We start from the raw sequence: 144,179 nt of genomic DNA on the forward strand, positions 1-144,179 counted from the left end.
CCTTTTTTTTTTTTCTTTCTTTCTTTTTTTTTTTTTTCCTTTTCCTCCAGATAACCACAGTGGAATCAGTTTTATTCAGATTTGTCTGTAATTGGAGTGAGGCTCTCACTGAATCTAATTTCAGCTGGAACTAATTATAGGGGGAAAAGGTCATAAATGTAAGATGGCTGCATAACTATGTTGGAAGAATATTGACATCATATGGTATTAACTCTGCTCCTGTTAAGGCCATAAATACTTAGAATAAAAACAGCCATTAAGAGACAGAACAAAATGTACCTATTTCTTCTTATTAGAGGGGGAAATAAGGGAGGGAAAATCTCTAGAGGGAGATTTAATAGCATACATTCAAGAAGTGCTGCTCACACACACAAATAAATCAAGAAATAGAGATCGACTCTCTCTCAGACAAAATCCTGAGCCATACTAGAAACAGCCATCACTGTTACATCTGGACTGAGCCCTGTTCACAACCTAACAGGAAAAATACAATAACAGAAACAGCCATATGGAATTGCCCAGGCTGAGAACAAAGCTGGATCGGGCAGCACTGATTCCACAAGATATAAAATATGTGGGTGCTTCTCTTTCCCATGGTCCCCACCAGAGAAGGGAACCAGCACGTGTGAGAGGGAGGGATGAGCCCAGACCTCATGGAAACTGTTCTGACTCACCTGAGCTTCAGAGGCTTCAGGACATTTCCTGTGAGCAAAGCCAGGACTCCTCACTGGGAATCTTACATATCTCATGGACTTCCTGATTTATTAAATGGACTTCAGCATTTTCTCTCTACATATATCTCCTTGTAATCAACACACCACCAGTACAAGCAGAATAACTCAAATGAAAGTAAATTATGCACACAGCTTAAATTTTCTCTGCTGCAGTACTTAGATGACAGAAGTTTAATACTAAATGGGTTACATGGTCTGCTTTAGCCCCCAGGCTGAACTGCAGGGATGACCCGAGTCAAATTAATAAACACAGAAACCTGCCAGACATCTCGTGGTGAGCTGCACTGCAATGAACCTCTGGAGACTCTGGAAGCAGCTGAAAGGCATTGCTCAAACACCAACTGAAATAAGTCAGTAATTAATATTTTATCTTTCTCTCAGCAGCCCCACAGGTGGGGTCTGAACCAGAACGTTGTGCAGTGAGTGGCTCTGCAGGGTCTCACCAAAGCTCTGTGTCACAGCAGCAAAGGCTCAGCCTCAGTCACACTGTGCTCTACGTGGCTTTATTCTGACTTAATTCTCCCCTCCCTTCAGCCTGAAGCAAATTCCTACTAAGCTGATGGAGGTGCATGAAGAGATGAAGAAACCAGCTTGTCCTTGGCACAGCAGTGTTTTCCTTAGGGTGTTCATTGCTCCAGCTGTATTGGTGAAGGATCCTGTTCCCTCCTGGCCACTTCCCATGCTGAATTCCAGCTGATCTCTGATTTGCTGCCTTTCAAGCAAGGCCTTCTCAGTCACCATCTACTGCCATCAGCTCAGCCCACCTTCATTTTGTCTCTGCTGTGGCCACAAGGAAGAACTCATCCTTTCCCTGGAAAATGTTCAATAAAAAGAAAGGGGACAATGAGCTGCTTTTCAGAAGTACTATGCCAGACTCAGAACCAGATCATCATAAAATAGATGCTAGATAAAATGGAAAGTCAAGACCAAACCCTTCATCATGAGAAGGAAGAAAGCATTTTTATCCACACTTTGCTCTCCAGTCATTATTCTACTTGCTGGAACATTAGTTCTTCAAATTGTTTTTAATTACACAGACTAGAAATAAATATGCACCCCTATTAGCATGCTCTTAGGGTGGCACAAAGGGTTCTCACTTCAATTCCAGTGAAGGCACCATTCCAAGGTGATTTATACTCTCATTATAGGCTGTTGCCTTTCCTATGTAAATTTGTAATCAAATATTCTAAACAGTTGATGATAAATACCTTTGGTAACTATTGCTCACAATCATTCCACAGCCACAGGGCTGCAGGGGTTGGGCAGGAGCCCTCACACACACACGTGGAAATGCACAGGAACAGCCCACACAAGTACTCTGCCATGCTGTTAAACCTTCCAACAACTTTGGGTACATGAACCCACCCTATGTCAAACTGCTGAAATTTTTTTTTTTTTGCCATGCTTAATTTAGCAAACTCCCCTCTCATTACATAAGCTATTAGGACAAAAGGAGCATTAATTAACTTACTGAATTTTTGATCAGATGTTGCAATGATACTTTATCATTTTATTAATCTGTTCCAGAGTGGCTTTTTTAGAAATGTTTCAGAGTGAACCAACAAGTTAATACAATAATTATAATCCTTTCACATGATTCCAATATTTTGCATCACTCTGTATTGCTTAAACATCCTTTCAGTGCAAAAGTCCAAGGGAGAAGCATTTTTCCTACACACAAATCCTCTAGTGATACACTTTCAAATACTTAATGTACCATCCCTTAAGACTTTTAATTTAATTTCTGAACAAGTCACTTGGTTGAGATTCTAGGCTTGGGCATCCACAGACTCTTTGAAATATAATAAATACTGTTATAAACTTCATTTGCATGGGAAAACTGAAAAGAATCAGGTGGGTTAACCTGTTCTCTTGCAGGCAGCCCTGTTTTCTGCACCCATCTAGTCTTAGGGTAGGACAGAATTCAGGAATATTAGGATGCTAAACCCTGGAAAACTTAAACTGAGCATATCTGGGCGTTACAGAGTTCCACAGAAACAAAAAAGGAAGAAAGAGATTGCCTTTTTTAATGGCACAATACAATTTGTACAGAACCTTGCTGTCCAGGTTTGACACTTCTCACTCTTGACTCTCTGCCTCTGCATGCAATTGCCAGTCTTTTAAAATTCCTGCCTAAATGAAATAGGTAAGCTTCAGAAAAGATTAAGCTGAAAAATACAGCAGGAATACAGAATGAGGACAGGTGATTGATCTTTGAGTGGATATCCAACAGTGCAATGAAATTCTCAGGCTGGTTCTTCTTTATTTCAAAATGGTTTTGATTCAGAGGGATTTTATAGCAGCTAAATCATGCAGTTGGCACAGACTGTGCAAGCTTTTCAGCATGTTATACTCTGAAAGATGTCACATTTGGCAGAGGCAGCAAAGCTCCATGAATTTATTGTTGTTTTCCATTGAACACCAAAATCCAGGGCATCAGAAGCTGATACAGCACACGTTACCACGCTATTGTGTGGAGTCATCTGCCATCCTGACCAGCACAAACCTCTGGGAGGATGCTGTGCAATTTTTTGAGCAAAAAAAGCCAAATGGGACAGCTTGAGGCCAAAGCAGTGGAGTGTGTGGAGCAGGGGGTCCATGGCACGCTCAGGCCCTGGGGACAAACTGCACCCCAGCAATGGCACTGGTTTGCAAACCCAAATTCTACAGGGGTGCACCCCAAGGTTGCTCCAAAATAACAACCTTCCTTTTGGGAGGAGTGCCTTCGGAGTCTGTACGACTTCTAAGGAATGCCAAATACAGATATGTTCAAGCATTCCCAGAATCAGAACCATGTACTGGGTGTTTAATTACTACACCTATTTATTATGGACTATTACCTTGCTCTGGGTGACCAAGATGCAGTTTTATTGAAATTTCAGCTCGAACACACTGCTAATTAGCTCTGTACAAAGGTGTCTAAAAGCACATGAAGATCAAAATATTACCTTTATATTTTCTTTTTTTCTGTCCTGAACTCTCAATAAACCACAGAAACTGAAATTTCACCACAGTTTTTCAATCTCTACTAAATTCCAAGTGAAACCCAGTCCATTTTCAGTCAACAGTAGAGCAGATTGCAGTCTACAATTGTGAATAGAAAAAAAAATAAATTGTGACAAGAAAAAAAATTAGAATGGTCTTAAGAAGCCATTTTTCTTTTCCACTCAAGTTGAGATAATAGAAAATATTGCAGAAAATGCTTGAAAACTATATAATGATATATTATAAAAAACCAAAATAACAACACACTTTTTCATAGACCAAGATGTTCTATGTAAACAATCAACAGGAAAAACACTTTGAAAATTTATCAGGAATCCTCTGAAATGGATATGACACAGCTGCCCTCTCATTATTTCTGATGAATCTACAAACTCAGGAAAGGAAAAAAAATAATCTGCCTTTTAAGATTCTGGAAGCATCCTCCTTTAATAATTAATGTTGGAAGCTATGAGAGATGTTTAAGAAGCTTTTGCTTCTGTTTTCCAATTCTAAATATCTGCTCAGGAATTCAGTATCTCAGCAAGTACATGGCCACCACCTTAGCAGCTGCACTGTGAGAAACTACTGCAAGAAAGTTCAAAAGAGTGCTCTGACCCTCAGTTTAACCTTGCAAAGAGTCTCTTCTGCCTGCTGCTGGATATACAAAAGCAGCATTAATAGAGTTCGGGGTGTGCAATTTCTCTGTGCATCAAGAGCATTAGGAAGGTTTTACTATGTACATCACAAATAGGTAAAGCATATCCCACATCCAAGTTTCTCATTATGGGAGATATTATATTAGATTGTTATTCACCACAGGAGAATGTCACACTTTTCTGTGTACTCTAGTTCAGCACTTTTCTAATTTCACGGACCTCAATTTACATTTGTCAGTGTCTGAAGCTGGATGATATTGGTCTGCTCAGGAAATGAGTTAAAGGGGAGAGAGGTCTTTCACCTTTTGGGCAGTACCATACTTTGATGATGCATAAATAAAGCACAGCACAAATGTGTCAGCAAAAAATGGATGTCCCAAAGCCCTTTGATGCAAAGGATGATGTTTGCTAGAAACAGAAGGTGAAACATGTAGAAACTGGGAGGCTGAAGGGTTGATGTGAAGAAAATCTGGCTGATGTCTTTGCAGAAATCCATCTTGTCTTTCACTGTGGGTGTGCAGACGTGGAGGTTTCAATGGATTACCAATGCTGATTAGTGCATGTAAATGGAAATTATATTTCCAAGTTCAGTGATATGAATCCCAAAGAACTGGCATTCTCAGTGGCCCTGATCCAAACACCTGTCAATTGTATTTTTACTATTTTAATTGGATTCAGAAAAGCCCCCCAGGACTTAATCTCCCATAAAGGGGCAGCTGTGTTACCTCTACTTACAGCTTCACAGCTTCACACTTCCAGAGCAACTACACATTGACACCTGTTAATTCAGACAAGGAGAATTTACCAATCATTTTGTTCTAAGCATTCAGAAACATTTTCCTAAGTCTGAATAACAGAGGTGAGATAAAAATCCTTGGCTGTTTAATGAAATTTATCCAATGATGAACTTGAAAGTGTTTCAGAACTCTTTGCTGATTTCTGATGCAGCTCCATTGACATTTGTGGCTGCAGTTTAGACTCAGCTGAGGCTAAACACCATCTTCCCCAGGCATCTCTACAAACTTATTCTTTTTTATCCTCAGGGCTTTGCCAGTGGTTTGAACGAGCCCCAAAGTCCAACATCAGAGCTGACATGCCAAAAAAATCAGTCACAAGTCAAGGGTGAGCTGCCCAACAGTACAGGGCACCCAATCTCCAAGTTGTAACCTTCACACTTCAGATTTTTTTTCAATCTAAAAAAAAAAAAAAAATTTTTTTACTTACATACCACATTTTCCATCTTTTTGCACAGCAATATTGACTTTGCAAAAGGAAGCAAAATTTTAAACTAGACTCAAAAGCCAGGATAATAGTAAAACTTTGAGGGAGAACAATTAATTCAATAAACCCAACCTACCAAACAAACCCCTAAAGTGTTAAAACAAGGCATTTGAATAGTAACAACTGTTAAAATGAGCTCTGAAATCTCCATGCAACATGAGATTTTTATTGGCAAACAATTAAATCTCTCTTTAAGTGCACTTTCTCTGTAAAACCTAATTTATAATCTTATCAGGCATGTCTCTCAGAAGAATTTGCTACTAGTCTGTGTCTTTATCTGCACAATGCAGAATGCTAACAATTGTCTTGTATGTTTGTTTCCAATGTCAAAGACTGAAATTCCAATTTAAGGTTCTGACTGCTTTTGGAATTTGATATTATTTTTAAAGTGCTGTCACTTTTGTTCACTTGGTGTGTCAGACAAACAAAATGCAAGAATAAAAAAGCCTGTGTGGATGGTAGGAAAGGAGGAGAAGGGCACTGTTTGCTGTAGCTCTCTTGCTGTTCTGTCATTTTCCTGGCACCTCCAGGGCCCTATCTCCTTTCAGCCCTACTTGTTAGAATTTCCCTTTTGCAATGAGCATCAAGGTGCAGGAAATGGAGCAGGGTGGAAGCAGCAGTGTGCACTCTGGGTGGATCTGCCCCTGCCCAGCTGGGCTGCCCTGTTCTGCTCTCTCTGCCCTGGCTTTGCCTGGAAATCAGCAGCAGCAGCTGAGCCTTTCCTGCCCCCAGACCTACCCCGGGGTGTGCATTTCCAACTGGAATAATAAATAACAATTTCAATCAAACCATTTTCATTCTAAGAACTGCTAACCTAGCTCTTTTTTCACTTTAGCAGAATTAAAAAGAGAACAAAGAAGGTTGGGATTTTTTTTTCAGCAAGCAAATCACACCACTCTACATTATTATTTCCTCCACTCCCCCAGTCTAAGTTCTTTAAGAAATGGAACCACAGTAGTCACACACAGTACTAGCCTAGAGAGTATTTGTTTCATTTAACTTTTTTTTTAAATCCCACATAAAATTCTGCTAATTCTTTCAACATAAATAGGACACATTACTATTCCAAGTTTTCCCTCCCCTTTTATTTAGCTCAGAACACCTGATGGTTAATTCCCAGTTGAGATAATTAGTCCTTGGTTATCACCAGTTATTGTCACCTGTTCAACTTGCAAATGTCTACAAATTTGAGTTTTCCAATTAGCAGCATAAGATCCCTATAGCATACAGCTAGAATGTACTTTTTTTTTTTCCACAAAGCAAATCACTTTTCACTTACACACTTTGTCTATTGAGTCTCATTTGGTAATAGTGCTTTAAAAATTATAGTGTTTTTCACAGAATAGACTTGCTATTGCCCTACCTCCTATCAAGCCCAGATGGCTGCTTCTATAAAGGAGAGAAAAACAGAAAAGGGAATTAAATGAAACCCTTTCCCTAATAAGTATCCAAGTCAATTTAAATAGTTTCATTTCATTTTTACATCAGAGTCCTGCCCTAGTATTAAGGCATGAAGAACATTCTCAGTGTGCTAATAAGCCCCATGACATGTTGAACTGACTTTTCAGTAAGTGGAATAAGCTCTAGTTTATTTTTAACTTTTATGGTAGGTAAACTGCATTAGAGGCAGCAGCCCAGTGCATTAGATCTGGGTTGATTTCCAGCTGAACATAATAAGGTGGCCCTCTGATTAAACCAACACAGAATAATGCTTGGAATGTGGAGGAGGTACTTCTGGAAGCACCATTTTCAATCCCTCAGCACATGGTACCAGGTCACTCAGCGTCTCGGTAATTACTTGGCTTTGTTTTCTGCAATGCCTGCAGGGGATTTATGGCTTCCAGGGAGGTGCTCAGGCCACCTCCCAAGAGAGGTTCTGTGGCAAAAACGAGCTCCAACACTTTTTGTGGGAGTAAGTCATAGAAACTCTGATCACGTCTCTCACCTTTGCACAGTTCCTCTGCAAATCTGAGAGGGCTTCCAGGTGCAGAGGTGCAAACTGTGCCTTGGAGAGGTGGAAAGGGTTCTGCCATCGGGGAGCCAAATTCCTCTGCTTCACAGAAAGCCTTGGGGTCAGAAGGGACTTTTAAAGGCCACTCAGACCAAGCCCCCTGCAATGAAAAGAAACATCTGCAGCCAGATCAGGCTGCTCAGAGCCCCATCCCACCTGGCCTTGAATGTTTCCAGGGATGGAGCAGCCACAGCTTCCCTGGGCAGCTTGTACCAGGGCCTCACCACCCTGACAATAAAAGAGTATCTTCCTTATTTCTTCTTCTGGATGTGCTGAGAATGGCCCAATGCAATCGATGAGTCCCAAGCAGAAATGGCAAGAAAGAATCTCCCTTCAGAGGCCTGTGCAGTTTATTATTAAGAATGAAACCTTTTCTGTAACTCCCCTGTTCTGATTGACTCATTACTTCATGTTTGCACTTATTCCCTCTCCATGGGGATGTCTGTGAGGATATTCTTGTGCTGCTGGCTGTAGCTTTGAGACAGGTTTGGTGACAATGGCAGTCCTCTCTAAAAACACAGTTGCCTCTAAACAGAATAATTTTCAAGACAGCCACATAACTATTCCTAGCTGTGTGAGGTTTAGGGTGCATGGAATAGCATTTACAACATTACAGACGGACAGATACTGAAAGATGCTCTGTTCTGAGCCTAAAACTAAACAGCCCAATGAAAGATTTTCCAAAGAATACTAGAAAACAAGTTGTGGTGTGTTAGGAAAAAAATAGTTTCATCCAAGCCTACACTAATGACAAATCACAATGCTGCTGGCTGGAACAGGTGTTAACAAACTCACCTGCACTTTTGTCCCTGGTTCTCTGTCTTGGGGCAGGGACCAGAGATCAGACTCCCAGACACATTTGGGCATCAAATTCCTTTGAAATTGAGTTGTTTGATTCCTAACTGTTTTTGAGAAGCTGGGTTTAAATGAGGATACAGTGTCTGCTTATTGCTTTGTGTCTGGAGCCCATGAATCTGCCAGACTCACACACAGTGGAATAGGATTATTGCTTCATGGCATGGGCAGGCAGGAGCAGTCACAACCGAGCCCTTGGAGATCCAGGCAGCAAGAAATTCATGAAGATTTAAAGTAGTTAAAGGAGTTTATTTTCCAGGTGGGAAATCCAGGTGTCAGAAGGAAAGCAACTATAAATTTTCAACCCAGCTTTGCACATAAAATGTAAAGCCATTTGGAGCACACAGAAAGCTCAGTATGAACTATGGCTGATAGCTGGTGCAAGGTATGGTCAGTGGTTTTAAATGATTGATAGAGCTATCTCTGCTCTAAAGTACTAGAGCTGGAATAGAAGAAAAAAATTGAGACCTGTTATAATGGTGCTTTATACCTCTTTTCTTCCTCTGATGGTCAAATAGAGTTCAGCTGTACCAAATAACTGTTACCTCTACCAGTGATACCTATGGTAGCTCTCCATGCATCTACTAGAGCATTATATTCCAAGAAACACAACAATATGACATGTGGAGGTGGTTTTAAAAACATCTGATTTATTATTGTCTCTCTAGAAAGTAAAAGAGGTAGAGCATATGCAAAGTAGCTTAGCTATTTCAAGAGGAAATGCATACGTGAATAAATATTTAATGCTGTGCTTTATTCCTATTTAAATACTCAAAAGGGCTTTATGGTATGTCAGTGAGTCATCTTAGCTCACTTGTAACACCTTGGGGTTTCTCCCCACAAGACCCTGTAGAACATTTTGGTTCAGGGAGGGAGCTCCAAGCCCTTGCTGAAACAGCAGCACCCTGCAGGCACTCAGAGAACTCGGGGCAGTCACTGCTTCCCTGTCCCTTCCAGACACCAGAACCACGGGAGTTTTCACCCAACACCAGGTCATTTTAGTACCATTTCCCTGAAAGCAGTGCCTTCTCAAGGACTATTCTGCATGAAAAAGACATGGACAAGTGCTGAGGGAGCAGACTCCAAAGAGCCTCTGAGGAGCACTCCGAGGTGCTGACTCTATTTATACTCAGCTCTGAGATCAGTGCATTAGCTGACTGGCATTTCTCTTGCTGAGAAAAGATCAATGAAGAAAAGATCAGCTGGAGAAAGATCGATGGTGACCAGACAAACCATTAATTCATAAGAAAAGAGATTTTGCTTGGAGAAATAGGACATTACCCTGAGGCTCAAGCTCAGACTTGATTGTTCCCATGTCTTACACGCTGACCTGAATTCTCCCTGCAATAAACTGCAGCCCTGCAAGGACAGGCTGAGAATGAGCCCCTTGCTGCACAGAGCTGCACACAGACAGAGCAGCAGGGAAGCAAAACAGGAGAGAGGGAAATCATAGACAGTCATGCCACATGTGCAATGGAGCCTTGCATTTTCACAGGTGGGAATTCCTCACAAGCTTCTGTAACAAAATGTTGCTGTTCCTCATAACTTAGAATTTGGTGTTCCTTCTGTTCTGAGGTCTGCAGGCTCTTCTGCAGCTGTCAGATCTGAAGGATGTCTCTTTGAGCACTGTCACGAGCATCTCACTCCTATTTGTGGGGAGTGAATGGAGCTGCACTGCTGGATCAGTGCATTGCTGGAAAAAGTTGTGAGTGGGCATTGCTCTGTTTAGTTCCCTCCCACTGGCACTCCTCAGACTCTGGATGGTCATGATTCTCCAATTGCCTGGAAGAAAAGAAAACAATCCAGCTCTTTAGTGATAAACTTTTTCAACCCCCAAAAGATAAGGAATAACCCAGGCAAATAAGAATATATTTATTCTTACACAGTGTGTGTATTCACAACAGCATTCTGTGGTAACAGAGACATGAGGTGCTCAAAGAACAGTTCCAGGTGCTGACAAAAGAGCTTTGATGTTGTGGAGACATTAAAGGAGTTGTTACAGAGCAGTTCACCTGTGGATATTGCCAAGGAGAGGTAGCAGTGCTGTACCGATCATGTTTTAAAGTGCTGCTCCGTGTGAAGTATGAAGAGCACAGCAGCTGCAACCAGAGTGTCCTGCTGCTTCCACAGGAGAAAACAGCTGGAGATGAGAGTAAAACCTCAGATGGAGCAAAGTTCCAGCTTCTCCAGAATAAAGGAGGAGTTCTTATTCTGCTATGTTTGTTTGTGCCTACTGCTACACCATCCTCTCTTGGAAGTTGCCCAGGTTCACACACTGCCACTGCCACTGCCACTGTCACTGTCACTGTACTGCTGGCACAGAGGGAGAGTAGCACTCTGCCACTCACTTGGGAGGAGCCCCCAAAAGTTTCAAGGTATTTGAAACTGTGTTTTGGTTTAAAAATAAGATTTTGACAGAAAAGCAAGCAAAATCCCCACACTGAAGAAGCAAATAACCCCCAGTGAAGTGGTAGTAAGTAAAGATGTACACTTAGCAATTAGAATTTTCCAGAGCAAAAGGGTAATTTGAAAATAATGCCTGCCTGTTTCCAGGATGACAAACATCAGGTCAGGTTCTGGAACACTGTGAGTTCTACCTGATGGATTTAATGAAAAAAACCCAAAACAGAACATATGGTACAAGGCATGATCCCATGTTAAGCCACTGTCCTTTGCTGATTGTGCTGGGAGCCAGATCCAAAATCCAAATCTAGTATTTTTTAGGAAGGCAGGCTGCTGATTATTATAAAGTAATCTTTTGATATCTCTTAATATCTACCTGAGCCAATACTCACTGTCTTAATGGACTGCCACATGTACCCAATGAAACTATTAATTAAATGAAGCCTCAGTGACTTCTGTGGTTAAAAGGAAAGTAACCTGGTTTATAAATCTAACCTCAAATCACTAGGTAATGGCTTTCCCTTGCTTATTCGATTTTTGCTACTGTCATCAAAAGAATAAAAAAAAATCAGATTAAATTTGAAGTATTGCTTTAACAATATGTTTCAAAAATTGCTTTTAGAATATCTAAACCTTCCCCATTGTTTCCTTTCATTTTGAAGTTTCACAAGAAGAATAAAGAGAAATAATTCAGTATTATATGAAGACAGTTCAGAAAGCATATAAATGTGTCTTCCCTAATTCTCTTCCTATTGCTACCTTTTCCTTAGAAATGTGGGGTAAAAAATCTTGATATATGAAGAATTTCCTAAAAAAAAAGATAATCCAAAAACATTTTTAATGTGATATATATTTGAATATATGTGATATACATTTGAATATATGATGCAAGTACCTTCCCCATGAAACAATGAAGAATTAGGCAAAGTTAAGGGAGCCCCATTTTTGCTAAAAAGCCAAGCTCCACGGTTTTCCTCCCGCAGCCCTGCTGACACTCTGCAGCGCTGTGCTCTGCTGTCTGCAGTGAGCCTGGTGCCAGGAGCTGTCCCTTGGGGAGGGCAGCAGTGTCCCAGGCACCCCAGGGAGGCACTGGAATCTTCTTCCCAGTGGGCTGTGGGTGTCAGACAATGTGATTACTTTAGCTACTGCACTACTGACAGTTTCAGATTGTTTTAATGGATTATGAGTTTTGCATTTTGGGGGAACTGTTCCCATTATGAGAATGGGTCTTGCTGGTGAATTTGAAGGAGGAGAATACACAGCTTTAGTGCCTGTGAACTGTCAGAATATTTTTTGCTTTTGTTCAGATTTCAGCAGAACTTTGTGGGTGAAACCCAGACCTCTTTCAGGGCAGTGGGGGTTTTCTCATGGATTCAAAGAGGCAGATCTGCTTTCTGAGGATAAGCTGGAGCTGCATTTTGCCATTTTGCATGACCAAAATAAATTGTTCATTTACACCTGCCTTTATCATAAATATGCCCCATTTTACTTTATTCTGAATCACTCCCCTGAGGTTTTAAATTACATATTTATTACTGATTCAGAAATATCTGGCTAAGGATGACAGCCAACACAATGGACAACACAATTTAGACAGCTGTCATTTTTAAGCAGAACTCTAGAGAGAAAACGTTTAATGAAGTTCCTATTGTTATAGATGGGTAATGAGATGGTTTGGTCTCACAATTAAGGGGTGATCATTATATGCATGCTAAGAGAAGTTTTGTAGATGTACAGTTATGTTACTGCAATGTGTCCTCCCCCTTGCATTGTTATCAGGGGATGGCCTTGGTACTCGGGGCATTTGGGAGGGTTGGCTTGTTACTGTGGTGATACCTGACCTCAAATCAAGGTGTGAGAAAGTGATTTCCACCCCTGGACAGAAAGGACTTGAGGAAAGGCTAGAGGTATAACAGGTGGAGCATCCATTTGGAAGAGTTGATAGTCACGGGGACTCCCAGTGCTGTAACTTTTCCTTGTTTAGTCCTCTTGTTGTAGTTTTTGTTGAAGTTTAATAAAATTTCAACAAGTGAGCAGTCGTTTCTCACACTATGCTTCCTGGTAAAAGCCCAGGCTATCCAATCAACATGACTGTGGCTTTGCATGAGTGATTTCCATGCCCTGGGCCACGAGGATGGGGAAGGGTCTGGAGGGGCCACACGGGGATGGAGCTGTGAAAGGGCAGGGTTGGACTGGGAATCAGGGAAGGTTCTGCTTCCCCAGAGATGCTGGCACTGCCCAGGGGATGGGCACAGCCCCGAGGCTGCCAGGGATGCCCAGGGGGTTGCTGGGGCTCTGCAGGGACAGGCTGGGTCGGGGATCCGGGGCTCCCCTGCAGCTCAGGACAGAGTGTGCTCCGTGGCTCTCAGAGTTTCCCGGCAGGATTCCAGGCAGGAGCCACAGCCCATCCCTCCCGGGCAGCCCAAGAGCTGAATTTGTGGCAGGCGCTCGCAGTGCATCTCACTCAGTTTAATTAGCACTCGGGCGATTCCTTTTGTTGTCGGTAAACAACAGGAAGGTTTGACAAGGCAGAGAAGAGAGCGCATTTGTTGCTTTCATATGTCACTCAAACCAGACCATCGCCATTCCCAGACTAATACTTCTTTACACGAACTTGTGCTAAATAGTGTTAGATTTCTATGCTTAAACCTGGCAGGTTTTCCCAGGGTTGCATCTGATATCAAAATCAAGGTTTATTAACATTACAAAGAGCACCGCTGTCCTGTAGTGCCCCTTTTATCATTCCAAGCAGCTGCCTCGAGGCAATGCGTTTAACCTTGGGAAATGGGAGAGGAATTCTGGGAAGACAGAACTCTTTGACAGCTCAAGCCTTTACCTCCGCCAAAATCTGCCCTCCTTTAGCTCCCACACTGAAAAGAAAGGGGAGACCCTTATTTGATGTTTATCTATTCCTTTCACTGTGCTTAAAATCGAAAGAGAGGGTGGCATTTCCTTACAGTGATCTCCCATTTGTGCTTCAGGCACACTAGGGATGAGAATTTTCATTTTTTCTACCAAGACTCAGACAGAACTGGTGAATGGGGGGACACCAAAGAAACCCCAAATCATTTAGCAGAGTGCAAATTTTTAAACAACACAGTTGTGCAGCTTATCTTATTCCTACATGTTTTATGTCTTATGATAAATTTCACATTCCATTCGCTATTTCATCACCTGTTGCAATGGCAAAGGAGCTGTCAGTGGTTCAGTTATAAGCCCTTATTTGTCAGGGTTTAGGGCTTAGCTGTAAAAATAGAATTCATTTTGATGTTTCACATATCAATTCTCACTTCATACACATCTTTTTCTTTCAGAAGCTTTCAAAGTATTTCCTAAGCTCTACATGAATATAACCTTTGAAATGCAGCTAATTCCAGTTTCTGGTTGGCCCTTGGCATATTGCGAAACACCAAAGCAGTGAGGATAGAAATTAACTATCAGATATTAAACAAACATTTCCAGGTTTAAATGTTGGTATCACACCTCACAAAAAAACAAACAAACAAACAAAACCCTCACCCAAACAAAACAAACAAACTCCAAAACCACAAACAAAACCCCTCCAAAAAGCAGCAACAAAAAACCCCAAAATCAACAGCAACAACAAAAAAAAAAAAAAGAAAAGAAAGAAAAGAAAAAAAAAAACACCAAAAACCCCCCCAAAAAACAACAACAACAAAAAAAAATCCCCAAAAGGAAAAAAAAAAAAAACAAAACCCCAAACCCAGAAGTTCTCTTTCCCCCCTCAAATTTCTGACAAAAAAGTATATAATTAGCTGTACTATTCAGGTCCAGATTTCAGGAGGGATCATGTGCACATCACCTAAGGGGTTTAATGACACCTCTGCTTTCCTGGGTGTATTGACATGGCACAGTACAGTGCTTTTCCTCCTCAGCAGGCAGCAGCAGCCAAGGCAGATGCAGGGCTGGCTCTCCAGGCAGCTGCAGCAGTCAGGTGTCTCAGTGCAGAGCAAGACTGATCAAACCTGGCATTTGAGCCCTCTCAGCTCAGGGGACACGGGCCGTGCTCCCTCTCTTCAGAGCCGTCTCCATCTAATGAGATTTTCCTCTTATTCAGGTGAATTGCTCAGCTGCTCTGGCCATAAGCAGCTTAATGTTTTACTTCAGCTGTATGAAAAGGTTTCATGCAGCCAGTTCCACTGTGACATGTGTTATTGGCCGTGCTGGTGTCTGGATTGTGACAGAGCACAGCCTAATTCCTGCTCTGTCAGGATCCTGCTCGCTCAGGGCTCTGCAGAGCAGCAAGTGCCTTTGGAAATCACAGCACTGAGACATTGTATTCACAGGGAGGCAAGTGTGGGTCCTGTTTGTGTTTGCACCCTGAGCTGGGCTCATCAGTGCTCATTAGGTCTCTGCTAGGCTGTTACTTTACCCTACACACAGTTTGTGCCTTCTCTGATGAAGAGGAAGCAGACTATCAAAGCAGAACTGCCCTGTGCAAGTAGTGCTCATCTTCTTCTGCCAAGGAATGGTTCAGCTGTTAAGGAAACTTCCCATTCTGACCATGCAGGTGTGAGAAATGATACTCTCTTCCAAGAATTTAAAAGGTTTATTAAAACCTTATCAAAAATACAACAGAAGACTGGATAGAGAAGATATTACAGCGCCAGAAGAAGAGGATCTTTCCCACCATGTGCTCATCTACACAATGGATGTTTTGCCTTTTAACTGTTTAGCCCCTCCCAGAGCTCTGTCCATGGACTCCTTCTTCACTGTCCAGTGGTAGAATTTGCTTCCTTAAATCTTGATTGGCGGTCAGGTGTTGCCATAGTAACAAATCAACCCTCCCAAATGTCCCAAACCCAGGCCACCCCCTGATAACAATGCAAGGGGGTGAAACATAACTATAAATCTATAAAACTTCTCTTAACATATACATAATATTTGCCTTTTAATTGTGAGAGTCAGCCATCTCATTACCCATCCATCACACAGGGGTCCCTCTGGCAGTCCCACTGAGCTGGGTCCCAGCCCTTGGCAGCTGCTGTCCCCACACTCACACCCAGCTCCACCCCAAGTTTCCCATGGCACATCCTGATCCTTGAAATTATTTCATCCTGGTACAATAACTAAATAAAATCTCAGCTCAAGCCGGTGCCTGAGAGGAGGAACCCCTTTTATCCCCTCACACTTTTACTGTGGGGAAGTCTGGTCTCTCTGACCAGCTGACATTGGTATGGACTATTAACAAGCCCTGACTCACTGGCAGGAGAATGTTTCTGGTAAATCTGAAGTCCCAACAGCTCCAGTGTATTAAATATAAGTTCAATATTTTTGCAAGTAGCAGATTACTTTCCAGCATCCTGCTAAATCATTCTGTACTCCTGGTGTCTGTAGTTCCAACCAGCTAAGTTATGGCTTTTTCATTACCCCTCTTAAAATCAGGTCTGCTCTGAGTTTGTACATCAAAAGTGATGTGTGTGTGCATAAACACTCAATGTCTATAAGGATAACTTGTTGTCACTGTTATAAAAGTGTATCACTGATTTATATACCAGCAGTGCATTGTAATAAATATTTACTATTTTATACACATACTCATATGGCATATAAACAAATATGTTTAAGGAAAGCTGAAGCTATGAAATTAAACATTTAAAAGTTGTTATTCTGCTTTCCTTTCACTTGTCCTTTCAACCCTACTCCAGCCCTTTCCATGTGTAATATATATTTTACATGCATCATTTCCCAGTGCTGATGCCTCATTCACAGGCAGGGTCTGAGGCTCTCCTGCAGAGCACAGGTTTGTTCTCCAGCAGGCACAGTGACCACTGCACAGGGGACACCTGCAGCCTCGGGAAGTAGGGCCAGTTTTACATCAATTACCTTGATAAACACAAGGACCACATTGTTTCTTGCCATATGGGCCTCAGACTTGCTTTTGGCCCTCCTGGAAACTGCTGCTTTCTCTCAGCTCCAGGCACTTTGCTCTGAGCAGCCACTGCTGGGACAAAGATCAGTAACTGCTTGCCTGCACCAGCAACTTTCACTTCAGCATTTTCTGGGAAAGAAAATGACTGTGGGAGCCTCAATTAGGGATGTCCTTTAAGTTTCAGAGGTTTAATTTTGGTGAGGCTGCCATCCTGCTGCTCAGAATGCTGCTCACATTGCCACCTCCTTTGGTGGCACTTGTCTGCCTGGTCAGACACGGAGCTGTACTGCTCAATGAGGAGCAGGGCTCTGAGCCTGACATTTGACACATTATCAGGATATCTTATTACCACTTCGGGGATGTGACCAGACTAAAATGTGTGCTCTCACATGCATATGTCAGGATTCCTGTTCGTGCTGTCATTATGTCCAGACTGGAGTAGTGCAATTCACGTTTCTCTTTTGTAAGGAACAATGTGTCTGTGTCATGTCTTTCCTAACTTGATTTTTACAGAGATTTATGGCTGGACCCTACTTCATGCCCCACACATTCCAGAAATATTACAGGAGACTGGAATATTGTAAAAGAATTGAATATGTAACAGAGTAGTACAGGCAAACTTATTTTTCCTTTTTCCTTTTTTTTTTTTTTTGTGATTTTATGTCTGTCTTACACACACAATTGGCCAAACTTAATTTGAAATCAGTTGTCTCAATGGCATTTTACTAAGACCAGGAATGAAATTGCTGTATTTATTATATAGGCATTTCTTATATACTCTAAGTGTTTTAGTGATAGAAACAGTCTCTTAGGATTGAGCACTTCATTATCATAGCCTCTGATCAAGAAAAGACATCAAAAACATTAAAAATAAATGAAACTTTCTAGGTCCAACTTGCATACGTGGTTCTTGAATTTAGGGAAAAGTTTCAATTTTGGGAAAAGTAATTAATTCTGTTGCCTCTAACCTTGCCCCCTTCTGATGGAAGACTTAAGATACCACTGTTTTAATTCTTTGGCAAAGCGTTCCTTTGACTAATCTCTGATTTGGAAGATATTGAGCTTACATTTTCCTTTGTTAAATCTCACCTCATTAATCCTAGTTCTAGACCTTGTGACAGTGTGAAACAATGGCTTTCCTTCTTTGAAGTTTGCAGCTCTGTAATACTGGGAGATAATTAGTATATCCCCCTTAGTCATTCTTTGACCAAGAAGTGCATATTTAGTACTCATAATCTCTTATTAATCCCCTTGCAGCTCCTGTTACTCATCCTCCAAACCTCTCCAGTCTGAGAAGCCTCCCAGCACTGGAAATTAAAGCCAGTATTCCAAAGGCAGGATTTACAAATGCTGTGGGCACAGGGGCTGTTTCCCTTCAGCTGGACACACCTTGCAACTCTCTAAACTGTGAACCCAACATTACACAACTTGGTGAAATGCTTTTGAGACTTGGTCCAGATAAAACTTCCTCTCTGATGCCAAAAGTTGTTCCCCCCAGGAGAGCTTTTTCTTTGGGAACTTCAGTCAAGAGCACTGTGACAAAGAAAAACCATTTTCCTGAATAAGGGCAGGTTTTCACAGAAAGGAGAAATCCTGGATAGAAAAATTAAAGTTAGAATTTGTGTTTTTAGGAGTAATGGGAAAGAGAGAAAATGACACTAATTTGTCTTTATTGTTTAAGTAACATTAGCAAATAGGAGTCATACTGATTATAAAGCACTAGCTTGGATGCAAGGAAGGTACACTTAAAAGCTGGGATTCACTGCGAGCAGAATATTGGACCATGCTGCCATGTTCTCTTATTCCAAAGAATTAATTCAGTGTTGTTTGTGTTCTGGTATGGACTGGACTAATCAACATCAGGCTGACTGAAAACTGGCTGGACCACTGGGCTCAAAGGTTGATTAGAAACCAGTTACAGATGATGCTAAACTGGACAAGCTGGGTAGCATTCAAACCCAACCTGCCACTTCACAGGGACCCAGAGAAAGGTGACAAAGAAGGCAACAGGAACCTCAGTGGAACTCCAGGAGTGCAGAACCCTGCACCTGTGGAACCATCTGATGTTGCAGCAGCTTGTTCAGAGGCTGGGAACCAACAGGCTGGGGAAGAGCCCAGGGGGGCAGTGCCAGGCTGGGTGCCACCAGCAGAGGGGACACGCTGTGTTCAGGGTGTGGGAGCTGTAGCATGGCCAGCAGAACGAGGCATGCCATCATTCCCTGCTGCTGGGCACTGGCAGGGCCTCACCTGGAACAGAGGGCATCTGGGGAAGGACACACCTTGGGAGGCTGCCCAGGGCAAGGAGGGTATGAGAAACTGGGGAGAAACACCTGAAAAATTACCAGAATTATGTGACCTCCGAGGAGAGACTCAGGCTTGCTGAATTTGGTGAAGAGAATGCTGCTAATAGCAGCCTAAAACTGTTTTGAAGGAAATTGCAAGGCAATGGAAGCAAACTTCAGTGGTGCTAGATTGTAAAACAAGAGTTAACAGCTACAAACTGCAGCTCATGGGGCTCCTGCTGGGGATTAGGAGAAATTTCTTATCTTTGAACATACTGCAGCACTGGAACAAGTAATCCAGAGATAATGGAGACATCATTGTGGAGGTTTCAAGGCTTGGCCAGGAAAACCTGCAGCTCTCCTGACCTGTATTAGCAGTAGCCCTACTCCAAGCAGGAGGCTGGAACATAACCTCCAGAGATCTCTACCAACACATATTTTTCTGATTCTCCGTGTCTACATTAGACTTACTGGGAAGGGCCTTTAAAATTGCCTTTCATGGGTTTCTACAAAAGGAAGATCAAAATCACAACAAAAGAATTCTGCCCCAGGAAACTGAACACTGTGGCAGTTCAGGCCATGGCCAGATGTGTGTGTCTCAGCTAGAGCTTACCCCAGTCATTATCTCCTGCTGCTGATCATCCTCATCTATCGCTTAAATTCTTCACTGGCTCTTGGAAAATGACACTGTTCCTATTGGATAATTTAAATACAAAAGCAGTTTCCCTAACCCACTTGTGCAGGAATGAGCCAGGTTAAAACTGCCTTGTTATTAGGCATGGCTAATTAGGCTAGATCATTTTAACAAAACTGGGCAAATGAGCAAGCACATGTGCAGTGATGTCATCAGTGCCAAGGGATTGCAGCCTCTGGAGGAAAGGGGAGAGCACTAGTGAGCAGGATGGAAAAACTGCTTTACTGCACTGAGCTGCAAGGAGAGCAACATGCAGACATCCCTACCAAAGAGTCCATGGGCAGGACAGAAAGCTTATTGTAAAAAAACATGAGTCATTGTATCATGTGAAGCAGCACAAACAGCTTTTTGTACCTTACATAACCTCTCTTATACGTGGAGAATTTCAAATGCATAAGGTACAAACGGAATAAAAGAGGTAATATGTATCATTCGTGAGACATGTAAATTATTTCTGCTCATTTCCCAATTAAAAAGTGGGGGGTTGTGTTCTGTGTGTGTCAGGAGGGAAATTCTTGATCATCCTGAAGAGAGCTAAGAATGGAATCTAAACCAAAGAAGAGTTAATAAAGAAGGGATGGGGATCATTGTTACAATAAACTGAACTGGTCCTGTTCAGACATCTTTCCATCCACACAGAACAGGAGCCCTGAGCCTTACTGAGACGATGAGTTCTCTGTTGGGTCTTAAAATTTATACTCTGAATTGCTACTTCAATAGAAGATTTGTGAAATAAAGCACAAGTCCAAAAGCAAGATCTGCCTGAAAGATTTTATTGCCCATTGCAGTTAGGGGCTACCTGGAGGTCCTTGCTTTGGTTTGCACAGAAAAGGCTGTGGCATGAGCACAGCATAAACAAAGAGGTAACACACCCACTGGTGTAGATTTGCCCATTTATTGTTGATGACACCATGTTTTCATGGCTTGTCAGGAAACAGGATGGCAAGATCATGTGGGTCCTATTTGGGGTGACAATGAAAGGGTGCAAGAAGGGAGAGGTGAGCATAACAACTTGCACTGCAGATACAGCATCTTCCCTGAGATGAGGCCAAGCTTCCCAAAGACACCCAGCACAAGGCAGAGGACTGGGAACATGGCACTTGTGGTGGGAATGTTATTCATAAATCAAAGGCATAATCTGAATTGAGTCCCAGCCAGCAAAGCAGCAGATAAAGAAAGGAGCCATGGCTCACTAGGCAAGGAGATGTCTGTTTTGGCAATAAAATACCTGGGAGGGAGGAACATTCTAGATCTGCTCCCAGCTGGCTTCTGTTGGAACAGAAAAGCTGCCATGCTTCCTGGACCTGTTTCCTCCTACCAGCTGCAGTACAGACTCTTTGAAGATGATGAAAACCAACATCACAGAAGAAGCCAGGCTGGATTATTTGGGGATTTTCTGGCATATGTGCGAGGTGGCTAAGAGAAGCATATTCTGATGGATTACTGAGAGCAGAAAGAAATCCATGGCATTTATAAGCCTCTTTCCAGTTCAGAAAACCTCAGTGATGATGGATGAGTGCTCCCTTCATGAGAATTTCCCACTGCAATGAGTAGCATTACCAAGGCTTCTGGTCCACTGCCAATGAGGATTTAGCCAGGGTGCCTCTTTTTTTTTTTCTTTTCTGTCTGCTAGAAGGAGCTGTAGCACAGCCAATTCAGTCTCTTATACCACAGGGGTTACAACATGGGTAGTACATGTTCAATTCTTGTAGATCTCTCAGGAGATTGTAAAGTTTCAGAGATAAATTTTTGGAACTAGGAAGAAATTCAGGCTTTTAGGAGATAGTAAGGAATTAAAAGACTCCAGAGAAGTGTATTGCTGGAGAGTGTTACCAGTAAAGACCCAAGATGCAAACATATTAAATTAAGCATGTTGTCTCAGAATTGTGTTGTTTAGACATGTGCCATGAAAAGGCATTTCAGGATGAGACAGAGGCTCTGACTGTGTTAAGGCAAGAGTAGCAGCAGATAAAAAGATCCCTGTTCACTTTTGGCCACAGGTCAGGTTTCAAAATGCTGTTGACCCAATATAGATTGAATATAAAGAGAGAAAATTTTTATTTATGATAAGAACTACATCACACTTTCAAGTGTCTTTTCACTTTCTAAGCACTTTCTCAGACTCCCCTTCTTATCATCTGCCAGGAATTCAATGTATTCTTTATTAACTTAAATAAAGACTAACATCTTCCAGATCATGTATGGCATTTGCAAGACTTTAATTCCTCCTAATTAGCCCAACTGATTTTGTTCCAAGTTTTCAGTGGTACTGATTCTTTAAGTTAGATGTCTGCATCTATCCTAGTGCAGCAATTTCTGATTCCCCTTCTTTCTTTAACCCCCAAATCTGAGTCTATGCTTCTGCTGCTTTGCCACTGCTCTGTACCTTTGCCTGGGTTCTCTCCACACCTTTTCTATTCCACTGCCAGTTTTCCCTATTCCAAAACCACAGCCAGGTGCCACTCCAGCATGATCACTCTGGCATAACTCATCATTCTCCTCGTTATACCTGGGGTGCTACATTTCCTCATTTTCCCCTTTCAGGTTCAGAAACAGAGCTCTGATACAGACTCAGCCTTCCTGTACCACTCTATCCTGTGTTTAGGAACAGAAGGCCATCCCTGTGCTCTGCCAGCTCTCCTTAGAATCCATGATACATGCTATTTCCTTTAGTATCTCATTATATGTGTCATCGATGTCTTGTTTGGCCCGAAGCCACGTGGCAGCCTGACAGGCCTGTGCTGCAGTTTGGCAGCTCCCGTGCAGGGCACAGCTGTCAGCAGCTCTTATCCTCCATTTCAGACAATCAGCTGGGGCTGGCAAGAGATCATAAGCTGAGACTAAGCAGTAACTGTGCATCCTTTTGAGCAAAGCAGAAATGGGAAAATCATTCAGGGGTTCATTTTCTGTCCTAGTCTTTTTGGCAGCCCTTTCTTACTGATGGCAAATCTGATAAGCTCCTTTCATTTTTGTGCCCAGCACTTCATATAGAGTGGGCTTTCCTCCTTGTCCCACTTGTTGCAGATGCACAGCACAATGCTGGGGAGCATGTGAGAGGAAGGCTGCTCATTACACGTGTGAGCATATGCTCTGCCTGCTCAGAGCACACACTCCAGCTGCTCCTGCAGGCCACTCTCAGGGACACAGGGAATTAGCCACTGCAGGAGGAGTGGAAGGCTGTCTGTCATGCTGGCTGTCTGTCACGCTGGCTAATGTCCCATTTTACTGTTCCAGGTCAGAAACTGTGAGGATCAGCTGATGTGAATATATTGAAGGACAGAGGACCTGGAGCAAGAAGGGGAGAAAGGAACAGCAAAGAAAGCAAAAAAAAAAAACAACCAACCAACCAACCAAACAAACAAAAAAACCCACAAAAACCTATCAGCAAAGCAAAACAAAAGGAACAAAAATCATGAAGAAATTATTTGCAGAGAATGCTGAACAGCACCGCACCAAGTTCCTGCCAGAGCACCATGTTGATTTTAGGGATGATTTCTTTACCTCTGTTTTTTTTTTTATATGCTGGTACTTGGAGAACTGAGCAGGCAACACAGGGAAAGAGGAAATATGACTGTAATGCAAAAGACAGAGATAATGAATAATGAGGATGAATTCAAGAAAAGGAAAGTGAAGAAAAGTGGGAGTTCTGGGTGCCTATAGCTGACACTACCACTGCACTTTACCTAGAGAAGCAGGGACATGGAAAAGGCTCCTCAAAGACAAGTCAGGCCAGGCTTGTCTGTGTGAAAGTGATGTTAGTGAAGATAAGGGGGGTGCCTAGGAAGCCAGGGGCAGGGTGACAATGCAGAAAGGCCATGGATGCCTGAAGGAACAGAGCAAGCCCACAGGTGGTGGGTGCCAGACTTTGAGATGTCATGTGGGTACAATTAGTACCCTTGGACAAATAATTACTCATCAGTGCCAGCAGGGTAATTGAAATCTGGCCCATCACTGAGAGGCACATGGGGCACCTCTGAGTGCCTCTCCCTCTATTGGTGAGCACAGACCTTCTCCAGGGAAACCTGCACAGGAAAATGGCCCTGGAACACCCGTTGCTGTACTTACAGTGGATTCTGAGACCCATACCCAAAGGCAGGTATATGTTTATACACCTGATACACAGCATACAGAAACCAGGTGAGAGCATGGCCTTTAAAAGAGAAACCAGTGCTCCTCCACCAGGACAAGGAGGAGCAGTGTAGTCAGCCCCAATCTGTCCAGCTGCTCTCCTTGCAGCCCACTCAAAGCTCAGGGTTATCTTCTCCTACATGGGGAGGAGCAGAGTCTGTAAATGGAAGGCCACCTCTGCTGGGGTTGCAAGGCAAATTGCCAGTTTTGGAAGGAGCTTGTTAAATATTTATCCCTTACAGAAAAGTTGTGATGTGGGATATATTTCTTGATTATTTCTACTGGAATTGAACCACGTTTGCTCTATGCCTTGCTAGAGGGATGCACCTGAATCCCTGCAGTGTCACCCTGCAGTGACAGCAGTGGTCAAAAGGAAGACTTTAATAGGTATCTTTTTCATCCTATAAGTTTAAGACACATGAAACTGCTACTAAGACTTGTATTCTCCAATATAGATTTGTCTTGTGTCCTTGCCTTCCTTTCTCGTACTTTTCACGCCGTGTTTTATACAGGGTCACCTGTGTAAGGAAAGAAAAACAAGGACTGGATCAAGGGCAGAGGAACAAATCCCCATGGTGTAAGTTCTGCTCTGATGCCTGGCAGGAGCACTGCAGATCATCAGTGTGAGGACTGAGCTGGAAGAGGTGATGCTGAAGCCATGAAAAATACGTGTTTCAGCACGGATTCGTGACCAGACTCCCCACGTGCTCAGACACGTGGGAATTGATTGCTTCACAATGTTATACCTCACAGAAATCAAGGTGTTGCTCCTTGAGAGCTGCTGTTAAAACCTCCTGGTCAGTTTTTTCACGAGGCAAATTAAAGCAGAAGTCCTACCTGGGTAATGCTCAGGAGTTCTGTTTGTTCTTTAAGTCATTATGACAAAGAGTCACAAAAGAAGAGAGTTAAGAACTTAGCTATAAGGTGTTTGATTTAGCTGGCCAGGTATTCAGTCTGATCCCTCAAATCCACTGCCACTTTTACACTTTTATTATTAACAACTTATTATTAACAGCCTGGTGTAGATGCACACACACACACAGAGTGCTGTCAAGCCATGTTCTCCAAAGATGTGCAAACGCCCAGGGCCTCTCAGCCTTTATTTTGTGAAAATCAGTGCCAAAAGGTGACAACTACAAAGATGTTAAAACAAAACAGCCCCTGTAAGCACAGCATTCGTTTTAATCTCAGAAGGAAAAAATGACAAGACCTGAAATCTTTCTCTGCCTCAGTGAAAACCAAGTGCCACAGGGAAAACCCAAGAGCAGAGCTGGTATGAACCAGCAATATCTTGTGGGAGCCAGGGGTATCAAATGGAAAAAGCAAGATCATACATTCAATCTACATCTCCAAAAGCCTGTGTATACCTAGATCTCTTTCAAAAAGATATATTTTTTTATCACTTTGATGTTTCACTTGCAATGAGGGGAAGAAAAAACTTCAAAATGATTACAGATCTAATGTTCTTTCCCAAATCCAACTAAAGTCTGAGATCATAAGTGAGCTTTTCTAACTCAACAGAACTCTCTTGAAACCTTAATTTTGCAAGATACTTAAGCATGTGCTTAATGGAAATCACCAGCTGAAAGCAGTGGGACTACTTGCATGCTTAAGCACCTTGCATAAATTGAGACCCATTATTCTCAATAGGTATTGGGAGCCCGTTGGGAGATGAGTTTCTTGTGGCATTCTGCAATTCCTACTTCCCAGCTGTTATAATATATACTTGCAAGCTCACAGATTCTGAAATACATTACTATTATGTCTGTAGCTGCAATGAAAACTGAGCTGGAGCTTTAGAGTCTGTTATTTGTCACTCTGATTTTTGTCTGCCTTAGCAGAGAATTCTCTCTGAATTTTTTAAGTATTTCCACATCTCATAATGAAAGTAGGGCTTATCATATTATCCCACAAGAATTAAATATTTAGTTTTGTTTTGGAAGGTAGATGGCAGTCAACAATATAGGAATTTAATTCTTCAATTAATGGCAAAACCTAGGGATTGTTCACTGCCTTTATGAAGATCTCAGCAGTGTGATCAGGACATTGTCTATCATTTCCATCACTCCAAAGCACACTATCTGCCCTGACAAGCAGAACTGCCATGGCTCAATCCTGCCACTACTCTTCCTTGACATTTCCAGGGAATCATCAAGGGATACTCTGAGAGCAGCTGCCAACATGTCTTTGACAGGCCACTCATGTTTTTTTGGATTTCTTTCTTATTCAGCTCTGCCTGTGCCACTTCAACGAACTCCAGACATCAGTCTGAGTTGTAAATAAGTAAACTGAAAAACATCAGGAAAATCTAAATGAATCAGAGCCTGACAGAAATAATGTGTTTTGAAGAACCTGTGCATAGTGTCACAATTCACCCATTTGGGGTGTTGCAGTAGAGCACCAACTGGCACTGGTTCATGCTGGGCATCACCCTGCCTCTGTGCTGTCAAAGTCATCAGGAGAAAATTCTTCATCTCCAGCCAGCAGAAAGGCTCTTCTTAATCTTCTCAGATGATGGCCTGGCTTGTCTTTGTTCCAGGCTGATACACTCTAATTCAGTCTGCTTGGGTCTAATCCAAAGTTCTGGGGAAAGCTGCAGCTAAATCGGAGTTCAGTGGGCTATTTCTGATGAGGTAAGAGTGAAAGACAGTACAACACTCCAGATCTTCCCATCTGCCACTGCCTGCCGTTCTCTGTTCAGAGTTCTGTCCTTTTACTGAAGTAGGCAGCACCTGGGAAGATTGGCACTTTTTAGAAGTTTGGGGTTTTTGTCATGGACTGTGGGATTGTGCAGGGCTGAGGGAGCAGGCTCTGAGTCTCACAAACCACAGGAAGGCAGGCAATGTGCTGCTGGACACAGACCCAGGGCAGAAAGAGGTGGGGGTTTTTCTGCCCCTCACAGCTACTCTTTAGGAAGGGATGACATGACTGCAGATCACTCAAAGGCTTCTTTTTCTGTCCATCCTGGATAACAAGTAGTGATGAATTCTGGGCTGAAAGTTCACATTCGCATTAATTTATATTAACTAGACCAGCACACCTGGAGATATTACTCTACCCCAGCCAGCTCATGGCACTGAGCATTCCATTGTAGCCCCTGATGCCTGGAGTGGTAGGTTGGATTTCACAAGAGAAGGCAGCGTGGAGGTTGCTGTAATTCCTTCAGGCAATGAGGCATTCCATCCCCAGTGCCTGGTGAGGAACAGGAGGCTTGCTGGGCTCCTTGGTGTGTGTCCCGTGTGTCTCCTGAGCTGGGCCAGGATGTGACCCATCACACCCCATCACTGGGAAAGTGCAGTGCACAGGTAACTTGGATGCCTCATCTGTGTGGGGGGAATTCTTACAGGTGCTAAACAGCAGCAAAGGGAACAGAGCAGGACTGAAAGTCTGTCCCTCGATTTAAAGTTAACAAAGCCTAGGCAAGGAAAAAGCTGTGTTTCATACTGTGCTGGCTTATGTTACAGCAAAGCATTCCAATCCATTGTGAATTTAAATGATAGGTGTACCCTCTATCTCCAGCACATCCTAGAATGGGAAAGAATATCCAACTGTTTCTGCTCTGCCCAAGTTAACTATTATTGCAGCACGGAGATATGATATTAATTTTGTTCCGGTGAAATTGGCTGGCATCTGTGTTTCTGTGAGCCAGGCAACAGGTCATTACTGAAATAGCAAAATGAACATATTCACCATTCTGGGTCCAGCACATTGCATTTAGATTTTAAGATCATAACTGTTGGATACCTCTCCTGCAATGATGTACAAGATCCACTCTGCCAGAAGCTATATTCTTTCATAAAATGACTTTGCTGTATCTTCCTTTTCCAGACCCATCTCAATATAACAAAATTTAACAGTCCTGCAGACAATGCCAAATATCTTTCATTCATAATTAAGGTGAAGGCAAGTGGTAAAAATCTCTAATTATCTTTTATGTCCTATTTATTCTCTAGTGAATTATTAAGTAATGATTTATAGCCCAAATTCCACATGTGTACCTGCTACTTCAGGGGGAAAAATATCAGCCCTTCATGCTCATTCAGCTAATGGGCATCGCTAATTGAAAAAATGTTCTTTGCACATATCACTAACTTTCCAATCATTTACTTGTAGAGAAGTTTGAAAACTAAAAAATAAAAGAAAAACAGAGAGAGAGAGAGAGAGAGAGATTCAGTGGAACTTTGGAAGCTGGGTATGGTGCTATGCTAAGTTCTCCCTCTGCTGTGAAGGCAGCAGACAGAAATCAGTGACTGAAATAGTCTGTCACCTCATACTAATTTCTGCCAAAGTAGGAGTTGTCAGGAACAACTGAAGTTTGTAGAGGTTCTAGCCCATGTACTCCAGTGCTCACCGTCCTTCCTTCCTTCCTTCCTTCCTTCCTTCCTTCCTTCCTTCCTTCCTTCCTTCCTTCCTTCCTTCCTTCCTTCCTTCCTTCCTTCCTTCCTTCCTTCCTTCCTTCCTTCCTTCCTTCCTTCCTTCCTTCCTTCCTTCCTTCCTTCCTTCCTTCCTTCCTTCCTTCCTTCCTTCCTTCCTTCCTTCCTTCCTTCCTTCCTTCCTTCCTTCCTTCCTTCCTTCCTTCCTTCCTTCCTTCCTTCCTTCCTTCCTTCCTTCCTTCCTTCCTTCCTTCCTTCCTTCCTTCCTTCCTTCCTTCCTTCCTTCCTTCCTTCCTTCCTTCCTTCCTTCCTTCCTTCCTTCCTTCCTTCCTTCCTTCCTTCCTTCCTTCCTTCCTTCCTCTCTTTCTCTCTCTTTTTCTCCTCTCTTTCTCTCTCTTCCTTTTCTACTTTCTTTCTCTTTCTTAATTTCTTTCTTCCTTTTCCCCTTCCTTCATTTCTTTCCTTTTCTTCATTTCTCCATTTCCCCCTTTCTTTCTTTCCCCCTTTTCCTTCCCCTTTTTTATTCTCCCTCATGTCTTTTCTCTCTTTCACATAATTGAAGTTTTTCTGCAAAAGAGGTTTCCTTCTCAGAACTAAGGCTGCCTCCTGTGCTGGATAAAAGTCCTTGCAAGAGTCCCTGCTCCATCCTGAGCCACTACTTTTGTATGAAGAAAGGTCCTTTGAAAGTAGCAAAGAAAATACCTGAGCACCACAAAGCCAGAAAAAGCAGAATCAGAGACAACCTGCTGCAAGAGCTGCAGTACCAAACTCTTTCTTCCCTGCTTTTATTTTTTTAAGTTGTTGTTTTCCTCCTAGGTTGTTGTGGTTTAACCCCAGCCCTTCCCCAGCCCCTCAAAGCCTCTCACTCACTCCCCAGCAGTGGGATCAGCGAGGGATTCATGAGGGTAAAAGCTGGAAAAGCCCTGGGTTGAGATGAAGACAGTTGAATAGGGAAAGCAAAAGCCATGCACACAAGCACAGCAAACATGGAATGAATTCCCTGCTTCCCAGGGACAGGCAGGTGTTCTCACCTCAGGAGAGCAGGGCCACATCCCGTGCAATGGGTGCCTGGGATGGCAAACACCTCTCCAAACATCTCCCCTCCTCCTCCTTCCCCTCAGTGCAAATCCTGAGCATGATCCCCTGTGGTCTGGAGCATCCCCTGGGTCAGCTGGGGTCCCCTGTCCTGGCTGTGTCCCTTCCAAGGCTCCCAGGCAGCCCCAGCCCCTCCCCAGCATGGCCCCACAGAAAGCAGGAAAGGCCTGGGCTCTGTGAGCCCTGCTCAGCAATGACAGAAACAGCTCCATGTTATCAACCCTGTGTTCAGCACAGATCCAAACACAGCCCCACATCCCCTGCAAAGAGAATCCCAGCCCAAGTCAGCACACAGGCTGAAGTAACTTTTCTTCCCAGTGCAGGTTCTGCTCTGTGGACTGTGGAGTCAGAAAGCTTGGCTCTCTCTGAGATGCATTTTTGTATACCCTAAAGATCAATTGTTTGGGTTGAAACTACCACGTTTCTATGTGCTGACAAAGCAGAGGAGCCTCAAAATCTTAAACCATTCTGCCTTTCTTTCCTAAATCTCACAGTCTTTGGAGAACTGATAAGTTTTGGCCTGTCTTAGATGGCAATATTGAGAATCAGTCCTAAGGACCCTGCCCACCCTTTTCACCATTCCCTAGAGCATCTGTGCAGAACAGCTGGGACAGAAATAGCATGGGGCAGAATTTGCATACTTGCACCCCTCTGTACCTACCCCAAATATAATTAGCATCTCATAACTGTTGTGTGAACTGCCACAGGCAGCTAACTGGAGCAACCACAAACTTATGGCTAGAGGGCAAAGAGTGAATTGATTTCTGTTCCCCCATGGGCTGGGGGATGCCCAGAGCAGCCCTGGCAGTGGAGACAGAGGCACCCTAAACTCAGTCCATGCCAGAGCCCCACTGGCTGCTGCTCACCTGGACTGTCCCCACTCCTCCCAGAGTGGGGAGGCTCCTACAAGGATTGGTGCTCTCTGCTTTCACTTGTGCTCAGGCAGCCCCTGCAGCTGATAGAATGCCAATCCATCCACCTCTAGAGGAGAAGCAAAGAAGTTTGTCCCATATAGCTTTGTATAGCATGACTCCAAAGCTGTTGACCAGCTGTTGCTCTCACTTAGATCTTGTTTTTCCTGGTGTGTTTGGCTGCCATTTTCACGTGCCCAACACTGGCCTCACAGCCAACATGGATTTTGTGCTGGAGGATGTGATTATGACCTAAATGAAGCCTGAAAAACTGCTCTAGACCAAGAAGAAAAAAGATTGCTTTGCCAACCCCTTCGTTAAGAGTATAAAAACAGACTATTAAGTATATAATATTTTTCTGACCTTAAACTTTATAGTAATTTAACTTTGCATTGCTGACACTTTACAAGTGACTTGGCATAATTTTCAGAGAGGAAAAGAATGAAAGTTTTTAATCTAATTTAAAGAAGAGAATTGCTCAGTTCATAAAGTACCATACATTAACCTCATTGTCTGCTTCAGGAGCATAACCTCTAAAGTTGATTCAAAGGTAACCTGAATCCCCCCTGTGAGGACTATTCATATCCATTAATTGTTGCAATACAAGACACTGTAGGTTTGAGCTGGTTGCCAGTTCTTCAGCATCTGAAACGTACTCTCAGCAGACTGGAGGACAGCACTGGGACTCATTTAACTCTGACTTTCACATTCATTTTGCTGTGCTGTGAAGAGCAAAGACAAAATCAATGTCCATCAGTGATTATGCAAGGCAAAATATCTAGTGATATTGAATACCAATGGCAGTGGTGAGCATTAAACTTACTTAAGGATTGTGCTGTTGACAAAGCCATTTATTCCAGTTTCACTTAATTTTCAGTGACACGTGGAAGTCTAGAAAAATATAAAAATTACAATGAAAATACTGGATTGCAGTTCCTGGCAAGGTAGACTTTAAATCAACAAAATATATGGTATATATATGTAATTTTGCAGTGCACAGGTCAGGGGAGGTTTGAATCATGCAGGGACTGAATCTCTGCAAAGAACATTTTGTGATCAAGAAACTGGCCTCTGTCACAGCTGCATTATTTCTGGCATTGGATCACCTCTTTGTGGCTTCAGTGCTCAGAGGATGGGCAAAAAAATTCAGCTAATGTGACAGTTCTCTCACACCAGCACTCTTCTCTTGTTTTCCCCAATTAACCATGTCTGAAATCTCATTGTGGGAAAGGGACTTTATCAGATTGCATCATATAACTTAAAACTTTGGAATTATAGCAACAAACTCAGTCAGCACAGGAGTTTCTACTGAGAGTTGTTATGAACATTGTTGAGGTTTTCCCCTGAGATTCTCATGAAATAAGTTTTCTTTGTTCCCTGGAATTTTCCTATTATTGTTTCAGTACTATTGCTTATGTCCCACCTTCACCAGAGCTCTTAAATCACTATTTACCCTGGTAACAAGATAACTGATATCCACTCCAGCTCTCATGTAAACCACTGTCATCTCACCACTGTCATCTAATTCATTAATATTGAATTTCAATGGAAATTATTTTCTATTATCCCTCCCGATGAAATTTTAAGATAATAAATACCAACTCAATGGAAACAATAATTTGAAAAGCAAATCTTGATGACTATTTAGTCTTGTTTTGGAAAATAAAGGAAAGTGGGCAGCTTTCAGACATGAATTAGTGCAAAAATCAAACATGGTTTTTTTTTAGGAAAATGTTTACCCAACCCTCCTTATTAAAGCACAGGGTTTGGAAGAACCTCAAGGCAGGGACCACAGCAGCCAGTTTTGGTTGTCTCCAGGCAAACATCAGCAGAGATGCTAAGGACCATCATGCCAGGCTGCCTTGTATTGGGTCCTTCCAGCAGCATCCAGGAGGGAACTGGTACACAACAAGTGGGAAAATGTTTATCAATGAGGCCAATTCAGGGCTGGAATAGCTTTGCAAAGATGGTATTTTGGGATGCTCTTGATTTACAGGCTGTAAAGAGTAAAGCAAACACACTCAGAACCTGGGCAAGTTGCAGTTTCTTTAAGAGACAGTGCACAGAGTGTGACCAAGAGTTGTGGTTTTTGGTTGTTTGGTTTTTTTTTGTTTGTTTGTGTTTTTTTGTTTGTTTGTTTTTTTGTTTTGTTATTTTTGTTGTTTTTTTTTCTTTTGTGGGTTTTTGTTTGTTTGTTTGTTTTGTTTTGGGCTTTTTTGTTTGTTTGTTTTGTTTTGTTTTGTTTGTTTTGTGGGGTTTTTTTGTTGTTGTTATTTTTCCTGTAAAGAAATCCAGTGCAATCAAAAGGCCCAAAGAAACCCTGAGGAAGTGAGTCCTTCCCAAAAACAAAGATAAGCTCACTCACTCACAGTGGTGAATGCATGAAGAACCAACAGCCAAATGAGAAATTCCACTAAAAGGCCCTAATAAATGATTATGTCTTTGATTTTCTTGTTTCTCAAGCTGTAAACAATTTTCACTGGCTTTGACCTACAATAGAATCTTATTCATAAGACATAGAGGAAAATGAAATGAGACTTACACAAACAAAATCTTAAAGACATAAGCCACAGGGGGAACAGAATTTCTCTCCTATCTTCAGTTTACACTTTGTCCTTTTATTCTAGCACCAAAATTTTTAACTAATTGCATTCTTTCCTCAATGAAAAATTCCCACTGAATATTTATTTCTATTCCAGCGATGCTGTTTTTTAAAAAATTTTGCTTCTAGCCATAAAAGACAAGCAGATTTGATCACATTAATCTGTGCAGTTAAGCAGACAATAAACACCACAGAGCCTGTTTTGTCCCACAACTGTTCCATTGTTTGAGGGAGCATTGTTTTCCAAAGCACTGTGTGTGCTGCACCAAGGATACCCCTAATCCTGGACTGTGATCAGCCCTGGCAGAAAATGCATCTGGCCCAGCTGTCCAAGCCCAGAATGCCTTTAAAGTGTTACAAGGTTTACTGTACAGATCCACTTAAAAATTGAGTTTAACAGGAGCTGAGTCAGAACATCCAAGTACAGCTAGAAAATGACAAAGCCAATGAAAGTAAAGAGGGGAAGAGGCAAAGGCTGACACTGGGATAATAATTAGCTATATTCAGGGAATGATACATCTACAATGAAATTGCTGGCCACAGTTATTTGATGTTAATACTTTTTAATTGCTCATTTATTGGTAAAGCACACTGATATTGATGCCTCTAGTTCAGACACTCAGACACAAAGTGCCTTTCCTGAAGTGACAGTCAGTCCCAGAATCAGAACTAAGACCAGCTCTCCTGCCTCCAAATGCCATGGCCAATTAACTGCACCACAGCTCCCCACAGGAGCAGAATCTGTGCTCATACAGGATAATCTGTGTGCATACTACTCAAGGAAATTAAAGTGCAGCTATAAATCTCAGCTAGTAGCTGCTGTCTGGCCAGCTGCCCAAATTAAGGCCAGAGGTGTCCTCACTATGAAGGAAAATATTTGCTGCTTGTAAATTGATTTTTGTTTCTTCTTCCAAAGGAAAAAAAAAAAAAGCAGCCACACATATCCAGCCTTCTCAATTTAAAATGTCACACAATACAGCCTCACAATCATTCAGGTGACACTCTGAGTTTATCTCATGTGATGCATTGTGAGTCCAAGGGACACACCAAGGACAGTTCAGTGACATGTTAATTATATCTCCAGCAAGAAAATACAGGTTAAAAAAATGCTGTGTGGGGATGTGTATCCCTTTAGAAGGACAAGAGACCAAGGAGATTGTTCTTTTGTTCTTCTCTGAGAAGAAGCATTACACACCTCTCACTAACCAGAGAGGTAACAACCTTGACAATACACACTTAGCTCAAATCCACTTGCTGAAAAAAGCCTGGAGAGTGTCAATAGAAATATATGTACAATAATTACACTGATGGTCCTGCTCTGCTCAGCTCTGGGCTTTTGAAATGGAGATTAGTGGCTGAAGATGATAATGTTCAGGTTCAGGATGTGGCTTTTCAAAAAGTAGTTTTGAAAATGAATGCAATGTGAAGCAGGTTCATTGGTTCAGATAATTTTGAATTATATCTCTTCTGTGAAGGGAGCAATTGGACTCAACTTCTGTTATTATTAGTCAGAGCACTTATGCCTCTGCTGCTGAAGAAAAGTTCATAAACTCAGGTTTCTCAAGATGGATGAGCCATAATATGCTTATCAGAAGTTACCTACTGTTTTATCTTTCATTACACATTTGCAGTGTTTCATTTTTCTCTTGCCATACTCGGCTGTTAATGAAGATGGCCAAATGGATCATGTCAAATTGTATCCCCATTCATATAAAAAAATGCAATATGTCACCATGTAAGAAAAATAAGCCTTGTATTAGCTTATCATCACTGTTACTATAATCTGCATCGGTTTCTGCAAGTGTCTTTATCAAAAAAGTTTAAAATGGTTCTTCTGGCAGCATCTGGAGAACTATATTCTCTCAGAAGCATATTTCTGTCCATTCCAAACTGATGACAGATTTTTAACTACTAGCAGCAATAAAACAAATTTATTTCCAGCACATGATTTCCACTGAAAAAACCTTCCAAGCATGTCGTTTCCCTAATGTTTGACTGTCATTCCTGCATCATAATGCAGAGGGTAATGTACTGTATCATAATATATACATACCTGAGAGGATGGCTTTAAGCTGCTGGGTCTAGGGGTCAATCACACTTTAGCAGTGGCAGCAGCAAATTTGGGTTGCATCGGGAGACCTGTGGGAGCATTTAGGCTCAGACTTGAGTGGTTTTCCTGTCCTGAGCCCTGAATTGCTCCTTAGGTCAGCTACAGGGATCCCAGCTCTAAGAGAAACAAGCTCAGTACCTCCAGTAACATCTGCTGTACACCAAATGTGAGATAAGAGAAGTGCTGCCCTGAGCCCCATGGCTAAATCTTGTATCACATTAGGAAGGTATTCAAGAGACAGCAGCTGATGCAATTATTGGTATTATTAATTTAATAACCTGTCCTCCATTTCAGGCTTCCCCACCAATGCTACTGTGTTCTTTGTAATGCACATCTTTAAAAATCCATTTGTTTCATTAGGAGTCCCCCCAGTGAACAGAGCAATAATGCTAAAAGGGTTTGTGTATTGGTACTTATCTTAAACTACTGCAGCTTTTGCTGAATGAATGGGGAGAGATTTGGATGTGACTTAGGAAATTAGCTTTAATAAATTGTCAGTCCCTCATTTCAGTGAAATGTTTGCCAGAGATGAATATTTGCTATCATCAGTACTTGCTCCACATCTCAAGGGCAGAACTAACACACACTTCTAACTCAAACTGACATAAATTGCAGGAAGAATCCTTTCAAAAATCAAGGGCTGAAGGCCATGCCGTAAAATGCCTCTCCTACTTCCTGCTCTCTGTTTTTCATCTTCCTGGCAAGGTGAGCTTCCTGACAAAAACTCCTGTGAGTGCAGCCAGGAATGCAGAAGAGAAAGGTGAAGTGGGAGTCGCTGACATTCTTGTTCTGAGCTGGTTTTGCTGGGGTGGTCCCAGCCACCCACTGGGCTTGAAAACAGCACAGAGCCCAGGCTTCTTGGGCCTCTTCTTACTGTAAGAGTGGAATAGCCAAAATGTTATAGCCAGATACATTTTACTTTATCCACTGATCATTTGCACATGGATGTTACAGCCCAGATCATTCACTTTGATAAGAACTGGCTCCTGAAGGGTTTTGGTTTTGGAGACCCTTAAATATTCCCCGTATCCATTATCTGATGGAATACCTCCCTCTCACTTCCTGCTTATTATCCCAGTAATTTTAGCCCTGCCAGACAGTGTTCCAGCACAGCTGATCCCATTTTAACACTTCACACCGACAGTTTTCTTCACTCAACTGGACATGACTAAAAAATATATGGATTTATTTTTCCATATGCTACAATGCCTGGAATCGTTTTGTTCAATGAAGATCCTGGATATACCCTTGCAGCCCAGTTGTGGAAGCTTTCTCTCCCCTGACTGTCAGGTGAAGACTCCCCAGGACAGGGCTCCCAGCACGTGTACAGACCCTCAAATATTTTTTGCCTCATGTATAACATATGTTGAGGCATAAATAAAAATCAGCTTGGTCCCTCTCAGAAGATATACTTGGTTTTTACCTCTGCAGCTTTAATGGTGTCTGTATGAATATGCATAACCAAGGATGTAACCAGTTATTCACAGAAAGGAGTGCTATTTTCATAGAATATCCAGAGTTGGATGATCCAAAAGTATCATCCCATTCAGCTCCTGGCCCTGCACAGACACCCCAACAATTCCACCCTGTGCCTTGGAGCATTGTCCAAACACTCCTGGAGCTCTGGCAGGCTCTTAAAAATTGAAACAAAGCCTACAATTCTTAAAATTCAAATTGAATAAATGTGGAAGTCTTGTTCTGCTAATCTGGTGTGCTGTGACCTTAGTACCAGGGAGCAGCTGTGGAAAAGAAGTGGAAGTAGATCTTCAAAGCAGGACAGAGCAATGCCCCTTCTTCACAAGAATATCAAAAATATATTCAATTACTCAAGCATGTATGTATTATTTGGCCAATACTTTAACTTCTTTATACCAGGAGTGAAATCCTGTGCTGGAGGAAGGCTCCACAGGTCTGTGGTGGTGTGGCTGCAGCAGCACCAGGGCAGGGATGTAACCCCTGCCCTGTCCCTGCTGAGGTCCTGCTCATCCCTCCCCTGGGGATGGGCTCTCCTCACAGGCAGACACTTCCCACCAGGCTCAGCCTCTTTGTCTCTTTTCATCCGAGGAGCTCTTGGGTTGTTAGATTTGCATTTTGCCCACTGTGATCTCAGTTCATGCTGTTCTCAAACTTCACATTCCCACCATGAGGTGCTATGTTTGTAAGCCTTTCTTTAGGCATGGATCCCATTTTGGGAAGGATTTCTGTCTATCACCCTTTGTGGAGAGGCAGCACAAACTCTGGATCATTTGTAAGCACACAATATCTCACAAGGTGTAGTGACCTTCCACTAGGCTTTCACAAAAATACAAACCCAACAAAGGTGTCATTCAGGCAGTTACAGGGGGCCAGAGGTGATAGAAGAAGTAACTCCTTGTCTTATTTTACATAAAAATAAGATACACACAAATGTATTATTTATTTCTTGAATCAGCAATAAAATGTACAGTTCTTGTTTGTGCTTTGCATTATGCACCACCAATTTATTTTCATTACTGACAGAGTATTTACTTTTGCAGAAAAAGTACTTGGTACAAAAAGAAATAAGCAAATGGCTTCTGATGCTGTGTTCTTGTTTGTGAAGCTCCAAAACACAAAGCAACAAGAAGGAACTGTTTTAATTTGCAAAGAATTCCTTGAGTGATTACTTTGTTTTCCTGCAATTTGGATCTGCCAGCTTGGAAATGGCTATTTAAAGGTTTGTGAGGGTTGTCAGCATCATTTAAGAACTGCATAGCTTTACATTAGTGGTAGATGCTTTCACAGTCAGCTTGTATCTCGACTGTTTAAATCTCCTACGTTTACTAGGCAACACAGATACCTTGGGATAGATTTTCCACTTGGCTGAGGCTTGAAATCCTTTTCTGGTGGTGTAAGTTGCCCAGTAAAATGTGTGCCTATTAAATAAATTGCACCCACAGTTCAATGAATGGTGCAAAAATGTATATCCCGCAAGGTTTTAATAATTAAAAACCCCTTTAAACTCCAAGCCAGCTTATTGCTTTTGAAATTCGTTCGCTTTCCCTCATGGATCACATTTTGATAAAATGGACTTTTTCATGCGTAATTTTAATTTTATTTTGTTGAAGTCACATTTTCGACCGAAAAGGTTGAAAGGGAAAAGGTTCAAAGCAGCTCCAGCCAGAACTTTGCAATCTCAGTGATAAGGCCATCAGTCTGTTAGCATCACCTTCAAGGACTGAATTGTTTTGTGCTGCTAAGGAGGGCTGAATCCAACACTCAAAACAACATAAGTCAGCGTGATTGATATCGCTGGAGAAAGGACATTTCTCCTAAAGGCAGGAGGCCACACCTTTTTTGGGTGGGTCCCAGGGAGTTCTGGTGAGTTGGAGGTGTCTTTAAAATGGTCCTTGTGAATATTCATGGTTCATCTGGTTTCAGTGTATGATGAGGCACCTCAGAAATATTTCCATGCAATTTCACTTTATGAAGGGAATGACACTTTTTGTGTACTTACAGACCATCTGAGGGTATCTGAAGATGCCCAAAATGCAGATTTCCCAGCATTTAAAGATCCACCTGAAAGGTTCTTTATAAATTCTTGGGCACTGTCACCACAGGCTTTGATGCCTGTCATTAATGCTTCTCCTGCCTTCTGCAAACACTTAAACCATCACTTCTTTTTTGTTTTACATAATACTTTCCCAACAGGATGTAGCTCACATGAACTTACCATCTACATTTTAAAAAAAGTAAGAAGAAATTTTTCCATATTGCCTGATAATTTTTTCACCCAAAACACATGTGGAAACTGGTAGCAGCTGAGCTTCCTGGGGCATTCTGAGATACCAACTATTCCCCAAATAGACATTAAAAAATCCTTTTTGATCCTCAGGGTTTTCTGATTTAATTATTGTGCCAGCCATCCCCCAATGCATAAACAATGGCATGTTGTTATTTGTCTGTTTGTTGTTTTCTTATGACGTCACAGTTCCCCTTTTTTCGTAAATAGTGCTATGGAGCCATTTAATGGGGGGCGAGAATGTGTACATAATGCTATACTTATCTAGAATACAATAAATTTAATATATTTGTACAAAAAAACACCGAGCTTCCCTTCAACTCTAAGCTTCATTCAAGGGGATGTGCCAGACCAGGTGTAATTTTGGCCAAACTGAGTTACAGGGGCAGTACTTTGTGGCGTGGCTGCCCGTTCTGTGCGTGTGAGGCTGAGGTTTGACCACGCTGGTGGCACAGGAACACACGTGATGTGCTGGAGAAGCCTTCAGAGATGATCTCCTGCCTCAGGATGCAGCTGGGAACAGATTTTTAGATGCTTTGTACTAGCTGTAAGCAGCAGAAAGGTTAACTAAATTGGATGGAGTTTGTTCTAAGAGGCTGCAGGAAATTTATGGGAGCCCATCATGAAAAAAGATGGAATGGTCAGGGATGTTTTTTCCAGGAGTCCCATTCAGCAACAGGAGCTGGAGAAGGGGCTGCACCAGCTCTGAACAAGGCAGAGCAGGCACCTGCTTAGGTTCAGCTTGTTTGATGGAGAGGACATTTTGGCCAGCACTGTTTCCCAACACTTCACTCTTTGACCTTTTCCTTGGCATTTTTATGAGCTGCCTAATGCTCTACAACACCCAAGAACAGAGATCTCATTCCCTGCTTGTGCTATAACAAGAAGTTTGGTGTTTCTATTAGATCAATTCATAATGTAAAATATAACTTATCTGTAAAAGGTTGGCTTGCAGTGTTTTTGTGACTGAATTTGGGTGCAGATACAAGCTCAACATGCAGTACAAAGGTTTCTGTGCCTGGAAGATCTGTACCATGTTCTACTGTAGCTTCTGTACACATCTTGTCTAAAGTGAAAATCAAAATATTTTATTCCACTGGTTAGTAAAAGTGGGGTATTCTAAACAAGAAGAGACAGTGAAATAAAATAATAATAATAATTATAGCTGATCAATCAGTAGTCTAAAAGGCTAGACACTGGTCACTGTTGATGTGTGGGATACAGGGAGTCAGGAAGATTGAATGTCAGCTTGCACAGCAATGCCCAGTACTGGTCTGGTCATAACAACAAAATACCAGAAATGCCAAAATAAATCCAGACCAGTTTAGCATTGAAACAAAAGAGACCAGGTATTTTTCTTTGTATCTTGGCAGCAGATTATTGCAATGCCTTCCATGTCACTGTCCAGCCCAGGATGCCTCTGCAGTGACACAGCAGCAGAGCAAGGCAAACAGGGCATGGCAGGGCCTCCCTTGTCCCTGCAAGGATCAATTTTGGGCTTCCTACACCACCAGCCTCAAAGAAAGGGTGAGCACCTACAGCTCCTGGGGGCACACCTGTGGAATAAAAAGGAAATGGACAGACCATATCCATTAACTCCAATTAATGCAGTAGAGCTCCCCTGGATCTTTTCCATTTTCAAGTGCAGGTGTGTAGCACTTTCCCTTATCAGTCTTTCCTTCAAGCCATTAGAAGGAGTCTATATCTTTCTTTCCCCACAAATGGAGATTCTACACAAATGTGGCCCACAGCAGGAAACTATACAGTATGGTATAAAGGAACCTTTTATCAAACTTAAAAGGATTAATGCATTTCTTTCAGCAAAAGCTCTGCATGTCTCCCAACTCAAGCAGTTTATAAAAGGAGAAGGGTTTTTGTTTAAAATACAGGTAAAGCCCAATTATCCAATGTGAAATCTCAAGCTGTTTGTTTGGGATCAAAATTGAACGAAGCAGTTCCCTTAGTACCATGTCCTAGAATGTCAGTGCATGAATTTTGTGGACAAGGAAGCCACTGAAAAAAGAGAAAGATTTTGGTGTTTAACATCTCAAGCCAGCACTGTTTGCAACTTTTTGGGCCAAGGTAACTGAAGTGCAACAAAAGACCATGCCCAGCAGAGCCTGTCATGATTTCAATTTTCATAATGAAGGATGTGAACAGCCCTTTTCAGAAAATCTTTTACTAGCTGTTTGTCACTGGGCTTTTTAGAGCAGTAAAATTAAAATTAGAATTGATTTCTTGTCATTGTTACAGGACCACAGCCCATGGAAGTTCTGGGTGTGACACTGCTGGCTCTGCAGAGCTGATGGTTGAGCTGGGGCTGCTCAGCCTGGAGAAAAGGAGACTCAGGGGTGACCTTATCACTCTCTAGAACTCCCTGAAAGGGGTTGTAGTCAGGTGGGGGTCCATCTTTTCTTCCAGGCAGCACTGACAGATTGAGAGAACAGAGTCTCAAGCTGCACCAAGGGAAATTTAGGTGGGATATTAGGAAATAGTTTTTTACAGAAAGAGTGATAAAGTTCTGGAATGGCTGCCCGGGGAGGTGGTGCAGTCACCATCCCTGGGTGTGTTTAACAAAGCCTGGATGTGGCACTGGGTGCCAGGGTTTAGTTGGGGTATTGGGGCTGGGTTGGACTCGATGACCTTGAAGGTCTCTTCCAACCCAGTGATTCTGTGATCTGTGATCTCTGACTCTATGATTCTGTGATTCTGATAGTGCAGCTCTGTCACACCCTGCTGTCACAGCTTCAGGAGTTACTTCCCCAGCTGCCCTCTCTGCCCCATCTGCAGTTCCCCACTCCCACAGCAGAAGGAAAATCTCAGCTTTCAGCCACTGCAGTTCAGAGCCTGATGCTTTAACAGAAACTTCCCATTTTGGCTGTGCAGATGAGATGTGACTCAGGAGCCTTGGTGATGGTCTAACATTGGTGTTTGCTTCACCTTTCCATCCTGATGGTGCTGCCCACAACACAGGCAGATACACTTTCTCCTCAGAAAAGCAGCTCCCAGGCCATGATGCTCGCTCAAATTGCCAGTGAAGGTAATATTCTGAATAACACACTGCTACCTTTTAACTTGACTCCTAATAAAATTGAGGATTATATCACAATTAAATTAGAGAATTATATGCATAAAGAGCCATATCCAGAGAGTTAAAAATCCTGCATTGACATTGAATCTCAAATTAAAAACAAACAAGACAAATTGTAGCCTGAACAGACTCCTACATGATTTGGAATTTCAATGCATTACTTTGCTGTTAATCAAAGTCCCCTTTCTTTTAACCTCAAGTGTTTGAATGTCTCTGCTGTCTGAATGTCACCACGAGGCAGCTCTGAAGGTCGTGCTGCACCCAGCCCTGCACAGTGTGTCCTTTATCAACCTGTGCCACTTGTTCTTTCCAGGCAAAGGCAACACTCAGCACAACTCACCTCCTTGAAACCACAAGGTTTGCTTTTAATACATTCCAATTAAATCTGGAGGGGGTTGACAGGCTCCCTGAACTCCCCTTGGGGAGTGCAGTGGGGATGTGGGAGCTGGGAAATGCTACTGTGTGTAACTGGGCTGGGGGACTGTGACATGTGTAAAGCAGGGCCCCATTCTGGGGCTGGACTGAAGGAAATTCACCCTCAAGAGGCATTTTGTTGATAAGCAGATATGCAATAACATCAATATTTTAAATTAAATGTCAAACTGGCCCAGAAGATTATGTTGCCAGCATTACCAGGGCTGAGTACTGCATTTCCCCTGGTGTCTCTTGGACTGATGGTGCTCAGCAGGAGTGAATATCAGCTTCCCCTCTGAATCCCAGCCACAGTGCTGGTCACAAGAGATGGCTCAGCTACTCCTGCCCTGGCCCTGCCATGGTATGTGAGAATAACAGAGGTGCTCCCAGAACCAGGGGTTTAACTGCTGGAGTGATTTCAAATACTCCACCAGTAGCTTTGTCTGGTTTTCAGACAAGGACAGCAGCCCTCATGCCAGGAAATTTTAAAGGATGGAGGAAAAAATGCATGGCAGAGTGGGCTACACCATCATGGGAGGGAGACTGGGAGCTGTATATAAGGATGGAAAATGTAAATAGTTTGTGCATATCCTGCTCTAAACATATTTCAAACTGCTCTCTTCTGTCCCCCAAGCAGCTCATTAATCAATCAGTGACCCTCTTGTTCTGTTACTCTGCAGACATTATTTGAGTGTCAACTCAGTTATTGTGATTGTTCACTAACCCCAGATCTCCTACAACCTTGTGTGCCTCATCATGGGCTGCTCGTCTCAGTGTTCAGTCAGGCAACCTCATCACTCACCACTGAAATGTTTTATGGCAGATTCCTCATTCCAGAGATGAGGGATGGGGAGGGCAAGCCAAGGAAAGGCTCTCACTCAGATCCCAGGTTCCCTTGCTTTGCCTCAGCCTCTTGGGGCAGGAAATGCACAAGCAACTTTCCTTCCTTCCTTCCTTCCTTCCTTCCTTCCTTCCTTCCTTCCTTCCTTCCTTCCTTCCTTCCTTCCTTCCTTCCTTCCTTCCTTCCTTCCTTCCTTCCTTCCTTCCTTCCTTCCTTCCTTCCTTCCTTCCTTCCTTCCTTCCTTCCTTCCTTCCTTCCTTCCTTCCTTCCTTCCTTCCTTCCTTCCTTCCTTCCTTCCTTCCTTCCTTCCTTCCTTCCTTCCTTCCTTCCTTCCTTCCTTCCTTCCTTCCTTCCTTCCTTCCTTCCTTCCTTCCTTCCTTCCTTCCTTCCTTCCTTCCTTCCTTCCTTCCTTCCTTCCTTCCTTCCTTCCTTCCTTCCTTCCTTCCTTCCTTCCTTCCTTCCTTCCTTCCTTCCTTCCTTCCTTCCTTCCTTCCTTCCTTCCTTCCTTCCTTCCTTCCTTCCTTCCTTCCTTCCTTCCTTCCTTCCTTCCTTCCTTCCTTCCTTCCTTCCTTCCTTCCTTCCTTCCTTCCTTCCATTTAATACTGATTTCTAACATTTACCATACTGTACAATGCAACAAGTATGGGTAAAAAGTGACAGTCCCTACTGTATCTTTTGAGCTTTTCATGGTGTCCCTTAGACATCACGGTTTAAAACGTGCTCAAAGCTGCATTAAACACGGCAGGGAAATGAGGGGAGCTCAGTTGTTAGGGGCTCCCACTGGGTGGTGACTGTGGCACACCAAAGCAAGCTGAAGACATTAGGTATTTTTCTGAGAGGCATTCAGAGCCTGGCATTACTGTGCCCAAATCTAATTCTGGAAGTTCTCCTAGGAATTCAGAAGAGGTTAAAGAGAGTGAGTCACTCCCCACCTCCCTGTGCCTTTTAAAAATCCTGGATTTCATAAGTAACAGAACCATAAAACCAATTTTAAAAATCCTGCCAGACAATCCAGCAGAACGAGGCAGAATTGGGAAGTATTTGTTTGTCAGTGTTTTATACATTTATCTTAAAAATCTTCCTAGATCTAAAGTGAAAATCTATGAATGATCTTTCAGTTTCCTTGTCATTTTTTGTCATTTCCTTGTCATCTGTCATGACCATAAAAGGGAAAAATGGATACTAAAAACTGTATACCTGGTACCTGGGTTTGTTCCATGTGTAAACCATACAAACAGAGCAAGCTCACTCGGGTCTGAAATCCTTGTTTGCAGTGCAGGCTTTTATGCAGTGAGGTGCCATTATAATTAAAGCAACTTCCTTTGGTTCTGCACAGTCTGCATTCAGGGCCTCCTGGAAGGAGCATTTAGTCAATTAACTATTTTATTAACCAATTGATTTTTCCTGTTAGTCCTTAACCTCTTTGTACCTCTTAGGAATGGTTATGAAAGCTGAATAAATTGGCTTCTTTCACCTCTAAAAGGCAACAATAAATAATAAAACAGGTTGGACAAGGTTTCAGTGGGGAACCCAAATACGAAGAAAAACACCTGCTGTGTATCATATAATATAAAATACTAACTGCTAGGAGCAGCACAGCATTTCAATAAATCACATTGTCACACTGACCTTTATTGATATACTGTTTCTTAACTTAAAGGATTGGTCCTGGTGCTTTAGGAGATCTTTTGTCATGAAGGACCTGCAGATTCATCACATAACAAAAAGATTATTTGCTCACCATGGGGTTGACTAAGTCTATATTCTAAGCAGAAGCAACCCCCCCAAATATTTTAGGGACAGTTAATGTTTGGAGATTTATTTAGCATCACAGGAGAACAAAAACATGCGTTCCTGAAATAAGTACAAAATGTGCTTTATATTATCACTTAGTACAAAGTGGAGAAAAAAAGGCAGAATAAAGAAAAGCAAAGCTCTTTCATTTCTGCTAGATAATAAACAGCTTGATTTTATGGAATGTTACACTACCTTGAAACTCTGCAATGACAGTCCAGTGATGGAAAATTAAATTCACCACACTGGCTGAAACCCAGCAGAGTTATTGGTTCCTCTGTACCAATGGCTGGAATGAAAGACTAAGAGGGTGTGCAAAGAACACATTTCTGCAGCGACAGAAAATTCCTCTCAGTAAAAAAACATATGTGCTCCTCTAAAGAGCATTCCCTGCTCCAACAAACCCAGCAGAAAGAACACCCAGAGCATACAACTGAACTTGCACTGCCTATCTAAAGAAAAGTCCAACTTATAGTCTAGAGGTTCTTCCAACACAGAGCCAAGAGTTGTAGAATATTCTATCATACATACAAGATTTTGTACAAATTATGAAACTTAATGTTCTTCCTGAGGTTCCTTCTGCCCTAAAATATATGGATATCCTGGGAACATGTCTTCCTGCTGCTTTTAAGGTTGACTTATTCTGGTTTGAATAAAATTCAGACTCCAGGTGCAGTTGTCCAATGGGGTGAGAAGTTGTATTGTTTTGTAAAACATGAACAACAACAAGATTATTTTTGTGTCTCTTACTGAAGAGGTAGCCTTTAATTTCTCTGCTTTCATGTGTCTGTGTAATGCAAAAGAGGTTGCAGGCTGAAAAAGAATATATTTAAAGAACAGCCCACTAGTGTCATTCAGTCACTGAGCAGAGGTCTGTGAAGAGAGGTGAGGAAATTGCCCCTGAATGAGCCCCTGTGCTGACTCCTTTTCTCCCCTGGTGCTGGTGCTCTTGCACAGAGCAGGAACAGCACCGGCACCGATTGCTGCTCCTGCCCCAGGTGCCAGCAGAATGTCCCCACTCCTTGATATAACATCTCTCCTTACAAATAAACCCATGGATGGCTCTTCAAACAGTTGCCCAGCTTTGAGGAGCCCTTTAATGACGCTGTTCCTCCCCCTCTTCCTTTAAAGGGAACTTTGTTAAATTGCACAGAACAGTGTCCAAGGCTGAGCTGACCTTCAGGCGATGCCTGGCTGCATTTTCTGTCCTGTTTTTCCCCCTGACAGCCTCTGCACTGCAGGCTCTTGGCACAAAGGACTGCTCCCACTGCCCCTTCTTCAGTCACTTCTGATGTTCCAGGAGCCCAGCCCTCCACCTTTCCCCACTCTGCTTATCTCCACCTGTTTCTCTAGGAAAAATTCTACCTCTTGCTGCTTTCTTTGCGTCTCTCCACCTGAGCCTTCCTTTTGCTGCTCCTCATCCCATCAAACTGCCAAGGCACCTCATCCACTGCACTGAGGCCACTGCTGAACACCCCCACCTTCTTTCCTAAGTCCAACCTCCTCCTCACCAACCACAAATCTCACAAGGGGGTCTGGATGATGGGGGCAGAGGCAACAAACATTGCATTGAAATACAGAATTAAAATGCCACCACCATATGGCACAATGAGATGAAAGTGAAGTGAGATGTGCCAGGGCAGTGCCTTTGCTTTCCCAGAATATGCCACCAATGATGCAGACAGGCTATTCCTGTGCTGGCACTGCTTCTGTGGGGAGGGAACACACACAAGAGATGAAGGCAGTAGATTTGTTGACACTTTTGGATATACCTGTCATGCACCCTGCCTTCCTGGCCCCAGGATTCCACAGGAGAAACAGGCCATAATAAACCTGATTGATTTGTGTTTGTCACTCATCCAAGTGGCTTTCACTTTGGTGTCCCTCAATCTTGCTTTTTCATTTTCCTTTGGAGCCACTGAAATCTCACCTTCCAGAAAATCCAAGCTGTTGGACTTGTCATCTGGTTCAAAATGTCTGCACAGCATGAGCAAAATTTACTGTCCTCTGTGCAACCTGCCTTGGTGGCTCTAATAGAAAACACAGCAATCCCTCTTTTATGCTCTGCTAGGAAACAATCTGCCTTTTTTTTTTTTTTTCTAGGAAGGGAAAAGTTTTTGATAGAATTTTTGCTAGCTTTATATAAACCAGAAAATCCTCAAAATCCAGCATGCAGCCAACAGTACTCACTGTGAATTTAAATCTTTGAATGTCTTTTCTGTAGTTTCTCCTTAGATTCAAAATCTTAGTTACAGCAAAACTTTAGTCTTTTAAATTGCCAGGGCTAAAATGTAGCAAAGCAATTACATGACTTGTGGAGCACTGTGTTCAGCTGGAGTGTTAATGTCATCAGCACTAATTTGGTTTTGTCTTTTTTCACCCTAAAATTCGTTGCTGTTGAAATGTATCACTAGTTTATCATCTTGTGTCCCTTAATCTGCAGAACAGTCTTATTCCTTGATACAAAATGTGACATGTTTTTTCAGAAATTTTAAGGTCCCAATGTTTTAAAGGAAGAAATAGATTTCTTCTTATCATCTTTGTTTTTTGTTGTTTGGTTATTTTTTGTTGTTGTTGTTGTTTTGTTTTGGGTTTGTGGTTTGTTTGTTTGGGTTTTTTTTTTTTTTTTTTGGTACATTTTATTCTATAAGCTCTGTCTCTTACTGCTGCCAGCCAGAAAGGCCCCAGTGAGAGACCCAAGGTCACTGGCAGCTGAAGACAGGCACTGCACAAGTAGTTAGGATGAAAGAATATCCCACTGGGCTTTGGACTTACAGTTTCTTGGCTCTTGTGACTTGAAATAAATGTCTCCTCGCTGTCTGGAGCCACCAGCCACATTCCCTCCCTTGTGAAGCTCATTGCAGCCTGACTTACACAGGTGAAGAGGATGAAAACCTTCCTCATTTGCTTTATCCATAATGACACATTGACTTCTCTCTGTTAGGGACAGGGTGAATATTTTTACTGGCTTCTGCAGAGCCTGCAATTTCACACAAATGTTTTAGGAAATTTCACCTCAACAATTTGTTGTAGAGATTTAGGGATATGCAAAATGTTATTCAGAATGTGCTTTACTTTTTAAAATACTTCAGATAGGATTTGGCATCCTTCTGGGATTTCCCACTTCATAATTACAGAGGAGAGAGACTGAAGTGAAGAGATCTTGTGCTTGGAGTCTTTAGACTGAAGTCTAGGTTACCTTTCAGGCTTTAGTTCTGATTTCCCTTGTGATCTTCTGCATGTTGATTAAACCTTTCAGTCCCTATCCTTACAAATGGGATTAAAACACATCTGTGCTTTATTTGGATGTTACAAAAACCTCACTGATGAGTGGCTACTGTGCTAGCTTGTAAAATCAGAATAAAAATACAAACTTATCAGCAAAAAGAAACATCCTGAATGTTTGCCACATGGGACACTTGCAACCATCTGGGAACAGACCACAAAACTTTATTCTTTCAGAATGATTTTCTGAACTGCCTAGTCAGCTCAGTCCCCTATGGTTGGAAAGAAATAAGCAAAAACTCTTCATAAAAGTCTTCACAAAAATACATCATGCTTTTAGCTAAAAGCCATCTCTGACCTCCTACACTGCCCATCTGTGAAACAAGCTTGGCTTATGCACTTTAAAGTCTAAAGATATAGAAAAAGAAAGGAAAAGGGACTGCAGATAACCTGCTTAATTCTCTCACTTACAAAATGAAATTGTCCTCTGCACCTTACTTTAACCTCCTGTCTTTAACAGACATTCAGCAGGGAATACACTCGAGTCAGTTTGACTTTAGCTATTATTAATGGTGTCTTGGATAAAATCATTCACCAAGCAACCAAAGACTAACTGAATTTTGGCTCTCCAAAGGAATAAAGTAGAAAGCCATCATGGAGTTCCGCTGCAGAAACAGGAATGGACAGAACGCCTGACGTTCCTCTGAGCTGACAGGGCTTGAGCAGGGTACAATCCTGTGTGATGGATCCAGCTGGATAGGAGATATCACAAGCCACAGCCATCAAATGCAATATCAATATGAACTTTTTTCCATGGCATGAGCAAGGGTACTCAGAAGCCAGCTGTCAAAGTGAAACCTGCAAAAGGTTTCTCAGCACGAATACTTAATACTTAGGAATCAACAGCCACACAAGAAATTCATTTCTGCTCACTCATGGGATCTGAAAGAAAGTATAAGTAAAAAATCCTCTCTCTGTCCTTTGGGTCTTGATGAAAAGTGTGCTTTCTTAACAAAAACCTCAAAACTCTGTCTGCTTCAAACAGAAATTTCAGGTTGTCTGAAACCTCAAGGCAGCAGTCAAAATGAGATCCCTGGGAGAGACAATGCACGAGGTCAGAGCACTGCAGCCTCACAATTTCAACAGTAAAAATAAACAGAGCATCAGGCTATGCCCCACACCAAAAAGGGCAGAATTAAGGGATTATTAGTCCCTGCCTGTATCAGTCCCTGGCCTTCAGAATCATTCACAATTCACCTGAAGTTAAATTGCTTGCATATAAATAGGGAGAGAAGAGAGACACATGCCTTGAGGGTCTGAATGAAGTGACAGAAAGCAGGAATTAGCATCTTACTAGCTCACCAAGTGCATCTGCTTTTAAAATGTGCAGGGACACCTCTGGCCCCTAAAATCATGCTGCAATTTGCCCCCACTGGTTTCCTAAAGATCTCGGAGGAGTCTTGACTTCTGTCAGTTTTGTTTTTCCTTTAAACAACAAGGGACTGGAACAGTAAATTCAGACTTTTGTGAATTTGTTACTGATTTGGTTTTAGTTACAGTGCTTCTCTCTCTCCTTGGCAGTTGCTGTCCTTGCCTTGCTACCCATCCACCTCACTAACTAGACAAAAACTGTAGGTACACAGACCTTTCATCTTCCCTCTGTTCCAAGCAGCAGCAGCACACTCTTCACTACTTAGATCATGATAGGAAGATCACTGGGAAGAAGAGATTAAAATGAACTATTGCAAAGCAAGAATTTTCCTTACTGTTACAAACTCCACTCTGCCTGCAAGCTGGGAATGCCCCAGGAGGGATGCAGCCCCAGGAGAGCAGCAGCAAAAGTAAACTGTCCCCTCTCTGGAGAGTAACTCCTTCTGTCGAGTTCTCCTGACTGAAGAGCGTGGCTGTGGTGATGAATCACCCCACTGACAGACAGCTGGCAGTCTGAGGGCATGCTGTGGCCTCAGGGCACTCATTGGCAGGTCAGACTGGGCTGGAGGTCCTGGCATGCCCTGTGTCCTGGAGAGGGCTGTGAGCATCCCTCTGAGAGGGGCAGCTGGGCTTGTGCCATTCCCACACTGGGAATGCTCCTCAGAGGGGGATGTGGGACAGGAGGGCAGCCTGCACACACCTTTGAGCAAGTGCTATCTAAATATACCCACAGATATGTGCAGCCAAATGAAAGTCCTCTGCTGCTGCTGCTGCAAGAGTTCCTGCCTGTCCTGCAGGCAGTCCCTGGTAGTACCCAATGTTTTCAGCTCGAGGATACAACAGAGAGAGGTGCTGGTCTGTGCCTGCCTCTGAGTACATCACCCATTAAAACTGACCCTCACACTGAAAAACCTGAGCTCTAGGAAAGATTTTAGTGTAAGCTACAGATTCACACTGATCAGACGTGAGTGGAACATGGGAACTCCTAAATCTGGGTGGCAGAAATGGCAACTGATGGCTCTTCTAAAGAGATGCCAACAAGGCTAATGCTGAATCCCTGGAAATCTTAGCTCAGACACAGACACTGCATTCCATAAAATCATAAAGGAGAGGAGGCTGGCAGGGACTTGCAGCAGCTTCCCAGCCCAGCCCTCCTTGCTCAGAGCAGCACCATCTGAGCCCTGCTGCTCAGGGCAGTGTCCAGCCCCAGGATGGGCACTCCAAGGATGGAGATCCCCCAGCCTCTCTGGGCAGCCTGCTCCAGTGCTCAATAACAATTTAATCACAGCCTACAAAGTTCAGAACAACTACCCTCCTCACTTCATTTTCTGTCCTTACCTTTGATTTCATGTTCTGCCAGATCAATATAAACCTCATTTGGGTCCTCTGCATTCATCTTCTGTTCCTGGAAGTCAAGGAACTGTTTTCCTGTGTTTTCCCTTTGTTTATAAGAGAAACCCCTTTGCCAAATACTGGTTGGGCCAATACATAGAGGCAATATAGTGTAACCTTCACCTTACAAAAAACCAAATGTCTGAGGAAGATGCTCTGAAATAAAATACTGAGAGTCTGTGGTGAATTAATTCCAGTTTAAAATATACAAATACACATACATGCTGGTAAACTATATGGGGAATAGAAAGAATAAAAATAACATTAGAAAAATGCTTAATACACACATTGATCTTACATGTTTTAAACTTCACTTGCAAAAGTGGTCCTTAGGAGCCCAATGGATTATTTTGATTTGTAAAGTTACATATCAAAAAAAAATATTTCCATGACTGAATTCATAACTTTGCCATTATAAAGTCAGACCATCACTCCAAGTTATTTTATGCTTTATTGTGGGGAAAGTTTCTCTTTCTTTCTTGCCACAATAGCCAAAAGTATAAAGAATTGTTCTGTCCCTCTAAGCCAGCCTTTATGCACATCTGGCTTTTATTGTTCTTTTCCAAGTTTGCTAAACTGTTGCAAATCTTTTGAAAAATGCATACAAATTCACTGCAGACAATTACATCTGACAAATCAAAAAAACATCTTTGTCGTCTCTGGATTCCTCTGTATCACTCTGTATGTGTCTGTCCAAATTCCTCTAATGAGATTTTGGGGCTGTGGGTATTCTATGACCAGTGATTCAGTTCACTTCAATAGCCATCAGATGGCTGTGAGTATCCTCTGTTCTGTGCTGAACCTGGCTGAAATTTGAGATGATGAATAAGGGCTATAAATCCCTGCGCTTTCCTTGAACATTATATTCATTAAAAAGACAAAAAATCAGTTGAGCAATGATGTATGTTGCCAATGTACCCAATCTATCAGGCATTTGACTCTGCTCTGGACTGTAAAGATAGACTGAGATCAATTTTCTTCCTGTCAGCAGCTCAAGTAGATGATTCTCATGCCTTCAGTTCCATTCAGAGAACTCTGCACTGGGTTTGTTAATTCTGATAAAATCTGCTCTAATTTTGTGAATTCGGATATGCTTAATCTTTGTGAAACCTCCCTGAAGGATTGCAGAGAACCACAATTGGACTGAGATCAAAGCTGTGGCAGACATCCAAGTTCAGTTTGATTTGAAGTGACAAACTGTAGACCCTAAGTCTTGATTGTGGCTACAACCCTTTGGGATGCTGCACGGGCTTCAGATACAAATCCTCTTCATGCTTTGATCACACTGCAAACTGTTGCATGAAAATAAAAAACTGCTCCCAAAAAAAAGTCATATGAAACTTACATTTTGTCAAATTATGAACAATAGTACTTTTCTGCCAGAGGCCACCACAGGAAGCTGCTTTCTGGTACCAGCTCTATGAGCACTCACCATGGGCACAAATACCACCTGTGAGGTGCACTGTAGCCCTGTGGTAAAGTCCTGAACGCTCCAAAATATGTCAGCAAGGAAAACCACGTGCAATGAATCTGTTTGCCTTCTCTGGAGGATTAACAGATCCCGAGCTGCTGGAACATGACCACTGTCTCTAACTCAACTGAGCATCACCAGTTTACTCCTGCTAAGGCTGTGACCTTGTGTAAACTGTTCCAGATTTGTTCCAGGGCACAAATCAAACCCCTCAGAGCATGGATGTGTTCTTCCAGGCAATCCGGATCATCTTAGGCTGCACAATTAAATAGGTCAACCTCAGCAGCTTGATAAAAGACTTCAAAAAGATTGTGTCATTATGGCTTTGATGTTTTGCAGACCTGAACTGCATTTGTAAGTGAATGCACTGGAAGCATTAGCTGAAGAGTGCCTATAATAGCAAGTAGGAAAAACAGTAAGAGAGTCCATAATAATAGCCCCTTGCCTTCAAATGGAAATGCTTTCTCATTTAGATAGGAAATTGCACTCATAAACCTTAGCTAAGTATGACCTTATTCTTCTTAGTGTCTACCACTGTGGATAGCTGTTATATAGAAAAGGATTTTAGATCTGCAGGTCTTTAGAGTCAGAAGTGGAGCTTATTATTGTATCCACTGCTCATAAACAAGCATATAGATTTTGTGCTGTAAAAATAGCTAAGTCAGTGCTCTTTGGGTGGCAAAATATATGTTAGAAGAAAAATAATCTTTTACATGCTGACATATAATGTAATAATTCTATCATAATCAGGGAAAACATGCAAACTCCTCATGGAACTAGTTTAAGTTCAGGTTAAGTTAAGAAACTTAGTGAAGATTTAAATATGAAAGCTGGAAAGGGACTTTTTATAAGGGAATGGAGTGCCAGGACACAGGGAATGGCTCCCAGTGCCAGAGGGCAGGGCTGGATGGGAGATTGGGAATGAGGAATTGTTCCCTGTGAGGGTGGGCAGGCCCTGGCACAGGGTGCCCAGAGCAGCTGTGGCTGCCCCTGGATCCCTGGCAGTGGCCAAGGCCAGGCTGGACACTGGGGCTGGGAGCAGCCTGGGACAGTGCAAGGTGTCCCTGCCATGGCAGGGGTGGAAATGTGATTTTTAGGGTCCCATCCAACTCTGTGATGTATGATTCTGTGATTTAAGCATTTCTGTAAGGGACCCTTGGTTCCTGCAATTTACCATTTCAGCAGACTATGCAAATAATTTACTGTCTCTCATTTCACTGTGATTGGCAATTAAAGTGATATAGGACAACTTCATGGTGAAAATTATGTTATGGAAAGATGTATCACTCCTACAGTCAAGAGCAGTCACAAATCAGTCTTTGGTATTCCCTTTGTAAGTTAAAAAGATAATTGTCCACCACCTTCCTGGGAATACATTTGAGACTTTATTTCTGGTTCCAAAATGAGACTGAAGTAAAACCCACAAAGTTCTTTAGCCAATACTCACAGAATCTTTGCAGCCCAGCACCATCCCCATGTTTCCAGAAGGGGACACTTTTGACACCCTGGGGCATTTGGAGTGGGTCAGGTCTTTCCCTCATTCTGCCTTTTCCCAGCTTTTTTATCTGCATGGAGGAGCAAAAAATTGGCCTTAATTAGTGAGTTTAACAAAAACATATAGGAAATCTTGGGAAATGTGAACACTCACTCTTTATTTTGTCTAACTGTCCTGTTTCTGTGGCTTGACACAGTCAAATTGTTGCTTGAGATTGCCTTGAAATCCTTTTGCCCTTTTGTACTTACACATGGCTGGGCAAAGGCAGGTTAAGTTCAATGACTGCTAGATTCACCCTGGTAATTCATCCTGGGCCCTTCCACTTGGGAGCATTCCTTTCCTGGAATCTAGCTCATCACACATTAAAAACCAAACAACTTTTTTTGCTTAGCCATAAACCAGATCCCAGTTCTTCAGTGCAATGGGCCCTGCAGGGATATTTCCACCCTAAAAGCAACATGAGCAACTGCAGAATTCTAAATTAGGAATGATTAGCCACTAGGGGAGTTTAGAATCCTATTTCAGTGACACAAGCTTGCGTTGTAAGACTCACATGCTTATTTATGCAATTATAGATAACACTCTCTACTAGGACATGGCATTCTACCATAAAAGTATGATATTTCTTTCCCAATTTTTCTATATATATATATATATCTATATCTACACGTCTCCTAAGCAGCTGCCCCCTTATTGTCAGCAATTTATAAAAGCATAAAGTAAAATAGCTGAGTTTTTAGCTTGTACATAACTTACAAAGAAATTTTGATCAATACAGAAATATAGAAAGCACTTGAATATTCAGATTATAAATTGTATGTATTGGAAATGTGGTTAGCCAGCTGCAAGGCTCCAGAGTTATCAATTTCAATATGAAACAGTTTATGCCCTTTTCAAGCAATTTTAGACAAATAATAAAACTGGCAGTAATTGGTCTTAAGTAGAAGAAACCTTATTTTAAAGGCAATTACACCCATCAGCATGGTGTCTCCAAAAATCATCTGTGACCTCCCTGAAACCTGGTTGTTGTTAAAATGATTCCTTCCACTTCAAACAGATACACTGATTTCTCTCTGTCCTTTGTGGCCTTGTTTACTTCAGGAATATTTGCTGAATTTATAATGGTGCTGACTTACTCCCACCATATTGATGGCATCAATTTTTGCAAAATCAATAGCAAGTTATTTAAAATGTGTAGCTCTCATCCACTACTATCTAGTTATTTATATTATTTTAATGGTGACTTAGAGCTTCCTTAATTGGACCTCATCTTCCAGCCCAACAGACAGGGATAAATCATGGGAATCACTGCCCCAGACTTGTTCAACACCAATTATAAATGTCTGTGGTGGCTGCCCTACATTCCATCACTGACAAACTTCCAGGGCTGACCCTTCACAGAACCCATTACTCTGCCCACTGACCATGTTTTACTGAGCAGTTTCCACGTGGATGTGCCTCAGCTCTCCCTGGAGAGACCTGCACTTGCCCAGGTTCCAGCCTGGTGGGGGACAGTGACAGGAAATTATTTGCACTGTGCAAGGACATATCCAGTACAAACAGGTCTGTGAGGCACAAAACCATCACAGTTACGACTCAAGTCTTTTTTATAAAATAAATAAACATTCTGGAATTCTTTGTTCATCTGAAGTGTTTAAGTACACAGGAGCAAAAAGCTTCTGTCTTGAGACTCAAAATGGCTCAACTGGAGACAGATATGCATAGGACCTCCCCTGTATGATCCTGCCAAAGAACATGGAGAAGCTTTACAGTCAAAAAATGGCCAGAATTTATTAAGATACAGATGTTAAGAAGTAGGAGCAGAAATTAGTGTTTTTAAGTAACTCCTGCTTAGTTAATTATGTCCCTACAGGTGCATCCTTGCCTCTTGATTTTCAGATTTTGGGAACTCCAACCCATCACATTTAATCCTCTGTAAGTTTCTCTCTGTCCTTTCTGTCACCTGGCACCTACTGTCTGCTCTTTCCAGTCTTTCTGCTCGATCTAGAGTCTCACAAGTCCTTGTTGGGACCCTCCCCATATCTCCTCCGCCTTCCTCCCATTTGGGTCTCTGGAATTCTCTCTGCTTTGGATATTCAGCTGCCAACAGCAAACAAAACATCTCCTTGTTGTTCCAGAGAGCCCACTTGCCCCATCCCAGTCACTGAGGAGCAGAACACAAAGGAAGAACAGATTAATTTAACATGTTCTGTCCAGCACATCCTTGAATACACAATCAGTTCAAATAGGAGCCCTTGCTCAGAGCAGCACCACCAAAATCCTCCCTGATTTAGAAGGGAAGGTGAAGCAGCAGCAACAGCACCCCTGTGCATCTCAGAGCAGCTCACAGCAGCAGACAGAGGACATCTGCATTTTGTTCAGACATGGACTAGCAAAGTTTACTGAGATTCTGGTAAAATAACGCCCTTGTGTTAGAGGCATACACAGGCTGAGTGTTCCAAAGGGAAAGCAGAAGGGGATCTCCACAGAAAAGTTTCAAAAGGATGATTCAAGAACAAGTCCTTAACGTGATGTGTTGCAGACACCAAGATATGTCAAGTAATTTCAATTCACATGGCCAAGGAAGCACATACATAACATTTTGGTGTTAATTATAATATACTAAATTCTTATTACTATGTCACACTGCTTCTGGCTTTCCATGGTCATGATGAACTTAGTTAATTATGTTACAAATAGCATTGAGAAATATTAGGAATAGCATGTAAAAATGCAGTAATTTGGGATTCTAGTCATTAAGGAATCTCTACCCTTAGTGATTGCTGTCATCATGGATGATCTAACAGCCATTTGAGCTCTGTATTTGCTGAGAATAATCATAACTCTTCAGGGAGAATTTATACACTGTCTAGCAACTCTGGACCTTTTGACTCTGCCCAGAGGCAATTAGGCTCTTTATAATGGCATCAGGAGGATCCCAGGAAGATTTTTCCCTGTGTCTCTCTATGCCATCTCTCCCTGCATCTCCTTTTTCATTTAAGTATATGCTAAATAGTGAAGATGTAATCACATTATGACTGTGAAAATAGAAATAATTCTCCTAAATGGTAGACCACCCATCTCTTGCAATAATGTGACAGGAGCAGAGGGGCATGGATAGTCTGTGGCTATCCTGGAAGCCAGGATTAAGCTACTTTTGCTCATTAAACATCTGCATAAACTACCAATGTTCTACAGGGCTTCTGAATTCACACACACACACAATAAGCAGAGTGCAAATGCATTTGCTTCTCTTCCCTAATGTTACATCATTATCATAAAAAATCCAACATGTTATTTTATATAAAGCCATAAAGATGATTAACTGGAGCACTAATTCTCCTGCAGACAATGAGCAAGCTTTCAGCTTCACAATCAGTCCCACAGACGCAGAGATCATGGAAGGCAATGAGATTTCCATAGACAGACTGAGAGTTTTATTCCTGGGTTACTTTGTGGTTGTACCTGCCCCCACATCAAGCCCTGGTTCATGCAGTACAAACCCAAGATGAAATCCTGCTGCATTTCAGAGTCATTTGCTCAGACTGCAGGAGCATTGGTCAGGGTAACTAAATGTACTCTGACATGTTAAATGAAAGACTTCTCAGTCTGTCACAAATACATCTTCCCATCAGACTAAGAAGGAAATGTCAGGAGCACTTTATTAGATGCCACACACTCAAGCAATTTGGGGCTGGTTTCCAGAATCCCTACATTTGCTGCTTTCAGGTGGGCAAGGAGCTTCCCTGGAACTCTGCACTGCCCTGCTTCCCTCCCACTGCTGCTGCAATTTCTCTCTTCTGAGACTAAACTTTCTGTCAAGACACAGATGTCTTATAACTTCTCCTGTTTCTTATTACAGAACAGAAGTTCTGGAGGCATTCTAAGAACACAATAATGCTCACTTTATTCACTGGGACATGGTGTTTTATACATACCTCACAGGAAGTTCATTTTTAATATTAACACTAATTTATCTTGTTTGGTCATCTTTCAATTTCAAACAATTTTTTCCACTTTTTTCATGATGTCTTCTATATATAAATGATCTGTAGAGTACAAATGAACATTAACATCATGAGCCAGCATTATTTTAAAATCAATATTGGAAAATATAGCATCAAGCAGACACTTTTAAAGACTGAATCCTCTGGTATAATTAGCACAGTCCTGCATTAGCCCTGGGCAAGTAAAATGAGATAGATGACCTAGAGAGTGTGGGATTTTTTTAAAGTGTGCACTGGAATATATTAATGCCAGATTAGTCTTGCCTAGCATCTCTCCTTCATCTTTGAGGAAAAGATACAACAGAGAGTAAACTCTTTGGAAATAATTACAATACCATATAGAACAGGCATTAAAGAAAAAAAAAAAAAACAAAAACCACAGATTTGTATTAAAGCCCTGCAGGATTATTGTGATGTTTTGGACACCTGAATAGCAATTTCTTCAATCACTGCATCACTGTCATGGCTCACTCATCCCTGGCTTCAGAGACCACAGGACCTGCAATGTCTTCAGCCTTGCATGTTTCTAGTATTGAGCAGTCTAGGAACAAGGGGAAAGACTGGGCTAGACAAAGATACAGGTATATTCTGTCCTTATGTTCTGCCAGCTTTATTCTCATTTGGTGGAAGGTTTTAAAGCTATTTTGCCAGATTGAAATTGTTATTAAATCTCACAAGGACAGAGCTCACCTGAGATGCTGCTTAGTTTAACTGAGCCTTATTTACAGTTAGAGGATAAAGCAATTGCATAGCTGATGCAAGAATTAAAAGTTAAAAATCTGCTCTATCCAGTTTAAATGCCTCTTCTATAGTGATGTTAAATACATTTATTTAATTTTTTTTACCTGTGGTTTGACCTACAGATTCACAAATTGCTTTGTTTTGAGACGTGTGGAGAGGTGTCTTTGTAAGGTGTAAGAGTTTAATGTGAGGAAATGACAAAAATATCTAAATATATAAAGTCCTTCTGGTAGCTTGGCACTGACCCCAAGGAAACTTTTTGGATAAAGCATGCTGGAAGTGACAAGTACATGAGCAGGACTTTTTGTTTACCTCCAGGGCAGCACAGCAATTCACAGCCTGAAGAAGTTCCTCTGGTGATAACGTTACAACTTTGTGTTGTATTTAATCTCCACATTAATAAGGCTCTGAAAAAAATCCTGAATAAAGACCTTGCTGGGGAAGACAGGCAATAACACATCATTCAAAGGGCAGCCAAGAAGGAAAGTGGGCAGTGATGGTGAAGAGACAGTAATTGGATTCCCCTGTACCTGTCAGAAAGCTGCTCAGTTGCTATATATTTAAAACCCTCTTCAGGTACAAACCAGATCACAGGGGACATCCACACCTGAATGTTACCCACAACTTTGTACAGAACAGAGAATACAAGTATTAATTTCACAAAGCTGGCAGGGAATGGAATTACCAAGGAAGTCCCATCCAATCTAGGTTATTAAATTAACATATCTAGAAACTTCAAGAAGGAAAATGTATTTTACAAAGTGATCCAGAGGCTAGGGAGGTGACTCCCTCTGCCCTTACCTGTCTCTCTAATCTCCACTTGCAGCAGCACTAACAGAGAGGTTTTACCCTGCTTTCAATGTTAATACTTCGGGCCAGGAGTGCAATATTGCTGCACTATGGCAGCACCAGTGCAGCACTGCAAAGCTGCCTTGCCAAGGGCTGAGCTCTTACAGGCACTGGCAATCTCACCCACACATTCCAGAATTCATCTCCCTTTGAACTAAGGGAAGCTGGACCAAATATTAGAATTTGGTTTTGATTCCTCTCTCAACAACAAACTGATAAAACCCACAAGGACTCACCAAGCCTAATAAGGGGTTACATTCCCTGTGCTGTTGATTTTTTAGCATAAAAAAATTACATTTATCTTTTCCTCTGGATCCCTGCAGAAACAAAATTAACATTTTTAAGTGCATATTTTACCTTTGCCATAATAAAAGAGAAGAGATATGGCTAAGCTTTTGAGCATTAAAATCAAATGCAGTATTGTTAAAGCAATTTCTGTGAAATTTGTAAACCATATATTGCCTGGAAGAGTCTGCAGTTGATAGTAATTTTGGACCAAGTCCTTTATAGCTGCTTATTCTAACGTGGCGTTTCCAGCCTGTTAAAATGTCATATGGATAAAGAAGTAAATTTTGACAGCTGTGACAGGATTATCATTGCCAAGGAAATCCTGGTACTCATATGTTTCAGTTCATCTATTTTGCTTTGTCTCTGGCCTTGCCTCAACTAAAAATTACCTTCTGAGACAAGAAGAGAAACATAACAAAAGAAAGAACCAAAATATTGTTATGCTTTTGATGCTTGAAATTATAGGAATAAGAATAAATCTTTTAAGGTTATTATTTAAAGCATTGTTCAAATTTGGAGGCAACACTGGCTCCTCTCTTCAAGGACATGCCCAATATGGAATTTATGTGGGCATACTGAGTTCCAGGGGGGTTTTCTCATATCTGGGTGAGAGGAGAAGCCCTGGAAGGTTCCTGTGGCATCAGCCACTCAATCTGTTCAGCCATGGGCAAAAGGGACATGGAAAACCCCAAATGGTTCTTGCAGCATCCTGACCTTTTGGACCAGAGGAATTGCCACGATGGATCCACCCAATTTCAATAGCCCATCTCTGATGAACACCAGTATCCAAACCCACGGAAACTGCAAGGAGACAAAGGTAACTCAGTGCACTGATTCTCCTCCTCTTCCAACAATACAAAACTGAAATAGCAGGAAAGACAAAGAGAGACAATAACTGTTATTTGTGCTGCCATTCACATTTTGCCTCCCAGAATCCTGAACATTTCCTGATATAAGGAGCATGTAAGTTACAACAATTGAAGTGCTGATTTATGGGGCTGAAATACCTTTCCCAGAAACACAATCTCCCAGTAAGTATCAGTTCTAGTAGCTGTGGTAGTACTGATGTAATTCCTCTGAGCAACTGGAAAAGGGTATATAGAGGCAGTAAAGTGATAATAAATATTTGATTCAAGGTTACCAAATGCTTGGCTTTAGTCTTAATTCATGACAAGGCTGTGTTTAGAAATATGCAACATCTTAGGAATGTTCTTTCCTACCCAGCTATTTCATTGCATGCAGCCATATATTTTTTGGAACTAGTAAGATGACTGTGGATTTGTCATGACAACTTTCTGTGCTGTGTTTATACTGACACAACTAAATGGACTCTTCTTTTGTCTCTCTCACTTCCAAAACTACCACATACAGGTATCTGCAAGCTCTCCAAATCTCGATTCACATCTCAGATTTTGTCTCCACAATTTTACTAATTCACCTGTTCTTAAGCTGCTATAATGTACACAGTAACAGTGTGGGGTACAGATCAGTACCCACCAGCAGGTCTTTATACAGAATGATAAAAATATCTTCCTTTCCAAAACCAATCACTGTGTGCCCATCCACTGGTGGTATCTGTTTATTCACGTATCAGCAGAAATTTTGTGAGCTATGCACATTTCTGAGTGTTATAATGGTACAAAATTAGGCATTGACCACTGTGTTCTCTCTGGCCAATCACATAAAACACCACAGAGGATATTTTGCTGCCTTATGGCTCTTTGAAAATCTCCTGTAGGTGAGCCTTGTGTTTCAATGTATAATTTACAAGCACTGAAGTGCTAATGTTAACACCACTTTGCAGCACACTCCCTTGAGCCATGTGCTGTTTCATCAGAGATGCTTTTCCTGACACTACTGAACCACTTCATAGCCTGTTCTTGCCTTCACCCTTTCCCTCTCTTTTTTACAGAAGATCAGAACAAACACAATGCTCACACCCTGCCATTTCTCAAGCATGGCCTGAAGAGCAGCCAGCAGCAACAAAAAAGCCACCAGCATTTGGCCACTTGTGAAATACATGCCCTTCTCAAGCAGAAGCATTTGCCCATTCTTTTGTTAGAACAGCTTATTTGTTGCCTAGCTAATGAAAATGTTTCAGCTGACAGTCAGAACTTAAAAAAAAATAAAAATAAAACAGAGAAAGGCCTTAAGGCAAGGGTAGCTACAGAAGTTCTTTTATTCGAGCTGACTGAGGGTCAAAGCTGCCCAGGTATTTAAGTGCCCACAGCTGGATGGTGTGTTAGACATTAAAAATAATTGAGTGCTTCTCTAAAACTCACCAATGATCCTAGTGTGCCAATTCCTAAAAGCATGAAAAATGTGGTCCCCAACAGACAAACAGCCTCGTGTGAGCCTGGCTGTACCTACAGTGGAACAAAAGTTGCTGTATTGTGATATCCCTTATCCTCTCCCTTTAATTGCACCCAGGAAGCCTTGCAGCCCATTCCACCTGCAGGCTTCCCTTCACACCTGTGCTGCTGCTGGGGATGGCACCTCAGTCAATTGGCATTTGTGAATGCATGGGCAAACAGGTGCACTCAACACCAATTATGTTTTGCAAGGGTGATGCCAAATGCTAATGAGTTTAGCTTTGAAAAAAATCTCAACCAAGCTCCTACACTTCTTTGCCTTTTCACCTGTCCTGTGTAGAAATGCAGAGTAGCAACACTTCAGAGTGAGCCAGCTCTCACAACTACCAGGGGGCTTGTACCACCTCCACAGGATGGCAGCTCTGTTCGAGACTGTTTTCCCTCTCTCGCCAATATTTTGATTTTTGACGTTGTTTACATCATGTAAAAATTATATTCACTGAATAGTGAAACTAGCATGTGCTACACAAAAAGCCTCAGGCTGTTTGAAAGACTTTGTAGCTGAAACATTGACAATATTCTGCCAATGGTCCTTTAAATACTTGAGTAAAATACAAACACAGATTAAAATCCTTGAGAAAGTCATAATTATACATTTATAGACAATTTGTCTCTTTGAAGATTTTATTACCCACACACCTCCACTTAATCCCGGTGTTTTTACAACAGCCAAGTTCATGATACTGCAGCTAAGGTTTTGTCAGCACTTTAATTATTAACTGGTTTGTAGCATGACTACAAAGCATCCTACTTGTCTGAACTTGCTGCTGAGGCTTCAGCTCTTTTAGTGGTTCCTCAGATAAACCCCGTGTCTGTACCTTGTGAGCTCTCAGCTCTGCCAGGAACAAGCTCAACACCTAAAGCCCACTCTGAAACCCCTCTGAACCTGCTATTGGAGACAGCTCATCAAGAATCAACAGTAAAACCTTTTAGAATGTTCATTACAGCCAAAAATAACCAGCCACTGACTTCATTTCCATAGACACAAGAAAAGTTTTTGCTTTGATACTATGTATTTTTAATGGTAACATCTGAACAAGTTCTGCACGAATTTTTTTGTGTATTTTGTACTCTTTTAGCCATACTTTTCTGTTGTGTGCTTGTAAAACATTATTTTAGGAATATATAATTACTGGAAAGACTGGAGGGATTCAGAAGTTCTCCTAGTTGATCAGATTAATTACGGTAAAGTTTTAAGTCAAGTGTAATTAATTAGTAGCTGTTCTGACAAAATTTTAAGAGATTTAAGGGTCAAGCTACTTCTGCTGTTAGTCAAAATGCTCCCTGCACTGCAGCTGGAAGAGGTTTCTAAATCTCAGAAAGGATCTTGGACATCTGACAGGGGCAGCACCACAGCACCCAGGAGTCTGAAGAGGGAGAGGAAAGGTGGGAGAAGCAAGAACTCCTCAGGAACCCTCTGTGAGTGACACTGCAGTGCCACAGAGCCAGGCTGGGACATCTTCCAGGCAAACAGGTCATTTCCTTCTGCATCATAGGGCCTGAACCAGTGGGAACTAATTCCAGTGAAGTGTCTTCTGCTAGAATTATCAGTCATTAATAGGTTAGACAATGCATTTTGCAGCTTTTGAATTTCTGTCTGGTTTGGTGGTTGTCTCTTGCAGTGTGATGCAGTTTTTACGTGGTTTGGGCAATTGATGGGGGGTCAGATTTACAAATGTGAATCAGCCCCAAAACACAGGGAAAGTTCTCTCAGAACTGAAAAATGTCTGAATGAATGTGTTGCCCTTCAGGTGGAACTGAGGAGCTTTTCTGTTCGTGCCTTAATCCCTTATTTTGCAAAAAACCTCGTCAAGTCAGCATCAGCCAGCCCTCCTTTCCATGTGGTGACAGTCTTGTTAGGAAACAGGGAAAATATACTGCTGTGGCATTTTAACTTCTTTTTCTTGTCCTCTCTTGTTGGCTAATTATTTCTTTGAGGTTAAATGAGCTAATTATGCCTATATCAGAGCTCTTTGAGAAGCAAGAATCACTTTCTGTTGTTGATAATTAAATGAATTGAGCTTGATTCTTGGTTTGGGATACAGTTCTAGGCATTTTTCTTCCTTGTACAGAGTATAAAGTAGGAAAAATAATTGCAAGTTATGTTTTGTTGATGACAGAATGGAGGCAGCTTTTCAACTGTGGTGTAAAAGGTTCTGTAAATTGATTTAAATTAATAAGGGTGAGAGGAAGGAGAAAAGAAGGGGAATTGTACCCCTTCTACTCATTCTTGAACAGCTTTAACAATCTTACAAGAGTTAGAGAATCCATCAAAATATTTCACATGATATTTAGGAGGGGAATATTATATGAATTCCTTTCCCAACAGTCATGTGACTATATTGTAGTTATCTTTTTTTCCCTTTAATTTCACTCCTCAAGTCCTGTGCATGTTTTTCCCTGTGACACTTGGCAGTGGAGCTCCAAGGAGCTGCAAGCTCTTGTGCAGAGGTCAGGTATGCTGCAGGCAGCACCTATTCTTCTCCTCACTCTGGAAATAATGCCCTCTTTGATCTGAGAGATATTGTCTGCCAGCACAAATAGTGCTTCACTCTTCATGCTAGTTGTGCTCTGACTGCCTCCTGACCAGAGGATCTCACCTGTATCCAGCTGCACAAATTATATATAGCACAGACAGGGAGAGGGGTCTACAGCAGGGCTCAAGATCAAACCTCTAAATTCAGGAAGAGCTGAGAGCTGCAACAAAACATGCAGCTTTCATTCCAAGTGCTTCTCTGAGCTGGGATCCAGCAGCCAAATGCTGAAAGCTTAATTAAACATGTGTGCAGAATTTCTCTCTCCTAGGCCACTTTAAAACATCTTTATTTCACCCATCCTCGCTGGCATTGCCAGTGCTGTGGACAGAGGGGGTGAATGCCAATGTGGACATAATGTCAGTGTGCACTGGGGACAGCTGGAGAGCTCCCTGCCTGTGGCTGAGGGGGAAGAAAAGTCTGCAGACACTGGTGGGAGTGGGGGGTGGGACGGGCTGTGGACCCACCCAGGTGGAAAACAAACCTGGAGCACAGCAGGGATAGGTCCTTGCTGAATGAAGATGTTTGGGGGAATACGAGCTCTGGAGAGAGAAGAAGACTCTTGGGATAAACTTTTTGGCTGGGGACAGTAAGAAATAAATGCTGGCTGGGACGGAAGGCTCTGGCCTGGCTCTGTGGGTAACCCATGCACAGGTTTGCTCTTTGCTGGTTTGACACACCTCAAAACCCCCCACATCTGCAGCAGCCCAGTGCAGAGACCCTGATTCCCTGGCTGTGTCTTTTTAATATTTATATCCTCCTGCAGGAGTTATTTAACTATTTCCAAGCCTAGTTTAAACTGTTACATCTCTCTTGTCCTCATTTCAACCCCAAATCTGAATGTCCAGAACCAAGGTGTGTACCTGACATATATGATTGACATTACCTGACTGGGAGAGCTTATGCTGTGGGGATCACAAGGGGAATTCTCCAGCAATAAACTTCTGGCACTTTGTGAAGCAAACTTATTTTTGTATGAATCTTTCTTTTCTTTCTTTTCTTTCTCTCTCTCTTCCTCATGTCAAAAAAAAATGAGTGCAAAGAAATTTTCTTTCTTATGCTGCCAATATCCAGCTTGAATCTTCCAGGTGCCACAACAATGCAATCTGTCTATGAATTGGCAATGATCACTTCAATCCAGGCTGGGTTTGGGTGTCAGTATTTGACTATCTTGAGCTGTTGTACAATTAGATCCTTACTGTGTATTCTTAGTCTGGGTGGGAACACGTTCCTTTTTTGACTTCTAAACCCCCTAAGATTGTCTTGAACATCTGACACCAACTTTAAGACAATGCTTCATTTGCAGTTTCTTCTCCTGCATTTAGATTTATCAGCTGTAGAACTAGAGAGAAATGTGCTTCTCTAGATTACAGCTCTGTCAGCCAGGACAGTTTCCAACAACAGAAAAAGCCTGTGACCCTTTCACTGGGCTGTGCTGTCATGTTGGTGTTTGCTTCTCTTCAGGAAACAACTCATGTGGAATATATAAATGTTTATATTGGCAAAGGGCATTAGGAAAATAATTATTTTAAAAATACTAACTGCAAAAGGGTGTTTTTTGTGGAGGAGTTCTTCAAAATTCTAATAGCAAAAGCTGATGGAATATAATAGAAAATAAATATTTCTTTTGTATGCTCAAATCTAGGTTTGCAGATAGACTCTTTATATAGTTACATTTCCACCCTTATTAAAAATATCAAACTTATTTGCATGACAAAGATATTTTCCTTCTGCTAAATTATTCTAATGGGACTTGGTAGAGATAAAAGTAAACTGTTAAAATATTCTGCATGGCTAAGTCTGCTATCTGCAGGTAATATTCATTCACTAAGATAACATTTTTAGGGTTTGGAACCTAGCTTCTTGAGGGTAAAAATAAGCCTTTATCTGTCCTTCAGGATTATTAACAGTAAGTGATTTCCACATTAACATCAATAGCAATAATGAAGATGTCCTTTTCAATTCATCCCGGGGAACTTTGAGTGAGAACTGTTATTTGGCTGGGCTTCACTCTTTAATAGAGTCCAAAGATAATTGGGTATTGAAAATTCCATCTAAATCAACCAAATAAATCTTTCGGTTACCAAATTAATAATTTCATTGATGCCATCAGCCTTCAATTTTCACTCCATTAAATTCCTAAATTCATCTGAGAACGGCACAGCAAACAAATTAAAATGAGTTTCTTATAAAAATGAGAATGATAAGATTATGCCTTCTAAAAAAGCAATTTAACTCCAATAAATTATTTTTAAATTATTAAATGAGGCATTGCATTAACTATAAAAGAGGAGCATAAAAGGGCACCAGCCTACGGAAAATAAGACATCTATAGACCTCCATAACCTTGGACAATTATATCTGTAATAATTGGCTCATAAAACTTTATGGCAACTTGTACAATATTCCTTTTTCCTTAAGATAGCATTGTGATCAGCAGGATGATTAGGCAGAGAGGAACAGAGCCTTTTTTTCCTCAGGAGCACATGGCTAAATGTTTCCAAATAGCCTCTTGTTGCTTTGCTCAACACAGAGCTTTAGAGCACAGTGTTACCTGCTCTGGGTGCAATATTAAATCACATTTAAACTACATCATGCTGCAGTAAGGCAGCTTAGTGTCAAGGAGGAATTCAGGATACAAGACAAGCAAATTCCATGCCTGTTTTCTTTAGAATATGTGCTCAGTGCATTGAAGGTTTGAACCTTTAAATGTCAGGTTCAATATGTTGTCTCCCTTTTCAGTTCTTCTTCCATCAACTTCACAGAAGGCCGAAATTCTGAGGAATGAGCAAAAACAAAACAGCAAGAGACTGCAGTAACATCTTGATAGCAAAGCAGAGTGAATAACAGATGTATTTTATCTTTATTCCTAAAAAAAAGGAATAAACACTGCCTCCTGCTCATGGAGAATACCATCAATAATGCTCAAAATCTAAAACACGTGGAGCTGAGGAAGAGTTCACACCTGTCCTGGGCCTGGGGGTCTGTCCAGGTGAAGCTGAGGGGTGTTCAGGGACTGTTGGGGAAGATGAAACAGGAAAGCCTTATAAATATGATTGCTTGGCAAAAGATTTTGAGAATATAGAAACTCTAAGCAAGACTGAAATGAAAGCAAGCTCTGAGATACCTTAGTTACTGAACAACTGGAAAACAATAGTATGGCTGGCTGAAGGTAATCCCTTTTTGATGAAACCATGCCCTCTGCTTGCAGACAGGTCCAAGGGTCAGAGCAGACCCTACCAGCTGGGCAGAAGGGGCCCAAAGAGTCATTTTTAGGGTTTAAAATGCAACACAGTATGATGATGTAATGATTCTTCTAGGCTGTATGTAAATGCTATAGGATTTGTATCTTGTACTAGATTGGTTAGTGAGAATTAGAATATTCAACACAGAAGAAGATTTGTTGTATTGTAACGGGAACTTTGCGCTCTTTTACTGCTTCGTGCTCTCTCTCATCCTCTTTACCATGCTCTTGCCTTTTTTCTCTTTATCAGTCTCTTTTTCTCTCTCTTTGCCTCTCTCTTCACCTCTCTCCCTCTCTGGGGCCTGCTCCGAGCTGTGGCTGGCAGCTCCCTGCACCCAGGCCTTTGCAATGAGCCCCACGTTCCAGCCCTGGTGTCGGAGCTCTCTGATCTCCTGTCCCACCCCTGGTGCTCCCACAGGGGACAGCTCAGTGTGTGGCTGCCCTGGCACAGCCACTCCTGCTGCCAGGCAGGTCCAGCTGGTCCCCAGAGCCTGGCTGTGCATCCCCAGGGATGGCAGCTGAGGGGCACAGGCAGGGAAACGCTGCACACTCCACTGGGGAGCCCGGTGCTGCCAAAGGCAGGCAGGCTGTCCTCTGCTTCCAGTGAAGCACTGTGCCTTAGAGAGGGGAGCTGTGATGAAGCCAGATCAGCTCCTTGTTTTCAGGAGATAACAGGCACAGAGAGCCACTCTAAACCACAACTCCTAATGAAAGCCTTGTGGGCACACATTAAACCCTTCCCAAAGATCCTCTGCTTGCTTCCTCTCACTACAATGAACCAGCCTTCCCTCAATCCAGAGATGAACCCCTGCTGATTCCAGTAATTCTTGCTTCTATAAGCTAAATCCTTTTGTGGTTTTCCTTCATTCTCCATTCTGCACATTCAAGCTAAATTTAAAATGAAACAGGTACCAAACCAGGCAACATTAAAGAACCAGAGGCATGAACTCTATCCAACAATGTGAGTTCTGTTTGAATTAATGCACTACAGGGTTTAGATATCCCCGATTTCTTCACCTTTGATTTCCCAGTGATGTCCAGAATAAATAATTGCCTTATTAAAGGACTTCTGAAGCCAATAGAGCAAGGTAAAAAACACTGAAGTCACCAATTCAGCCTTTGATTCTGTCTGACAGAAAATTAAAAATTAATGAGAAAAAAATTAATAATAAATGTATTCATGGCCTTATTGGGATTCATGACTCTCTTGCCAACATTAAAAAAGTTCAACCAATTGTTCCCCTTAAAGTGAAATAGCATCAGAATACCAACTGTTCAAGCAGTATCAGTGTTTTCCTTTGGTATAGTCAATTTGTAAAACAACTCAAATAACATAACACCGCCTCAATTATAAAATTTCTGAAGTTAAGACCCACCCCATCTGCCAAAGGACAGGGGGCATTTTATGTCCAGAGCTATACAATTAATACAATCAATAAACCCTTCTCAAGTAACAACTCAAACACATGGGGTTTGACAAAGTTATAGAACTGTGGCAGAACAAAACAAAGTCTGGTCATGGAGGATGGCAGGAAGTACCTGAAGGGAACTCGTACTGGGATGCTGCCTTCACAAGCAGTTACAACAATGCAGATTTATAGTGCAAGGTGGGGATCCTTAGGAGCCACAGGAACACTTGGGACAGAAGGGATCTTCTCCCCTTTAGGTTTGCAGCCCAGCTTCAGGAGGGCCAGCTGAGAGATCAGTAGTTTGCTCTGGCTTTTATTCACTCAGGTCCTGAAAACTCTCAAGGGTGAAGAAAAGGCTGTGTGTTATGGCCTTTAATTGTCAGTCAGGTGGGAAGAGACCTCCTGGCTCTATTCCTGTGCACTGCCAATGTCACCATGGGCCACTGCCAGCAGCCTGCTCCCATCACAGCTGAGCATCAGGATCTGAAATTCCTCCAAGCCCAGCAGCCTCCTCCCGACTGTGCCCAGCATCAGATCTCAAACAAGAGCCAGTACAAGTTCAGCTGGTCCCATCCTGCAGGCAGCTGTAGCTGCCCAGTTCTACTGGCAGTGGTTTTTTCACCCCTTCCCTGATTGGTCTCACCACAATTACACACAATGATCCCCAAACAGGGAAAGTCTGACAATGAAGAAAATATCCCTTAAATTACCAAAATTTGAGAAGAGAAAGCTTTACCATTTTCACTGCATATCTGGGAAAAATGAAGGGAAATGAGACTGAGGGACGCATAAAGGATAGCAGACGATGAAAGGTCAGTGGCACTGGCTACAGTTGTGAATGATGTCAGTGCGACATCCATCAGGAAAACACAAACTCCATTTAGCTCAGGGACTGAAGTAAGAGCTTGTTCACTACAAGTCACCCTGCTGTGGGTCAGTGCAGTGTGAGAGGCAGCACTAGAGCAGTGCTTGCCCTGCATGGGTGCACAAAACACTCTCAGCAGAGTGGTGTGGGATCCCTGTTTTGTGCTGCACAGCTCTGCAGAGAGGCAGCAGGATCCATGCACCAACCAGCTCTCCTGTGGCTTTGCAGAGCCATTAGCCCTGGCTTCAGCTGGAATAGAGTTCGTTTTCCTCCTAGCACTGTGGTTTGGATTCAGCATGAGGATTGCATGGCTGACAGGTGAATGTTTTAAGTCAAGGGTGCCTCAGTTTCCCACTGTCCGTCAGTGAGGTGGGGCACAGGATCCAGGAGGGAGCTCAGCCAGGAGAGCTGACCCAGCCTGGCCACAGGGACATTGCAGGGCACAGAACATCATGGCCAGTGTGTAAACTGGGGAGATTGGTGGCACAGGCTGGGGCAGTGGGTGTGAGCAGTTCCATCTTGCATTGGGTTTTACTCCTCTCTCTCTTTTGCCTTTTTGCATATCATCACCATATTGCACTTTATATCATTTATAAAATTGTGACCTCCCTGATTGTCCCCATGTCACCAGGACTCTGAGTGAGTGTGGTGGCTGTGGGTGCTGGCTCCTGGGCTGGGCTCAGACCATGCCAGAATTCCCAGCTCCAATCCATCCCTGCACGGGGCCCAGCAGAGATTATCCAGCAGCTCTCCCCACAGTGCTCAAGAGCAAAGCAATCTTGCTGCCTTAAGGATGGGATGACAAGCTACATACCAGAAAAAGTACTGATTTATGGGGCTGAAATAAGTAAATTTAAATTAGGATCTGTAAATGATGGGCAGGAATGTCTAATATAACAAGCCTTTTAATGTCATGCATGTTCCCATGTTTTAATTAATAAATACCATTATCTACTATTATGCTTTCAATGCACTTGTTTGGTTAGGGTTGACATTTTATATCACTGTATTTACTGATTAGATCCAGAGTCAAAGGAAAAGGAATATAAATTAGTTTTTCTAATTACTGCAAGGCTATATCCACTGCCAGTCTATTTCCAAAGTCATTTCTGCGGCTCATTCCCTGGAAACTGACTTGCAAAAGACAAGACTAAAACAACACTAAATCTTTGATTGGGGGGAAAAAAAAGAAAAAAGGCAAAAAATCCTGGCAAAGTCTGCATCTGCACAGCTGGTGAGAAAACTGATTGTCCAGACTCCAGCACCAAAGCCTCAACTCCACATCACAGGGTACCCAGATCAAGTGTTCTGTTAATTCACAAGAGCCTGTTATGGCCCTGCTCATTCAGGAAAATCAAGGAATATCTGCTCTGGTGTCAAAGTAAATTATTGTGCCAGAAATAAATGCAATGTTAAATTAGCAGCAAAGAAATAGGTAAAAAATGTATCTCTTTTTAAGAAAAAAAATGCTTTCTGCAGCTCAGAGTAACAATAAAGAAATATTTGTATACAAAAAAATAAAGGAAATAATCTTTGCTGAGAGAAGCAGATTCCTTATCTTTATATAAGTAGGTTTTCTGTCTTTTTATTTTCAGAATTGATTTAGTATTTGGCTGTTGGATCACATTGATTAACAAGATAATTCCAATAACTTCAGTGGCTTATTCACAGGGACGAATGTAAAGCTCATGTAAATATATCTGTAGATTTCAATTGGTTTTGGATCAGAACTTGTATGTAAATTTGCAAAGTGATGCAGAATGTGTCTCATTGGGGCACATTAGCTTAAATATTCTTGTCAAAACCATACCCCATCTCCAATCCATAAAATTAAATAAGAGCTCATAAACTTATAAATATGTTTATTAGTCTTTCAGAGACAGGCACAGACTAGTAAACATTTCAAAGTCTGCATCCCTCTAGCCCCAAGGGTGCCTTCTTTAAAGAAGTCATTGATTTTTGTCATCAAAAAACAAGTATTCAAGTAACAGTCTCAAACACAAGCTGATGGTAAAGTACCCAGGATTCCCAAAGGTGCCATCTGTAAAAGGATCATTGATTTTGACCTTTTGGGTGGATTTGTCTTTTTTCCAAGTGTTTTATTATGTGCATCAATAACAGAGAAGGCAAAGACAAAATGAGAGAGAGAAAATATAACTTTTTAGAGATGTGTGCTTGGACTTCTGCCAAGAAAATATTTTTGTATTCAAGCATTCCACTGTTACCAGCTCCTAATCAAGAACAAAAACAAAACAAAAACCTAAACCCAAAATAGTCCTGAAAAATGTGATTGTTTAGACCAATAGCTAGCAATAAAAATATTCTAATTATTTGTTTTTGTCAAATTCCTGAGGACTTAGCATTGCTCATGTGTGGCTTTAGTAAACATATCCATATCCATTACCCTTTCCCCATATGAAAGTACAGATCTTGATTTAGGAGGGGGAAGCTGGGATCAGATCCAATTGTCAGCTATTATTAAAAAGAATCTCTAGAAGCAGCAGTAAAATCAGCCCACAACCCCACAGTAAGGGGACACTGAATTTGCCCTATGCATATTGTGTAAATATTTATTTTTCTGTTAATCCCAATTAGTGTGAATTTAAAATATGGATTTGCCTGGCTCCCCTACATCTCAAACAGGGTTAGGAAAAGCTAATATTCTGTCTGTGCACCAATGGAAATACTGTGTGTTGTCTAGGATGCTGGAAGAAGGGCAGCAATGTTAAAAAAATAAATCTGCTTTATCTCCAGCACTCCAGATGAACAAAGCAAAGGAAGCACATCATCTCAATGAAAGTGGGCACAGGCCAGAATATTTGGAGAGCATTTTATATGTAAAATGTTGAAAATAGCAGGTCACATCCAGCAGAGCTGCTCATTTCAGCTCCAGACTGGTAAAATTCTGCACAGAGTGTGACAGGAGTGCCTTTATCTTCCCCCAGCAAGGCAGCCAGAGAGACAGGGGAAGAAGAAGAAGAGAAAAATCCTTCTGCTGGTGCTAGAGAGGGTTTGGCAGGGGCCCAGAGCAGCAGGTGAAGCCATGGCCTCCAGCCCTGGTCCATAATAACAGGGAGCACCTCCAGGTGCCAAAGCCTCCCTGTGCATCAGCAGCCTGAGCCCAGGCTGAGCACTTCAGGCTGCACTTCTGCTGCTCCCTGCACACCACACTCTGCCTGTTTCACACCACACTCTGCCTGTTTCACACCACACTCTGCCTGTTTTAACGAGCTGCTCACAGAAAGGCCGTGTAACCTGCATTTCCAAGCCATGGCAGTGTTCTGCCACAGCTATTCTCATGTGTCCAGAGCCATGGTGAGCAAAGGTAAAGAGGGAGAGCATCCCCCAAACGTGGAGTCATGAGAACAAAATGTGTGATTTGTCCCATTAAAGGAGTTGCATCTGTTCCTCACTCCCCCAGCATATGCTGCATGTGAAAAATGAGAAGTGTGAGCTGCAGCCACACAGCTCTGTGCTCCAGCTGTGAAGGTTTATACTTGTATCCCTTTTCAGCTCCTACAATGCATTTAACTAAGGGAAATTTTGCACATTAGCAGGAATTCTTTGAAACAAAACAATCCTTTCAGCGAAAATGAAGAGGCTTTGAAAATGATTGCAAAGTGGATTAGGATCACTTATGGTAGATGGCTGTTGACAAGATATTGCTTGTGATTACCATGAGCATACATTAAAAGGTGCCAGAAAGGAAGCTCATCACTGAAATGGTAGAGACATTTCAACATATGTTCCAAGAAAACATTTAATGTCAAAGAATTTCTGTCATTTCAACAAGAAACTTCTCCTTGGCTACTTCCCAGAGGATGTTCAAAAAAACTGAGTCAGTCACCCACAGGGTTCTAATCCACCCTGGGAAAGAAGCAATTGTATCCCCATGCTCAGTATTTGCACACAGTCCCTTCCCTGTGCAACAGATATTCAGTGATAAAACAGTTGTGGTGAATATGCTGAATATTAAACATCTATTGCTTTTACTTTTCCTTTCTTTGTAAATGAGTTTTGTATGATGAGGTTCTCACCCTCCCCTGTGAATATTTAGCTAATGCTCATGGGATCTGCAACAAAGGCTGAAGAAAGTTTAATGCAACATTTGTTCCCACACCATTTACAAATTTTGAAAATTGTTCCTCTAGGAAGACAATCGCTCCACTGTCCTTTCTCACTGCTGTCTGCCCTCCAGTTTAAATGAACATAAAAAAATCAACTGTTTCACAAGTCTCTTAGTCCCTCTATATATTCAATTGGATATGTATTCTATATAATCAGGTGAGCAGAAAAAAGAACCTGCTTGGATTTACCTGTTTCTACCTCTGCAGGAAAGTGTCCCTGGCACCACGGCACAGATAAAGGAATATAATAAAACATCTTTGGGGATGGGCTTGGTTTGATATTGGCATTTTCAATTTCTTTATCTCATTTATTTTTAGCACTAGATGATCTGTCTTTGTCAGATAATTCCCACAGCTGCCTTCCAGTGAAGAAGCCAACAGCAGGAAGTCAGAAAAGGATGAAAACAGTCTCAGAGGAGAAGTCTTTATGCAATCCACTGTTCCTCAACATCCTTCTGCAGTCCCACTCCAGTGCTCGGCTTGGGCTCTCTCCAAACCACAGGTATGGGCTAAGCCAGGAGTCTCAGAAATCACCACAAATTCACAGGGGACAATTATTCCTGCAGCTGAACCCATCCTTTGTGCCATCTTAGGCTCTAGGGTTAAGTCATCCAGTTGCCCTTTGCTCTCTTTGACCTTGGATCTCTATTTCTCTTCCTGCCCTGCTCCAGGCTCCTTCCCATTGAGGTTCCATCAGTCTGGCAGCTTTGGCTGCTGGGCACTGCCACTCCCCGTGCTCACTCTCTCATAAAGCACTCTTGTCTTTGTTTCTCTCTCTACCTACTTGACCCGCACTCTTTTTCTACTTGTATGGTGGTTTTTTGTTGGTTTTTTGGGTTTTTTATTTCCCTTTTGCTCCCCGAAGTGCCACAGCAGTTTAAGGGGATGATGAGGGCAGGACAGCAGGTTTTGCTGTCACTCAGCTGTGGAGCACTCACTGAACTTCAATCACTTCTGCTGAAGGGCCTGAAGGACACGAAGAGATGAGCCAGGCCTGGACAATAAAAGAATTCTGAGGCTTTGTAGAGAGCAACATCCTATACATTGTCCTTACACAGTTCTGTTGTACACCAGCACAGCCTGCCAGGCTCTGATAACAAAACAACAGCTCCCAGGCTGTGCCAGAGCCCAAAACACAGCGGTGCTTTCTGAAAGGAACAACGGGAACACAGAGCAGAGTGGCAGAGCCGGGGCCCAGGACAGAATTAGCAGAGTAACTGTAATTAGAACTGTAATTAGAACAGCCTCAGGCCCACAAGCCGTGGTTATTTTGGACACACCTGAGCCACAAAGCCGGCCAGGGGAGTGGATTTCATGCTGGCACTGCTCCGTGTGGGATGCTGCCAGTGGCACAGCCAGGGGACAGTGCCAGTGAGTGGCTACCCCCAGTGTGGCACAGCCCCACCCTGCTGTCCCCAGCCCGGCTGCAGGTGACACTGGCACTGCCAGGAGCTCCCTGTCCCCAGCCCGGCTGCAGGTGACACTGGCACTGCCAGGAGCTCCCTGTCCCCAGCCCGGCTGCAGGTGACACTGGCACTGCCAGGAGCTCTCTCCCTGTCCCCAGCCCTGCTGCAGGTGACACTGGCACTGCCAGGAGCTCTCTCCCTGTCCCCAGCCCTGCTGCAGGTGACACTCCCCGGCACTGCCAGGAGCTCGCTGTCCCCAGCCCTGCTGCAGGTGACACTGGCACTGCCAGGAGCTCCCTGTCCCCAGCCCTGCTGCAGGTGACACTCCCTGGCACTGCCAGGAGCTCTCTCCCTGTCCCCAGCCCGGCTGCAGGTGACACTGGCATTGCCAGGAGCTCTCTCCGGGGAGCAGCAGGTGCTAAGGGCATGCTAAACTGGGCTCAGCTGGAAGCCACTCCTGCGGTGCTAGGGGATTGTCTTGCATATCCAGCACAGTCTGCAGAGCGTTTAACTGGGAATGCAGAAGGAATGATGCTTCTCTCATCTATTTCAGCCGATCATTAAGAATTACATTGGTTTGTCTCTCTTTTAGGGCAGGTTCAATAATATTGCACATTTAGAGTGAGTGTCTATAGGCTATAACTGGAACAATTAACTAAATTCAACTTCCTGGTGATGATAATAATAATAGTATAGACCTGATATGCAGAAAGTGGCTTCAACCCACAGTTTGGTCTGATGAAAGACTCTGATAACACAGTGGTGGTGTTAATAGCAAACTTATTTGGCGAAAGGTGTGTGTTTTGAGATCTGAGAGGACAGCCTGTTATCTTCCTTATTGGTACCCCAGAGATTGAATAATACACTTGCTATCAATACATGTTTACAACAGCCTACATTTTGGAATTATAGATGAAAGTATTCCACAAAGAAAAATATCACACATAACACCACAGTTTGGTTTTGACTTATCATTAGTTAGCAAAGAAGTTAAAAGCAACAGGTTCTTGTTAAATACCTATCAATGTATATCTCCATGTGTATATATATATGTATAAATGTGCAGAGTTAAATTCAATTGACTCTCATGGACAGGCAATTTAATGTTACTTTTTTCCATCTTAAGGAAAGCAAGACAGAGATGGAAATACTCTAAAGAAGCTTTTGGACAACTGACAAGTTGCTTAATAATAGGGATCAGTGATTACAATAATGCTTGAAAGTAAATGTCCTCTTATGCATTTTTTTCTGTTTCAGTAGTGATCAGGGATGTACTGTGTGGGTAGACCTGCCCTTTCCAGAATAATCAGAGTATGAGGGAGAAAACTGAGAGTGCAGGCAGCTCCAGCAGCAGCACTGCTGTTGACATGGTCCTGGAAAATCAATAGGGTGCACAAAGCCTGTGTCTCTTTAGGAAGTCACGGGCTGCCATCACCACCCATCCATGTAGTGTTCAGCTTGCTGCACTTGGAACACAAAAACCCCACTTTAATCTTCTTTCCCTGAAGTTTAAACTAATAATGTGCTCTGACTCTTGGCTGGGAGAGGATAAAAACAAGCATGTACACACCCTGTGGATAATGAAATACTCTCAAACACTCTGGGGGGTCACGTTATTGATGTCATAGATTAAGAATTCATTCTCTCAAAATATTTCCAGTTGGTACACTTTTCATGGCCATAAGACAATAATATCTTGTTGAATACGCACCTGTAGTGAGTTTAAAATTAAAGAGTCAAGCCTTTGTTCTTTCTCCAGGCACAGCCTGTAGTGCCTAGACTTAGCTCTTTCCTAATGAAAAAGCTCCGTCTCCTGTCATTCTAAAAGACGACAATAGAAATGGGAGGCTGGAAAACAAAGGCGGACAAAATGCATTAGCAAGAATGCCTGCAAAACAGTTGTTAAAATGAAAAGCTTTTTCCATAATTGAAGAGTTCTGGCTGGTATTTCCATTCGAGAGGATAAAAGAGAGGGCAAGTGCAGAGACAAAGGAAGAAGATCTTCATTAGGAGTATTGTCTAGCACATGGTTCCTCTAAACAAGAACTTTCTAAAGGATTGACATTTCCATTAAAAGGGCAGGCAGTTTGCTATGCAGTGACATTCAGTTTTAAAGGCTCAGCTTAGAAGCAATTTAGAGCATGAACAACAGTTTCCAATGCCACCTTCTCATTGCTTGGCTGGCTCTTTACTGGTGCCACCACGTCCACATGAACAATAAGGAAATGCCATTAACATCAATAAAACCCCTGGGAGAAGCTGGATTTGTTATTAATTCCCCATCCATTTCGGCTGCTCAGAAAGTCGGGATGAGTGTGGGTGGCGTTCAGACCCACACTGGGCTTCCACACACTGACAAAAAGGTTCTGATGGCAGGGCTCTGGCCCACCACGCAGTGAAAAATCATACTGCAAGCAGCAGGCAGTAAAACATCCTTCCTGTGCCCCTTGCCCTCTAGGAAAAGGCACGGAGCTAAAGGCACCCAGCCCTCCTAACTTTGTGTTTCCCTGCTCCCACTCCACGCCTGCACTCAATGCCACTCTGAATCTGTTAGCACCACTGAGAGTCTTGTAAGGGTTTTCATCATACTTAAGAGGCAGGACAGGGGAGCTCTAAATTAGCTCCCCAATCAACTTTTTAAGTAAGACTTAATAAGCCTACTGACTTTTCAGGAGTCATTTAGTGCCACTTCCCTTCCCTGTCTTGCTGTGACACTCAGCAGCACTTGAGAAGTGACTGTTCTTGCTTAAATGCTGAACTGGAAGCTGATTTAGGTCTCTTCTCCTTCCCACTCTAGCAATTCACACTCACAAGGCTAAAGACAGTGGGGGAAAAAAACCAACCCAAAAATAAATAAAATGAAGAATTACCTGAAGAGGGAAGAAAAACCCATTTTGCTAAATTTAGGAAAAACTCCAGCTTTTTACCAACTGCACATGGTTCCTCGTTGCCTCACCTAACCTTTGAAACAATGGAATTTCTCAATATTGTTAAGGAAATAGTAATATAGAACTGTCATCTTCCTTTTATATTTACTTTTATCTTAAGCCTAATGGGAAAATGGCTGGAGTTCTGCAATCCTTTATAAGTTTCTTGAATTATCTTGTGAGCAGCTTGCTGCAGTTCTTTTTATTAACCTCCAGACCTTACTATTTAACCACAAATAGATTTAGGTCATGCATATTGAATTGTTTTGATAACAGTCTAGTGTTTAATAATAAACTCTTCTCCAGAAAATTAAACAGTTCCAAGGCTGTGCTCTACAAATGTGGTTTTGGAAAGAGCACCATATGACAACTCAGATGGGCAAAGAAACCACAGGACATTAGCAATGCTCTGTGCAGACTCTTTCTGAGCTGAATAATTACTTAGGGTGGATTATGACAGAGATAACAGAAAATAAAGAAATAGTAAAGTATCAAACAGCCAATGCCAAGCAGCTGGCTATTAAAAAGCCACCACTAAGTAAAATGAATACTTGACTTACAAGTAGTTTAGGACCCTGAGAGCCATCCTTTTCTATCTCTAGTAAGCCTTTCTCACAACTTTGATCATCTGGTGTCCTTTGTTGTGTAAAGACGATGTAATATTTATTGTTTACAAATCAGGCCATCTCAGATTTTTTGGGTTTTTTTCTTACTATTTACCAAAACATTTTTTTTTTTTTTTTAATTTATGTATCTATCCACTGAAATATTTATGCAAGTTGAGTCCAGAGGGAAGCAATCTTGTTTTTGCAGATTGTAGTTGGTGCTTTGAGACGACTCGGCAGAGTAAGTAAACACAGAATAAGAGAATTGGTTTTGTGCGTGCTTTCCTCAGGCACACGCTCCCCTCTCCCTGGAATATTTGGAATTTGGTATTACAGGAGGGCGCTGAAGCAGCGCTGCTGAAACCAACAGGAGTGAAATATTTGAAACGTGCTGGAGATTTTTGCAGATATTTGTCTTTTTGTTCTTGATCAAAGTTGATAGAAGTATGATTTTTCTCAAATGTAATAAATGGATGAGGTTATCTGCTGCACTGATCTGAAGGTCAACCACTTCCTTTGATATGCTGCTCACAGTACTTGATTAAAAATGTGCCATGCTGGAATGTAAGAAAGAAGAAGAACATGCAAAGATTAAAGCCTAAAGACGGGTTCCTGCACAGTAAACACAACAGAAACCCAAGTAGCTTGGTGAGGACTGAATGATACTGAACTGTAACACTCAGCTGGCCTTTTTGCCACAGCTTTGTCAGTGGGATCCTCTCTTGCTCACGTGAACCAACAGCGCAGCCTCACACCTGATGGAGCTTTCTGCAGCTCTGGATCATCAGCAGCCCTCTTCTCATCCTCCAGACTCCTCTCTGAACTTCCTAAGGACAGCAGTGGCATCACAAATCCAGAGCAGGGTGCTGGTGGAGGGTTCCCAGTGTGATCTGGAGCTTCTGAGGGCAGGCAGAGGGACTCACCCTGCTCTGTCACCATGGAACTGTCTGGCAACCCCTGGGGCTGAAACACCGAGCCTCAGGGCACCACTGTCAGCCTGCTCATTTCTGGGCATTGTGAGATGGATGGAACAAATGTTTTACACAGGAAGATATTGTGAAACACAATGAGGTTGTTTTCTTCTTGCACAGACTTTCCATGAGTAAAATTTGGGCTCTAAATTGGTGAGTATCAATTACAGTTTATGTATTAACATAAATATCCTTGCTAATATGGACTGTCTTGATTGAAACCCTCTCTAAACTGCATCTGTGGATTTTTCTTGACCTTGCAGAAATTGTAAGCTGTAAATCATAACATCCTCTCTAACTATTTAAAGCAGCAATATTAATGCTTTTCTTGTTTTGTTTTGTTTTTCAATCTCTTCCTCATCTCTCCACAAGTATTTTCCTCATGTTTCTTTCTCAAAATTGTCTTCACCCATCAACCATTTCTGCTGTTGATTGACTGCTTCTGGTTAATCCTCCCACACCTGATTCCACTTCTCTGCTTATGATCCACCAACAGCTCCTTTACCTTCCCACCTTTAGTCAAATGTCAGATTACTTCCTTTCCAACGAAACCAAAACCATTCCTTTCCTTTCTTTCTCCCCTGCCTTGGGGATTATTCACTCTCCCTCCCATCAATCAGATTACTGTCCATTTACCTTTCTTCTAACATATGTAAAGTGCTATGAAGTTTTGTCATTTGTTCATGCACAGATTTTATAAATTATCTAGTACTTCTTTTTCATTCTGACAGCAGAACTACCAGAAAATGCTTCACTTGTTTTCCATCTCAATTCAGTAGGCTCCATCTCTTCTCTCATTTTTATGATGTCCACACAATACCCTTTTAATTCACACAAATGGATGGATATGGCAGGCATTCAAGCAGCCTCCCTGGGAGAATTCTAACTCTCTCCTATGGCCAGAAGAACAAAAGCAGGCAGCTGTTGAAAAGGTCATCAGGAAATAGAAGCTGCAAAAATAGCCCCATCATTTAACCCATGCTAGGCCTGCCTTCCAGCCCCCTCTCTACACCTGTGGCTCACCTCATCCAGCCACAAGTTTGATAACCTTCATGATATGGACAAGTATTCCTGACCACAACACTCCTGTCTTGTGAGAAGGTTCCTGACATTTACACCCTTACTCTCTAATTGTTGGAAGAATTTCCACTGTGTGACTTTTTCCACTCATTTTTAGCCTAATTGTCCCAGCTGTCCCCACTGACTCACAAATGCTTTTGTCCCTGTGCTCAGATATGTTCCTTATGCCCATGCATGGCAGAATTTGGTAGGAAAAACCCAACAGGTTAAGGTCCTTTGAGCACTATATATATATATATACATATATATATATTATTTTTTTTAATTTTTTTTTTAATGTCTGAAGATTTCATCTTGGCTCAGCTCCTCAGCTGGTATGAACTTGCTTCACACTTCAATCCACAAACTGGGGCTTCCCCCCCAGTTTAGAGCTGTCATTAATAATAAAACCTTCCTCCAAACAAAAAATTAAAAAATAATAAAAAAATTAAAAAAATAAACCTAGAGAAAAAAATAAAGTCAACAGTACAGAGAAGCAGTAATGAATGTCAGTTTACATGCTATAATATTGTACCTTGCCATATGTTCAAGTAGCTTTCCTTGGAGAATTCCATCTCTCTCACACGGCCAGAAGAATGAGAACAACAAACTGTTGAAAAGGTCATCAAGAAATACAAACATCACAGATGGCATAGGTGAAAGCACTGAAAAAAAAGCAGAGTACAGAAAGAATGTGTAGGAGGATCTTCCTCTAATTGGCAGGATGAGCTAGAAAGTGCACTTGTACACTGCCTTTATTAATATTAAAATGGCTATTGCAGGGGTACCTTACAATGTACTTGCCAACTTTTTTCTAACAGAGAGATGAAACAACTTCCCCTGTCACTGGCATTCCATGCTGGATGTTCCTCCTTTTCAGCAGGCTTTAAGGAAAACTGAGCAACAAAGTGATTGCAGAGGGGCACTCTGGTGTCCTGCAGGGGATTCTCTCTTCACGGGACTTTGCCTTAGAATTCCAGGTTTTACAGTACACATCCTGTCCCAAACAGGAGCAAACACATTTCTGGTCTCCCTGTGTCCAGAGACCCTGCACTGCCTGCTGTCTCAAAGAAACTCATGAACACTACCAAGAGCTTCACCAGTGTCCTCAGAGACTCTCTGGGATCAGGTGGCTTTTCTTACATATTGCAAGGTCATGGAATCACATTTCATCGCAGCCAAAAAGGTGTGTGGAGAAAAATATTCATGTGCCACGACTAAAGAAAAAGGTGAGTACAGACAAAGAGTAGCTGGCTGAAATTCCAGCTTGCTAAAACCAACCCACAAAATGTTTTCTGTAAATCTCTCTCAACTATGTAAAGCAGTTTTTGTTTTTATTTTCTCAGAGAGCATTTAGCCTTAGGAAAATAAAATATAAAACCAAAAAACCAAACCCAAACTTCCCCAAGCCCCCCCAAAACAGCTCCAGATAAAACCCAAACAAAACCCCTCTAAGAACATATTGCTATAACAGAGCAGGTGCAGGGTAATATCAAAAATTCAGCAGTTCTCTGTGTTCCAGTTGTACTGTTTTCATGTACATAGGAAGGACTGTGATAGCTAAGACAGACTCATAAAAAAGTAGACATAGAGACTCAGCACCAAGCAATTATAGAGCAAATTTCCCATTTATCATATGGTAAATGGGAAATTTACTCTTGCTCTACCATGGAATAGTATGGACAGAGCAGCTACACAAGAGCAATTCTCCACAATTTTTTCCACCAGTCAGATTTGACAGAACCATTCCTTTTAGGTGGTACCAGCATTAATATTTTAACCCCAGAATTGGAGGGATACCAGCACAGGCCTGGTATACTTATCTTCAACTGCACAGCAGTTTTTCCAGGAAAACAACTAGGCTAGGGAACACTTGGAAGTACTGCTCCTAGCAAAGAGCTCAGAGGGATGTGCTGTAACACAGAGGGATGTGTTAGAACCCTGCACACGACTCTCCTCCATTGGAAACTCATCATGGAGGTTTCAGCCCTACATTGTGCAGGGCACTGCTTCCAAAGAGAAGGAAACAATGTCCTTGGAAGAAAGGAAAGAGTCACAGCATCACCTAAGGACAAACCAAGATCATTCAAGCTGCAACTTCCAGAAGTGGATGGCAATGACTCCTCATACTGGGAAAGAGAATTGCTTAGCCCAGAGACATTCTCTATTTGCAGGAACTAATCACAACAAAATTGTGATAATTTAACAGCCATTCTTTTAGGAAAGCTGTTTAATGCTAATGGGCTGCTCATCAGGATTGTTTTCTTTAAACTGAGAGCCTAAGAAAGGAATAGGCCAAAAGGAAAGCCATAAATAAGCTTAAAAATCAGCCTGATTATGCAGCAAACCAGGAACCTTAAGATAAACCTCTCAAGAAAGCATATGTAGTCTAACCTTAAGAGCTTGACTGCACAAGGGAATTACTGAGCATAACTTATGACATGACTGTAACACTCACTGGCATTCCCTCTCTAAAGCCCTCGGTGGGAATACAAAGGGTTTGGACTTCACACAGCCTGTGCAGTATGTCAGCACTGCTGACAAAGTTGTTCTGTCCTGCTCTGTGCCACAGTCCCCTCTGCAGAACCTGCCAGGAGCAGTGAGGATTCCCTGGCTGCAGGGTGGAAGTGCCCAGCACCTGTGGCAGCAAGTTTGGGCAGCTCTTCAAGAGACAAGGGACACTGAGGGGCTGTGCTGTGGAATGGGAAGAGCTGGGCCCAGCCCCTCTGGCAGACCCTGCGCTTCTGGCTGTGGTTATTGTGAGAAACGACTGCTCACTTTTTAAAATTTATAGGTTTATTAAACTTTAACAAAAAAAAAAAGAAAAAAAAAAAAAAAAACAAAACAATGAAAGGACTAAATAAGAAAAAGTTACAGCACTGGGAGCCCTTATGACTATCAACTCCTTCAAATTGGTGCTCCACCTTTTATACCTCTACCTTCTCCCAGAGTCCTTTCTGTCCAGGGGTGGAAATCACTTTCTCACACCTTGATTTGAGGTCAGGTATCACCACAGTAACAAGCCAACCCTCCCAAATGCCCGACTACCAAGGCCATCCCCTGATAACAATGCAAGGAGGAAGACATATTACAGTGACATAACTACACGTCTACAAAACTTCTCTTAACATACATATAATGTTTACTCCTTAATTGTGAGAGCCAACCATCTCATTACCCATCTATAACAGTTATCAACCACTTGCTAAGTGGATCAAATAAAGGGTTTCTAACTGTGAAATCAGAACACCCCTTTAAGGGTTAAATAAGAGCATCCAGAAGTAAAGGTATTGCAGAAGAGTATTATAGGATATAAATCCTTTTTAGCTTAAAATATGCAGAATACCAGAGAGAAAAAGAGTGTTTAAAATGCCCATATCAAAAGAGAAAGAGAAACCAATTGGAAATAACTTTTCCTAATGACTAAATCAAGTTTGCCATAACATTCATGTGATCTTTTTGGACAGTTACTCTAGGTAAGGTTTGCTCATTGTTCTAGAAGGCCAGAGCTTGCAGAAATAAGAAAGAAAATGTTTTTAATCTAAAAATGTGGGGTCTCTCTAACTTCAGGCTCCCTGCCTGAACTTCTGGAACTTAAAAGAGAAAGAACATTTTCTCACATTCCCTTTCATTTCTTTCTCCCCTTTTATTATTAATGAGTGGTTTCAGAAATGTGATCACACTTTATGTACTTTCTCTGTCTTCACCTTTACACACTTTCACAGAAGCCTTCTATCAGAGCATGGCAATTCATTTAGCACCATCATTAATTGTTTACTGCATCCCCTGGTTCTGACAGAGAGCTTTCCAAGGGACCACTGCAGTTCCTTAGTTGCACCAGACTGGACAGCAAGTCCAGGTTATCAACAGGACTGACCATCCTGGGGACCACAGGGCAGGTGGCATCTCACACCAGAACAGTGGCTTGGGCTGGGTTTGGGGCAGTTTGCAATGATCCAAAGGCTGGAGCTTCTCCTGTGAGGAAAAGCTGAGAGAATTTGGGTTGTTCAGCCTGAAGCAGACTCCAGGGAGACACAACTGTGGCCTTCCAGTGCCTGAAGGGAGCTGGAGAGGGACGCTGGACAAGGGCTGGAGGGACAGGACACAGGGAATGGCTCCCAGTGGCAGAGGGCAGGGCTGGATGGGATCTTGGGAATGAGGAATTGTTCCCTGTGAGGGTGGGCAGGCCCTGGCACAGGGTGCCCAGAGCAGCTGTGGCTGCCCCTGGATCCCTGGCAGTGGCCAAGGCCAGGCTGGACACTGGGGCTGGGAGCAGCCTGGGACAGTGCAAGGTGTCCCTGCCATGGCAGGGGTGGCACTGGATGGGATTTAAGGTCCCTCCTAACCTTATCCATTCTATGATTCTTTGAACAACAAGTTAAAACTTTAAGTGTTCTTTTCTTTGGAGGTTCAGAGGGAGTTGGAGGGAAAGACAAGCAAAAAAAGCCACAGAACTAAGCTTGGCCAGGGACACCCTCCCAGCACAGACAGACAGGTACCTGAGATCTGACCAGTGTAAAGATCTACACTTTGTGTCCCAGCTGCAGGGCGCCAAGGAGGATTCTGAGGTGGAAGATGTGAGACACAGATATTATTGGCTTTAACTGCCACAAACTCCCTGCTGTGCAGGACGGCCCTGTGCATATCCAGAGACCTGAACTTCCTCTCAGTGAGCTGGAATTGCACCTAGAATTTAGGCTTGAAGTGGATGTTAATTTCATTTTTAGGATCAACACAGTCAATTAAGAAAGCGTGGATAGGCCCCAGTGCAGATGGTAGGGAAGAAACAGAGGAAGGGAAAAGATCAATGTGAATGTTAATTTTTGCTGAGAAGAAGGTGGCAGAATTGACCAAATTTACATGGAAAGTGAAGGACAAAGTTTGAGAAATGATGTATTATTTTAAGACCTTTTGGCCCACTTACAAACCTCCACATTTGCCACTTGTTTGTCCTACCTTGTTACTCTGATAATTTTTCTGGAAAAAGGCTCATTTTCCTGGTTTATTTAGTCATTAGTCAGACTGAGCTTTTTCCCTCTGGCCAATGCAAGATGCCAGCCTTGGCTCTGCTGGCAGCAACACCCAGTGTGCTCCCCTTCCTGAGAGAAAAGCTGCTTCCACCCTCTGCTTCCAAAGAGCTTTTGGCCTTTCACTGGGCCATTGCCTACGTGGTCCAGCACTAATTTATACAATACAGTTGCAATTACAGAAACCAAAATTGGGTTAAGGCTGGAGATTCTCATTACAGATCTGATTTCCAGCGTTTCTGAACACACAAAGGAGATTTAATGAAAGCTTCCAGGCTCCGACTCAAGTGCTTTTATTCTTGTTGGTTCCTGAAATGTTGGGAGTTTGGTAAAACAACCTGACAGTCAGGAAACTGCAGTGAAATGCTGATATGGGTGGGTGACTGGACAATGGAACCAGAGTGATAGAAGGTTTTAGATGTGCACATAAAATTCCCTGGGAATTTTGAGATCTGTTTAAAAAAATCACCAAAACTCCACATAAACAATTCAGAAGTGAATAAGGAGCTGACAACTAGTCTTGTTTCTTTGATCTGCCCAAAGACTATTATTTTGATAGTTATTATTTTGATATTGGTGTCTAGATAGAAAATCAAGGCATATTTCTGGAAAATATGAAGTCAAGATGCATTAAATTGGAGAAGGGAAGTCACAGAGGATTGCCTCAAATCTGGTACAGACCATTGCAGATCTTTAATAATTTCTGGATCTCTAACCCAACCCCACAAACTCTCTGCCATGACTGAGGATATGAAAACCAAAATTTTTTTATGACCTTTGATTAACATGCACTTACACTTTTACTTAATTCCCCTTAATTAAAAGTGTGAACAAGCTAAAAGCCCAGACACTGCAAGGCCCCATTCCAAATGGGAACAGAAAGGGGTCCCCAGAGAGGTTACACAGCCTAATAGTGATGGGGTGCTAACAAGATACAAGCATGAAAGTGCTTGGGGTAAATTTGTGTCCTTCGCCCTTCCTTGAAGTGTTGAAAATGTCATGTACTTTCTATGGCTTCTTTAACATCACTACAGTGTGCTTGAAAAGTTTTTAAGCAAAACAGGCACCTCCAACCAGACTGCTGGCTGGCTTGTGGTGCAGAAAAGATCTCCACTCTTTATCAGGAAGCCAAAGAAAACAAAAAAAGATAGTGGAACAGACAATCCCCTGGTCTGAAAATGAGGAGAAAGGATGGTTCAGAACATTAGGAATAACAAACAGTGAGACACAGTGGGAAATCTACCTACTTTGAGAACCTCAAATAAAATACAAAATAAATCAGAGGGATATCAAGAAATGAAGTATTACCATGGGAAAACCAAATCACATGGCACTGTAAAATACACCAAAAAAACATTCCCAAGCTAGGGAAAAGGCTGGATTCATCCTCCTGCTCAGTGTGCTCTGTGGAAACCAGAGGTACAACAGCAGAGCAGGGAGCACTGCAGGTTCCTGGGCACTGTGAGAGCTTGGCTCCAGCCTGGCCACACCAGGGACAGCAGGTGCCAAATCAGAGCCAGGGGCTCTTCTTGGTCTGCTCTCTCTGGATTTTTGGTGAGGAAAACATGGAATACTGAGCCAGTGCTGCTGATTTGGGCAAGGACAGAGCCTGATTCAGGAGGTCAGTGTCTCACACACCTGCCTTTTCCCACTGTAAACCAGTGTGAGGACAAGTGTCAGGCTGGGTTTGGCCTCCAAATCCCAACGCCCCCCACCCAGGGCACTGCTCCATCCTCATTTCAACAAAGCTTTGAAACAGATCCCTTTGTCCAGTGGATTTTAGAAATACTTACAAACACTCTTCAGTTTAGGCATCAGACAACAATGGGACTTAATCAGAGTCCTAAAAATAAGTGTGCTCATTTCAGTTTCCGCTGGTTGGAAGCAGGAGGCTGAAACGGGGACTTGTGTGCACAAAAAGTCTTACACAGGAAGGGTTTAACCAGCTGTGCTGCCCAGAATGGTCAACACCCCCAAAATGTGAAGGGTGTGCTTGCCTGCCCTGTCCTCGTATGGAGACAGGGGAAAGGCTTAGAATGGATGGATTATTGTCATAAAATGCTCCTTTTTTCACTCAAAAGAGAGCCACAGGGGAAGGTTCAGAGCAGGATGGCAGGATGAGCGGGGAGGAGGGGAAAGTCTCTTTGACATAGAAAAATGTTGTTGCATTTCTCCAATGAAAAAATATTAATACTTCATTTCTAGCCATGTGGAATACAGACACAGCAAAATGTATCCCCAGCAGTAAAAGGCACTGCCCTATTACCCTCCCACTGTACACATTTAAACCAAAGGGCAAATAAATGTTGGCAAACAGAAATGTGATGACTTACAGTACTTTCTTTGCTACAGTAGCTGGGAGGAGAAAAAAATCCCCCAGAAAGATTAAGAAGCAAACATAAAACTGATCTTGAAATTCCTCTTTGTTGATGCCCCAGGGCAGGTACTTTTTCAACATTATACCTATTTTTGAAAAGTACCTGCCTGTTGGGGCACCTGTGCTCCTGAAAGCTCATCTGTTTACAGACACAGAAACACTGACTCACTTGGCGAAAAAGTATAAATTAACCAACACTCCCCTGATTAAAACAAATATTAGACATACAGAAAGTCTTCAGGAAATTATCTGCTTAAAAATACTCTAATTTGTAGGCATCCAAACTTTAACCCCAGGAATAATTCCTCATTTTGTGAGCTGACTAAACCTCAGATAGGAAAGGAGGAGGAGAAGGATTAAACTCTATCCATCTGCAAACTAGATTACTGCCTTGCCCTATAGGTTTCTTTTTACTTTCCCCTCAATAATTTTGGCATTCACCTGCTAAATCTTTTTTTTTTATTACCAAATATGCATGCTTGAATAATATTATTCTTAATGGAGATAAGATGTTCTCACTGGCATAATTGATAATTCTTAGGGAAACTTTCCTAATATTACCTTCTCCTACCTATTACCATTCTAGCGCCTAGCAGGAGGGTATATTTTATTTGAAGTTTACTAATTGTGTTTATTTCAAACACATTTGGTTCTTAGCAAAGCCACTGAGGTCCTGCTTGCACTTTAAATTTGCAGGTTTACTGTAAAATGCCAGGCACATTGAGATGAATCAAACTCATCTAAGCATGAATGAAATGTACTGAGAAAGTCCCTTCTGGCATCATTTCTGGGATTAGTAATTTGTGAAATTGTGGTGATGCAAGGGAACAGCATGAGAAAGCCATTTCCTTCCCCTTTGTCCAGTCTAAATGCAAATCTGAACTTTCTTGGCAGTTCATTTGCATATTAATGCATATAGTATTCCACTCCAGAGATCACTTCAGATTTTCTAAATTAAGTTGGGTGGGTGGGCTGAAGGAAAGAGGTCATTTTTGTCACACTAGCACAAATACTCTTAGATACTTTACCAAAAAGGCAGAAAGCAGGCAATTATTTCACTTGCCTTATCTCTATTTCAATTTTCCAACTGGACCACTGAGGAGATCCAGAGGATAAAAAGCAATGGTTGACCAGAAGGAGGAAATGCTTCATGTGACTGAAGAACAAACATGATGAAATTAAGAAAGGGTAAGAGTGCACACCAGTCTAATTAGCATTTCTTCCTAGTAGCTTGGGAAATGTCAGCCACCAGTTGGTGGCAAAATAAAGATGTAATGCGAGTAATAATGAATTAAATTGTGGCTATTTGCATTGAAATGTTAAGATAATGATCTGAAATTACTATTGTAAATATTCCCCTTGACAGTTGAAAATTGGACTTAAAGCTAATAGTACTTTGGATGAACTTTAAGCCATGAAATCACTTTTAATGCTTTACACTCCTTTTGGCTATGACAGCGAGCTTCAGAAAGTTAATTTACCTCTGTTTTGTTCAAGCTGTTTGGTAATTGATGCATACATCATGGAGGTTTTAATGAACAACTACAGGGACTATTTACCCCTCTCACTAAGTAGAACTGAAACACTTGATTACAGCTCCTGAACCAAATAAACCAACAGACTCAAGCACAGCAAACACTTTTGGCTGGGGGACTGGAGGAGCAGAGACCAGTACGGATCTGTTTAAATGCAAAGGAAAAGGCAACATTTTCAGAAACTGCTGGAACATTTCAGGCTCATCCTGCATTAGCTGCAATTTATGGTTTTGCTGGTGGCATTAGGAGTCGCTTAGGGAGGATTTACAACCTGGGTGTCTACAACCAGCACAGCCAGGGTAAGGTTAGCTGGCAAAATGGAAATGCAGCAGATATCCTCAAACATCTGCTGTGCAAATAGCTTTCCAGTAATAGTGCCTTTAAAATGAGGGCTTATTTCCAGACTATAGAGTCTAATTACATTGTAACGTTATTTTTTGCCATAAGGCGTGTTTTTATTTAAAGACAGATGATGTAAAAGCTTTAAGATCACACAGAATTACGTCATGCCCAGTAAAAGTGCTTTTTCACAAGCAAAAGAATGTCTTTAGCATGACTTTTAAACAGCAATGAGGCCTCTGTGCATCTGAACTGAGATCTGCCTGGATCTCTTGGATGGCTCTTGTTTTCTGGTGGCACTCACTGGAGGGATGCAGCAGTGGGTGCCCTCAGTCCTGTGTTTGCAGACATAGCTTATGGGGATGGTGAGATTCAGACTACTGTTTTCAGTGTATCAATCCCTCAGATCTTGAATGAACAGCCAAAACTGCCTTTTTGACTTCCCCCAGAAGTGCCCTCCAGCCCAAGCCCTGTCCCTTCCCAGCTGCCACTGTCACAGCTCGTCATGAACCTTCAGGAGATGGCTCTGCGGGTCCCTGTCCCCCACCCTCCCAGAATCAAGCAGCTGGAGGTTTTCCTGCACTGACTTTGGGGTTAAACTTCCTCCCTTTCTTTATATGCAGCAGCCACTTGGTTGACCATCCTCCCTTAAGATATAAGAAATACATGTTTTATAAATATATGAAAAAAAAAGACGAAAAATAGGGAGCTGGACACTGTTAGCACTTTAAAGGGATTTTAGGGAAGACCCTGCATTCTGACCATATACAGCTCCAGGTGCTAAGCTCTTTTTCTGGATCTGTGCAGCTTCTGCCCAGTGTTCTTAACTGGGTTACCAGAGACCAGATGAAAAAGATACCCTGTTCATTTCATAAGTGCTCTGTTATATTTAGCAATGTAAGTAAGAAGAAATACTGTCATTGTATTTGTTATGAATTATCCTACTGCAGGAACAGTTAAGAAATATTTTCTTTTCCAGGCCACAGTCAGAGTCTAGTGAGTCACTACATTTCTAGTCTTGCTAATATTTCATGTTTTACTTTCATATTTTAGTCCTTCTGTATTATTTTTTTTCTGGATAGATAAAGCATATTCTCAACTTCTAAGGAAAAAAATAATAATTTAGGCAGCACAAAGGCTTTCTCAATGTACAAATATTCCCTATTTTCTGTCCAATGCTGTGCATCCAGTACTGGATAAATCTGCTCCCACAGCTTCAGGGAGTTAAGAAGAAATTCAAGGTATGTGAAAAAGTACTGGAAGAATACAACGATATTCACAGTGGTGGAAAACCAGTAACCATCCCTGGGCACTTCTCTCAAAACTGTGAAAGCCTAAAAATGACATACAGGAAACAAGAAATATGGTGTTGCCAGTGTACAAACTTGGAGTCCACTGTAACACATCTGGGTGTTGGTTTCTCCTCTGTCTCAAGGTCCTGCATGGTGGGTACATTTTCTGTAATGCAAATCTGTGTAAAGAAGGGATGAATTGGAGACTCCTCTGAGATCTGTCTTGAAGTGGAGTTATTCAGTGATGGAGCCCAAGGCAGGTCTGTCTGGGGATCTGGTGACATGAAATGCAGGCAGCTGAGTGAGGAGGTGGGATGAGGAGGATTCTGTCTGGGAGACATCTGCCCTGCTGGTCTCCTTCTTCTGGATCTGCTCATCACCACTTGCTGCTTCTGGACTCATCTCCATCATGTCCAAGAGACAAGCCAAGAGGCTGCATGTCTGCTCACAGCCCTGATGTGGGGATGAAATGCTTCTGTGACAGACTTGCTGAAGATCTGGCTTGTGTCAGCTCTGTGCTTATAGCTACACATTTGATCAGAAAAGCAGAGATGGGAAATGCTATAAATGTGAACACAAGTTTGACCATACACTCCCTAAAGCTCCTGACTTTCCTGTTTGCCTCTTAACATTAACAGCTTTGGACATTGGATTGCTTTGATTTTTAAGGGAGGGGAAGGAGGGGAGGCATGGGGGGAAAGTAGGTTTCTTCTTGTTTACAGTGTTGCTATTTAAACAGTTCCAGTTAAGCTTTGAAAAGCACCTTCCTTTCAGGTCAATAAAGTGGCTGCAGGCCAAGTTCCCATCTGTGCTTAACTTGTGTTTGCTGGCTGGAGACAATTTTCTACTAGGCCTGTTTGAAAAGAAAGCAGTGTAGTGTGATAACTGTCTGCTAACGCGGGCCTGCATGGAGGCTTGGAAACTCTGACAGCCCAAAAGTCTCAGTCACAGTAATGTATGATAAGGATATCAGTGTTCTAACTGTGCCCACAGATGGGAGGTAAGGACAAAACCTGGAATACTCAAGTTGCATTGTATTTACTAAATAAATCCCAAAGCATTCCACATAATGGTGTTCTGAGGTGCCCTAGATGAGACAAAGAAAAACATTTTTCATAAAACCGAGCATACTTTCTTCCCCCTTTGCTGCTTCACTCACACTTACATGCTCCTGCTAAATGAATTGATGACTTCTGTGGGATTCACATTCTCTGAACCTGAGAGAAGCAGTGAGAGAAGCAGAGAAGAGAATGATCAAAACAATTTTTATCTCATTTGCTGCTCCTGTGTTGTGCCAAAGTAGAATGCAGTATGGAGTGATGGGGTTTTGTTTCCCTGGCCTAGCAGGCCCAAGTGTGTGTGTCAGGACTGTCGGCTGACAGTCATGAGATTCTGGGCAGCTTGCTGGGTGCTTGTGCAGATTCAGTTTAGATGTAATGTAATATATGTAATATAGTATAGAATAATATAGTATGGTCAATTAATTAATTAGCCTTCTGATATCAATGGAGTCAGATGCATCATTCCTCCCAGATGTCAGGCAAAATATCACTGATAGACTTCCCCTCTCTGTCTTCTCTTTGGGAAGGAATGCCAGATATTTCACCAAAACATTCTGAAAAGTCTGACATTACTATCCCACTAGACTGGGGCAAGTTCTTGCTGTACAAACAAACACTATTCCAGCAGAGAGACACCCCCATTGGGAGGTCCTGAGCCAGGAGGTATTTTAATTTACAGACAAAGCCTCAGCTCTCAGGCCCTCTTGGCCCCAAGGCATGAAGTCCGGAGACTTGAGCAATGTAGCTGAGGAAACCTGGAGCTTCCTTGCCCTGTCCATGAGCAGACAGGTAAGAGGTGCCAGGATGAGTCTCCCAGCTCCACCCTCATTCCATCAGGCTGTCCCAGCACACATTGTACTCCAGTCACAAACGAGCACAAGAATTTCACTGAATCTCTGCTTGGTAAAGTAATGGCATCACCAATTTTGAAGAAAATCCCAAAGGTTTCAGTCTGACACTGAAAAATGCCTCCTCTCTTCTCTTCCCCCACACAGTGCCCCAAGCAAAGCAGCCAAGTGAGTTCTTGATCTTGGCCTGATCCAGAGGTGCTGTCCTTCCCCCAGAATGGAGCTGCAGCATCAGGGTTCCCACAGCAGTGACCCAGCATCTCCAAAAACAGGGAAGAGCATCTTCCCTAAGTGGTGGTGAAGGTGAAACCAGCAAAGGGAGAGAATTTGGGGTGACAACACTGCACAGGAGGCCTAAAAGCCAGAGAAAAGTGTCACAGGAGAGCACCTCACCATGTCTGCAGCAAACCACAGAGCTACAGCAGCAGAAAGAAAGCAGAACAAGAGATGTCACGGAGAGCTGATGGGACATTTTGGAGGGCTGAAGAAAGCTGCCTGAAACTCTGACCTATTGGATCTGTAGGTCAGTCTGCCATATGGAATGAGCTGCTGCAGTGTGTTGTAAAACTGCTGCAAGAAACCACTGCTGCAGCTCCATCTCTTTGCTATTAGGAGAAAAGGTCAGGCACAAGCTCCTTCTGCTGCTCTTGGCTGTGCTGAGCAAAGGCCATGGAAGGAGCCCATTACAGACTGAAAGTGAATTGCTCCAGGCTTGTGAGTTGTAGTGCCAGTGGGGAGGCACACTGCTAATAAAAATGGTCTGGTAGGAAATCATTTAATTTCTTGGCTGTTCCTACCCTCATTTTCAGATGGAAGTTGATGCTTTAAGAGCTTTAGAATTCAGCTCTGATCTGGAAATGAATTTAGTTGTTTGAAAAGCAGCTGTTTGAAATAGCTTTGTTCCTTCTTTAGTCTCAGTGGAGCTTGAAATCAGCTGCTGATAGAGAGATACAAGTGTACAATCCTCTGATTTTTGGCTGTTTTTTTTTCCCCTCTTTTATATAAATTCTAATCAAATGTCCTGTCTCATTAGGAAGCCATTTCATCAGCCTTGCTTGGGCTTGCTGCAGCAGCACTGCCCATGGCTCTGTCAGCCCAGGGAGTGCCAGGGAGGCTGGGCTCCACCTGCACTGCTCTGCTGGGTGCTTTAGGAAACCACTCCATCCCTTTTCCTCTGCTCTTGGGCCCAGCTCCCTTTTAGGCCATCAGCTCCTTAGGGAAGAGAGTGAGTTTATCTGCAACTTTACCTTTTAAATGTAAAATAATGTAAAAATAAACACCTCTAACATCAGTACTGTTACATCAGGAAAATTAATACAATTAAATAAAAAATAATTTTTACATTTTGGTTCCCAAATATTATGTTCGTTGAGGAGCAGGGCAGGGCTTGGATGCTAATGATTCATTAGGATCATTATAACTCCTGGGGGATATTCAAACTGTGGGAATCAGAGAAATAAAAACTTCCACAGACACTGAAGAGTTTGATTTACAGCCTTGGAAAAAGCTTAGATTGATGTAAAAATACAATACACAGACATTAAGGAGAAAAATAATAAATTTATGTTTCTGTAGTTATAAGTAAGAATACACCTTCAGTAAGTGAAAAACTGTATTAAAAAGACAGTGAAAAGTTTATATAATGTAAGAGTATGGTTATATAGAATAAGAGTTTAGAAGTTATGATAAAAACATATGTGCAGATGTGAGACAGAAGCCCATTAAATGAAAGTGTCCAAAGTGCATCAAAATTAAGTAAAAGTAATAGGTCAGAAAAGCAAAATAAACATTGTAATGACTGTCTATTAGGTTAGAAAATATATATCACCTTATAACCAAGAAACTTGAAATATAACCAACCACTTACTCCTGTAAAATCTCACAGCCTCTGAGGCTGATGTTCTTCTGAGCAATAAATTGTTCTTAACCCAGAAGTAATCCCCCCCTTCATTACTAGCAATGATAATGATACAAACTTCAACTTTTCTTTCACCTTCCCTTAGAAATTCCTGCCTTCCTTCTATCATATCCTGCCCCCCCTGCTCACACAAGCACCTCTATCATCTCCCTGCCACTGCACCTTCAAGCTGGTCACTAATTTCCTTGATTAAGAATCTGAAATACACTTGTTAGCTGCACTTGCTGTGTGTTTCTGAGGGCTGGGAGCATGGACTGCCAGTGCAAAGGAATGCCACTGCAATCAGAATGCTGCTTTCAAATCCTGATGGAACTGCATTATTTTTTGTCTCATCCATAGCTGAGATTGATAGATTTTAATGGGCCCCCTTATTGATCTTGTACTTTGCACCAAGGTATTTTACTGACCAATTTAATTTTAAAGGGGTTCTATATATGATTAAGGTAAATTAGTACATTCCTTGCACTTCATAAAAGATTCAGAGGCCAAACATTGCCATGAAAAGTGCTTACATTCTTCTGAGATTATTACTTTGAATATGAGACGGTTTAGGGGATGTGTAAAGGTTTAAATGAGCTGCATATAAATAGGACCCTCAGCATCATAAAATAAGATTCTGGAAATCAGACTTTATTAAGAAAAAGAAAGCTTAAGTGAACATATAAAAATAGTTTATTATTTTTTCTTGATGGCACAGTTTAAGTTATTTGCTCCCGATTTTAGTACAAATAGATTTGTGGGACTGAAGCAGATCACTTATGCACTTCAGTGTAGGCATCCCACAGCTAACCTATTTCCCCAAAGTGACATAAAAAATCAGCAAAAGGAATTCAAGCAGTTTTGTGATATCATGCAGAGGAAGAAGTATTTCTGATATGTTTAACAAAATTAATTAGACTAGGACTGGAAAAAATCTGCTGCTTAAGAAGGGATTCTTAGATGTTCAAAGTAAATTGTGTTTTTCTTACTTTTCATGCTTAGCATAAGTATTTCCTGTCTTCTTGCTTCCAAAAACATTAATGCCTGCATCAACAGTGGGTGGCAGGAAGAGGAAGAATTTCATCTAAGTCATTTCAGACACATATTTTACTTCATGTCTAACACTCCATTAAGTGTCAGAGCTAATACCTTAAATATAATAGCAAGAAGGTAGTTATTAATCCTGGAAAGTAGTGAATTGGGTCATTCTTTACTTTTGTTAAAAACAGAATGTGATTTTAAAAGCTTATAGGCTTCTCTTTAAAATTCTTACATTTTTCAGAAAGGTCCAAGTAGATAAAGCAAAAAGGAACAAGAGAAAAAAGATTAAGAAAAAAAAAATTAAAGATATTTAAACTGCAATTTATGAGAGCAATGGAAAGCCATTTCATTTCCAACTTTGTCTTAGGCTTTGTTTTTTATGAAAGGACGTTTAAGTCCTTTCAGTACTGACTTTGAATCAGAACTCTGAGATTCTGTCTGTCTCCAGCCCTGCTATTCCTTTGCTCTGCATTCTCAAAGACAGAGATCCACTTCTGGGTTTAGCTTTCCCTCCTGCTTTACCAACAATGAGAACTCTGCCAGAGCAGAGCATCTTAGAGCAGGCGAGAGTGGCAGTGCCTCGTGGTGCTGCTGGTGTTGGCAGGCTGCCCTAGAGATGCACAGCTGCTGCAGGAACAGTGGCTCAGGTGTTGACCGAGTGTGCACAGGTCACCCCTTTTGTGTGATAAATGGTGGAGGATAAAGAGTGGCAGATGCAGAATTTCAGCCTCGGATAATGACAGGCTCCGCAGCCAGGCTCCAGCAAGCTGTTGATGGGTCTGTACAACCTCCCAATTCAGAGCTGTGCCTCCAGGCTCTGTAATGACTGTTTTGGCTGATGTCATTCACATTTTACTTTAGAACACATTATTACACAAGAACAAATAAAACACTAAATATTTTAGCAGCTCTTTCCCGGCACGTTAAACAATAAACATTTTTTCCATTTTGCAGGTGTACGGGGGCTTTTTGGGATATACAATGTAAGTACACATGAACTTTGCTATTTACCACATCCTCATGATTACAGCTTCCAAGCAAATGGTAAAGTACAAATAGTGCTACAAATAATACTAAGCATCTTTTGATTTCAATCAGCTGCTCAACAATACAAGCCAGGTGCTTACTAAGTCGCAGAGTCTTATTTTCTTTTCAGGTGATAAACTCTCAACAGAGGAATTTTTGAGACCTCTGGAAAAAAAAAAGTTGCAATTTTGAAAATTAAACATAGACTACCATTTATAAAGCAAGCCATTCCCACACTTCTTTTCTAGTACTCTTTCAATAAATGTCATAATGACAAGACAACTCCCACCAACTCTAATACTGTATTTCTACTGTGCTCTTTCATTTACAATTTCAGATCCTTTGAATTTCCCCATCTCCATTATTTTCATGTCTTGCTGCCCTTCCCTGCTTTCAGTTTCTGTATCCCAGTGTTCTTCCTAAAGGCTGATAATTTTCCTTTCACTGCAGCTGAAACTTGAAGGTATTCAGTGAGGACTGGAGAGTGGATTTCCAAAAGAGGACAAACACGAAATAACTCTGTCTAGACATATCCTTCTAAAGCCTGATTCCGAGGCTTTACAGCCCTGATGGACTGTCCCTCTCTGAAATTAACCCTAATTTATCCTCCCTGCCTCCACAACAACCTGTGCCAATGAGGTCCACAATTTCAGTGCTGCTGAGCAAATGTGCAGCTGATAAACACAGACTTATTACTCATGTTAGTGCCATCTCTGTGCTTGTCAGTTTAGGAATGTGTCCTTAAATGCTTATGGGATATGCACATTAGCCTGACTTTATAATCTAAGACATGCAAATTGGTCTTTATAACGGTGTAAAACCCATTAAGCCAATGGAGTTTCACATGGACGTATGGTCTGCCCACACAGATTGAATTACAGGTTGAGGGCTATAATTGCAGCAAACAGCACATAATTACTGGAATGACACTCTCTTTGTTACCTCTGAGCACTGAGAATATTTCCTATACTAAAAAGGTTATTCATAAAGATGGTACAGTTCCCTTGAAAAAAAAAAAAAAGAAATAAAATGAGGAGCTACATGGAAGCCATAGCCTATTTTTAATGCTTCCATTTGTCAGGAAGTGACAGAGGAGTCAAAACTTCGAATTAGTCAAATAAGGTAAAAATGTATATGAAACTTCAGTAGTGTCTGGTAGTTGCATTGTGCAATTGTACTCATCAAAAGCCATCCTGACAGCTTTTTCATTCTAAGTTAAAGGAAAGTATAATGATTTGTTTATATTTGGAAGTTCTAAGAATTCTGTGTACATATTTCATTTGACTGTATCACAAAAGAATAATTTATTGCAACTACCTAACAAAAAGCTTCCAAACCTGGCTGTTTTAATACCTCACTCATTTCCTTCAGAATATCTTTTTTATATTGTCATAAGATTTCCTGTCTGCAGCCCTGCTGCTGTAAACCTCTCGACTGTAACAGACCTCAGCCTCAAAAATGTCAAACACAATGGCAAAGGGAGAAGGGCAGAGTGAGCTGCTCCTGGGGCTCCTCTGCTCCTCCTCTCTGGGTCACTGCCCCAGCTGAGCATCCACACTGCTGGGGATGCTCTGTGCTATGGCACTGAGGTTCACTGGGAAAATCCAGCATCCATCCAGTTCTCCCCTTGGACTCCCCTTTTCCTCCTCTTCCTTAACAAGAACAAAGCATAGGAGCTGTAAATGCAAAAAATAGTTGCCTTTTGAAAGCTCATTTTTCTTAACCTCCACCATAAGACATGCTTGCTAAGGACTTCTGGGAAAAATTAGTTTTAAAGAACGTACCTGTATGTCAGAAAAAGTCTACAGGGCTGATCTAGGAATATATAATTTTATTTCTTTTTTTAATGCAAGGATTACACTGACTGTAAGCCAGGGAAAGAGAGGTTTGGTGTCTTTACACTTGCTATGTTATGACATAAATACAGAATATGATGCATGCCTAATATTAGCTTTGATGGCAAAGGAAAATTCCGAGAACTCTAAAGAGGAAGATTTGGTTTGTGGTGTCAGTTTTATCAGACAGGTGAACAGAGCTTTCCCTGCATCCTCCTCATAGCCTGGCTGGGGCACACAGTTCATGACAGGAAAATATTTTCCTTTCTGGCTAAGCTTCTTCTGGAAGAAGGAAGACAAGATTGTAAAACAGGAGTTCAAAGGCAGCTTTCCAAAAGAGCCTCACTGATCTTTCCAGATGTGCATGGCCTCAGTGGCTGTCCCTGTCCTGGCAGGGACATTGCATGGCAGATAAGGACACAGAGGGAGCTGGTGTGCTGCAGAAATAAACTCAAATACAGACAAGATCACTGTGTCAAGCCCTGAGATGTTACACCGAGCTGCTGTCCTGAAGAATACTGATTTCCCAGACAGTAGACCTACCAGGAGTTTGATTTTAATTTCCACATTAGATTGTCGGGTATTTTTTGTTTGCTTGCTGTGACAACCTTAAGGCAAGCTGAAGTGCTCAGTCAGAGCAAGGTCCCTTCAAAAAGCACAGCTCAGCCAAGCAGGGCTTCCTAAGGAGCAGCTCAAGGTGTGCCAGGCTCCAGGGAAGTGAGGAGAGCTGGCTGAGCTCAGTTCCCCATCTGGGGCTCTGGCTGCCCCAGGGACAGTCCCTGAGCAGAGAGGGAGGCTCTGGTGCCTCACACCTGGGCTTGCACCCTCACAGCTGGCTCACAGCAAGGCTCACCACACAGTGTGCACAGCCCTGTGCCTCTGATGGAGCTGTCCTGCTGTACAGCAGCAGCTCTGTAACTCACAGTGACTGGCACGGCAACAATTAATTCTGACATGCAAGGTTTTCTCACAGTGTGTGGCCTCTTTTAAAGCATTGGTAGTGATTTGGAGAATACAGAGCCATGAAAGAGAGTGCAGCTGTTTCAGTTGCTTTTTAATGGTTAAAAAAGACAAACAAATTATAAGTCTTAAGTGACAGTCTATGGAGATTAAAGGTAATTTACCTTCCTCAAACCTTAGGTTTTAAAAAATATTAAACAGCAGCTTTGATACCATTCTCTGAAATCAAAGAACAATGGAAGCACCTGGAACCCTGCTGATTAAGAATACTGATTTCCCAGAACAAAAATTAGAGGCTGTAATTTGAATCAGGCTGTGGGTTTAATAATGCTCACGTGTGAGTGTTGTTATCACAGGCCAGGCTCAGCAGCTCAGAGCAGCCGAGGGCCTCGGTGGAGCAGGGGATGGGAGCACCAGGATTGCAGCAGGAGGGGAGTGCACTGCAAACATGTGTCCAACTGATACCACTCCTGTGATTAAAAACATTATAATGTAAAACAATCAGGGAGAGTTTACTTTTAATTTACTTTTTAATCAGCTTTGTTTTAATCAGAAAATTGTATCTAGAAAAGCTCATTAAATGACATCTATAAGGAGAAGAAAAAAAGAAAACCCAAACCTTTCCACTGTGCGAATAGTTTTTTTGTAAAGTTTAGGGTGAGTTTATAGCCAAGAAGAAAGTTATCAGCAGAGAAGCCCCATGAAAAATCCAGCTGTGACACAGAGCTGGGTGCAGCTCTGCTGCTGGATTAATCTATGCCAGGATCAGCTGAGGCTGAGCTATCAGCAATACCTCACCCAACTACGTAATTGATCACTTCCAGTCCTGTGACAATACCCTCAGGAGCCAAGGGAAGGATGCTGCCATGCAAATTGGTTTTCACCACCTGTTTACTGAGTAAATATTTTTACTCCCTCCATTAGTTACCATCTGCAGGATGAGACCAGTCAGATTCCAAAACTTTTTGTCAAAAAGCAAAGAGTGCAGAAGAGCCAGTTCATCATCACTAACTTTATAATGTTTACAATAAAAGTCGTGATTATCCTTCCATTATAAACATACAAATCTACCAGTTCCCAAATCAAATCCATTAATTGTAAATGGAATTAGAATTCCTAATTTAGTAATCTAGATTCCCAAATTATACAAATCTTTATATAATTATACAAATTGTATAAAGATATACATTTAAGCACAGTTTAGTTTCACACTGGGTTTCTATTATATGTTCTTGTAAGAATTCAGCAAAGTTATTTACATATCTAAATAATAACTTTGACAATCCAAAAGAAAAAACCCAATGTGTTATACCACAGAACTGCCAAAAAAGATTTGTTTTCCATTAACATGGCTAAAAAAAAATCAATCAATCAATCAATCAATCTCTGAGTTACATGTAACCATATGTATTTTAGCAGGTTGATTCAGAGACTGCCCTTGAGAAGGGTAATTAGCTGGATTTTTGCCTGTACTTTCAGTGTGAAGTATTTTCAGGATTTCTAAGCTAATCAGGTTTTCTTTCACTGATATTAGTTAAAGGCATACTTACATATGCCTGAAAACTTTATAATTGAAACATTCAAATGGTGATATTTTGTACATAAGAAAATTTATCATTTCATTCAACCCAAACATATTCTATATTCTGTTTGGCAGGAAATACTGAGCCAGGAACACAAATTTAGCAATAATACAGCAGCACCAAAAGGAATATTAGAGGACATGGCAGATGATGTCACACTGACACACTCTGTGACTGCTAAAGGAGCACACACCAGGTCGTGCTGCCCACCCTGGAAAGCAGCACTTGAGGGCTGCTTAGCACTGGCAGCAATAAAAGATATTTAATTGAGACACAGAACATGGGTTTTTTGCAGCATTCAGGTGAAGAGTCTCAATGATCAGCACTTGTGATGCTTCAGACAAAGACCTATGACCCCTCCTTGCATTTCATGCCCACAAATTAGATTACTGATCCTGGTTCATAAATATTTAGGGAATCCTGTCCTTCTTGTGGCTGCACATCTATTTATCTGGTGATGTTTCTGAGGCACACAGGCATCAGCAAGGCTGTAATCTCATAAAAATACCATCTACCTTTCTGTTTGCCCGTGTCATTTCTCAAGAACTTTTTCCCTTCTTTGATCCCACATGCTTCTCTGGCAGAGCAGAAAATGGGACAATACTGAGTGTACATTCAATCCTTCTACAAAGTGCACATACAAATTAGATAAGTGCATCTGACACAGAGCTGAGACCCACAAACAGAAATTCACCACTCCAGCACTTGGCTTTGGATATTCACCTCACTTGTGTGTGTGTGCATGTATATCCACACAAATAATGTGTGTCCAGTTTTAAAGGAATCACTAACAGATCCAAATAGACAACTGATCAATATTGATAGATAAATGATAAGAATTTTAGTTACATTTTGGCTAAAGAATGAAGTGTATAAGACATATTAAATTACTCCAAAGAATGAAGTGTATAAGACATATTAAATTACTCCAAAGATGATCATAACCAGCTGTGCACAAAGAACTAAAATTAAATAAAACCCTATAGTTAAATCCTTTAAATGGCTGTAACACTGGCATATTTACCAGAATACTCTCTGGAACAGTTGCACCCATTTTAAAAACCAAGAACAAGCAGATTTACATCTTTTTAATATCTAAAGGAGTCAGACTAATTCAGTGCTTCTTGGAATCCATAGGCTGCTCTTTGTCACTGGATCCAACTCTTACAAAACTGCATGAGAAAGGCGACTGTTTTATGCTCTTGACATCTGGATTTATTCTTCTTCACATGCATTTTAAATGGGAAAGATTAAACTTTGCAAGATGTGTCAATGTACAGCACATATATACGGAAGAACAAAATATTGCAATTCAGCTGACCAAAGGGAACAAGCACTGAGATGATAAAGCAATCTCCACATCTCCTGAAGCTTCATTAAGCAGACACTGCAGTGCTGGAAAGTTCTCACATTCTCCGTAGGTCATGGATTGAAAGCTGATTGAATAATGAGGGAAGATGCAAAACAGAGTTGAAAGAAATAAGGAAAATTAGGCTTCAGAGGGACTGAGAAATAAATGTTCTGCAGTGGAAAGGAAAAAAGTGGCAGTTTAATCTACAGCAGCAATTAGTTTTGTTCATAATGAAGAAATACATCATATCTGAAATCTGGATCAAAAGATCACTTAGCCACCTCTGTAAGTTCAAATCTAAGTAAGGCGCAAAATTTCATTGGGACTTTTTAACAAAAAATAAAACCATCATAAAAGCCCAGCCCCAAAAAAATCTGAGTAAGCACATGAACAGATTTTTGGGGGTTTTTGCTCCTTTTTTACCTAGCTTTCTTTTTCTTCCATATATTTCTGGAATACATGGCTCTTACTTATTGCATTGAAGTCACCCACACTCAAGATCTCTTGGAGCAGTGACATACAGCTTGAATATCATGTTCTTAAAGATGTCAAAATATCTTTTCTTATGAACAATTTCAGAGACAAAAATTAATCATAAACTGTTGTGTAAGAAAGGAAAAAAAAGGGATTCTATACATGGTCACAGATGCACGGGATATTTCTTCAGGTCAATTAATTCTTGTTACTAAATAGTTACTAAATGGCCAAACCCACTCTTGCTGTTTCCTTCCAAATGCATACACAAGGCTCTGGCCACTGCTGGAACTCTAATTAACATGGTCCATGAACAGAACAAGGCCAGAAGGAAAGCAGACTGTGGTTTAAAAAAAGTGTCTAAATATATACATCACCCCACCCCAGTTAGATGTGTTAACTAGTTTCTCTTTAAGATCTTCAAATACCGTTTTTATGATCAGCTTTTTTTTCCTAAAAAATGCTCATTAGTTAAGGTTTTTGACAATATCATACATATAGAGATCCCCTCTTTGCAATTTCCTCTACAAGTTCTTCATTTAGCAGAGAAACCAATTTTTAACAGCTTGTATTTTGCCATTACAGAATTCCTAAATTTCAACTTGCCTCATTGGAACACCCTGTCGGAAAATAATAGTTTAACTCACAAATAAACAACTCTTCAAATGAGTTTGCATTTGGGGGGATGAGTGTTTTATTTTAACTGATTTCTGCTAGTAATTGGAAGCCTTTCTCCATAGTAAATCCACTTTTGAGATAATCGTATTGAGGAGGAATAGAGGACTGCAATAATGTTATTCTTCTGGCCTTGAAAGACTATTTAAATCTTTTCTACAACATGATATAGGCCAAATTGGATTGGGTGGTGTGTAGGGGGATTACCACGTGGCACCCACACACCACACCATTAATCACACTCTAACCTTTCAAGCTGTTCAGCAGCCTCTCCTCACACAGCGCTGCCAGATTTTTCAGCAGAGTGTGAGGAACCAGATGGAACCTGCTGGTTTCTGCTTTTCCCCTACCCAGTGATTTTATCTCCTCAACTGTTCTTTAAGGTTTCCAAGATAGCAATTGTACCTCTTCAAAGCTGTGCTCAGGAAGTTTTTGGAAGGTTCAGTTTCTTAGGCTTAGAGCCATACAAATCTTTATTGAGAACTTGGTATTAGGTAGACTCCAGACTTGTTTCTGTTTGGCATAGAGAGAATTTACAATTTGTTGTTTTATTAAAAATGGTTCTGGTGACGAGGAGAGGAGGGTGAGCGAAGCATCAAAAGGTGGAAATGCAGCAGGGAGGGTGAGCAGAGGGGTTATGGGCTCATCCCTGGGCAGCTTTGGCAATTCCTCAGCAGCTGTTTTGTGTGAAGGGGCAGCCAGGCTCCTGTTTGAAGTGCTCACCCCAGTCTGTGTGGGCTGGGCCCTCCCCACACTGCTGAGAGCTCACCTGGGGCAGGTGGCTGGGGTAGCTCTGGGCTCAGGCAGGTCAAGATGTACCTTCAAATTTAAAAAAGAAAGAGAGGAATTTTGGAGCTTATTCTTCTCTAGCACCAGCTGAGCAAGTTTCCAAGATCATGATTATGGACTCATGGGGGATTTGGGTATTTAAATCCCGTTTACAATTCTATCTTTCTTTGGATCTGCCCCCAAAGCCATTTAGTACAACAGAAGATTTACAATTCCTTGTGTGGATTGTTATTTTTGTTCATAACCTCTGCTTGGAGAGACCAGAGAGTTAACAGAAAAATTTTCCTGGTGGAAGAGAAATGGGAATGGTAAAACAAAACGGGCAGCCAGCTCCTTTTAATTTCCACATAACTAATACTAAAATGCTACGTAGTGTCTGATTAGTAAGAAACAAATTCAACCAATTATAAGACATGGTGCAAATGTTCTTTCCCTGATTCCCTCGAGCAACTTGCTCCTGGTGATTAATTGCAAGAGCATTCCACATGTAGACAAGCTTAAACCCATGCATAATCTTATGAAAAATTGGGTTCTGAATTGTGCACAGGTCAAATTACTGTTCAGACTAATGATTCGTTGCATATTTGCTCAACTCCAGTTTATTGTGCCATGGCATCTAATGGCAAGGACCTAAATTTATATATTAACACCAAAAGCAAAGATTTTGAACAGAAACCCATAGGAAGTAGCATTTCTAGAGCTGCTGTGCACAGTCCTTTTTTATTTAAATAGATGGGTCAGTGACCTCCATCATCACTGTGCCTGGGCTCAGTGTTCCACTGTGCAGCACAATCCCTTGATTGAGAAGAGCTATTAGAAAATTCAGCTGGCTGAGAAATCTGACCTGCTGAACACTCTTAGGTACTTTATAATCAAATAAATGATCACATATATTCTCTGCTGACAGCTTATGGCTGTGATTGCAGAACTGCTGGATTTTGTTAATGTGCCTACAGCTCTTTAATGAATTGTTTCTTCACTTTCTGATTTGACTTTAACAAATTTATCTTACTTTAATATTTTTCAGGACTGTAATCAAAGTCAGTACTCCAAATTTCAGTACTGCAAATTTCTCCCACAATGTGTTCCCAGAATCCCTTCATAAGTGGTTTTTTAGCATTTGTAACTCACATATTGCATTTGGAACTTTTCTGGTTTGGTTTTGGTTTTGTATGTTTGTTTGGGATTTGTTTCTCTTTTTTAAATTCTGGATTGTCACAGATGAGTTCAGACTTCACCCTTAAATTCACAGAGGGTTTCTTAAATATATACGGATGTAAATGAGGCAATATTAAAGTATCTTCTTCTGATCCTTACATATTGATTGCTTTTCTATCCCTTTATTTGCAGCAATATTTCAAAAAGCATATAATTAACAGAACTATGAACCATGAATTTATTTCAGGGAGTTGATGCTCCCTGTTTTGAATTAGGCAAACTCTATTTAGCCTGACACATAGATTTGCTGTTTGTGCTCTTACCCTCGCAGCATCAAAGCACACAAAAAAAGTCAAAAGCTTTGAGATTAAATGGCAGCGTTACCTTCTTCCCCAAAAAGTGCTGCAGTTGTGAACAAAGCTGAGCTGTACCTCTGAGCCTCATTTACCCTGTATCTTTGATGCAAGCAGGACAAGCAGAAAGTCTTGCTTTAAAAGACACACATTTGGCTGCTATAGAGCAAACTGATCAAAGATATATTAAAAGCTCTATCCTGTTCTTGTTAAACATTATGATTTACCACTGGAAGGAGCTAGAGTAATGATGTTGAATCACTGAAGAAACAAGCACAGGGTCAGCAAAATGGTTAAATAATCTGTGAGAAAAGGAAAAAGAGAATCAGTATCTTACCTGAGAAGGAGTCAGTTATTTTCTGAGATGCAGAGAACTGTGGTTCTGATTTAGCAACTTTTATGTATGAAAAATGGGTCGTGTGAAAAGCAAGTCTGATAACTTTAAAATGGAAATTATTTTCTTCTGTTAAAAAATAAATTATGTGGGTGGAAACAGAGGGAAGTTAGCAGAAAGAGAAGGCCACTCAGATAAAACAGATTGTCTGTCTCGCTCAGTGAGGGTACCAGGTCACACACAGGGACTGCTACCTTGGTGAGAAAGTGATTCACTTTATTAAGCACATGTTCAGGTTGTTTGTTTAAAACTCATAATTTTCATTGGCAGAATGGAAATTGGTCAATTGACAGGAATAGAAAGTCCCTTCCCTTCCCTTCCCTTCCCTTCCCTTCCCTTCCCTTCCCTTCCCTTCCCTTCCCTTCCCTTCCCTTCCCTTCCCTTCCCTTCCCTTCCCTTCCCTTCCCTTCCCTTCCCTTCCCTTCCCTTCCCTTCCCTTCCCTTCCCTTCCCTTCCCTTCCCTTCCCTTCCCTTCCCTTCCCTTCCCTTCCCTTCCCTTCCCTTCCCTTCCCTTCCCCACAGGATAGAGAAGTGTTTTACACTTCTCATCCAGGGGAGGGCCAAGCAGCAGGGGAAGCTGAATGCCCAGCACGATGTTTAATCTCTATTTTATTGTAAAGTGCAGGAGATAACAGTTTGGTTTAGGCAGACTAGCTTTGACATATAAAATTTTAGCTATAGTCTTAACAATGGCTTTAGCACAGAGCATGGAGTTATTCTTACCAAACCTCCTTGAGCTCAGGCATTTTCCAAACAGCAAGTCCTCAACAAGTGACAGGTGAAGGCAGAGCTGCCCTGGTCAAACGTGGGCTTTAGAGGAAGCCAAGAGTGGAACTGGTGACATTCATGGGACACTGGGGGCTTCTTCCAACAGCCTCTAAAATTGCTACCAGAACTCACATTGGCTATGCAATTGATCATTTTATATATGTTTAAGATTGTGTGTTTTGTGTTGATTGTTTTGTTTTGCTTTGTTTTGTTTCCCCCAAAGATTGCTGTTGCTATAACCTGAATTGCAGCTATGGTTACCAGAACTGTGTCATGTCAGGAGCCAGGAAAAGCCAAGACCTGCACGTGCTTAATGAGCTCCTCCATACCTGCTTGTGTCTGGTGTTAGGACAGCACAGCTCCTGTCTTTGTTGTCTTACACATCCTTAGGCAAAAGGCTCTGACAAAGCATCAATCACCCAGACTGCTTAAAATCCTGCTGGTCTCATCCAAGAACCAGTGATGAGCTACATACCTTTATCCCATCTTAATGTTCATTATTGATGTTGCTGTAAAAGCTGCCTCTCACTGAATGATATGTAGGTGGTGAAAAGAGTTTTATGCTTTGGTGAGGCAAACAGTTATTAAAAGAAGAGAAAAGCCTAGGTGATGCCTTATGATTTAATGAAAACATCTTTCTTTTCTGAGGAATGGTGCAAGGGGTCTAACCCACACACTGCAGCAACAAATCATCTTTGGCTTGACAGGTCTGAAGCAAACCCTGTCTGTAGAACCTGCAAGTCATTCCCTGTTTCCTGTTCTCTGTTGCTGCTTGCTGCAGCCTCCCTGTGCAGACAGAGCTCTTTGTGTCCTGCAGGGCCATCACTGATTTGCAGCTCTGGCCCCATCTGCTCACCCAAGCACAGTGGGAAGGCAGCCCTGGTGCTCCTCAGGGCTCTGGCCCCACACCAGCCTGGTACACCTGGCACCAGGGTCCTCTGATCCACTCCCAGTCCCTCTCTCTTGACAGTTGCTCAAGCACATCTTGTTGAAACTGTTCTTCTAAATAAAAGTTTTTGGGAGCTGTGACTGCCACCCTGCCTTTTAAGAAGATGTTCTTGCAATGGTTGGGATTGCAGGGCTATGGCTCAGGAAAGAAAACTCTCTCACATGTCCTTTGGTGTTTATTTATTTTGTGTTGATCCCTTCTCTGTACTTTTACTGGGGTAGCTCAAAGCCTTCCCATGGAAAGCTGCACCCAGTTTATTTCTGACTGGTCTGGGCATGAGGGGTGTGTGGGGTGTTAAACAGGCTGTTTGTGAGGTGGGGAGGCCAAGTAGGCTTGTGTAAGCTTCTTTTCTGGTAATCCTCTGTAACATTAGTCTTTATTTAATGGAACAGAAACCTGAAAGCTTTTAGTTGTAATAGTACAATAAAGAATGGCTGGAAACTGTTGATTCAGAAATGTATCCATTTTGGATTATGGGATTCATCAAATGATCTGTAAACAACACTGCACTGACAACAGCACTGACCTCATTGCCTCTTCACAATTTACTCTCTCCCAAGTAGCAGTAGCCAGGTGAAAGCCCTGCCCTGTTCCTGCTCTCCTGGAACCAAATCCTGCTCACCATATCACAGATAAAGGCTACAGAAATACAAAATCCTCTAGGAAGCTTCTCTGGGATACTGAGCTTCCTGAAGGACCATTAATAAGGCTGTAGGAAAAGCACATTATTCTTTGTCTCAAATTAAAAACAAACAACATGCCATTTTAGCTAGCCCCAAACTCAAAATTTTAAATATTTTAGAGAAAAAGAAAAACAAAACAAAAAACAAACGAAAAACCAAACAACAACAACAACAACAAAAACAACAACAACAAAAAAAATACTACAACAAAAACCAACAATCAGTTTGAAATTTTTTGCAAAATTGATGTTATAAGTAGTTGCTGGTCAGGATGACATTTCCCACAGAGTCCAGAAACTTAAAATTTATGCAGCCCCATCTACTAATGAATAAAAAATGCACCAGAGTTTTATTTATATGATAATACCATTTGATGCAGAAGGAGCAATAATTCACCACTGCCTTTTTTAGACATTCATTGAAAGCAAAACAAGCAGTCCTGGTAGGCTGCAGCATTTGAGTTAATCCTGAAGCACAGTTTCCATTCCAAGTGTGAGGGTAAGTACTGAATGCTGCTACTGAGAGTGGCATTTTATACATGGACTTTTCCTCCTGCAATGCTGCTTCACAAGCTGGCTCACCCAGCAGAGAGATCCTGGTGGGAAAGCTGGCTGTGTTAACTCCTTATTCACCTCTGGCTCTGTTAACTCATTATTCACCCCTGGCTCTGTCAACTCCTTATTCACCCCTGGCTGCCCTGGGCAGGGCCAGCTGCTGGATTTGGATGATCCCTGTGGAGCCCTTCCAGCTCAGGAGATTCTGCACTTCCAGGGGTTCTTGAACACCAAACCTCCTTCACCCATACAGCTGCTGCTGAAGAGTCATGACTGAAAGCCAGTTCTGTAGATTTAATGTGAAAAATTCATCTGCAGAGGAACAGAGTGTGTGGGAGGAATTTTGGAAATCTCTCATTTCTATTCAAGTATCCAGAAAAAAAGGGGGGAACCCCTCAGAGATAAAGGAAATGAGCTACCCACCAAGCCAAGGTGCCATGAGATTGACTGACTGTACACCTATAAGAGACATGCCATTTCAACAATTAAGTTGAAATAATAATAAGTGAACCTGCCATTTCAACAATTCTCAAAGCAAACAGAACCCATTCCACTTTCAGGTACATGTGGGAGAAAAAATGCATTAATAATTAATTTTCTATAATATATTTCCCATGCTTTATTGAAAACATTACAAATACCCACATGCTTTTTCCATTGCAGCATTGTGATGCACTTAACGAATTCTCATTAGTGTAAAGAAGTCATGTTGGATGTGTTTTACCACTTACAACTATTTTTTTGAAACTTGAGATGACACACAAATATTTTAGGGGATGATTCATTGCAATATAAATCTTTATATCAGCATTCCAGTATTGGGAGAGAGGTTGTTTCTCTGAAGGAATGAAGTAAAAATAAAGAGCATTTGCTAAATCATATTTTCACAAATGCCTAAGTTTATTAGCACAGCTCATTAGTTTTGTGACTCAGCTTTTATGGTGCTCTGGAAAGCTCTATTGTTGTTCAGTAACACAAATTATCAAGCTAAGGCTCCTCCTTACTACACAGCTGGGATATGGTGTAAATTCACAAGGAAGTTTCACAAATAAGACACATATTTTACCTCATGTCAGTGAGTGACTCATTTCTCACAAATTCAACCCACTACTGCTCTTAAGAGCCAAATCCCAGTGCTGGTGGCATCTGATAGGATTGACTCCACTGTGTCAGTGACAACAGAAATCTTGCTGTGTACTTGAGCAGATTTAGGATTTTTTTCTCTTCTTAAAAAAAACAAACAAAACAAAACAAACCAACAACCTCTTAAAGAAGTATTCCACAGTATAAGAAAGAACTAGCAAATGGATTTTTTTATTCATTTACAAATAAAATTGTATCCAACTTGAATCAGCATATCAAATATTGGATTAATGCCTGATATAGGGATATCTAAAATCAGGCTAAATCTAGAGATATGCAAATTCAGCAACTACTTGCAGATGAAGTGAGCAGTGTCCTAGAATTTTAAAGGGTTTGTGTACAGGTACCATTCACAAAACTCACAAGAGTGGAGAAATATTTGTGGTAAATTCCCCACTGCAGAGTTTTTAAGTAATGAGCAGCACATTTATTCCATTACAACTTGCCTTCATGCTGCAGCAGACATTTGAAAGCTGACAATAATGTGAACCTACCGTTGGAAAATAAGCATGGATGAGGTTTCACACGGCCCTGGGATCCCACTGATCCTGGTTTATTGAAGGCACTTGATATTTCTATTGAATCAGTAGGTTCATAGTTTGTAGTTTTATGTTGAACAATAAATGAGGAATGCAACTGAATTTTGTTATTGGACCCCATTAGATACATTGATTAGTATTATCTTTTTGTCACAAGGCTTATTGCTTGAGAAACCCTTCTTTTATGAAAACAATCATTCTTGCCTGTAATATTTCTAAAAATCCTTTTAACCTTGTGCCTCAGTGACCTCCTTTTATGGTTTTATTGAAAATTGAAGCCCCCCACAATCCATCAGTTCCTCAGTCTGGATTCTGTATCCAAGGAGGTCAGTGATGGAACCTCCATGCAAAATTAAGAATTAGATTAATAGGTTTCTTTTCCACTCAGATAAGTATTTCAAAACTAAATAAACTTACCATGGTAAGCAGTTTGGAAAATGAAATTTTAGTTTGCTGGAAAGAACTGAGAACTTCCTAGACTTGTTTATTACCATTAATATTTACCTTCTTGAAAAAAGAAAGTCATTATTGTTTTCATTTTGTCCTCTGCATTCAGCCGTCATTCCTCCCTCTGCTTCATTTCAAAATGGAGCAAAATAATAATTTAAATCCAGGAATTCCTGAAATCAGAGAAGTGACAATTGCAGGTCAGACCCCTCGGTCATGTAACCTAAAATCTAACTCAGAGCTGAGCACCAACAAAATATTCTGATTTATAACCTAAGGTGGAAAAGCCAATATTTTTTGATTCTCAACAAACAAATGCATTTTTCCTTTACTAGAGAATTATTGTTGGATTTGTCTATAATGAGAAGTATATTATAGATATCTGTTATTATCAGGCTTCAGCTGTTCAAGTAAGTTTTTATTCAAATCAGCATTTCATCATTTTCAATCCTATTCTCTTAATAAAACTCACAAACAAACAAAACCCCCAAACCACCCCACAGTTGTAGTCTGTAAAAGATATTTGGAAAAAAGAAATTTAATGCATCTTCTGTTCTTAAACCTTTTCTGACCAAGTTTTAAGTGACTCTCGAGTGTTTCACAGGTGCAAAGAAGAGCAATTGCTGTTATAGAAGCTTAACAAGAAGGTGAGAAGACTTCAAGCAAGATTTTGCACCTTATTCTTCCTATTAAAAGCAATCAAGAGTTGTAGGGGTAGAAAATGCAGCAGTAGCCTTTGGGAAATATTGACAGTTTCTCTCTTAGGCATCAAAAATGCTCTTTACTGCAATCATCTTCATGTTCTTGAAACCTGAGAGTCAAACCTGCTGATTTGAGCCAGCCATATGTGCTGGCTGCCATAATTAATCCTGCTCCAAGCAGAATGCAGTAGATTATTTAGGGATCAACCAGGTTATTCAGGGATCAGCCACGTGGTGCCAGAATTAACACCGTGCAGGGGCAGAGGAGGATGCAGCCCTTCCATACCTGCAGTCCCACTGCTGGTCCTCCCCACGTCAGGGTGGGTTGTTGGAAATCTTATTGAGAGAATGGATGCTCCCTTCAATAGTTTTTCATAATTGTAAGAATTTTTTCCTCACTTGGAAAAAAGGAAATGCCATTGGCTGCCTCTGGACTGCTCTAAGGCGCTGTTTCAGGGGCATTTTCACCACAGTTCTACTTGAATGACAACATCACTTCGTGTAGTGAAAAAAGATTGCTGTTGTTACCAGGCTTATTTAGTCATGGGAAATTTCTCTGGGAATATTTTTTTCTCATTACTGTACACACAATTGGCAAAGTCTGTCTGTGCAAGACTTCCAGCTCAATTTTGAAAACCCAAGAGGTTTGAATAATTCAGATAATCTGCGAATAAACATGCTGGCTTTGTGGCACTTATCTGAGTTGCCAAGCCTTTGGAGGCTTTGTCATCAAATTCTCATTTACCAAAGAGTTAGAAGATTTGTTAATGTTATATAATTTATCACTCCACTGTGCTGGATGGTGCTCTTAGAGCTCAGTTTGCTTTTCACAAAATTGCACTGATTTTAAGCCACAGCAATTTCTAACCTGAATGGCTCTGAGTGAAGAATCAGGCCCTTGGTGTTTCATGTGAATAAAATATCAGTGCTGTGAGCCACAGCAGCAAACTGCAGAGCAGGTCACATCCAAAGCTGCAGTTCTGCTGGACTGCTGTTCCTCCTACTCTTTGTTTTAAGACCTCTTTCCACTGCTGGAGCTCAGTGGTCAGAGCCTGCAGGTAAGTTCAAGTGAAGATTTTCATTGCTTTTGCTCATTTGAAAGTAAAGGCAAGACATTGACCCAGGTAGAAACACTTTTATTTTTCTTTTTTCCTTTTTTTTGGATCATATTTGGATAGTCAGTCACAGCCAAATTTTAGAACTCTTTAGACATGTGATTGTGGGACTAATTTGTGACTACAATTGCTTCCCTTCTGTGTGCCAGATGGGTAAGTAAACATTAAAGTGCCAGTATAGGACACACAGCTATCTCTATAATCACAGTTTCTGCACTTCTAGAATATCTGAAAGTGTCTTCAACAAGAGGAAGAAGAACCAAACACACTTAAAACAATTTTACATTAAATTCTGAAAATAATGAAGTTTTTCATATGTCACAATACCTATTTTTGAATCAGTGCTCAGTTTCTTACATCCCGAAAATTCTGAAAGCTGGTGGTTTGATTTGTTTAAAATAACATTTTTGATATAGTCAATTAGGCAGCATAAATATATTTCCTAATACTTTAGAATGCACATTATTTTGTGAGGCAGAGTCATTCAGAGCAGAATCGTGGTATTTTTAAAAACTGCTTTAGTTTGCAACCCCAGTTATCTCGTGCAGATCAACTGGATCTGCTCCGTTTTGCTGAGCAGCTTCCAGACAGTTTTAAAGACTTTTAATTAAAGTCTTCACTAGCACAAAATTCCAGTCAGGGCTGTTTTGGTGACCAGAGTCCAGCCCTGCTCAGGTCCTCTGTTTAAGAACAGAAAGGGTAATGCAGAAGCTTTTGAAGGTAGGAATCCTTAGGAAATTGAATTCATTGGTTTCCAGAATCTGACCAATAGTTTTTACTCAGATCTGCCAATGAAATTACCCCCTCTATCCTGAGGTTTGGAGCTAGCTTTGTTAAAAATACTCAGTCTCTGTTTATAAGGTTCTCTAGAAAACTTTTGCTTTTCCTGAATTAAACTTGGGTTTGCCATTCAGTGATACCAAACCACCTCTCTGAGCCAGACCTGTGGCTCTTCTGTCATAGTGCTTTCTTTGCATGGCACAGGGTGTATTTGGAGGAGAGAAATACTGCAGAGAAGCAGAAATGTGCAGATTTATACCCCTGTACATGGATTTTATGCAAGAATGAGTTTCAGTTCTCCTATCACCACCCTCAAGTGTCACTGCATGGTGTAGTGAACAATGTGACTCATCTGCATTAGGCCATTCCTTTCCATCAAGGTTTCTTTCAGGCACACCTGGAAAGATTTGAGTCCAAGGAGGGCAGAAACTATGCAGGCAATCCAGCTGGAGCCCCAGCTCTGTCACTTTTGCTGTGACACTGGCTGAGAGCACGAGTGCTCCATGAAGCAGCTGCTCACCCTTCCCTCCTGCACTCTGAATTCAGCCCCAGTGCTTGATGAAAAGGTCACATCTTTCTTCCTGACTTGCTTGGATTTTGCAGGCTCCATCTCTCTGTTTGGAGCTTCCTTCCTTTGCCTCTCCACCCAGCTGTTAGGGGTTATAACCTCAATGCCCTTCACACTTTAGCATTTGTTGTATTAACCAAAGGACTTGCCTTTACTTTGATTCTGTGGGGTGCAAAAGCATAGAACTGAGGGTTAACGACTAATGTTGTGTGTGGAACAGCATTTCAGCTTATGAAACTAAAAATATTAATGATAAGTTTATCATGTCTTGCTTCAGACACTGTTTTCTTGCTTTGCCTTCAACTCCTCTTTAGCTTTTCTGTGGCTGAACCCCTTTGGTAATATTCCCCTAACCTAGAGGCCTAAACCTCACAAACTTCCTAAATTGAAGCATACCTCTTCCAGGGCAACTTCAGGTTCTCCAAAATAATTCCCTGCAGCAGAAACAATCCTTTCCAGATACCCATTTCCCTCCCCCAAGGGTTCTGCTTTAATCATACCTGTGCTTCCCTTTTACACCAGCATGTATTTCCATCCCTGGAAGAGCCAGCAGCTGAAGGAAGTCTGAGCTGGAGCTCCTGCCCATAAAATATTAGTCCTTTAACTGACCTTGGAAATCTCTGATTCAGCACCTTCACAGGGGATTCATACTGGGTTGCTTCCCTTCCACTAGAAATCTTTCTTGTGGTTTGATGTTAAGTGTATTTGGAATTCCCTAACAAGTGAATTTTATTGCCAGGATCATGGCAGCAAGTGAAAGTGGGAAAAGGATTTTCAGACTTAGAGGGGTTTAGATTCTCATCTGCTGTTTATCAGGGTGAGTGGTTGTGTGCACTGAAAAACAAGGAAGGTTTGATGCTGTGAGAGGGGCTGGGCACTCCCACAGTGCAGAGCCCCAGCCTCTGTGAGCTCAGAGCTTGCTCTGTCTAACCAGATGTGGCTGAGCTTTGTGATTTTCTGTGCTCAGTCTGTTCAGTACCCTCCAGGGAAAGTTTTAGGGTACAATTACTGTGAGCAGCCGTGGTAGCAGTGGTGCTGAAATGGAGGCTGAAGCAGCTCAGTGCAGGTCAGGCAGGTCAGGCAGGTCCCACAGCCAGGCAGAAACAGAATTTTCCTGTGCCTAAACAAACCACTATTTTCTCAGACAGATGAATATGGGCTAGGACCAATAGCTGTCTAAAACCCAAACATGAATCAAGGTTGGGGTGTCATTATTATGCAGAATGTTATGAACAGAGTAGCAAATCCTGTCCTGAAACTGTAACACAGATTGATAGATTATTTTCTTTTTAATTAGCTGCATGTTATTTATATTTCACAGGGAAAATTTACCAGGTGCCAAAAGCTGATCACAGCTCCTTAATCTCGTCCATTCCTACATGTGCCTTCCTTGAAGCCTCTGGTTTTTGCATCCTTGCAGTGATTATTCAATACTCTCCTCTCTTAAACCCTTTGTCCTGTTTGACTTGTACCAGGATTATTTTCCTGTTGCCCCCTCCCTCTCCCCCACCACATTGTATCTTGGTTATAAAAAAGAGAACTAGGTTTTAAATATCTGCCAATCCATTTGTATTTTGTGGTGCTGAGTTTGCTGTTTGTCCCATGTACAGTTTCCTTCACTGACTCCCAGAAGACCATGAGGGGAGTTTCCAGCTAAATGAGTGTAATTTATTGTATTTGGTGGATAGGTATCATCCTTTGAAATTTTTTAATATCAGGCTCCTTATAGACTGGAGCTGCTGCTAAAACAGTTAAACATATGTGCATGTTGTCTTAGTGAATGAGGGCTTGTCCTGCAAAAAAGCAAACACAGGTTTTGTAAATAAATGTAACTGTGGAATAGGTACTTTTTTTTCTTATGCTTTTGCATGCAGAAGAAATGAACTTATATAAAGCAAATTCAGGTTTTTTTTGCTCATCCAAACAGACCAGGCAGAGCAGAGGAACAATGCACCTGGCAGGAGGATCCATGTAGCTCTCTCCATTTTTTTAGTGGCAGAACCAGGATTATTCATGTGTACCTATTGAGATGTAGTAGAATGTCTCTTTAGCCTATTTACACAGGTTATTTACTTTCCACTCCTACAGGGGCAAATTTTTTGTCTGGTCCAGAGCATAACTTGAAATTCCATCCCATATTCTTTAAACTGCATCAAAGCTTCCACTGGGTGGCATTTCCAGCCATTTCAGCTTAAAAAGGTTTTCTGATCTGAGCAGTTTTCCTGTCTTTTCTGGAGCAACTACTCACAAACCAGAAAACCCCAAAATTAAAACACAGAGCCCTGCACACACAGCTCTCCACAGAGAAGGCATAAAACAATAAATGATGCATCAAGAGATATCAGCCGTGCTGCTGAATGTGCTGCACACAACAGGCACTGACAGTTTGCAAATCTACGTGGAACAGAATATAAGAGATGGATTTGGGGAAATGGCACTGGAGGCACCTCTTCCCAATCTGACACAATTGTCCTGTGCAGCAAAATGCTTATAGATTACAGTGTTACAAGAGAAATTAAGAGAAAGCAGTTCATATTTTTTTCTCTAGTTAAATTCTGGGATTTCTCCCGTTATTGAAGGTGCATGGAGTAACTAGATTGTTTTCCAGCAGCTCCTGAAAAACACTTTGTTGAGGTTTTTTTTTTTAACTTCAGTTATTTTTGAACTTCTCCCAAACATTTGTTTATATTAAGCTACTGCTTTTCAGGAAAAAAACAGTTTAAAAAAAACTTTTTCAAAAAAAGTGCTAGGTTTTAAAATTACACATTCCTATGCAGTGAAATTTTTTTGCATTGAAATGTATTAGGAGGCATAAATACAACAACAATATACTGAAATTCTTTCACTAAAGATAGGAATTTCAGCAGTGTTTTTTAGCATCAGATCCTTATTTAAACACCAGAGTAGAAGCAAATCCTTTCTGACAGGCTGCTGCAATTACAGATGCAGTGCAATTGAAGAGCTCCTCTTGTGGAACTCATTTGGAAAGGTGTTGATAGCCCGTGTGACAAGCAGTGCTCCCTCTGAAGAGGCTCCAGCACAGCTCCAGAGTTCTGTCACAGGAGACACCGAGACATGGCCAGCAGCTCCACGCCATGGTGGGACATAAATGATACCCAGGCATGGCCTTGGACAGCAAAGGAAGCTTCCAGGCAGGGCTCTGGAGTCAGGATGTGGCTCTGGAGTCAGGATGTGGCTCTGGGCTCGCCCCTCTCTGCTGCTGCTCTGCTGCCCCTGACTGAAGCAGATCCATGACCACGATGGGAAATTAATGCTGGCTGATGACAGCCAGCCCACAAAGCTCTGCCTCCCTCCCCTCCCTCCTCCCGTGAAAAATGCCACTGTGTTCCCATCACTTCAGCCTCCTGTTTATTGACTCCTAAATGCTTCAGTGCAATCTTCAAAAAGTTAATCGCCTATAAGTGAGGAGATATCTTTATTTGCAAACTTGGTCCTGCAAAAATTTTGGTTGTGCAACTTCCGAGCCTATTTTTCACACATGAGTTTAATGTACCTACCCAAAATCAATTCTGTCTCAGAAAAATACTCTAATTACATTTTACTGCCATGACTGAATTTATTGCTTTTACAGATAACATCATTCACACAGAGCATGTACTTAAGTGGAAGAATAATGTCTCCTGGAATAATTGTTATGATGTTTGTGGTAAAATACAGGTGACCAGGCTGTCACTGAAGGAGATTTTTAAAACTCATTCTGCATCTTGATCCACCCCAGTCTTTTCTGTCTGAGCTAGTAATGGCAATAATGCAATAGTGATGCATCTATTTATCCATCAGTCATGTTCCTTTTCCTTGTATCACAGTGTGTTTTCTGACAGCAGTATAGATGAATTCCAGTGTTTTGTCAGCTTCAAACAATAACAATAAGAAATGTATTTCAAATGTAAAAGCCATAAGATTTTTTAAACATGACCAAGCTTTGGAATAGGTGTGAAGATAGTTCTTCACAATCAGTGTAGGTTTCATAATCCAGATATTTTAATTCTGGGCATTAATTATTTTTCCTGTGCCTTAAAGTAATTATTTAAAATAAACAACAGAGTTCAAGCATGCCTAAGAAGCCAGGTTAACTTGAAGGACAATGGCTCTCAAGAGTGGATCAGTGCTGGTCAATAAAGGCAGCCACAAAAAGCTACAGTATTTGTCTAATTTTCAGACTGGTTCAGTCCTTTGTGTCCTTTCTGTTTCTCCACAGCAAGCACATGACAGGATCTTATGTGCATAAACAGGGCTGAAGGTGTCTGCAGTTGTGCTGAGAGTCCACGTGGTGCCATTCCTGACATTCCTCAGGAAGCCAAGGGGACACATTGCCACAGCTGTCTGCCACAGCCCCCTGCTTCACCCTGCCAAAAGCAGCCCAAAGAGCATCCCAGCCAGCACCAGTGGATCCCAGCAGGCTGTCTCCTCAGCTTCCAGGGATTTGCAAGAGATTTGCAAGGTTTGCCCTCTGGATCCAAAATATCTGTATCAATACAGTGGCACCAGGGACTGCCAGGGACAATGACAAGGGCCACCCAAGCACTTCCCCTTAGTGGAAACTCTCTGTAACGTTGCAGGCTGCTTCTGAACTTGCAGAATAATTGCTACACTCAGACGGTCCATGTCCCTTCTTCACAGCTTCCTTTTTCCTGCTCTGGGAACTCTCACCTGTATCCCTAAGCAGGCGGTTCCTGCCTAACCTGTGTTGTGGGTGCAGGCAGAGGCAGGGGATCCTTGACTTTGTTGAGTATTCCACAATTGTAATCATGGCAGATGGCAGAACTGAGCAGCCTGGACAAAGACAGGCTCTCACAAACTCTGCAGGGAGGGTTCAAGGATTGATGCCCGTGAGTAAAATCATCCTTTCTATAAAGTGCAGCTTCCCTTCTTATTCTCTGGGACGTGGCAAATGACCCTGTTGACACTTCCAGTCTCTTTCAATACAAATTAGAACATGTTAGCCTCAACTGAAAGCATCTCTTTAAGCCACTCCAGCACAATCTGTAAGAATGTGCATGTCTGTGCCCTTTCTTGCTGTTCATGAAGCTTCAACTGTAAATATTACTGATACTGACACATATGTTCTGCAGCTTGTAGGCATCTCCATCCCTCCTCCCCTTTTGGGTTACTGCACTCGAATTCCTTCCTTAACTGGTCCTTGCACCTTATTTGTGTGTTTAATGAAGGATATTGATTCCCAGCGTTACCTTCCCTTCTTTGCATATCACTGAAACACAGCGCAATACCTTTTTCCTCCTTGGGTTCTCCCAAAGAGAAAATCCTTGTGAAAAAGGAAGAGTGCTAATGTGTTACTTCTTTCACATTAGCCATGGCTAATGAGCTAATAACTAGGCAATATAAGCCATCTTATTGAAAATACCCTTATGAATGTAGATCAGAATTATTTGGATATCTTTCACGTGGGATTATTGAGTTACTGCCAACAGAAACAAAGGGGCTCATATCTACTTCAGAGTGACAGATAGAATCACTTAGCTAGGAAAACTCTCAAGTTCATTGGGTCCAGCTGTAAACCTGCCCCTGCCCAGTCCAGCACTCAGCCATGCCCCTGAGCACCCCATTTACAAAACCAGGAGTGGGCAGGGCTGCAGAGAAAGGGGAGGCAAGGCCACAGCACTGCCTTGCTTTCCACACTGCCCCCAAACTCCCTGGGAAAGGCTCCTGGGATGAGACAGTGTTCCTCTACCAGTGAATTTCTGCCTCTCTAGACAGGGTAGCTGCTTTAGAAACCCCAAAATAATAGATTTTGTGAAAGGCAGACAGTGCCCTCCAGGCTCCTGCCAGTGCAAGTGACTCATCACCCAATAAAAAGAGATAAAAAATATGAAGGATGCATTTTAAACAACTAATATTTCCTTTACCCACTTTCTTGGATATTTTCTTAAGGGAGGAAGAGGCATTGGAATCCCATCATAGCTCTTTTTATTCCCACTGAAAGACCTCATAACTTGTAATAAGTTGGCTCATGCATCCCAGGCAGTTTATCCCAGGAAAAAGAATTCAGAGCTTTCATTTTCCTGGGGGAATATGCAGCCTCCCCTGCTCAAGAGCTCAGAGTGAGGTGTCAACCTGACCTCCTGTGAAGTCCTGTATTCCAGAGCCCTGTGTCTCTGTTTCACTTCTCTCCTTCCTGGCCTCTCCCACCCAGGAACAGGATGAGGATCTGTATAATTCCTGAAGGATTTAGTGAACTCGTTACAGAAGGGAAATAGAAAGGCTTCTATAGCACTCATGTAAAGAACAATAAGAGGAATAAACATCACAGCAGATGTTGCTTCTTTTCCAAGCAATATTCAGTTCCAAACAATCTTTGCCATTAATGAAGAAAAATACAAAAGCAGAATCTGGCAGTTGAGAGGAAGAAACAAAAGAGTCCTGAGAGTGAATTGGTTTGCTCTGAAGGGGCATTTCTATGGTTAGTGTCAGGGGGATTTACACTTCTCAGTTTTTGTGTCACAGCTGACTTTCTTTGCTGAAATATATTCATACTTGGTAGGTGTGGCTGTGAGCTACCTGGCTCTGAGCACAAGTTTTTCTCATCTGCCACACAGAAAGTCACATTTCAATTTGCAGAATGAATCATATAACAGCTTCTTGACTAGGAAGGAGATTCAATAGTCACAGAGAAAAGCCACAGCTGTTTGGGCTAAAAAAATCTCAATGTCTTCTGAATGTTTGTCTCTGCTCTTCTTGTGGTTTTGTTCTATTTTTAACCTTCTTTATAGCAAGACAGCATTACAGAATACTGATGAGACAAAACTTAGTTCATTGCTAGGCAATACATTTTCCAGTCATTTTATGGGAGCCCTCACTGTGTGACCTACAATGTTCTGGATACTGTTCCAGGGATCTTAGGCTGATGGATTACACTCTGCTGCTGTTTGGGGTGTAGGGGACAAGGTAACAGAAGATTGGGAGCTGACAACACCTGCCATGATCAGGCTTTTAGACTTTGCTGTCAAAGTTTTCCTCTGGCTGTAGATCTTCTTTTTCAATATGGAAATGACTTCTGTAAAACACCAGGGAAATGCCCTCCGCCTAAGGAAGTGTCACTGCTGAAGCTGCTGTGGTTTCCACAGTGGCTGCACCATTGCAGTGGTGTACCAGACACCTTCAGGGTGCCTCCAGGGAAATCTGGGCTGTGATTTTACCTGCAGTGTGGTGAGCACAGAAATCCTGTGCAAGCAGCTCCCTTTGATTGCAACAACATCCCTAAGCAGAGTAGCAGCCAGAAAATTAGGTCACTTGGATAGGTCCCTGAATGGATTTAGGTGAGCACAGTAGCCTTAATAGTTAATAAAATTACTGAAGGGTGAATTGAGCTGTTTGGAATATCTGCACAAACTGTTCCTCCTGAGATGGGTGCCTGAAATAGAACCAAAGCCACAAGGCCAATAAAGTAACTCTCCTGTTTCCACACGGCTCTGCTCTAGATCTACATGTTTCAAAGGAGGAATTAAAATGACTGTGGTGCACAAAGCTTTCCTCAGCAAGGTGGCTCATCCCACATGCAATTATTTATTTATGGATGTATGGTTTCCCCAGAATACCTCCCTGAGAACATTTGAGTTATCAGTTCTGCAAATCAATAAAACACATCTGGTAAGTAAAATTTGGATGGTCTCATGCTGTGGTAGCTTTTGTAATACTTCCTGCATTCATTATTAATGGTTCATTATGGAATTAATAATTTAAAGTTATCTCTGATAATTTTAACAGTTCCCCAGCCTGTTATGTTTTTATATATATATATATATATATAATTATTATAATCTTATTTGGGTATAACTTTGTGTTCTGAGACCAATATTCTTCATATGTTTTCAAAGCTTCAGGGACTAATCAAAATACAGTAAAGCTCAGAGAAAATGGATCTATAAGTATTACTTAATATAAAGAAAATCTAAGTTGTGTGTGAATCTAATTTAATACTTTTTCTTTCTTTGAAGACTTCTACTTTTTTTCTATATCAGTGACTCATTTCTCATATTCACTTTACAGATATAAGGAGTCTATCACTTTTGGGACCTGAATAAAGATGAGTTTGAGAATTTTACTGTTTGAATCAAATAATGAATATCCAACAGTTCCTGGAGCTGAGGGTGGTGGCTGTCCAAGCAGGAAAGGGTTGGATTTTCACTACCAGTATCAGCCTATCACTGGAAAGACAGAAAGTTCATTCCCAGGTGAGTTCAACAACCAAATCCATGCTGCCATTGTCTTTAAAAGACAATATTTTGTCTAACATACATTAAATCCTTTGGAGCCTGAGGTAAAAAAGGCAGTTATTGTGCACAAATGCCTGTTAGAACCATCTCAGAACACTTGTTCCACAACAGTAATTTGTTCTCAAATCTCGAGGTAGCAGAGGCCCCAAGAAAGGAAGGTTATCACTGTGCAGGAAACGTAGAAGTTAACATAATTTGAGTCAGAAATAGTTTTGCTAATAACCTCAGTAATATCACGTTTTCATTGCTATGAGTTGTTATATTTCTCTTATCTACACATTTTCTTCCACAGTAAAAACTTGCAGAGCAAACATTCTGCATGTTATAATGACATGTAGAACTGCATCTATATTCCCTAGTGAGAGAAATGTTTTTATCAGGAATAAATTATTTTATTTCACGTGCTTTTTATACTTCTCATTTTTCAGTCATGTTGCTTTTTGTATATATTTTTCTGCCTAAATTTATAAATATGTTTATATGTATTTTTCTGCCTAAAATTGCATTGTACCAAACAGCATAAAATATTTATATTTAAAAATAAGAAAATCTTTGATTGTTGCGTGTGCTAAGATTTTAAATATATTCTTTATATAAAGACTGGATAAAGAATAGAACTGTGTTCCAAAGGTGGTGCCAGCTGGAGCCAGTAATGGGGCAGAAGAACTGCTGAGAGTAAAGGCATGCAGGATTGGAGGAAAGACAGATCTGGATAATCCCAAAGTTTAGAGTTTGGAGAGCAGATTTTCTGTCTGCAAAAGGAAGAATGCTAATTTTTTTAAAGTCTGTGTATCAAACAGCATCCCTGAGAACACTGGAAAGAAACTTAATTTCACTTTTGAAGCTCACACTGAGAAGAATTTTACTTTTTCTTTAGGTATTTTTTAGGCAGTAAGATTCCTACTAAAGTAACTGAAGCCTTCTGAGGAAAAGTCCTCCAGATTTCTGACAGGAACTTTTTGTAGGCAATTGTACATTGCTCTGGAAAACTCAGCTGGGCTGAGGATTCTTGTCAGAGTAATGCTGCTAGAAAACCTCCAGTGAATTTGGAGTAGGAAACATCAGTCAATACGAAAGATTTTTTTTTTAAATGTCCTCAAGTTTAGAAGATACTTCAAATTAGAAGTATTTTCTTTTGGACAAAAAAGTTCTCCATCATTTTGCACACCTGCTCCAGAAAAAACTGGCAAACATTGCAATGGAAGTCACTGAGAAGGAAACAATAATTTTGTGTAAAAGCAGATTTTATCAAATTCCAAGTGTAAGAGAAACTACTGCAATCCTTAACTCCAGTGTTGTACAGGGCATAGGTTTCCCCAGAATTAATTGTTGCTTTGAGCCCAATAACTGCTAAGTAATAAGAGTTTTTTCTCTTAGATCGTGCTTTAATTATTTGTGCTGTCCTTCTTTGAAGTGTGTCTGACCCTTCAATGTCTTCTGCAGATACAAGAAGTAGGCACAATATTCACAAATGGGTTTTTTAATTTGCCAGGACTGAAAAAATATGAGCTTTTTCTTCCAGTCTGATGCTGTCCTGGCTGCTATGTCCAGGGATCATATAAATCTAATCTGTGTTCACTATTTTGCTACAAACTCACATTTTCACAGCCATGAGGATTTCCATGTTCTTAACAGGACCTTTGTTTCCTAGGACAGATAAATGTCCTCTCCTGTAAGCATGACCTATATTTTTTGTCACAGACCTGAAATCTGATGTTTGAAATACTCAATTTTACATGCTTACCAAAAGAGCCAATGCTTTATCTCAGGGGCCTCTCTTCATTATTTTCATGGCACTCATCTTTGTATCAGTTATTGTGTCTCCAGATATGCAGGTCACCTCAACAGGCACTACCTACAGCTGGCTGTGGAAGTGCCTGGTGAGATCCACATTGCCCCTGTTGCATGGAATATTTGTGACATTTTGTGTTTTCCAGTGTGTGCTCAGGTACTGTAAGACACGATTTTGCCTTCTATTTGGTTTCAAAATGCAAAACCAGGTGACAGCCTGAAGGTGGCTGATAACAAACCTGTTACCACTCTTCAGCATCGGGCAGGAACCCAAAGTGAGACATCTTTCACACCACCTCCAAGGACTCGCCTGGCTCAGTGAAAAAACCCCCTCATCTCTCACTCTGGTTTCCATCAAGTGGTGCAGAGCTGCTATGATAGCACAAGCAGCTTGCTCAGCCTGGATCCATCATGTGTAAGGGATTAGTCCTCTCAAACTGTGTTTGATGCATTTTGACAGACAATACCCAGTTAATTTAAACACAAGGTTTCAGTAAATAAGTACAAAACATTTCCCTGCTTTCTTGTTAGTTGAATTTCAAGCTGAGAGAGGCTACTTTTTATCTCACCATTGGATCTGTCAAGTTACCAGATATCTACATTTTACAATGATAAATGTATGAGCAGGAGGTTGTTTTGACCCCTACCATCTTTTCAGGGACATCAGTTTAACACCAACATGCATAAGGAATTTTATAGGTCCTACACTGTATGTGTAGCAAAGGGCTTTATATGAGTTTGGTATAAATCATGTTTCTTCTGTCCATTTATGCTGTTTGTAATTAAGGGCCTCATTAATGTCGTAGCATATGTTGTTTAGGATGCATAAGCAGGAATACTGAAATGTGTTAGAATCCAATTTAAGGCTCAGGGCTTCAAGCCTGAGGAATTTTCGCCAGCATTAATGGGAGTCACACATATGAAAGAATTCACTGAGTTACAAAATTCATTTTCCTTCCTCACTGCTGTCAGTAATTTTTAAAAACTATCTCTAATTTCTATCAAACCTGGCCACAATGCACTAAACATAATCCCTGAACACAATGCAATAATTGTAGATAAAGTCTTTCTGAAAGCAACATGCTAATAAATATTTAAAGACTGAAAACCTTGCAAATATGTAACTTACAGTGTTATAACCCAGCTGGTCCAAAGCTTTCCCTTGAAAGTGCTTTCAGTCAGTTTGGGTTTGGTTTACATTTCTAGAGAAATTAAATTAGTCACAAAAACTGGTTGTTCCTTTGGAAAGTGTCGATATCTTATGAAAAAGGAAACCATGTATTTCAGTCAGAGAACAAAATCTGCAGTGTTTTGACATGGCAGTAAGGAGCATCACGGAAATATTCTGTATTTTCTGTCTGCCCTAGGCTGGACTGCACTAGCACAGCTGGAGAAGGCGGTGGGTGTAGCATTGCTAGCAATGTTCTTGAAAGTTTTTTTTAAACGAAATGGGATTGTTTGAATTGGTAGTTGGTGCTAAAACTTTACATGGAAGGCCACAATTCTCTGTAGGATAAATCCCAGACTTATCTATGAATGGCTGTGTAAGACCAACCTTCATGAACCCTTCCTGCTCTGGACCCAGTGGCTCAGCTGTGGCTCAGATGATGCTCCTGCCTCCCTGGTAACCCCAGCTGCTGCCAGGGGAGTGCAGCTGGGAACTGGAATCCTCAGAGGGAGCTAAAAAACAGCATTTGTGGAAGGAGCTCATCTTCCAGACACAGATGGATGTGAGAGGGATCCCAGTTCTCTTTCTTTAAGAGTTAATTTAATTTGTTTTGTAAGAAACGTGAGAGGCACAGCCTGGGAAGGTAATTCTATACAGTGCAGGAGGCTTTGTGGATGTGATTTATACAAACATTTAAATTAAGAACAGTGAAGGTCATGAACATTATATTTGCTTTATATATATGTATATGTCATATTTGGTCTCTCAGACTCTGACATGGGATCTTAACCTTGGAGTAAATCAAGGTCTGAGTTTGGCCAAAAGCTGGTGTAAAGTGGAGAAGCCTCAACATCTGTTTTGTTATTTGGGGATTTATCACCAAAGGGGTCACTAACTATCACCAAAGGGGTATCAGGGACAGCCAAAGGTGTTACAGAGACTCCATCATCAGAAGGCATGAAAAAGGCACTTTATTATTAGAAATCCACAGTTCTTATAGAAACAGTGGTGGGTCTAAGGCCTGATTGGCCTTTAGGAATCTTCTCTCACCTGTTGGTCAAGAAGGGACAGCTCCTTCCTGTAAACATCTTTGACAAACAGAGATTGCCTGCCAGGAACAGAGATTGAGATAATAATTGTTTTAATTCTTTCTCTGGGTTTTCTCACAGCTTCCCATGAAAATCCTACGAGAGCTGTGTCTCTCTCTGTTCAGAGGATAAGTGATCATCACAGGGATTGCCAAAATTTAGAGGCCCTGTGCTTCCCAGGAGTCATTTCCCCCCCAGGGTGCATCTCTGGAGTCCAGGTGGCTGGACAGGAGCTGAAGAGTAGCCTATTACATCTCTATTCTATCTGTCCCACACACTCTTAGGTGTATCAGATTATGTTATTTAAAATTATTTGCCTTTGACAATACTGCATTCTGAAAGTATATTTATAGAAATGTTATTAAAGAAGTGAATCTTTCACTGCTCAAAGTATTCTGTGATGCTATTTCCCCCTAACAATATCAGAGTGGAGTGTTGGAGCAGACAGCTTTATAATAAGATAGAATGTAATTGATATTGCAGACTTGCTTGATAGTGAAAAATGAGACTGTCACCAGCCTCATGGAAAATCATTTTGGTAGAACAACCTTGCAACTGAAAGCAAAGAAATAACCCAAACCAGACAACTGGTGTCTATTAAAATTAGTTCACACACTGCTTTCACATTCCATGCTGGTTTAACACTTAGCTCTTGATTAGACCATCTTTGATCTCATTTGTCATTATCAAATCACTGGACATACTAATGTTTCTCTGAAAGACCAATAGTCTGAAACAATAAATAAACCAGACACTTCTCAGGACAGAATTCAGCCCATCTTCCTTGTTTATAATAATACTTTATTCTGTACCTGCTCCTATTATTCTTTTTTGGGCATCTTTGCTCACTTGCACTGCGAAGGGTTTTGAATAAATATTTTATTCTATTTTTATTAATTAATAAAGAATTAATTCAGTGAGAAAAAAGTTATAACTACCTTCAAATGTGTGAGGGTTACTAAAAATCTAGAGAAGAGATATTACTTGCAGTAATATCTATTGGCTTTATACTCTGAGTGATGGTATAAATTGAAAGGAATTACCTTGAAGGTGAAGAGATACAACACATGTAGCAAAATTACCTAAACCAGGAAATATATTCAAAATGGGCCAAAGAAAGACCCTGACATGAATGTTTCTGCAGCATCAAAGTTAATGCTTTAGTCATCTACATCCATTTTCAGATGGGCTTGAAAAGCAAATGAGGACTAAGTGTGCTCCAGAGGAACTTCTGCATTAGTGGGACCCTTCCATGCACATTTGAAAATGGACCTGAGAAACAGAAGAAGGATAAATATGCTCTGGAGAAATTCCTGCATTAGCAGACCTAAGTGGTGAACTAAACCTCTTCCACCTCCAATTCCTGTGATTCCTTGATAGATCTGTAATTAAGCTGTGGATGCTTAAAGTGCTTTCTGATGAAATAAGATACAGCATGGCCATTAGTAAGCCAGCCTCTCACAGGCTGGAGATTATTTTATAAGGACAAAAAGAAGATCCAAGTCCTGAAAGAATTTTCCTCTTTCTCTTGGAAGTAAACTTTGTAATTTTTAAGTGATATCCAAGACATCTGTTCAAAAGAGGGAAGACTAGAATCTAGTGAAAATTAGTATCCTATTTTTTGTCAGCACTTAAAATTCAACTTTGCTCCAAAGCAAATACCAATAGCCAGAATTGCAGTCCAAGGTCATATTTTTCCTGTGGGCAATGTTTTTCAAATATCAGCATCTTGGATTAAACACATTTCTGTGGAGTTGCCTGACCAGATTTTCTTCCATGGCAGTTGCTCTTGCAAAATCATCTGCCCACTTTTCAAATTCCCATGAGTTGAGGGGAGCTCAGAATTGTTGCCATTGTGAATCCCAAACACAGCACTGTGCCAGCTCCTGAGAGGAAATGAGCTGTACCTCTGCTGACACCAGGACACTCCTCTGAAGGAGACTGCAGCCAGTGAAACAGCGCCACCAAAATCAAAGTAAACACGTATGTGTAACATTTTTCTCTATTTCTTTTCCATGCATTCCATTCTGGCCTGGCATTCTGGCTGTGATGACATCCTGAGTTGAGCAAATGTCACCCAACCTGTCAGGTTCACCCTGATAAACCTACATGCTGCATGTTTAATAATTCCTCAATAGGAACTGTTGCTGACATTCAGTGTGCTCCTTGACACGCTGATTGAAAACTCATTTAACTTTAAAATGGAGCTAAATACCTAAATATTGACTGCAAAAAAGACAAAGGAGAAGCACTGTCTTACTGATTTTTACACCAGTTTCATCTGATTTAAAAAGAGTAAATTTTGTAGGATTTAGTCAGTCATGCAGACAAGTACTATTTGCTGCATAAGGAGCTTTGACAGAAAGAAGACATGAACTTTATAAAGCTGCTAAGCACAGAGTGGCAACTTTTCACAGTGTTTTTATTAACAATGAATGGTTCTGAAGCATTCATGACCTGGAATAGCATTGTAATCCTACTACAGTCTTTGCTGCAGCATGCCACTGAAAATAGGCAAATAAAGTCCTGTCTGGCTTTCTGTTCAAATGTGTGATTATTCTTGAACAAGTTTTTGGCTGGCTTGGAAAACATGGGGTGGTGGTGAGACAGAGGGGCTGAGACGATTTTATTTAAGTGCATCTGCTGGGGACTTGGTGCCAAGAGAGAATATGAAATACTGAGGCTGGGCTTGGAGCTCAGACACCTGGCTCAGATCAGACTCTCCTGCTCTGCTGCTGGCCTTGGAGCCTTGGAGCAGCTTTCTGGGGCAGATTCTTCAAGTGTTTCTCAGAGACAGCAGTGGTGTTTTGAGAGATGTGCTGCTCACACAAAATTCACCCCTCTTCTACACGAATGGTTTTGCACAATAGGCACCTTCTCATTTCCCAAGGATTCTCAAACCACTGTAAAGGGGAAGTGGGAGCAGGACAGGGAACTCATCATCTGTTTATTGAAGATGTTCCACTCTATGAAAAAGCACATCAAGAAATAAAACAGAAGAAGGGGGGAAAAGGCAGAGAATGTCTTTTAGCTCAACAGGATAGGTTTTATCCAATAAAAAACCCCATTTTCCTGGTCACTGCCACAGAAGCCAATTCTGTGTGCTTTGTGTTGAATGACTGTTGAACAACACTTCAAAAATACTGTTATTCCCAAGACAGAGAAGTTGATTTTTGAATGCTTTTGCTGTTTAATAATCTCTATTCAAATTATATATTTGGTTCCTCCTCTGAGAAATTTTTCATTCCAGTCAGATTAAGATAAACTAGGCTACAGGGAGTTGTGGTCATGGGAGAAGGCTTTGTCTAAATATTGAAAAATATAGAATCCTCTCTTCCCAAGCTTCCCTATGGCAGGATGTAAAATTCAAAATTAACAACAAAATGTTCATTTGGAATGAGTCCTCCAGGGGCAAAATGTTTATAAATTATATTATAACACAGGGATATTTTGGTTTATTTGCTGCAGTTGTGAAAAAATGCTGTTTACCTGACAGTTATTAAAAAAATACCTTGCACTGAACTGATGAATTATAGAATTTTTCTCAGATTTCATCACCCCAGATGAGGACTCTCAATTGCCTTCTATTCACAAAATCAATAGTTTATGCTCCAATACATTTGGAGCTGATGTTTTGCTACTCAGTCTTTGTTGTATCAAAGACTGGAACGCTTTTATTAGTATTTTTAGCCCTCCCCTCCAATTATTTATATAAAAAGCCATCTTTTTTGCCTGCGCATCTTCCTCAAGTGCTCTGAGTCTTGTTGCAGTTGAAAAAAATGCCACTTAGCAGCTCTTGAAACATTTGTTTTCTTCACTTCTCTCAACTATTCCTTTTAATTTTGCATCTTAAGTGTTTAATTATCTCTGGTAGAATTACCACTTCTGTCACAAGTTTCACATACTGACAACTCACATATCTTGGATACTGCCAGAATGTATTCCTTGCTTTTACATATGCATATTTTTCAGGATTTTTTGATTTAAAAGACACAAAGCATTCTTTTTAAATGACTTAGTTTAGTTTTAACATTCAAATAAATAAATGTTGCTCCCACTAAGGAAATTCTGACAAGATCTAGGCAGTTTAGACTTCCCCTGAAATATAACAATGTTTCAGGTAGATTAAACCTTGACAAAAAGTTAAATCAAATTATATTCTCTCTGCTCAATTTTCTTTGGGGAACCAAAACTCACTGAAGTGTAAAAGTCTAATTAATTATGTAGTATGCTAATATTTTTTAAATTAAGAACACCTGTGATTTAACTCTAACATGCCGTGAATGTGTTTGCAGTTGACTATGACAAGAAGGTTAGGAGAGCTAAAAATAACTTCAAAAAATTCATGCAAAGGGTGGACAGAAAATCCCAAGCCTGATTCAGGCAAAAGGGGTAGGGAAGGAGCAAACACAGTTAGTTATATTACTGTTTTCCCAGGTACAAGCTCCCAGCTTCTGGAGAAATACTCTTTACAGACATTCTGAGGCAAAAATTGCATCATGATCATCATATCAATGGCCAACTTTAAACACATTATTATATATCATTTTTTATCTGTTTTTTTAACTTATGTTCTTGCACCTCTTGGCACAACTTGAATTCTGCATTGTAGAAAAAGGTATTATTTCCTTCTTTAAACCTCTTGCCTTATCAGTTTTTAGTTGTAAGATCTGGTCCTTACTTGCCTTTTTTTTGCAGTTGGAGAACCCTGGTTTGCTCAGCCTCCCTCACCAGAGTAGCTGTTCCAAGTGTTTCAACACAATTAATCTTTCCTAGGTCTGTTTTATGCTGTTTGAGATATGAACACTGCATGTTGTGAGGGAGATGTGAATACACCCCATGTACAGTGGTGCAAGGCTCTACCTCCCAGGTACCAGTTCCTTTATGAATTATTCCACCATTCTACATGGCTTTCCATGGCCCCTCCATGCAGAGCTGCTCTTTAATAAATCTGTCACATGCCATTCTTAAACTGGCATCAAGTGGTTTCCTTGAGCACACACATCCCTTATGGAGGTGTTATCTTTATTATTCCCCAAGAAATCACTCTGGAATGTGAACTTCCTCTTGGTTTAGTGTTGCAGTAAGGTGGAGAAATCATAAAAAAGGCCTCATGAAATCAGGCCTGCTCTTTTAGATCAGTGGCTGGTGATTTCTTCTAAGTGCAGGTAGCACTCTGCAAGTGCCCATGTGGAAACAATGCTGGTGTGAGCAGTTGGTTAACATAACAATCTATTCCTGGGTGAAAACCAGCTACACCTGCATAAACATGAAACCTATCCCATGAGAATCAGTGAAGAAAATATGTAAACAATTTAAGAATAAAGAGATTTGATGGACAAGTAAAATACCTTTTACTAACCAATAAATTGGCAAGAAAGCTACTGGCCAATTGGAGGTCTGTAAAGCTGTATAAAAACAAGTTATGTGAACAAAAAGGGGCTTTTTCCTGCATGAAGGAAATGGAGTCTTGTGTGTTTGATTCCTATAGGTTTAGTCCTGTATTAAGGTGAGATCTGGTCCATAGCTGTGAAGGAGCCAGGGAATGGCTCCCAGTGCCAGAGGGCAGGGCTGGATGGGAGATTGGGAATGAGGAATTGTTCCCTGTGAGGGTGGGCAGGCCCTGGCACAGGGTGCCCAGAGCAGCTGTGGCTGCCCCTGGATCCCTGGCAGTGGCCAAGGCCAGGCTGGACACTGGGGCTGGGAGCAGCCTGGGACAGTGCAAGGTGTCCCTGCCATGGCAGGGGTGGCACTGGGTGGGCTTTGAGGTCCATTCCAATTAAAGTAATTCTGGGATTCCATGATTTTCTCTGTGATTTTCCTTCAAGCTCCATGCCTGCTGGTTTGCTCCTCAATTGCAGTGGTAAAATTCTGTGTGCTTTCACTCAAAACCTTCCTGGAGTCAGAGACCCAACCTGAACAGGAGTTGTAAGGCATTGCTGTGGCCATGGAAGGGCCAGGAGCAATCTGTGCTGTGCACAAACACGACAAGGCAAAAATAAAACAAGCTTTTCTGTTACTCACACAGATTTTGAGATGCTGATCCAAGTAATGATGTGCAAACCTCCCCATGGCTGTGCATTACTGAATCTGTCTGCAATGTGGTATCACAGGTCTCCATCTCATAGAAAGACATCCAGAATAAAAGTTTCATCCATAATAGCATGTGATAAAATAGTCACTTCTACTCACCCAAAGTAATGCATTAGGCATTTCCAGAAGATGAAGACTTTTCCTGGGATCTTATCTGGTAACTTTTGTTTGAGAGGGAATATATTGCTGTGTATCAAATTGAACTCTCACATTTACCAGAGATACATGAAAAACAGAAACGTGGGGCATTCTGCACAGTCTGAAATGAATGTGCTGCAAGGGTTGCAAAAGAAAGCTCATAATAAGCTGAAACTCTATTTTTCAATATACTTGTGTCATATCATATAATATTTAACCAGAATCTCAAGAGTGAAGGAGGCTTTAATGTGGACTCATAAATCAGTTTCTTGCACCTCATAAGGAAGCCTTGTAAAAATTGAATTGAGCCACACAGTGGATGGTAACACATTACACGGTAAAAAAAAAAAAAATAATTAAAAAAAACCCCAAAAAAACAGTTTTGCCTTTTGTTTCCAGCAGTGACATTTTGAGACAGTTCACAATTTCATATCTGATAGGACAGAGACGATAAAAATCTGCACTTGTGTCCCAGATCTCTCAATGGCACAAACTATAAAAGATGGCAATATAGAGTCTCATCTGCATGGCTGATATTCCAACATGGAAAATCAGGCTCTCAGACACACAATGTCGTATTCTAAAGTTCAGCTGTGGGTAGGGGAACAGCTCCTGGCAGTGAGGGTGCATTCACTGTGTCTTTATATACTGGGAACTGCTCATGCCAAGTATGATTTGGTATTTTGTAAATTTAAAGGAGTTAAAAATATGTTTCAGCAGTTTGAAGTGAAATGATATTGTGATAATAACACCACCCACACTGTGTTGTGTTTTGCAAATTCTTAGAGACAAAGCTGGCATTACCACACCCACATTAGAGAAAAAGAAGCCCTGAGATGGGCAGAAACTTCCCCAAACACACCCAGGAGTAGAACTCCCACCCCACCAATTCCCAGAGGGTCTGAGGGGGGCAGGGAGGATGGACCCAATTCCACAGAGCACTGCCTGCCTCTGGAGGGAACTGAGCCAGGCTTTCATCCTCTCCCCACAGAATTAAGCATAATCTCCAGTAAGTAGAGCCCCAATTAAAAATGTTTATAAAAAATGCCAAAAGTTAAAAAAAAATAAGGAATCCATATGCAAAGTAAAGAGGAAGGGTACTGTTATATATTTTCAATACTGGTATTTATGAGAATCATATTCTTATAATAGTAATTTTGCTATGCTTGGTTTTCTGTGGTTTTTGTTTGTTTGTTTGTTTTGTTTCTTTTGTTTGTGGGTTTTGGGATTTTTTGTTTTGTTGTTTATGTTGTTGTTTTCTTTTGTTTTGGTATTTTGTTTTGGGGGGTTTTTTTGTTCGTTTGTTTTGTTTTGTTTTTCTTTTTTGATTTTGTTTTGTTTTGTTTGGTGTTTTTTTTAATAATTATTTCAGCTTGCATCTGGTGAGAACATCCAGCTTATGCATCAGGGTTCAGACCCCCCTCCCACTTCACCCCCTCCCAAAGGAGCTCTGCACACAAGAGAGCTCCAAGACCCCAGCAGTAAATCACAGCTCCACAGGCACTTCTGCATCAGCACCTTGAGATTCCTCTTTGTATGGAGGAGACCCTGCTATAAGTTCTGCTGCAAGAAAAGACATGAAGCTGGGCAGAAATGCAATGAAAATCTCATTCTGAGCTACTGGAGAGCTGAACTTTAATGTAATACAGATCAAAAACTAACTGCAGGAGATTGCTTTTGATTTATGGAACACTATGACTTGTTGCACAGCAAGCAATTAAGAATGATAACTGAGAGGAATTAGTTCAGTGTAACAGTATTTACAATGGAGATTTGGGGTGGTTTTCCTGCACTTTTTGAGAGTGGGCATCTTTGTCACACCACAGAGTTAAAGCCATCATGCAGTCAATTCCTTTAAGAGTACAGCTTACAAATGTACCTTTTCTTAAAGCTAGTATTAAAAATAGTTCAGGGGGAGGGCATCCCTATTAAAAAATAAAAATCAAACAACCAAAACAGAGAAGAAAATCTTCTACACTTCTGAAATCTAGATAAACTCTGTTTCTGTCTTGAGAAAAGTAAGGAAACAAGGAGAAAGCTGTCTGAAAAACAAGTAAATCCAACGTGAACCTAGAAGGGAAGCTTTCTGAAAATTTAAGAATTAATCAAACATCTACCAAAAAAAAATGCACCCTAGGAGTTGGAATGCACTAAAAATCTCTGAACTTCTTGAAGTTTCCTCAGTGGAAAATGGTGTCCATGTAGCAAAGAAATCCTGCTTGGTAATGCTACAGAGCCAATGTGTGACAAAGTCTTTTCCAGGCAGAAAGATGGGAGCAGAGCTCCAGGATTGTTTAATCAAGAGCTGACTAACAGCACCTTTCACACAGGATGGAAAATGTGTCTTAGACACGTCTGGTACCTCCTTGGTACCAGAATTAAAGCTCGTTAAGGTCAATGGAGTAATTCAGCACTTCATAGAAGCTACCAGAGATGTGCTCTGGGAAGCCACAAATTTAAAACCTAATGGGACAAGATTCTAATTTACCAAAGTTGTCATTCCTAACTACTATACCTGGAGCTATTTTATACTTCATTAGCTTTTTCCTAATTTATGAGTAATCTAATACATCAAAATATTCTGGTTTAGGTTTCTTGTGAGTGCAATAGAAAATCCTGGTCTGCCCCTTCATGCCCAAGCATTTACTTTGACTGGCTTATTCAGCATTATCCACATCTAAACTCTGAGAATGAAGTGATTTGCTGCCCTGAATGTTAATGTTGTATATTCTTGAAGCAGAAAATCTGCATTTAGTTGAGCAGTATCAATATGTAGGTACTGGAGCAGAAGGTAGAAGCAGCATGTGCACCCATGGAGAATAGAGAGCTTTTGCAAACAGTGTCACAGTTTTTTGAAAAATACATCTGTTTTGCTCAATTGACACTCCATGATACTGCAATTATGAGCCATATGTGAGTGTGGTAATTTGGGAAGATAAATTAACATTTTAAAATCGAGTCTTGGTGATGTTTATATCATTGTGCAGCAGCTTCCATGGAGCTGGAAGGGGGTTCCCCCACTTTTGGGAGAAGCTCTGTCCCAGCTGCTGTTGGATCCATGGATGTGTCCAGGGCTGTGCTGGATCACAAATCCCCCAGAGGGTCTGGCAATACAGATCCCGAGTCCATGGCATGGCCTCTGCTGCTGCTGGAGCTGTAGATCAGGCACTCACAGGATTTTTTTAGACTTTAAGGCACAGTCTTGGCCCCAGGGATGTTAATGTCAAGATTATCCTATTTGGTCCCCTCAGGGCACTGACAGTGAACCCATGTTGGACCTGACAACTAAAGTATTAAATTGCAAGTAAATGGCATTATATTAGGTGGATATTAGTAGTTTCATAATTATTAAATATGGGATTGGGAACTAGGGAGTTCTGGCTTCTCTAATACAGGAGTGGAGTAATCCAAAAGTACACTGCCATCAAAGTTGTAATTTGAAAGTAAAATGGAAGGAAGAAAGGAAATACATTAATTATGTGTTATAGGCAAAAAATTTGGAACACTAACATTTAGCAGATAATTGGGAGTATGTGCACACACAGACAGATAATCTAAATTAAACTTCTGGACTTTCAGGAAGTCTTCTACTTACTAACTGCACCCAACATGGACTGTCTGTAAATTTTAATGACAATGGGATTAAACAAAAAATGACATGTCCCAAATCTTCCAGAGACATGACACAGAACTGTCAAAAAGGAGGCTGAGCACACATTGTACTTCTGCACAGGAACTGTGGAGGCTGGGGAGGTCAGGTTCTGGAGAGAGGAGTTTGTGCAGAAAGAAGATTTGTGAAGAGAAGTGGTCATGGAAATAAGCTCAAGATCTCAGCCGAGAGAGGATCTTGGAGAGCAGGGATGGGTGTGAGAGAAATTCTGGGTGTCCAGGGGACCATTAAAACCTGACACAACCCCAACCCTGGGGAGCCACACAGCTCCAGTGGGCAGGACTTTCTGCCCAGCCTCCCTGGCCTGAAATCATCACCTGACTTTTATTAGACTATACAGACGTCCATCCTTAAAGGATGTAATTGGTTTGAAGAGGGAGATGCAAAGAACTAGAGTTCTTTCTAATTGCCTTTTAAATTTGTGTCTAAATTTATGCCTGCAAGTATCATAGGTGGAAAAGATCTGCCTGTGTGTCCCAGCATAGGCAGAAAGGTTCCCTACAATCCATGAAAGCTGAGATATCTGAGTAGAGGCAGGTACTTCACTATCCATCTTCTGTTGCAGTTTTATGACAGAATATTTGCTTCAGATTTTGGAGTTGGAACCATGGTAACAACATGTCCATTTCAAGATAAATGGAAAACATAGCATTTATCATGGGCAGGGGATTTAAATGCAAATTTGTTAAGAAGACTGGTTCCTTTTCAGCCATGAAATGTGATGTGTAGAGCACTGTGTATTTTATTTTTACTAGGTAACTGTATTCCACCTTCAGTTTGATCTATGGGATTGAAGGGAGGATCTTTGTCTATATGAAGGACAACTAGAACAGGTCAGAGAGAAATAGGAGCTGGTACAGCATCACGTGTTGCACTGTGGAAAAGCTTTAAGGATTCAGCTAGGAAAGTTTTGTCTGTTACTTTCCAAATAAGCCTCCTTTTGAACTCTAAATAATGAATAAATCAGGTATTCCAATCCTGTTGCCATACATGAGAAAGAGAAATAATATACTCTGCAATATAGGTCATCAGCATAGATATTTTTATCCTCGGTTGCATTTTATTTAAAATACTTGGAAGGGGGGGTTGTGTGTGGATCTTTTCCACAATAATGAGACAGTATAATAAGTCTGCATTATAGAGCAGGCAGGTAGAATATTTAAATTATCATAAATAAATGGAGAGAATAAAACCATCATTAGAGAAAAATGAGAATAAACCTGGAGTTTATCATCAGTCATTTATTCAGCTGTCATTTATTTTCAAAGAATTGATTGGAACTAATGCCCAAATATGGGAGCCATGCAAGTAATGCCATCATGGGTTCAATCTCTTTGCTCAAACTTTGCTAAAAACGATGGAAAACATCTTAAACCAGGGCTATATTTTCTGCCTTTTCCAACACAATTTTTCCCAACAGGCAGCTATCTTCCTGTGTTTCTGGAATTCTTTCTCACTCTAGTTTTCTGCCAGCTGTAAAGGCAGCAAGTTGTCGATTCTGGATGTGACCAGAGCTCAGCTCGTGTTGTGTCCATTCCCTCAGTGAAGCACCATCCTCAAGTGCTGCATCAACAGCAGAATTTGAACTGAAAGCATTGACAGATGAGATTAGGAATCCACAGCTGTGGCTCCAGTGCCTAGTCTGGATGAAGCTCAAGGCCAGAGTGGTGGCTTTCCCCAACAGCCATGTATTTTCAAGTTTGTAATTAAAATTTGCTCCCAAACCTCCCAGCAATCCCCCCTGTGCATCCCTGGCATCCTCAGGGCCGTGCCCATTCCCTGGGAGCCTGGGCAGTGCCAGCACCTCTGGGGAAGCAGAACCTTTCCCTGATGTCCAGCCTGAGCCCCCCCATGTCCCTGCTCTCCAGCATTCCCTGGGTGCTCTCCCTGGCCCAGAGCAGAGATCAATTCCTGCCCCTCATGGGGTTCTGCTCTGCTGTGGGGTCTCTCCTTGGTCTCTGCTAAAAGCTCCTTTGAGGGAGGATAATCTAACTTCTCCTGTACAATTTGTTTGTGGAAGCCACGTGGAAAACAAAGTGAGAAAAATGATGCCTTTAAACCAGACATGGGTTTGCTGGGACAGTATCTAGCTCACAATAGGCTTTTGTCTCTATAATAAAGCAAAAAATTCAGCAAATACACCAGAACACCAACACCAGAGTCTGAAAAATGGTTCTTTATTCCATTTGCTGTCTTTCACATCTTATTGGCCAGCACACACCTGCCTGCCAAGTGTCTATTCACAGTCCAACAAGAGATTTTTCCTTCTGCTACTCCCCAGTCAAAGAAATTTTTTCATGCAATAATAACCTAATAGTTGTTTTACCTTCTGCACACCTTCCTTAACCCTTCAAGGCTCAAATGGGAACTCTCTTCCAGCTGGATATTTGATTTTGGATGGACTTGAGCCAAATGGCTGCTCCTGCAGTGATAGGCAGAGAATAGAGGGTTTTTTGTTTATTTTGTTGTGGACAGCCAGCTGGCAGTGCTTCTCACATTGGAATTTCAGTGGACTCCTGGCAGCAGTTTCCCACTTATCCCTCAGAGGAGCGGCATGCTGCCTTACCATGTCATTCTCTTATAGTTTATTTCTTGCATAATGAGCAACATTGACAGGGATATTTGCAAATTCTTAAATATTCTGCCATCCCACTGGTGAAATCAGTGGTTTACCATTTCAGTTAGAAAGAGCTTCAAACAAGGTATTAATTTTATACCTTCCAGTTTCAGTATGTAGAAAACCAAAAGGACCTGGTTATCTTGGTGATCTGCTTTTAGTAGTCAATATTTACCAGTAACAAGTGGCCAGTGCAATCCTCATGCTGCAGTGACTAGTTCTCCTGAAGAGGATGTTTTCACCCAAATAATCAATAATTGTTTCTCAGGTATCCTAATCCATGGTCCAGGATAAGGATTCAGAATGCATGTGCACATCACAGCACACATGCAGTAAATATATATTTGGTCATATGCTTCTTATGGAAAAAAATCAGAAATTCACCAATAGATTAATTCAAATTTCCAGATATCTGCAGGATCTTTTGACAACCTCAATATAATCACTTATTTCTTTTCATATCTGGTTGTGTCATTTCTTCAGTTATGATTAAAACTATGAGAACAAAAGAAAGAAAGGAACATTCATGTTTACCAGGATGGGATATACATGATTTCCAGGCTTTATACAGAACAAATAGGAGGTTTTTCATTGTCGTGTTACTATGCACATTACCTACTAATTGTGCAGTGTCTGTGGCATGACCTGGACTCTGAAATTGTGGGGTGTTCTTCATGGATCTGTGTGTGTGTGTGTGTGTGTGTTCCTGACCTCACAGGTCAATAACAATTCATGTAGGTGTGGTCCTGTGGGAGGATGAAGAAAGCAAGTGGTGCATTTGTGTAATTCCTCACCTAGCAAGGCTTCCTACACAAGTTTATTAATATTTCATTGTTTCCTTAGCAGAGTTCTTTTCACACTTCTCTGTTCTCTCTTATTTACAACTGAGGAACATGGGCTCTTTTATGTTATTCATTAACAGACATTTATTTGACAAATGCTGTTGGTTTGTTTTTTTTCCTGCAGAACTTCTGTGCTGCAAAGCCTCTGCTGGCTACTTTGCTGAAGGGTGTTAATGCAACAGGAGGAATTCTTGAAAGAGTACATTTCCCATCTGCACCCAGGGCCAGTTGGTTCCATTCATTTTTGAGTACAAGCAAGCAAAGCCTTTCATTGTAGGAAGAAAAGGACTTGTTTTAGCTCAGGATCACAGAGTCTACTGAATGTATGTGGACATGAGTTGCATTTTTTGATGTAGTTTTCTGTTATTTACGTTGCATTGTTATTTTAGTTAAATGAGAGCTGTACTGGTAATCATAGAATTGTATCCTGAGCTGGATGGGATGCACAAGGATCAAAGCCCTGCAGCCCCCCCAGCAATCCCCCTGTGCATCCCTGGCAGCGCTGTCCAAATGCTCCTGGAACTCTGGCAGACCCAGGGCTGTGCCCATTCCCTGGGAGCCTGGGCAGTGCCAGCACCTCTGGGGGAAGAACTTTTCTCAAATCTACCTTAAGTATTCTCTGACACAAATTCATGCCATTCCCTGGGGTCCTAAATACTTCCAAAGGATTTTAACTCCTATCACAAGGCAAAAGAGTAAGTTATCAGAATTCTAATTAATGGTGATATTACTGGGCCTGGAAATGAAATCTCAGATTTACCTGACTTTTGTTTATCATTCACATCAGTTTTGCATATGAATTTTGTAATCTGTTGGTATTAGACTTGTCCTATTTCAGCATTAGTGAAAGACACTGTAATTTTTTAAGGCATGTGGCCTTCCCCATGATACACAGGGCTGCTCTTGGCTCACTCTCAGCTCACCCAGAGTGACCAGAATGGACACAAGGGCTGTGTCCTGAGCACTCAGAGGGGACACACAGCCAGCAGTGTGTCAGCATTCAGCAGCAGGAAGCAAACACCTCCTAGCAGATATTTTTCTAATTCTAATATTTTTTTCGAATATTTTTCTAATTTTTCTAATTTTTTCTATCCCAATTTTTCCAAACTCAGTGCTATTGAAATGACTGTTTCATTTGTATGTTAACCTACACATTAAACCATTTTCTTCATCATTCATCTGATTTCATAGTGTTAATCCTTACACATATCATTCATCTGATTTCATAGTGTTAATTCCATACACATATCATGAGCCTCACTTAATCAGAACAAAAGCTCCAACAGCCCTGAACTGTGCATTTCCTAATCGACCAGCAGAACTCTCCTCTACGTGTTCATCTTGTCTAAATGCTAAACCAAACGCAAAACTTCTGTTCTCTGACTTCCAGGAGCTTGGCTGAGCAGTGGGGGTTTCAATTAAAAACCACAGGAAAGGAAAGGAATATGTCAATAAAACCACACACTTGTAAGTACTGCATACTAGTTTGCAAACAAACACAGCAAGCATCCTCCGAGTATGAGTCTATTACTGTAAATTTAGACTGAATGCACAAAGCTGAAGGTGACTGTCCCAGCATGATCTTCCTTCATTTCATGTATAGTGAAATGCTCTCTGCCTCTACATTCAATAGCTTGATCCACTCACTCTGCAATGAGACTAAAGGAGGAAAATGCCACCAGGAGGAGAATGGCCCGAGCCAAATTAGCAATGTTTTGTTCCATTTCAAAAGCAAATGAGAGCTGCAAAGGAGAGAGTAGAAGGTGAAAAAGAAAAAGAGAAAGTAGTGAATTGATTCTAAGGCAATATCCTGTGTGAGACTTTAAATGTAGACATCCCTTGAATAGAAATGTAAATGCCATGATTTGCATTATAAAGCTTTCTTAAAAAATAACTGTCACTAGAACAGATTATGTTCATAATTAATTAGTTACAGGCTGGGTGCAGTCACTTTTTAAAAGGTTGCATTAGGGATCACATATTTTATTGCAAGAATTATGAAGGTGAAAAATTTTCTAAACAATTTACAATTCATAGAAAAATACATACCCAACTAAAATACAGTGTACCCTATGGTGCTTTTAAGGCTCTTATACTAGAGAGGAACCAGTAAGAGAAAAACAATGTAGTTTATCTAATTAAGTGAGCAAAATACAGCTTAAATTTGCAGAAGGTTCATAACTAATATTAAATATATTGGCTTCACATTATGTTTGAACTGTTAATAAAGTGAACTCACTGCCTGCTCAAGTATTACAATTGTTTCGCAACTAATAAAGAAATGAAAGGGGAAAACCTAGTAAAGTATACAAATATTAAAATGATTTCTTTTTCTCTTGAGAAGTAATTTCTTTATGCAACTATCTTTCCTAAACAGGGAAAAAATGCCACAAAGGACAGAAAGAGCATCAGCTCTGAAATTTGATGCCCTGGTTCCTTGACAGAGGCTGAGCTGCTGATTTAGAGATCTGCCAAGGTGCTCAGCACTGACCTAATTGTGCTGCCTTTAAAAATACCTCTTGGTATTTATCAATATTTCCAACAGGACTAGATTGACACAAAAGCTGAACACTTTTGAATGGTCTTGGTCTTATTTTATTCCCAAAATTGTAAAAGTCTAGGGTAATCTAGAATTATGTTTGCCTCCCATCTGAAAACTGCAGTGGGGACATGCTGCAATGATTTTTCACATCCTTATTTTTTTTAAATTGTGTGCTGTCCTGTCCAAATCAATGTGAAAGTCTTTGCAGGACATCTGAAACGTCAACACAGCACATAAATATCAACACGTGCCTGACAGTCACTGGAAATTAGAGCCCTGCAATGTATGTTTTAAGATTACCTGGGCTCAGGAATGTGCTGCCATAATCCAAAGAGGAGTTGCTATTTTATGACTGTGAAGCCTAACTATTTGAAGAAGTGATGTT

At 41.4% G+C, this 144,179-nt stretch overlaps 4 long non-coding RNA genes across 6 annotated transcripts; 1 reads left to right on the forward strand and 3 right to left on the reverse strand.

Moving 5' to 3' along the window:
• Window positions 1–30,874: 30,874 nt before the first annotated feature.
• LOC135279505 (uncharacterized) lies at window positions 30,875–43,165 on the reverse strand. The gene is made up of 3 exons (XR_010346731.1): window positions 43,081–43,165; window positions 31,125–31,192; window positions 30,875–31,023 (listed from the first exon to the last, which is right to left on the reverse strand). It is a non-coding gene; the product is annotated as an uncharacterized LOC135279505 (long non-coding RNA).
• Window positions 43,166–53,920: 10,755 nt separating this feature from the next.
• Window positions 53,921–62,215, reverse strand: LOC135279187 (uncharacterized). Of its 2 annotated transcripts, XR_010346487.1 has the most exons (6): window positions 62,095–62,215; window positions 60,527–60,613; window positions 59,761–59,841; window positions 58,988–59,082; window positions 57,866–57,976; window positions 53,921–53,997 (listed from the first exon to the last, which is right to left on the reverse strand). It is a non-coding gene; the product is annotated as an uncharacterized LOC135279187 (long non-coding RNA). The 2 variants fall into 2 exon arrangements; XR_010346488.1 differs by lacking the exon at window positions 59,761–59,841.
• Window positions 62,216–73,942: 11,727 nt separating this feature from the next.
• LOC135279687 (uncharacterized) lies at window positions 73,943–93,225 on the reverse strand. Of its 2 annotated transcripts, XR_010346910.1 has the most exons (4): window positions 93,067–93,225; window positions 81,867–81,996; window positions 77,481–77,617; window positions 73,943–75,357 (listed from the first exon to the last, which is right to left on the reverse strand). It is a non-coding gene; the product is annotated as an uncharacterized LOC135279687 (long non-coding RNA). The 2 variants fall into 2 exon arrangements; XR_010346911.1 differs by lacking the exons at window positions 73,943–75,357; window positions 77,481–77,617 and adding an exon at window positions 80,308–81,165.
• LOC135279686 (uncharacterized) lies at window positions 92,616–99,928 on the forward strand. Its single transcript, XR_010346909.1, has 4 exons — window positions 92,616–92,901; window positions 93,958–94,573; window positions 97,703–97,731; window positions 98,225–99,928. It is a non-coding gene; the product is annotated as an uncharacterized LOC135279686 (long non-coding RNA).
• The last annotated feature ends 44,251 nt before the right edge of the window (window positions 99,929–144,179 follow it).

This window comes from Passer domesticus, chromosome 12 (assembly GCF_036417665.1).
Source record: "Passer domesticus isolate bPasDom1 chromosome 12, bPasDom1.hap1, whole genome shotgun sequence".
NCBI classification, from domain to species: Eukaryota; Metazoa; Chordata; class Aves; order Passeriformes; family Passeridae; genus Passer; species Passer domesticus.